At 43.0% G+C, this 144,179-nt stretch overlaps 1 protein-coding gene across 1 annotated transcript; it reads right to left on the bottom strand.

The window, feature by feature from the left end:
- Positions 1-53,817: 53,817 nt before the first annotated feature.
- Positions 53,818-143,168, bottom strand: SMURF1 (SMAD specific E3 ubiquitin protein ligase 1). Its single transcript, XM_029577604.1, has 18 exons — positions 143,090-143,168; positions 101,537-101,575; positions 100,861-100,969; positions 93,010-93,143; positions 91,871-91,936; positions 90,053-90,128; positions 89,561-89,799; positions 89,024-89,108; positions 87,748-87,894; positions 82,599-82,797; positions 76,456-76,559; positions 74,376-74,490; positions 69,732-69,910; positions 62,656-62,793; positions 61,852-61,972; positions 60,028-60,229; positions 58,145-58,220; positions 53,818-53,929 (listed from the first exon to the last, which is right to left on the bottom strand). Exons 1-18 carry the CDS (start codon positions 143,142-143,144, stop codon positions 53,830-53,832), a joined length of 2,184 nt encoding a protein of 727 aa, XP_029433464.1. The 5' UTR covers positions 143,145-143,168; the 3' UTR covers positions 53,818-53,829.
- Positions 143,169-144,179: the final 1,011 nt, after the last annotated feature.

The following is a 144,179-nucleotide window of genomic DNA, read 5'->3' as shown; positions in this document are numbered from 1 at the left end:
CCTGTAAGCCCACACTGCCTCCGGTGGGGCAGGAGTGACTGGCACAGGAGGGCCAGCGCTTTCACTGGGGGAGGGCAGGGACTTGAAATGCTTTGGCCCACACTGCCTTCCAGCAGTTGCAAGAGATCTCGAGTCACTGCATTTGCAGCTCTGGAGCTGCTCTTTAAACAGCCTAAAATTAGGACAAAATTCAGTTTAAACTGAAAACGAAGGACCCTATTTATAACCTTTACTCCAGCACACACGGGCACGATGCAGAAGGATGAACCAAATGCTCAGCAATAGGTTCATTCAAAGAAGGATTTCCCATGCCTGCAGTTTGTGATCTTGGGCAAGCCATCGCCTCAGGTACAAACGTAAGGTTGTGAGCCCTCTGGGGACAGGGATCTTCCCACAGTGCCTGAATGTAATCTGCTCTGAAATGGCTGAAAGGTGGGATCTAAACGAAATAAATAAATAGGGTATCCTGGAAGACAGGTTTCCAGCCCTCCTGCCAAGTGACCCAGAGAAGCAGCTCAAGCCAGGAGAGGCTCTTATCCAGACAAGAAGGGAAGGGCTAGCTAGAAATCCCTGTGGTGGTGCAGCAGGAAGTTATCTGAGGTCCTTATCTGCTGTCACGTTCTGTACTCTCAGACTAATGAATGAAGGCTGAAAAAGCAGTCAAGTAGGTTTCCCCATCAAAGCAAGCCACAGCCCCCCCCTGAGTGCAAGGGTTTAACAAAGGAAGCTTTCGGAGAGATGGAAAGTGCCCAGGAGGGATGAGAGTAAATGCACAGAGGAGAAATCAGCCAAGAAGCTGATGGAAGAGGCGGGCTTGGGGGATACTTAAGTGGTTTCTAACACACGTTGGAGACAATTTGTGATGCTGTAGGTTGTGGCGAGTGGGCTTGCCTATTATGCACTAGTACTTTGGGGTTTATAAACAAGGCAGCGATGGATCATCTTACTTCAGATATGTGCTCAAAAATATGTACATTTCTAGGTAGGATTATTTTCACTTTTTTGGTAATTTTCTTTTTCTGGTGCATTACTGATTTGGCAAAATCCCTGTTCTATTCATTCCTTGGCTTGTGACTTGAAAGTGCCTTTTGAATAGAGGCTCAAACTTCTGCTGTTTGAAGCAACATTTTGTACTAAGGAGTTACCGAAACTCTACGAAAAACTGCATCTAGAACACCTTAAATAGCTTTCTTGACTGTAGTACGCTACTGTTAATGCACTATTTATATTATCTACTGTTACTTGAGTAACATTATTAAACTATGTTATTTAACTACTGCAAGCTATTATACTAAATGCTTGTTTACATGTAATGTGCATCCTGCACTATAATTTCACCACGTTTACTGTTCAGCTAGGCTTTGGAAAGGCATGTTATATGTAAATGATGATGATGCCAATCATAAGGGTAACACCCAAGAATCCCACTGGCACAATTTGTAAAAGGTAAAACCTAAATCCTCCAGCTAAGGACCTGATTTATCAAAGTGTTTTCCCATAGACACCGAATGGGAAAGTGAATCAGCCTGTAAGTGGGAAATAATGACCAGGCTCTTAAGTGCTGCATTCAGTCCTGCAGGCTGATCCAGCAGCAGCTCTGGGCAGAGAATGGAACAAAGAGGGAGAGAGCTAGGCAGGCAATTACAAGCCCGCTATTTATTCCAGCAAAAGGTTTCACAATGCAACATAAAAAAAGAGATGAAACATGCAGAAATGCACTTATACAAAAGTGTGCTTTTTGCAGTTTAGCAAAACAGACCAACTGGACAATTTTTATTCAAGCGGTCTAAACAGTATTTGAGACATCGCTGCTGCCAACCATGTAAGGAAACACATATTTTTATGAGAAGGGTCTTCTGTTTTGCATGAGAGAGAAAGTGAGAGAGACAGAGGGATATCTATCATGGTTTCTGCTGTATTGTGACTCTCTTCATTACATCAACTATTACCCTTCCTTGCACTTCTGCCATGTCTTTACCTAGCAGTAAGAAGCATGCTGGGATGTGCTGCCGTCATGAGCCTTTCTTTGCTACCACCCAGGGAGTTCTCATCACATTTCCCTCTCACTCCCAGGATACTTACTCTAGGGCAATTGTAGTAACAGGCCATGCACCAGAGCTACTTGCAAAACCCTGTATTAATGGTCTTAGGCATAATTTGAGGGAGAGGGGAGAAGAATATGGCAGGCAGTTTTCCTCAAACAATCTACACTAGTGCAGATTCAACCTCGCTTTACCTCCGGTATGACCTTCCCAGCCCTTGCTCCCCAGACTATGCAGAGACAAACTATGCCTATGATCATGGCCCCTGATACAGTCGCTAGGTGTCACCTTTGAGTGATGACCATGACTCCCTTCCCACCCCCACACCAAGGACTGTGAATGCAGCCTACACAACATCCCTAGCCACAAAAGACCCAGGGAGTGGAAAACCTAACTGGGAGATTGAGCAATGGAGCCTCTGGGCCAGCCCTGCTTCTCTGCAATCCTGCTTTGTTCCATTTCAGGTACAGCTTCTTCTGTACCCCTCCACAGCCTCTCTGTGCTCCTTCCACAAGCAACTCTACTTAGCTAACTGTAGGTTGGCTTCTACTGAAAAACTGTACATGCGAGATCTGACCATAAACTCGCATAGCCATTTGTTCCCCAATTCCCTGGGTTCACTCTCGCAGGTGAATGTCCTGGGTTATCAATTGACTTGTTCATTGGGATTGCAGTGGAGAGGGGACCAGAAAAGTCACAATTGGCAAAGTGATGGTTAAGTGACGGTGATCTTAATAAACAAGAGTCAGCGTTTATATAAAAAAATTTTGGAAATGGGCCCAGGAAAAGTGAAATGAAACAACTGAAGAACAAGGAGATTGCTTTAATTTGCACCATTATCATTATTAAGAACATAAGAACATGCCATACTGGGTCAGACCAAGGGTCCATCAAGCCCAGCATCCTGTTTCCAACAGAGGCCAAACCAGGCCATAAGAACCTGGCAAGTACCCAAAAACTAAGTTATACTAACTGCACTAACCACATCCTCTGGCAACAAATTCCAGAGTTTATGTTTGCAGCATATCCTCAATTTACAGGACCATTATTGCTTAGCTTCTGTATCATCTTGTCTTAGTTTATCTTGAAAGGTCATGAAATGCCACCCTCTGCTCTCCATTGCCTTCCCTTCCTATTTTCCACCACTAAAGTGGAGTAGAATATTTTCATCAAGAAACTGTCAAAGGCAAGTGATGATGGACTGCATTTTTATTTCTAAGGAATTGTATTTTTATCCCCTTGTGTTCTTTCTCACTCTCTCTCTCTCTAGCTGGGACTTTGTTGGGTCCCAGCAGTAGGGATGGAAAATGCCATTACCCAGTTGGTGCATTTAGACTCTGAAGGAGGAAAATAAACAAACATATCTGGGCCTGACAGAGATAGCGCATGCAGCGGCTGAACCCACATGAATTCATTCCACCTAAAAGAGCCCAACCTGCTTCTTTGCTCCATGGTCCAGGTACCAGTGTTTCCAACTATTGACTGGGTCGGTATTTAAGTCCAGGTCCTTCAATGAAAGGGTGGAGAGGGGTGCAGTACGGTAAATTAAGGGACGTTAATTAGCACCATGGTTGCTATCTGATCTGTGACAGGGTGTACCCGAGAAACCCTCAGAACACCTTCTGAGGGTTTCTGGTCCCGGTCCGCCATAAGCCAAGGCATTCTGTGTGGAGGGCGGCTGCCCTTAGCACGAAGATGTGGCTTAGACTCAGAGGAGAGCAAGGCAGGTCCTGGGAAGGAGGAGAAGGCAGCTCCCGCTAATATAATTGCCCTGTTGTTGTATCGCGAGGTAAGCAGTTTAACGTTTGTGTTAAGTCTCTGAAGAATAAAGATATGCATGAGAAAGCGAGAGTCCAGACTAACTTCTGTCCTCTAGAGACGGCCACAGACCAGTTATGCAGTGCCACATGACCCTAAACCAGCTGTGGCCCTGCAGGGTGGTGGTGATTGTAGGAGGTTAGAGGGAGGCAGAGGGTAGTTGAAGCTGCTGCACGAAAGATAAAGAGTAGCACTACAGACTGAGCCTCGTTGGATTATCCAGTATTAATTTTAGGGATCCAGGACTTTAAGTATTAGGACTGTTTTCCTTTTCTGCTCGGTTGCCTTGCTACGTAGTGACCATCTAGAGTGCTGCACAGTCAGACTGAACAATTAACATGGCCAATGGTGATCCAGCTCGTCTTGAGCCCATCCAGGAGGTTCACTGGCCAATTGGGTTTTTAGGATATCGCCATTGAATATGCATGAGATGTATTTGCATGCCAGCAGCCTACTCCCACTTCCAAATTTATTTAGATTTTACCTCACACCTGTTCACTGCTAGATCAAGGTGAGTTACACTCAAGTGCAGGAGGCATTTTCCCTGTCTCCAAGGGGTTATTTATTTACAGGAGCTGTGTTAGGTGTTTGCCACACATTAAATACTTTACTGCAGGCATAACATATGTATTTTAAATTCTCTTCTTTATAGCACTGTGCTAGCTACCCATCCAATTACAGATCAGGTTTAAAATGCATATTTTGGCTTTTAGAGCCAACAAAGGATGAGGTCCCCATTACATTTAAAAGAAAAAACCTACCTGATATCAGCCAACCAGAAAGCTGAGATCCAGCCAAGAGCAATGATTGGTGGTTCCATCAGTGAAAGCCCTAAGGTTAAGCAGAATAAGGTTTAGGGGAATTCATTCCTGTTAAACTTTGAGACTTGATGAATATTGCCTTTTCTGTTGACAAAGACCTGGCTATTTGAACATTTTGGTTGATTTGTCCAGCCCAGAGGGGCTGATTCTTCAGCCCAAAGTTGAATGAGTCTGGAACAGACCTTGTTTGAGTTGTGCGGTACTGAGAGCAGGCATTTTAGAATCCAGCGATAGTCAGACTTGTTTTTTATGTTTTTTTTTTTGTTAATCCGCTGGTGTCATATATCGCACAAGGTGTGTTTGTTTTAATTTTGTCTTATTTACTTTATATGTGATTTACAGTGTCTGTATTCACTAATTGGTTTGGGTATTGTGCTGTTTAAGATGTTTATGACTGTATACTGATTTGACTATTATGATGCATTTATAAGTTTTCTTTTATGATCATGTTAATCTGCTATGAATTCTCCATTGTGGTTAAGAATGGCAGTGTTTAAGTCATTAAATTTAAATTAAATCTTTTTGAGCTCCTGGCTTCATTTCCTGTCTCCAGTCTTCTGTTCCTAAGCCCTGCCTCACAGATTTGTAACCAGGCATTTTAGTGCCTGGGGCAGGCAACAATATTTGTGCCCACCCCCCCTCGCTCCCAATATGATTCCCTCTCCTTTCTCCCTCTACCCCCTCTGCTCAGCTCCCTCCTTTCTTCCCCCTAACCTGCATAGTAAGAGGAGAGCTGGCATTTCATCTGCTGCTAGCTTATACTTGCACTTCAGTCATTTTTCTGCCCCCGAAGAGTTTGCTCTCACCCACCCCTAGTAAAGACGAAGCTGTCTGAGCTACAGCTTCGCATATCCCTGGCCTTGCTGTGGCCATTGCTAGCTCTGGCTTCCAGGCTCCAGCTCTGACTCTGATTGCTGCTAACGCCTAACTCCGACGCCCACCTGTGAGTACCTTTGTGAGCAAGAGAACCTGACAGCAACATAAGAATGTTGCATAGAACTGGGTATTGTACAATGGCAAAATTGTAGTGTTATGTGACCAGATCATGGGGAGAAAGCTTTAATTGTGGTGTCTACATGAGAAAAGTGTTCCAAAATAAATTGGTTGGGGTAACCCACCCAAAAATGTGGGCACGTGGTGCCAAATTCAAGATGGCTACCAAAAAACTCTAAAAATGGCTTATACCATTTCATAATAATTGAATGATGTGGCATGTAATTAGGAGTTTTCAACAGCATAGAAATCAATGCTGGCATTCAGGTGATTTGTGTTAACATATTTAAAATATTAATGAGGTATTTTGCATGAATTAGCATGCAACAGAGCTCATTAATATTATCACATTGGTCCACGTTATGTTATGCTCGGCAGTCAGGGCTATGGACCTCCGCTCTTACCTCCAGCCCCGAGCCCTCAAAAGACTTCTCTGACACCGGGGCAGGTCCCCTCACCTGAATGCGCAGCGCTCTACCACGTCTGGAAGGTCAATGTGCAGGGAGACGCCAACACTGACTCTAGGCTGCCCCTAGATGCGTGGGCACCCAACCTCCTGCAATTTAAATGGCTGATGGCAGGAACATCCCCATGGTACCCTCTCATGTCATCAGAGCCGTCTCCCCCCGCACTTCCTGCGCCGGCAATAGGTCGACTGCCTGCATAGTAAGTGGCAGCCTCCGATGTATCCAAAGCCACTTTCTGTTCACCAGGTTTAGAGCCAGGGATTGAAATTATGTATATGGCAAAGCTTCTCGTTTCCCTTTCCATGAATAGATAATTGGCTTTGATAGTTTTGTTGGTTGTGTGGATTATTAGAAAAATTGGTGATAAGACATGGAAAAGGACCTGGGTATTGGATTTAATGTTGATCTTGTAAGAATCACAAAGGAAGATAAGGCCCGCCAGTAGAGGTGGCAGAAGCCAGTACTTTAACAGATTCTGGGCATGCTTGGGACTGATATGAGGGGCAGGTTAGGAGAAGAGGTTGAAAGTTCACCTAAAGGATATGGGAGTGGGAAGCTGGTTTTGAATTTAGTATTGAAATTTATATGCACATCCATGAAAAGTGGAAGAATCATAATCGAGCAGACCAAATGGAGCAATCTGGTGTGTTTTCCTGATGTCATTTACTATGTTACTATAGTTCTCATTTCCCTAAGGGCAGCATGACTACATGTCCGATGCAAACCAGGACTAGATCAGCCTGCTGGTCCTAAGGAGGGAATGCAGGGGTTAACCCCTTTCCATGACACCTTGTCTGAGAAGATTCTACAGTGCACCTGAGGGTCATTTTTCCTAACAAATCTGAAGGTACTTGCATTAGGTATATCATGGTTTTCAACTCAAGTCCTCAAGGCACACCTAACCAGTCAGGTTTTCAGGATATCTACCGTGAATATGCATGAAGAGATCTGCATACAGTGCAGACATAAACCAAATAGACTTGGGAAAAGCCAGTACTTCTCTCTGGGCATTAGCAGCATGGGATCTGTCTACTATCTGGGATCCTACCATGTACTTTTGACCTGGATTGTCCACTTTTGGAAACAGGGTACCAGGCTTAATGGACCTTCTGTCTGAGCCAGTATGGTAAGTCTTATGTTCTAAATCTATCTCATGCATATTCATTCAAAATATCCTGAAAACCTGAATGGCTAGATGTGCCCCAAGAACTGGGTTATGTCACTACAGGGAAAGTGCAAACTTAAGTAACAGGGTCTGCACACATGATCCCAGAAGGTACTGACCACGATACCAATCTCCTAAATCACCATTCCCCATCATAGACATTTATTTATTAATTATTTCAACTTGATTACTTGGCTTTCTCCATACATTTCAAGGCAAGATACAATAAAAAGTCCACATAATACAACATAGCTGACAGTTTCACTTATAACAAAGACTAACAAACACATCAGAACTAACAATCATAATTAAAAACCACAACACAAAATAACAAAACTTAAAAACACTAAGGGGCAGATTTTCAAAGGGTTACGCGTGTAAGATATGCGCGTAACCCCCGAAAAGCTGCCCCTTCCACCCCCTGCACATGTTGAGCCTATCTTGCATAGACTCAGCGGCGTGCGCAAGCCCCGGGACGTGCGTAAGTCCTGGGGCTTTCCTGGAGGGGGCGTGTCGGGGGTGTCTGGGGGTGTGTCACGGCAGCGCGTCATCAGGGGTGTTCTGGGGGCGGGGCCGTGGGCGTTCCGGAGCGTGGCTGCAGCCCCTGGACCAGCCCCCGGCAGCCAGCCGGCGCGCGCAAGTTACACCTGCCTTGGGCAGGCATAACTTGTAAAATAAAGGTGTGTGGGGGGGAATTAGTTAGGGCTGGGGGTGGGTTAGATAGGGGAAGGGAGGGGAAGGTGGGGGGGGGCTGGAAGGAAAGTTCCGTCCAAGACCGCCCCGATTTCGGAGCGACCTCAGAGGGAATGAAGGATGGCTGCGCGGCTCGGCGCGCACAGGCTGCCGATTTTGCGCAGCCTTGCATGCGCTGACCCTGTATTTTGTAACATGCATACGGCAGTGCGCGCATGTTATAAAATCGGGAGTAGATTTGTTCGCGCCGGGTTGCGCGAACAAATCTACTCCCGCGCGCACCTTTTAAAATCTACCCCTATGTGCCTAAAGTCCCTACACTGACTAAACCTAACTAATCAAATGCCTGTATGAATAACCATGCTTTTGGGTTTTTAGAAACCATAGATAGCTCAGTTCCAAACTAAATATTAGACAGTAAAGTATTCCAGGGGCCTGGAGCAAAATATCCGAATGCTGGCTGTTCCCCTTATCTAAGTATAATGCATATTGGGCCTTATTCAAAGGAGATATTTCCTCATTCTGTACCTACTTTATTGAATAAGGTTCGTTGGCTTTTTTTCCCTACAGCATGCAAAACAAATCTCAGAAAATCAATTTATATGCTAATGGCTTCATCATCTTCATCAGCAGTCATTTCTCAGGTTCCCTAGAAACAATTTCACATACTGTAGCGCTTAAGAGGTCTCCTGTCCTTGCGTGTAACAAGAACAGCTAGAGGGGGAAAGTTGTCCAATCTTGTATGACTGGGCAAAGCAGCAAAGATTGTAAGGGCCAAATGTGGTCCGCCTATATTTAGGATTGTGCCCCACAGATAGCAACCAAGCACGAAAAATCAGAAGTATGTGGTAAAGTCAACCCCATACATACACTCTTCCACTGCCCACCAAACACAAACCCAACCTTGGGAATGCATTTACCATTGCCCAATTTTTAGCTGCTTAACCTCAGTCAGTTGTCAAAGGGGCCAGCCTAGCCACCTAACTCCTAGACCAAGGGTGGCCAACTGGTGTCTCATGAACTGCATACAACTTGCTGGAAAGCAAAATGCGGCTTCCAGAGGCAGCAAAATTATCAGCTCACAGAGTCTAAAGTGAGGAGGCAGGTTCATCACCCACATGGCCAAATGGTAGAAGGGAATGCTGTCATCAGCCCATGTGGCCAAACATAAGAGGGGGGCACTATCATCACCCAACATGAGCTAAATGGAAGAGATGATTTTCGTATGTCCAGAGAAGGCAAGAGGTGCTACCTGCTACTGAAGTTAGTGGGGATAAGAAGGGAGTGCTGAGGGAGAAAGACTGGAGGGAAGAAGGTTGAGAGAAAGTGTGAGCAGAGCAAGGAGGGAGGGTAAGAGAAAGAGGCTTGGGGGGACAAATGGGGAGTGAGAGAGAGCCTAGTGGGGGTGGGGAGGGAAAGATTGCTGTTGGGGACAAGGTGGGGGATTAAGATAGAAAGGAGAGACTGGTTGGGATGGGGGAGGGATAGAGGCTGGAGAGATGAGGGGAGAAAGTGACTGGTGAGGACAAGGTGGGGTGGATTAAAAGAAAGAGGAAGACTGATGGGGTTAGATGGTTTAGAGACAGAGAAAAAGAGACTGCTGAGGATGGAGGAAAGAGAATGAGAGAGAAACTGGCGAGAATACAGTGGGGGAGGGGGATTGAGAGAGAAACATTGGTGGGGAGAGAGAGAGAATGATGGGGATGTGGTCATAGGACAGACAAATTAGTGGAGAAAGAATGGCGGATTGAGAGAGAGATTGATTGGGATATAAATGAGAGACTGTTGGGGCCAGAATGGGAAGATTGATAGATGAAGACTGGTGGGGACAGAGAAGAGAGAGAGATACTGGTTAGGATTGGGGAGTGTCTCTATGAGAATCTTGAACTATCCCAGCTCTGTGTCCCTCCCACCCCCACCCCAGTGGCCATCTTGTTTCCTGAGTATTTATACTCAAGCTTTTCCCTCACTCAGTTGCCAGAGTTTGGTCTTACCTTCTGGTCCTCAGACTCTGGCTCCGATCTTGTATCCCGAGGACAAAGAAGTCTCTGGATTCTACCTTCAGCTTTCCTGCCTGATCTTCTTTCTTTTCCTGGATTCCTGGTTTATTCCAGCTGCTTGTTCTTTTCCAGGCTTTAAACTGCTTGCTAGCATCAGAGGTTACCCCTGCACCAGCACCTGAGGAGTCAACCCAAAGAGATGATGGTTGGCATAGGCAGAAGGTGCCCAGCAATCCTGTTTTCACTGTCATTGGCCTGGATTTGCCTCTCCAGACATTAGGCTGCTCATTACTGGGACAACCTACAGATGACTACCTTCACAATGAGAGAGAGAGAGAGCGCGCGCAAGGGAGAGAGAGATTGGTGAGTATAAGGGAAGTGGAATGAGAGAGAGACTGGTGGGGACAAGGGACAGAAAGAGACTGGTAGTGCCAAGGCAGTTGGTTTGAGAGAGAGGGATAGACACTGATAAGAACAGGGCAAAGGAATTGAGAGAAAGAGACTACCTGGTGGAGATAGGGTAGGGAGAGTGCGAGAGATACTAATGAGGATGAAAGAGCTTGCTGACTCTGGGGACCTCCCTTCTCCCTTTGAAGGAAAACTATGTGGGATCCCAAGAGGAGAGGGAAATCGGGGAGTGCAGCTGAGCAGGACTTGAATTATAGAATATTCCATCTAGAAAGGATGCAGACTCTGGAAAAATCCATTTTACGTTAGTTCAGGGACAGTGATTTTTAGTAAATGAAGTAACCAGGTTTGGCATTTCTATGACTAAAAATGTGTATGAAGAAAAGATGATATCCCTACAAGAAAGGATAATAGGATTTTTTTCCCCAAGACTTATTGATTTTGTGAAACATTGAGTCACATTAAACAACAATTACTATCAACTTGCCAGGTTCTTATGGCCTGGATTGGCCACTGTTGGAAACAGGATGTTGGGCTTGATGGACCCTTGGTCTGACCCAGTATGGCATGTTCTTAGGTTCTTATTAATGTACATTGCATAGATGTACATTATACAGATTGGAAGAAGATAGGTAACCCATTGTTCCTGATAATACGAATTTTAAAGGTAAAATAATAACAGCGCAGAGCACATGGAATCTTCATGCCCTTCTGTGCTCAGAACTGTTACTTTGTATAAAATATGCTTGTAACAATTCATAGTTAAACCCCCAGATGTTTGCTGCATGAATAGTAAAGCCTGTCTTTTCTGAACCTCAGGCATATTTGTTTATTTAATAGCATTTATCAATCGCTTTAGAGATGAAAAAATCACCCAAAACGATGTACAAATTAAAATTCACAAAATATAAGAAAATGAAGTTTCCCACACAGCTTGCGCAGGAAATATGTAATGCCATGACTCATTTTGTACGCAGGTTAACTGGGGCCGTGATAATATTGGCTTGCATGAACTGCCATAAACTGGGCTACTTAGGGGCCAGAGAATTTTTAGATAGCTAGCCCCGTGGTTAAATGTACAAATAATTCAATGCCCACAGCTTTATGCTACCAGTTATACCAAATGCTTAGTATAAAGTAGTTTGTTGCTCTGTTAGCTCACTTTTATTCACCTAGGAATAGAGGTTGAGGAGGGAGTTGCAGATGGCTTTGGAGCATTATCCTCCATCAAACCAGTGCAAAACCAGAGCAGAGCCAGGTAACCCTGGAGTCATAGCAAAGTCACGTTTTTGCCTTGGGTGGAAGGCAGAGGCACCACTGCTGGGAGAGCTCAGTGGATTGAAGATAACGTCCGGACATACACATACATTGGAGGTTGGGTTACCCCGGCAGTAGTTGTTTTTCAAAGCTGTAAGAAGTTAATTAAAAGGTGAGTGGAGGAGGCAGATTGTGGGATCTGGAATGGGTGCATCATGACTGCGATGATATTCTTGTTTCCTGTTTATTTCCTGCGTGCTTTCAGTATTTATTTACACATTTTGGGCTTTTATGGAGGTCTTCCAGAAATGATGTTTCAGGTTAAGGCTGGCACTTTCCAGAGGTGGGTCAGATCAATCTATATTAAACCGAAATACCCTCTCAGACTACAATCTGATTCATGGCCCGTGAACCACTGGATGGGACCGCGGTGTGGAGAAGAAGCGGGCAGGTTTGCAGTCATGGCCTGCGAATCACGGATTTTGGTTTGCTTTTCTCAGACGGCTAAAATAGCACTCAGAATTGGAATGAGAGGTGCTCCTGCCCCCCTCAGCCCTTTGCCTTGTGCTCTGTGCCTAAGTTACTTCAGCCCTGCCTGCTTCCACACCTGAGGAGTGGGCTGTCTCCCGCTAGACTCAGGGGACTTCAGACACTTCACAAGCGCTACAGTCTAAAATATGTATGTGTGCTGAATGGGGGACAGGGGGTCCTGGGGGAACCTGTCACTAATGTTCCCTCTAATTTTTTGTGGGCTGTGTGTGCAGAAACGCTCCTGTGTGCATTGTAGTATCCTAATTTGTGTGCAATTGTTTGAAACATTCTTTTAATTTTTTTATTTTTTTTTGTGTTGTGCATGTTAGGTTTTCCTGTGTCTGCTTGTTTCATGACCTGCATGCACACAGCTTACAGAAAACATTGCCCATCACCCTTAAACAATTCATGAAATATTTAATGCCTAACCCAATATGAATGAGGTGCTCCCTTAAAGCAAATGAGGTCCGGGATGTAGGAAAAGGACTGCCTCTTAAACACGGATGTCCACTTCAAGAGGAGAGGACTGGGAGTGGGGAAATATTGGGAGGTGAAGACGAAGACTGATTTTTTTTTAACTGTGGCATTTCAGGGCCTGGGCTGTACAGCAGGGGATGGGCAATTCCGATCCTCAAGGGCCACAAACCAGTTGGGTTTTCAGGCTATCCCTAATGAATATGCATGAGAAGGATTTGAATGTACTCCGCTTCAGAAGTATGCAAATCTCTCTCATGCTAATTCATGCTAATCCAGCAGCAAGCAATACTGAATGTTAAGTCTTCCTGGAGTCCCACCGAATCCAGCATGGGGCCCTTCCAACCACATTCAAAGTAGGTTTTTACACCCCAGAGCCCCAGCCTGCTAGACCTGCAATTTTGGGAATGATTTAATTTGTGTGCTTCTGGCACCTAAAAACAAGATAGGATGCTTTGTAAGTAGCCTCTCCATCTGGAGTTCTTCTCTTTATTTATATTGTTTGGTCTGCTTTGATTTTTTTTTTTTTATCAGCATTTGATGCGGGACCAGCTGAGCATCCCATCTGCTCTGATTTTAGGGGCCCTATCGCATTTCCTGAGGACGCTGTCTTCTGAGCCCCCTACCCACCTCCAGCAGCAGTAAAACAATGGGAAGGGGGTGATCACTTCACAAGTGGCAGCTTCCCCATGGGTTTGTCACACATATCTATTAGTCTTTGAAGGCTGACATTGCTTTTTGTTTTCAATATGTTTTTTTTTTTTTTGTTTAACAAATAGCAACAATGGACTCCAAGGTTTGACCCTTGAGTGTCTGCACAATCTCACGTGCTAGTGAAATCCCAGAATTAAAGAGCTGAGCTACATTAGATCCACCAGAATTGAGTCTGTTGAATTTGGCTCTGCACTGAGTTAGAAGACCGCAAGAAATAAAGGGCCAGATCTTAAAAAATACGCTCGGGCATAGATTTGTTCATGCAACCCAGTGCGAACAAATCTCTTTTCCTCTTCCCAGGAATGAATAAAGATTCATTCTTTGCAGGGCTTCCAAGAGTCTACCATTGAAAGGCTCCAAACTCCTTTAAGATGTTAAGCACTGAAACCCTGGATCGTTGAGGAATTCAGCATGATGATAGAAATTAAACAACTACAAAGAAAATAGATCAAGGAAGGGTGGAATAAAACTTCCTTTATCCCAATTCAAAAGGGTCAAAAACAACAGCATTAAGACTGGCACAAGTAACCCTGTCTCATATCCAGACTTCCTTCCAAGAGTCTAAGGGTCCTTTTCCAGAAGAATATAAAATTAGACTCAGGAACAGAGACAGCCTGCCCCTCACCCCATAAGTGATAACTACAAATCCACACTGCAAAATGATGGCACTGGATTTTATAGTATGTGGGCTCCACCATTAAAGCCTCTCACATGGGGTAGCTAAAACCCAACCAACGTCTACTTCTATTCCCTCTGTTAACATGGAACAATCCTCTTATTAGAGACCCAGCAGAGCTCGCTACACTGATTTTGATGTTTGAATGAAAGGGCACCCAATCAAAACCACAGGACTTCAACTGTCCCAGACTTGATGAAATCTATTCTTTATGGAGAACTTTTCAGACTATTTGCACTGGGACACTGTCCTCCCATGGATTTTGCACTGGTTTTCAAAGTGAAAATGTGCATGTTTTTTGCTTCCAAGCTTGTCGTGGGTACTCGTGGACATCTGCGTCTGCTTTTTCATGGAGTGTAACTCGCATAGAGTCCTAAATGGAGTCCTCCATGAATCTCTCTCCCAAGATGAATAAAAGTAGGTGCATTGGGCAGCAGTGTGAGGACTTTTAGTTGCAGTGAGATAAGGCAATTTTCAGAATCATAAAACAGAATGAAATGTAGAAAAAAAAAAGTTAAAATATGACCTATTAGATTGAATTCACTTTTTACCATTTCATTCTTCTCCACCATTCACCAACTGAACACTGATGCAGTTCAAAATTTAATTCATCTGCAATATGACTGCTGTGTGACTTTCTCCAGAAGATGAGCAATGATGGAAGGCTTCCAAAGTATCTGATGATGGCCCATGCAGTCTGCTCAAATACTGTCTCATTACTGATTGGCTTCTTGCATGTGGTTTACGTTGTGCAAAATACTTCTTGGCACTTGTGACCCCCAACTGATCACTGTCAGAAAGAAGAAGCTGGACTTGATGGACTTGTAGTTTGACCCAGCAAGGCACATCTTATAATCCCCCATTTAATCAATACCATTGGAAACTAATATAACCGACTATAGTTAGCTTGCTACTATGATCTCTGCAGAACATTTACATCGAGGCCCTGTATCCATAAAACAGGAAGGAGAAATCTCCATAAGTAGAACCGTGATAATGCATCAACACAACCCCGAATGTAACATTTAGCTTTTAAATTGCTAAGTTTTCTTGATTTTTCTCATTTTATAAACGTACTTGCATATGAATGCTATATCTATATTTCTTTCTATTCTGCAATGACCTTCATCGTGGATGGCTGAAGGTACTTAGCTAAGCCATACAGCTGCGTGCCTCACACCTTACACTTCCTCCTGCTGTGGCTTATTACTGTGGCACTTAGCTCAGCTTGCCACTTCATGTTACAATATGCATTATATAGTCACGTTAGAGCAACACTAGGTTAAAAGTTGTAGTGCATTTAGCTTTGAAAATTTCAGTAGGAACCAAATTATTGCAGCTGGATACTGCTTAAACAAACAATTCAACACTCAGCAGGAGAAGCAAGAAGTTTTAAAGTCAACAAATATTCCAAGGCCCTGTAGATTAAAAATATTTTACAAGTTCACTAATATAACATTAGGACACTTGGCAGGAACAGATAAAGATGGCACATTAACCAATGAATGTATAAGCAGGAAGGGGTGTGCAGTGCTGAGCAGTCTCTGGAGGAAAGGTTAGTAACATGATTGATTTAAAGGCATTCATTTATTTTTTTTATTTATTATCTCCAGTGTTTGACCTTATCAATGCATTCATTTTGGGTCTTGTTCAACACCAATTAAATATTTTTATTAACTTTACTGATGGCTCTTTAACATTTTTGCTTTTCTAGGGTCTTCACTCACCAACCTTGCCAGTGGGGCATGTGGAAGGGGTGTGGGAGTGCGAGGAAGGGGAAGGGGCTGTATTTCTCCACTTTGTCCCTGTCTCCTCAGGCCCGTATGTGTGGAGGAGAGGGGGGATGAGAGGGAAGCAGGATGTCTGTGTGGAGGAGGGGGAACAGAGAAGGGGAATGTGTGCATGACGTCCCTTCCTGGATTCCTTCACAAGGAGCTGAACTTGTTTACATCAAATGAGACTCAAGGAGATTCTTCACTTTAAACGGTTACTGCTGGCTGGATTTCCTCTCCCTAAGGAGAGTAGGAGAGACGGAGACTGATGAATTTCTTATTAAACGGAATTCAGAAGGAACATTTTCTTTCTGAAATGATTCTTGAAGCTTCAGATCTCCCCACTTTGTTTTATTAGAACAGCCCCTTGTCAAAGATCATGACAAGGTGGCTTGTGATAAATAAAGTTCATGAACTAATTGCTAAACTTGTTTTGACAGCATCATTATCCTGCAATTGAATGGCAGAATAACTTCCAAGTGCAAGGTCTCATTTCAGCGGCTGACTTGCAAAGGTGCCCTGCTTATACAACGTTGTAGGGCAGGTCAGTGAATTCCATTTCCCACCTTGCAGGGCTGCCAGCTGCTCTGAACTTATTTTGCTAGGCCAACAGTTGCACAAACAAGTGCAGAGTCTGTAAGTACATTTTACCAGCAGACTTTACAACTTTCACTTTGAAAATTGCCTAAGAAAAAGTAGGCACACAAATTTGCACCTGTGGTATCTGAGGGATCATGGGATGAAGGTGAAAGGGGATAGACTAAGGAGTAACCTTGAAACATCAGGTGATGTTCAATGAAGTCAGCGCCTCTTACTAAAAAGGCTACAAATACATTTTTACTATTATAGTGTTCATGTAAATGTGTAAAATTACTTACGAAAAATGTTAAGTGCATTTTATTTGAGATTATACTGTAACAGAGAATGGAAAAATGTATAAAATTGTTACCATATCTATTAGTTGTTTCATAATAGATTTTACCTTGATTATTATCCGTTCATTATATTCGATATGTTCCATGTAAACCGCCTCCCCGGCGATAGTTATTTCTGTTAAATGTGAACCGGAGTGATATGTATTGTATACAGGAACTTCCGGTATATAAAAACCAAAAATAAATAAATAAATAAATAATCTAAGGAAAGGATGGTGGATGCATGAAGCAGCCTCCCAGTGCAGATGGTGGAGACTAGGACAGTATCTGAATTCAAGAGAGCACAGGATAAATACAGAGGGATCTCTAAGGGAGTGGTAGGGATTGTAGAGCTGAGCAGTTGTCGTGGATAGACAGACTAGATAGGCTATATGTTCTTTGCTGTCATATTTTTACATTTCTATTTGTGTGAGTACTTTTTTTCTGGATAAATTTACATGTATTTGTTTGAAAATACAAGCATACATCAATAAATGCGTACTCCTTCCACCCCCAACTCCCCTCACTGTGTGAAAAGCTATGCACATAATGGCACTAGAATATGTTCTTTACTCATAAGAACATGAGAAATTGCCATGCTGGGTCAGACCAAGGGTCCATGAAGCCCAGCATCCTGTTTCCAACAGAGGCCAAACCAGGCCACAAGAACCTGGCAATTACCCAAACACTAAGAAGATCCCATGCTACTGATGCAATTAATAGCAGTGGCTATTCCCTAAGTCAACTTGATTAATAGCAGTTAATGGACTTCTCCTCCAAGAACTCCATCACAGATAGGAGAGGCAATTTTAAAAGACTCCCATTTCCACACATAAATGCCTTTTGAAATTTTCCCTTTTCACAGGCATTGCCTTTTTTGTTTTGTTTTTAGTGCCCTGATATGGGCAACCCAGGCTGAAATGAGTGAATGCCCCAGCACTTTCAATCTATAGTCTAAATGATTCCAATGAAAGTGAAATCATATAGAAATAGTCAGAATCAGCTTCTGGAACCTGCCCAATAGTGTGGGAATGTGTTACTCCAGATTAATTTTCTAGAAATTAAATTCTCACTTATGCAAACTAATTACTCTTGATTAACTTTCAGATAGGCTTCCTAAAATCTAATTAAGGCTGGTAAAAATAAAACAGGGAAACTCGGTTTGACAGGTTTTTAGTGAAATAAACCAAAGAAGGTAAAATGAATTGGTTTAGCCAGAGCAGCTAGTTTGAGAATAGCATTTTCGGCCGTGTCTTATGATGGGATAAATGAGGCTAGTGCAATGGGGAAGCAATTGGCTTTGTTTGCACTTTCATATGATAGTGCATATTGATTTAGCTGAGTTGGTGCTGGAGAAAACTGAAATTTTTGTAGGTTACAAAACCTTTTATAAGGGCAACAAAAAATGTCATGATGCATGAACATTTGAGAATGCAAAGCGCTCCTCAGATGGGTAAGATGAAGGGACTCTTGCCATCTTTAAAACTTAGTTCCATATGGTAGACTTGGGTTTAATTGCCAAATCAGCTTACTGAGACTGAGGGCAGATGGTCGGCGGCACTGCTAGAGTAGCTTTCAGAAGCCTGGGCAAAAGGGAGGATGAAGATCAAATTACCTGTTCCTGACATCAAAAGAACAGGATTTGGGCTAACTCTGGAGTGATATCCCCTTTGTCTCTTGTTAGCCTTAGAAGGTTGATGCAATTCTTGGTCTGAGAGGGTTATGGATAGGAGAGTAAAAGGGAAACTGTGAGTTAGTTTCCTGATGAGAGACAGCTAGAAAAGAGTCAACAGAAGTATGATTGATAACAAAATATATGAAATCAATAAGAGTATTTCAGGAATTGCACATTTTTGTGTTATTTTTCATCAGCTGAAATTTTTGCTTTTCATGCTGGTGAATGAGATACTTATAGGTTCATTTTGCTGGCATTTAGAGCATCTTTTAAACTACATCTTACAAAACAGACTACATTACAGTTAGTGTTTGCAAAACCATCACTCTCTCTTTTAGAACTGTGTTTAATGCTATCAAACTACCTGAACTTTAAACAGCAAATCAACTTTCCTCATAGCCTCCAGATTTGAAACAGAAGGGGCTAAATGCTTGTGCTTTAAACAGAGACCCAATTCATGTTTTCATTGGATTGAACACATTTCCTACCAGGTATATTTGGACTAAAGTAGCTGTGAGGCATAATGGTACCTTAAAGTCCCCATGGAGTTTGGACCTTATTAATATTTTCCCCATAAAGACAGAATGCTAAAAGAAAAGCTTTCAATAACCTGAATAGTGATGCAAATGTAAATACTAATGAAGGCCTATTGTACAAGCTCGAGTGCTGTCTATGGTGCTGAAGTAGAGAAATGTCAGGTTACAATGGACTCCTACACAGAGACCTTGAAATATGTGTGCAGTACCATAATTGAGGCAGGAAATTGATTTAAAGAACAGATACAACTCTTTATCATATCTGATCACAAAGCTTGGATATTATTAGGATGACTACCTACTTCCATGTCATAAGAAACAGGTTAGCTAGACCTATTTTTTTAACCTCCTATTTCAAACATTCTGCAAGCTTCTTATAGAATAAGACAGTGAAATAGCAGCTGAAAAGCCAAGGCTGCTTATCCTGTTCTACACATCCTTGAACTGAAAGGTTACCTTAACTTCATCCCAACAAACTGAGCAACAGGAAAAACCATCAGCCTGATCCAAGGAAGCTTTTCTCCATATGACTAGGTTTTTGCAGCAAAGTTGGAGCTCCCTTGACTTGATGACTTTAAATTCTCCCTTATTTATAAATCATTACATTAACACATTTGACTTGGAGAACTCAGGCTACACAATTGGTCACTTCCTGATCCTGTGACAGACTGGAGGGTGGGAAGGAATGGGGACAGGGAAGGCAGGGTGGAGATCTCATACATCTTTTTGTGCAACATTAAGGCAGTTGACAAACTGAGAAACATATATTGAATTATGTAGCTGGGTTTAAATAAAGGTTTGGACAAATTCCTGAAGGAAAAGTTCATAAACCATTATTGAGGTGGAGTTGCAGAAATCCACTGCTTATTCTTGGGATAAGCAGCTTGGGATCTCTCTACCACTTGGGATTCTGCCAGGTATTTGTGACCTGGATTTTCCACTGTTGGAAACAGGATCCTGGGTTTTATGGACCTTGGTCTGACCCAGTATGGCAAGTCTCATGTTCTTATGAGTTTTTCTCTCCATTCTTTTCTTTTGATGTTTCAATTCCTCAAGGATTTTTAACCTGAAAAGGTTTCCCATGGGAGAGAGAGTATTTAGTGTACACACTATGTCACTATATACCGCATCTCCAGAAACATCCTGTAAATGTAAAGCAGAGTATTTCTGAGTCCTTGAAGGTTATGCCCTCATATTTATCTATGAACTGTGCAGATATAGACTATAGATATAAAGAAATGAAGTAGGTCCATGGGCCATCTGATTTTATCTGCTATTACTTCTATTTATCATTTATAAAGCACTACTTGACATGTTGTCTCTATGTCTATAAGATTAAACCCAAAAGGAATAAATACAATTTTCAATCTTTCATTTGTATTCCCCTTAAATTCTGTTAAGCTGGCAGCTAACTCCATTACACACACTGACACACCCAGACGCACAACCCTTCCTTATATGTAAGCCAAGAACTTCATTGATCTCCCATGGCCTAAAGGCAGGATGCAGCTCTTCATAGGGCCTACCTCTACTTACAGTATTTGAAGGGTTGGCAGGTGTCATTTTTCATGTAATATTTAAGCTTTCCCTTCCAATTCTAAGAGCTAGGAACACAGATTTAGCACTGTCTAGGAAAAAAAAAAAAAAGAACAGGGGCTTAAAGTGGAAACTGAACTGGTTTTGTTTCATTTCTAGCAGTGCAGGACACCTTTTTCTGATCCATCACAAACAATTCTATGTTTAGGACTCTTCAAAGAGTATCACATCAAAGACCCTTCATTTTGTAACCCCATGTCTTTCTTTAATCTGCTTCTGATGGTTGTGACCAAACACCATGTAATATGAGTCTGGAAGGGAAGCTTCCCTCATTGGGATCATTCCTGCAGTGCACTGCCATCCCCTTCCTCGGGAACTGAGAACATCAGTTCCAGGACATTCTTATGTTTTTAAAACCATGCCTATTATCAGTGTATGAAGGCCTGCAAAAATCCCAGTAATCTTCCCTGATCATTTTTTATTTTATTTTATTTTTTTTAAATCTATGATTGCGGCCAAGAAAACTCCATCTGCCTGGCAACTCCTGGAAATGGGAAAAGTTTCAGAATGCAACTGTGAATCCTATTTTTGTCCTACTCCTACATCTGTCAAAGCATGGCACTTTTAATATCAAGTTAATATTTCCACCTGGTGTTCTGATATAGCCTTCTCTCTTTTTGTTTGCAAGTCATTAGTAATTTTACCGAATAAACAATGAACAGGTCTATTAAGTTGTTCATGAATATTAAATTTGTTCACCCCCGGCCCTAAATGCAATCACGAACGCGGTTCTAGCAGTCTCTTCTCACTGTCACAGCACTTATAATCCGATAACAGTTTTGGACACTGCAGTCTTGCGGTTCCCATGGTTACTAACTAGCACTTCTCCATGTACCCTCTTCGCAAGAGTGACACCCTCCAAGGAAGGCACTCGCCCTCCCCACTAAATAATTAACCTTCATAAGCCTTTCATAGAGCAGAATTTCTCCAACATAATTCATGAAAGTCAAAAATTCTCACTGAGTGACTCAGACAGGAATTCAGTATTAGGTGGCCATCAAGGAGACAATAGCTGGTAATTACAGTGAGCAGGGAAAAGTTCATTAGCATAATTTTGTTACTTCAAAATAACTGTACCGTAGTAAATTTGCGCAGCACAGCTGTGAGCATCAATAACAAAACAAGATGTGCAGAGCAATTCCCAAACCCCCTGCCACCCAATGAGCGGATAATCAATAACAAAACAAGATGTGCAGAACAATTCCCAAACCCCCTGCCACCCAATGAGCGGATAATCAATAACCAAACAAGATATGCAGAACAATTCCCAAACCCCCTGCCACCCAATGAGCGGATAATCAATAACAAAACAAGATATGCAGAACAATTCCCAAACCCCCTGCCACCCAATGAGCGGATAATCAATAACAAAACAAGATATGCAGAACAATTCCCAAACCCCCTGCCACCCAATGAGCGGATAATCAATAACAAAACAAGATGTGCAGAACAATTCCCAAACCCCCTGCCACCCAATGAGCGGATAATCAATAACAAAACAAGATGTGCAGAACAATTCCCAAACCCCCTGCCACCCAATGAGCGGATAATCAATAACAAAACAAGATATGCAGAACAATTCCCAAACCCCCTGCCACCCAATGAGCAGATAATCAATAACAAAACAAGATATGCAGAACAATTCCCAAACCCCCTGCCACCCAATGAGCGGATAATCAATAACAAAACAAGATATGCAGAACAATTCCCAAACCCCCTGCCACCCAATGAGCGGATAATCAATAACAAAACAAGATATGCAGAACAATTCCCAAACCCCCTGCCACCCAATGAGCGGATAATCAATAACAAAACAAGATGTGCAGAACAATTCCCAAACCCCCTGCCACCCAATGAGCGGATAATCAATAACAAAACAAGATGTGCAGAACAATTCCCAAACCCCCTGCCACCCAATGAGCGGATAATCAATAACCAAACAAGATATGCAGAACAATTCCCAAACCCCCTGCCACCCAATGAGCGGATAATCAATAACAAAACAAGATGTGCAGAACAATTCCCAAACCCCCTGCCACCCAATGAGCGGATAATCAATAACCAAACAAGATATGCAGAACAATTCCCAAACCCCCTGCCACCCAATGAGCGGATAATCAATAACCAAACAAGATATGCAGAACAATTCCCAAACCCCCTGCCACCCAATGAGCGGATAATCAATAACCAAACAAGATGTGCAGAACAATTCCCAAACCCCCTGCCACCCAATGAGCGGATAATCAATAACAAAACAAGATGTGCAGAACAATTCCCAAACCCCCTGCCACCCAATGAGCGGATAATCAATAACCAAACAAGATATGCAGAACAATTCCCAAACCCCCTGCCACCCAATGAGCGGATAATCAATAACCAAACAAGATATGCAGAACAATTCCCAAACCGCCTGCCACCCAATGAGCGGATAATCAATAACCAAACAAGATATGCAGAACAATTCCCAAACCCCCTGCCACCCAATGAGCGGATACTAAAAAAGCTTCTGTCGGCTGGAAAGTGTGAGCCACTGCAAGGCCGCGTTTCAGGGTGCAGGCTCCCGGGAGACTGCACCCTGAAACTGCCAGGAATGGAAAAGAAATGTGACCATTTGAGGGCTTCCTTTGGATTCAAAACCGAAGGGTCTCCAATGGAGTTCCCCATCATGGGGCGCCTTTTAGCGGGACTGCCCCCGGGGTTGCACAATGGAAACAAATGAGAAGGGAAAAGAGGGGATCCCTGAGAGGGCTGCACTTTTCGGTTCGGGGAGGAAGGTTGCCAGCCCCTTCAGCACCATGGACAGCGGTCACTCGGGCTGCCGGCCCTGCTGGCCTCCATTCAATGGAAACCTTCCTTTCTAGCCGTATTTGCGCCCTATAGAGCGATTCTTGCTCTGCGATGCTGCCCGGGTGAGCGGGCTCTTAAAGTTACAGGGGGCAGGGCTGCCAGCACTTCCTCTGTACAGCTCCGCATTTGCATCGCTACAGGGAGGTCCTCGCCCCCTGTGCCCCCCCCCCCTGCCTTCCCTCGGCATTTTCAGAGGGACAAGGATCCATATCCAGCAGCGAAACAGGGAGCACCAAGGGGGAAACCATTCAATGTAGAGGGGCTGGGCTGTCTTACAGATAAATCTCGGTCTAGAAAAGCCGGTTCCGTGATGGAGAGATAACAGATTGGAGAGCTCCACTGGTTTATTACCATTCGGGTGAGCAGATCAGACCTGTAGCCGGACCCAGAGTAAGAAGTCATAAAACTCCTGCGTGCTTTACGAAAATCAGCACTTGCTAAGGAAAGAGGAATGCCAGATAACTGAAAAACAATGATCATTTAATTAGGAAATAAGCCAAAGCAGCCTAGAAACCAGAGAAGGCTCATTAAACGAATGCATTTTATTTCTTTCCGTACGCATGCGTTTCTGTATATAAATGTACTTAGAAAACGCAGGTGAAGACGCCCGGGAGGTGGCAGGCACAGCACGGAACATAATAAAAGTAAAACAAGAGAGGAGACCTGTCCCTCCCCCTCCCAAGGGCATAGAAAACTTTCCCGGCAAGTGGCTTGTGATGAGGGAGGGGGAGACAGAGGCAGAAAGTTTTCCTAACAAAAAAAACCCCCAACAAGGCTAATGAGACAGCAGGTCCCTTCTGCACACGCAAGCTGATTAAAAAGTAGCAGCCCACAGACACACGCTGTACTCCCTCAGGTTACGGTCCAGACTCAGAGAAAAACAACCAACAGCTGTCAACTAGTAAAGCTGCGTTCAAGGGAATTAAAGGAAAGAGTTTGACATATTTCAGCCACTAATTAGACGTTTGAAATCACTGTGGGCAACTGTAACACTTATGTGTCAGCTCAGAGGCCAATAGATGTAGGTTTCTTAGTAGTGCCATTTTAACAGGACGTTTAAATTCTCCCCCGCAGGCATATTCATCCTCCATGAGTTATAATTAGTCTTCAAGGAAAAAAAAACCCCCAAAAAACAGGAAGCGTTTTCCATATTCTTCCTCTGAAGATGACTTGGCCAGAAAAGGTGGTCAAGATAATCTTGCTGGTGAATCACAAGATAAACGCGATTTGGTGTGCTCTAGCGTTCAGACCAAAAGTCCCAGAAGGGAGGAGGAGACACAAACACCCCCCACCCCACCAAGCTTATGCACTGCAATTATGGGAAGTTTTCCTGATTTTTATCAGAGAAGAGCACCCCATACTGGAGACCTACGTTCAAGTCAGGAATTGGGTTTCTTGTCCTTTGGCAGTTAGGGAGAAGGCGCCCCGTGGAGAAGCCTTGGCAGATCCCAGGGAAGGGAACATCCTATGCAGAGACTCCTCTGACCGTGTTACCTGCCTTCTACAAGAAAGAGAGGAGCTAGAGGCTGCTCAGGAAGTGCAGGTGGCCATGAATCTCAGAAGCAAAGGGCCAGTGCTGTGGGTGACTCAGACTGAAAGTTGAAAGAGTAGCAAAGACCTGAATCAGCCAGAAAGAAGACCTGGGGAAAGGTTTGGACTGAGTCACAGAAGAGACACAGCCTTATGTAGAGAAAGATGCTTAAGACTGAGTAACAATCTGAGCAGAACAACAAAGATGTGGCTGAATTGCTCCAGAACTAAAGAAAGAGATTCCGGGGGAACCGGCGCACTCCAAAATAGGGCTCTTCAGCGGTCAATGAAACTGTTATAAAGCACCCACTGTAGAAAATGTTTGGCTTATTGGCGCCCCTTGACTTCTGCACAAAACACCCAGGCCCTGCCCCTCTACTCTCACTGAAAGAAAAGTGAGGCGGGAGCTACATCTGGGCCTACCCGGTGGTACCGGCAAGCGTGAGAACCGGGCTCTGAGTCCCATTCCCCAGGCTGGCTAGGGCTGGGGATGCTGTGGATGCAGAGCCCCAGGGGTGGGAATGGGGCTGGGGAGTGAGGATTTGGCGTTGGGGAAAGAGAAGGAGCGCAATTCTTTATGAAGTGGAACATTTTATTTTGTGTCATTTAAAAATACAATGAAAAGAAAAAGCCAACATTTGCTGGTAGCCCTTTCGTTTCAGCCCGCAGCACCAGCAGCATCACCGCTGCCAATAATCCCCCCGCCCTCCCCCGATGCAACGCTCTTACCCCCATTCCTGGGGAGGAGGGACTCAGAATGGGGCGGGAGCGCAGTCGCTCCTGCCACGCCGGGTCCCAGGGTCCGAACGGCACCAGCTGGCCCTGAGGTCAGCACTGAACTGATGGGGCAGGAGCGACTGCAGCTCCCTTCTGTCCATTCTGTCTCATCAGGCATCCAGGGAGGGCGGGAGGTCAGGGGCTTTCAACTTTTGTATTGCGGTGGTGCTGGGGTCTTTTTGGAGGGGGGAGAAGGGGAAACCTTTAGTCTTGGTTTCCCTTTTTTAATGTTTATTTCATTTCAATTAAAGGAAAAGAAGCAAATTAAACATCAACTGAAATGAAAAAAAAAAAGAATAAAAGCAAAGCTAATTTCACACACACACACATACAGATACACATACACATACACACACACACATATATATATATATATATATATATATATAATAAAACAACCTTTTTAGGGTGCACGTCTCTGGGCGTCAGGCACTCCAAAGGGAGCCCTAGTGCTTGGTCCCTATCGCTGCAATAACTGGGTGAAAGGAAAGACCCACCCCAGGGTGCTGGATCTCAGGCTTGGCTCCCACCGAGCTGGGAAATGCCAGGAGAAAAAAAAAACAGGAAAGAGAAGCCATTAATAAACAAATGTAATTTCCCAAAACAATAATCCCCTTCAAAGAGATGATATTTTTTTCATGACCAAGTTGCATCTGATTAAGTGACAAATTACAACAAAAAAGGCCTTGAACTACCAGGAAAAAAGGGTCAAAAGCCAAAAGCCTGCGTTAACCCCTTTCAAACTTTAGCGAATTCAAATCACCCCGAAGTTTTTATGTAAATATATGTGTAGGACCGTTAACCAAATCAGCCTCAGTAATAAAAATGATAGGCTCTAACCACTTAATGGTCTGCTTTGATTTATTATTTTTGTAATTTTTTTTTTTTTTGCATATATATTTACATAAAAGCTTATGGGTGGGCTGAAGGTGCTGAAGTTTGCACCGGGTTCACTCGTTTTTAAATGATAAATTAAGCATGAGTGAGAGTGAGCTTAGCAGGGTGAGTCAAGGAGCTTGTGCAGGAGAAGCTTTGCAAGCACTAACGTAGGAACCATTGAATTCCTGACAGAGGGAAGGAAGGCAAGAACCTCTAGGGTAGGGCTTCCCAAACCTGTCCTGGGGACCCCTCTGCCAGTCGGATTTTCAGGATAGCCACAAGGAATATGCAGGAGATAAATGTGCATAGAATGAGTCTCCATGGTAGGCACACTGCAGATCTCCTGAAAACACCGACTGTCTAGGGCTACTCTTCTGGCCAGGAACCCCTTTCACCCACTCAAAAGTGAGACTTCCTGACTGGGCTCAGGAAGAGGGGACATGACTGGGTGAGCGTCCACAATCCAAACTACTTTCCTGTTTGTAAAGCACCAGGTTCAAACTCCCCTCTTTGGAAAACTCATATCGCCTTTTAGAAAGAATTTGGCTAGTTATGCAAACACAATTTGAATTTTATCCCCTCGTTTCTCATGGTGTCATGATAAGGCGCATGGCATTTCAGAATCAACAGCTTTGTGGGAGACAACAGAGGAAGATGTGCTTTATTCCTCCCCTTCACATATTTCTTGCTCCCCTCTCACTCTTGCCTTACGGGTTGGCTGGAAGCTGAACTTGAGTCTTGGAAATATTGCTGATACACCACAGGACACAGGAGCAAGAAAAACACATTAAAAAAGTAGAGCAGCGAGGCAGGGACTGTTAAATGATTTTAAATGTAAGGAATTACAATTCAGAAAAACAGGTTTGGATTTGGTATTTTGTGTTAGGCTTGGCATGGAGAAGGGAGGACAGAAAACCACACAGATAATCCATTGCTACCCACCATACAAGTCCACCCTGCCTTATTAAATCAACTGCAGCAATTTGGTGTATTTCAAATACATATCGACTGAGAAAGTGGGAGGAAGAGTAGCAGAAAAGTAATAAAATAGCAAGAGGATGCAGGTTGCCATGGGAAATACGGTCCACAATGTGCTACACTATGGTTATTTCCAGCACACAATTCAGCTGAGCTACTGCCTCTCCACAGAAAATGTAAACTAGGAAGAATGAAGATGGGTCTGTGATCTCGTTGTCTTAACTCTCTTTCACTTTCTTTCCTCGTCTTGTTCTCAGTTTGGCCTTCTCTGAATGCCTGCACTGTTCCCTATCTGCTTTTCCTCTTTAAAGTCGTACTGTGGGACCTCCACCATCAGCTCCTTGACTGTTTTCCATCTTGTTCTTGACCCTTCCCGATCTGCTTTCCATCCCTGTCACTCTACTGAGAAAGACCTTCACCATCATTTCCGCCATCTACCAGTGTAGCCTGAAGCCCATCCCTAAACCCTCCGAATCGTCTGCGATGGAGTCCTGGAATCTTCTAGAAAGCAGCGTGCACTGCTAAATTCAGCAGATGTACTCCAACAGGTATTCTTATCAAAAAGGTGGAGCTGTAATGTGCCTTATATTGTTTTGGAAGTAACTTTATTTAAAAAAGAACAAGGCTTTGCTAGGTCAAAAATAATGGGGCCCGACGGTAACTTTAGGCAGAACTACCAACCAAAGTATGAACACATTTGCAAGATATCTAGGTCAAAGAAAAAGAATTTCACTCAGAATGCTACACTATAGTATTTATGTCAGCAAAAAACCGCATGAATTGCTTAAATGACACGACCCAATGGGCGAAGGAGATATAATCATAGACCATCAATGAACAAATAATAGTGTCTTTCTGCTCACAATACAATTGTTTTTAAATTTGGATATGCACGTAAAATGTTTCAAAAGAAACTCTGAATGTTCAGTGAAAAGCCTTAGACTCTTATCTGAGGAACTCCAAGTGTTGGAAGTTCTGCAGTGAATGCTGATACTGTTCATGAATCTCGAGTAAGCCCATGAAAGCCGTCCGATGCCGATTGCAGACGATCCAATGCTGTGGCGTTTCGAGAGTGTTCTCTCTCCTCTGCTTCAGGCATCTAGGAACCACCAAGGAGCATCCTTCATTTAATATAGTCCAGAACCAGGCAGATAAGTCAAAGCTAGGTGAAAGAAGATTCAAATATTTTTGCCACTGAACAGAGGTTTACTGAGAAGACACTATGCAAAAGAAAGTGTATGCATTTTTTAATAAAATAATTAAGGAAGGCTTCATACATTGCTAACCATTCGTAAAACCTTAGGAATTTACTGGATACAGATGTAAAGTAAATTTATCTGCCAAACCATCACCTAATTTATCCAAAAATAAAAGAGAAGCCTATGTTTAAAATAAAATATTACAACTGTAAGTAAATGCTAGGTACTCTCATGTACTCTCATGTACCTAGCATATAGAAAGTATAGAACTAATCAAGAATCAGGAAATAACCGATCATTATAGATCGTGGATGTGATGCAAGAAAGGAACAAAAGGTGGTCCTCAACAATTGCCACCATGTCAGACTGGGCCATCTGTGAGGTTTCTGCTGCAGTGTGAGTTAAGGGCTTGGTAAGGAAAGGATGAGGTTTTTGCTTCTGAAAGCTCTTTCATGACATTTATTTGGTGAATATAAGAAGAGTACATTTGAAAGGCATTTCCACAGGTAGAACAATGGTTTTACCCTTGGAAGTGGCCCTGCTATAACATTTAGTCGCTCAGTCTGCACACATGTAATTTACCTCAGTTGAGGGTGGAACTGGATCAATGGCATAGCCAGAACTAAACATTTTTTGGGGGGGGGGGGGGGGGGGGACGACTACCTAAGGTTAACATGGGTGGGCAGTAGACTTACAGATCCTAGCCCTACTAGTTGTACTCTTATTGATAAATAATGCCTTAGCGGGCACCCTACAGTGGATTTCTGAGTCGTCTGCAACTGCCGTCATGCATCATGAGTAACATTTTTAAAATATTTTAATTCTATTACTTCAAGCACTTACCAACATTAAAAATGCCTTATTAATCTGTATTCATTTATTAGATATTTATTGCAGTTTATAAATGCACAATATCATGAAAGAAGTGAACAAAGAACACTTAACAGAAACTTCAGATCCAATCACATAATAAAACAAATATCAATATATTCTTTTATGAATCCTCTTTCCAAAAATGCATAGAAGTACAATAAAACAGCAATAATCATAATAATCATTATAAAAAGATTTGCAACAGGTGCAGAATAGAATATACAAAAATAAAATTCAAATTCCAGTGTCACCTTAGTGACAGCAAAACAAATTTCCTTCACTTCCAAACACTTTCAGACCGACACAGTAAAGTGTGCCCGGGTTAGTGCACCATTTTATGTGATTTGGACGTGCATTTTTGACGCATGTCCACTACCCCTTATACAGTAAGGGCCAGATTTTAAAAGGGTTACGCGCACCGGGTCTATTTTAAAAAGGCCGGCGACGTGTGTAAGTCCCGGGGCTTTACAAAGGGGGCGGTCCGGGGGCGGGGCCAGAGGCCTCCGACAGAGGCCTGTGTCGGAGGATTGTATGCTGGCAGCCTGCCAGCAGGCGCAAAAGGTAAGACAACGGACGGGGGAAGGGTTAGAGTAGGGCTGGGGGGGAGAAATGTTAGGGGAAGGGGTGGGAAGGTCAGGTTAGGGGGAAGGGAAGTTCCCTCTCAGGCCGCTCCAATTTCGGAGTGGCCTGGGAGGGAACGGGGGAAGGCAGTGAGGCTCGCCACACACAAGGTGCACAATTGTGTACCCCCTTGCGCGCATGTTATAAAATTGGGCATACATGTACGCGTGCCGGGTAGCACGTGCACATGTAGGCCGCGCATGCTTTTTAAAAAGATTTACCCCTATGGATTTTAGCATGTCGAAAACGCATGTCCAACCCTCCCGGAAACCAATAGTTATTTGTCCGGGATAATGAAAAGAAAAAGTGCGGCCAATCCGCACATTTTATGCTGAAAAATTAGCTCCTGCCCAAGGGCAGGCGTTAATTTCTGAGCAGCCAGAAAAAGTGCACAGAAAAGCAGAAAATGCTGCTTTTCTGTGCATCCTCAGACTTAATATCCTGGTGATATTAAGTCAGAGGAACAAAAAAGATAAAAAATAAAAAAATTGTGCCGGCAGGTCAGGTTAGGAGAATGGATGCTCCGTTTTATGAGCGTCCATTTCCCTAACCCATGGCTGATAGCGGGTTCGGAAAATGGATGTTCATAAAATTGAGCGTCTGTTTCTGAAACCAGCTGACAGCCACCTCTCCTGGGCTAAGGAGGCGCTAGGGGTGTGTAATTGCCCCTAGCACCTCCTTTTAGCTCGACCCCTCATTTACATTATGTATTGTGCGCCAGGAGAAGGGCCTGTGCGCGCGTTCAAAGATCAGGCGCCGAAGCAGATGTGCTTTTTTTTAGCATGTCTATATCGTATTGGCTTGTTTATGAAGTAGCACAAACCCCTGAAAATAAATAAGTAAATAAATAAATAAGATACCTAGAACCTTACCGTACCATAACAGCAGTAACTCTCAGGCCTCAAACAGCAGCAACCTTACCTACAAAAAGGCAGCAAAGGCAAGCAATACACCAGGACCTACCTACTGGGCAAACAGAACAAACCAGCCCAGCCAAAATACTGCATCTTTGTCACACATGCGCAACACCAGACCCTTACCCAATACAGAATAAGGGACTACAAATTAGAAACAATCATGCAGACAAAACTGAAATGAAAAGCCTGTGAAACCAGACTCTGTGAACTCTGGAATACTGAAGAAAAAGCAAAATACAAACATATTAAACATTCACATTCCCAAAGATGGCATATTCCAATCGTTGAAAGGCAAAATATTTGTTTTTTACCTCTGTTGTCTGATCTTAATTTTCTAATCGGTTGGTCCAAGTCTCTTTTTTCCCCTTGGCTGTCTTTTCCTTATTCCTTTTTCAGGATCTCTTTTATTCTGTTTCTTCTCTCTCCTCGTGTCTTCTTTCCTTTCTCCTTCATACACATACACAGACTCTGTCTCACATGTTCTCTCTCTCTCTCTCACACACACACACACACACATACACACACTTTCTCTCACACAGAATCCCACTCTTCCATGCTCTCTCACATATATACAGGTTCCCACTTCCACACACATACACAGGCTCTCACTCTTACATGCTCTGTTTTACACATAGGCTCCCACTACCAGAAAAAACACACACAGGCTCTCATTCTCACATGCTCTTACACATATGCTACCATTCCCACAAATACAACACACAGGCTCTCACTCTTACATACACAGGCTGTCACATGCTGTCTCCCATTCTCCCTCACAGACACACACACAGGCTCTCACTTTTACATGCTCTCTCACACAGCTTCACATTCCGACACAAACATCCAGCTTTCACATGCTCTCTCATATGCAGGCTCCTGCTTCCACTTCCATACATACGTACATACACAGGCTCTCACTCTCATTTGCAGGCTACCACTCTCACATGTTCTCTCTCTCACACACACACACCCCCAGGTAGGCTCCAATTCACATCCCCACCCCCCAGTAGGCTTCCATTCATCCCACCCCCACACACCCCAGACAGGCTACCATTCACACACACCCACACTCACAGGCTACCATTCACACACACCCACACTCACAGGCAGGCTACCATTCACACACACACACATGCACATGCATACATATCAGGCAGGCTAGCATTCACACACACATGTACATGCACAAACATATAACTAGGCAGGCTACCATTCACCCCCACTCCCACCCCCAGGCAGGCTACCATTCACACATGTACCCAGGCAGGCTATTATTCACATACACACTCACACCCAGGCAGGCTCCCATTCACACATACACACTTTCCCCAGGCAGGCTACCCTTCTACCTTCTACCTACACACTCACACCCAGGCAGGCTCCCAATCATCCCCCACTCCCATCCCTACCCCCTGGCAGGCTATCATTCACATACACACACACACATAGAAATGCAAAATACAGGCAAGCTCCCCATTGGGAGCCAATTCTGCTTCTGCCACTTCTCACGGGGCTAGCACTTCCTCTGTGCTGATCTCGCCATGCATGAGATCAGCACGGAGCACTTACTGGCTGCACATGTTTTCAGCATCACAGGGCCGGCACACTTGGAGGAGCAGGAGAACAAGCGTCTTCATGTAAGGGGTTTTTTTCCTCGGCTATCAGCCCCCAGTCCTACTCCTCTTCTCGGCCGCCAGTGGAATGGGTCTACCGGCGGCCTCGCAGACCTGCTCCACTTCTCAGTTTCTGGGCCTCCTCCTCCGCCTCTCGGCCGGTGTATCTGCTGCTGCCCTGTGACAGGGCGTCTTCTTGGAGCACTGGGTAATGCTGATTGGGTGGGCCTGAGCCCGAAGTGGCTGGGCCACCTGAGGTTATGCCACTGTGTTAGATCAACATGCAGTCAGGTCGGTGTTGCATACTCGTAGATTACTATCATGCCCTATATGTAGGTTTATCTTCTAAACTTTCCCACAGCTTGCAGATATTGCAAAATGTAGCAGGCAGGGTTGAAGGAAAACCAAATATTTGTTGGCACGATTAAATGGGGAGGTGAAAGGGACAGTTAAAACCAAAAATGCATCTTTCAAAAAACGGAAAGCAGACCAAATGAGGAAAATAGGGAAGAGCATAAGCATTGACAATCTAGATGTAAAAAAAAAAGTAATTAAGCAGGCGAAGAGAATTTGAAAAGAAGCTTGCAATAGAAGGAAAAAGAAGTAAAAACTTTTTCAAGTACATTTGAAGCAAAAAGCCTGTGAGGGGGTCAGTTGGGCCACCAGATGATTGGGGGAAGGGGGGGGGGGGGAAGAGGACCAGAAAAAGCAGGAAGACGAAAAGAATTCTTTGCCTCTATTTGTGCTGAGGAGGATGTTGGGGTCTCATCCGCATCTGAAACAATTTTTGATCATGATGACTCTGAATGACTAAAGAAAATCACTGTGAAGCTGTAGAGTGTAAGAGATCAGATTGACAGACTAAAGAATAACAAATCACCAGGTCAGGATGTTCTGAAAGAACTCAAACACGAAATTGCAGACCCTTTTCTGGTGCTTTGCAACCTGCCATTTAAAGCAGCTGCAGTAACAGGAGGGTAACCAATGGGATGCCAGGTGATTTCTAACATAGGACTGTGTTGATCTTTGGGGGTGCTTTGAAGTGTTATAATATACCGTGCATATGCATTTTGAAAAACGAAGAAAAATTGAACCTTTAGGGTCCACATGAGTGAACGGTCGTGAGGTCTGGGATTCTTCTCCTGGGGTAGAGCAGTTTTGTACATCCTCCCAGCTTGCTGACACCCTTTTAGTTCACTTTACCTGGATAGCATTTAGTTCACCTTATTATACATTTTTCTGTTCCTGGTTTAGATTCATGAACATAAGAAGTGAAATGTTGGGTCAGACCAAAGTCCATTGAGTCCAACATCTTGTCTCTGACTGTGGCCAGTTTGGGCCACACAAAACACCCGGCAGATCCACAATAATTGATCTATTTCTTGTAACTCACTCCCAGGGTAATAACTGTTTACGGACTTTTTCCTTCAGGAAGTTGCTCAGCCCTCTTTTGAACCCCGTCTGCTGCTGGAGCGGACTGTTTGTGCCAGCCCCATCACCGCCTCAGCAGGGGTATGCAGCATGCATTTACCTCCCCTTCTGGCAGTTTCTATGGTGTCTCCTCCCGGGGCCCACCCTCCCATACTGTTTGCCAGTCTGCTTGTGCATTGGAGCGCACACACATGAAATCATGCTGAAATGCTCATCCGGCGCACCTAGCATTCTTATAATATAGGGCGAAAATGTTCCCTGAAGCAAGGCGCACAATCGGTGAGTGAACTGCTGTATCCCTGCTGGGGCTTTCAAGATCCGTCGTTCGTACAATATACTCTGACTTGATGCATATAATTTGGAGCCAGGCAAACAGAACGCCATGCTGGCATTTTGTAAAATCAAGCAGTGCCAGCAATGCAAAGCCACAGTAAACACCTTTACTTTTGTTCCACTGATGTTTTATGTTCCTACAGGGCAATTCTGAATGGTGCTATTTTCACATTTGAAAATAAGGGAAGCAGGAAGCTTGGTTCAAAATGGAACGATATTGTCTCTAAAGCATGCCAAGCCTTACGCAGTCCTGAAGGTCATACATGCCGGGGATGAATGGTGAAGGGTGAAACCTGAGCGGATAGAACTGAAACCGTGTTACCCAGTTTTTGGCTACTGAAGCAGAGGGGCTGATGGCCACATTGCTCTTTTTTTAATACTTAGAAAAAGCATGGCCACAGACTTCGGAGCCTGTTTCACATTTCCAGTCACCAGAAGGGTTCAGTGTGGATCGACGTCTGCTCCAGACCCGGAGCACCGTGAGGTCCTTTCCAGTGTTAGGAGGTGGAGCCCCTTGTAAAGTGATTTCATTACAACAGTCACTTTTGTATAGTGAAGAGTGGAACCGGCAAAAGAAATTGGCAGTATGATTATTTTTAAGTTCAAATCTTTTTTTTTATTAATTGTCAACATTATATGCACAGAACACCAAGATGCAACTTTATGGCGATGCATGCTTTCTTCACATCACCATCAAACGCACATTAGCAACCTACGTTCCATATATATAACAGTTTCTGTCCACCCCAATAATCTATCCCAGTTGTTATTACCCCATGTAAACCCCTTCTAACAGGCAGAGTCAATAGATTTTCAATTCTTCCTCTCCATTGGTCAAAAATGTCACCATTTGCTCCCTGGCTTCCTCCCTGACCATAATTGAAGAGCTTCCCCAATCTGTCCTGGAGACCCAACTGGGTTTTTTCAGAATTCCCATACTGAATATGCAAGAGATAACTGTGCAGATGCTATGAGCGGCTGTGGGCTCACCTGGACAGGTTCGGGAGCCTTGCCCATCTCCTTCTCACTGAGCTCACAAATGTTGGGAGATGAGGCATTCCACTCGCTCCTGCCATCCATCCTATTTTTGGCTCTGTCCGCCCAGTGAATTAAAAAACTGGAACCAACTCCTCCAATGCAATGGGGGATTGGGTCACCTGGGGTTGCTATGTGACACGTGGGGGAGGTCCTCACTGTTATTTCTTCTTGTTCCCTAGGTTACAAAATACTTAACAGAAGAGCTCCTCCAGTATGGAAAACAAGCAACAACGGATGCCCTGGTCAGGTATGGATTTCTGTAAGCGCCCCAGCAGAAGGGATCTGACCTGCAGCACCGGCTTATTCTCCTGTATTCATTCCACCACTCAGAGCCAGAAAAGGACATGATCAACTCAAAGAACAGATGTGTAGTAAATAACCAACCAAGAAAAGAAATAGCAATCTGCCAGCTGAAGTCAGCAATGGAACAACTCTGGTCAGCGATCTGCTTCCACGGGAGAATAATGGAAACATTTTCAACGCACAGGAAAATCTGCTTCAGGTTCTCTCGTGCTGGCACACTTGAGCTACACCTAGACATACACTTCCGTTTCATCTAAGGCCAGGTAAAAGCATACCTGTGGCATTACAGGCTGCAAAGTGATCCTGCTGAGATTCCAATCTCCACTTCCTTTTTCTTCCAAGCAAATGAACTTGTACCAAGGAGCTCTGCATACGTTTGATAAGCCCACACATTGGGGTAGATTTTCAAAGGGTTACGCGCGTAACCCCCGAAAACCTACCCCAAACCCCCTCCCCCTGCGCGCGCCGAGCCTATCTTGCATAGGCTCGGCGGCGTGCGCAAGTCCCGGGGCTTTCCTGGGGGGGGGGGGGGGGCGTGGCTGCGGCCTCCGGACCAGCCCCCGGACCGGACCATGGTGCGCCAGCAGCCGGCCCGGTGCAAGTTATGCCTGCCTCAGGCAGGCGTAACTTTCGTGATAAGGGGGGGGGGGGAATTAGTTAGGGCCGGGGGGCGGGTTAGTTAGGGGAAGGTGCGGGGGGATGGAGGGATCGGAGGCAGGCTGCGCGGCTCGGTGCATGCAGGCTGCCGATTTTGGGCAGCCTTGCGCTCGCCGACCCCAGATTTTAAAGGATATGCGCCTATCTATTAAAATCCGGCGTACTCTTGTTTGCGCCTGGTGCGTGAACAAAAGTACGATCGGGCGTACTTTTATAAAATCTACCCCATTGTTGTGTGGGTAGTTTTAGCATAGATTTTCTAATATGAAAAACAGGAGAGGTCCTAAAACAGCACAAGGAAGGACAATCAACAGTGAAAAGCAGGCTTGGCTGTCCGGAAGGACTGTAAGGAATGGAACCGCTGAGGCTCAGGCACAGTAGCAGCACGGGGGAGGAATTCAGTGCTGCCGCAGGATGAGGCTGGGTTGGAGTGAGGCACCCAGCCTGGCCCTCAACATCCTCCTCCTTAACTTTCTGATAATGGACTTATTTACTGTTACTTTAATTCTGTTTTTATGGAATTGCATTGCACTTATGATATATTTTGTGTACATCTCCTTTGGGATAGGCGGTTAAACTAAAGTGAATAAATGTAGTGCATGCAAATCCCCATAATCATAAGACCTGTAAGAAGCAGTCATCCAAATGTAGAATGAGTGAGCAAAAATATAATAATAAAGATCTTATTTTCATATTAAGCTGTGCGCTGAAATTCAATGCTTAGCTTAACGCATGCACCAAAAAAATTAAACTCCTAATGCAGTAAGCTAATGGCATGCTAACATATGATGTTTATAAAAGAATACTAATCAGAAAATGTGCACAGAAAACATGCTTAGCACACAACATATGATTTATGTGCAGAAAACATTTTGCATGCATAGATAGTGTTTTCTGCATATAAATGTATGGGTTATGTGCACAAATTAGCACAAAAAGCATTTTCTGTACACAAAAAACACATTTTGGGCCTGATTTTAAGAAGCATTTACACACTTAAAATTGGGTTTACACATGTAAATGCACTTTACCCATTAAAGTGGGCTTTTGAAAATTGCTACAAAATATGCCATTGAATTGTTAATAGGATATTCACATGTAAGAGCATTTTATGTGAGTAAATGGTTTTTTAAAAATTACTACGATAGTATGTTACATTTACACATTAAATTATTTGAAAATTACCTCCTTTATGTTCAGAAAACTTGATCCAGGGCTTAATTTGTGGGAGAACGGAGGTGGAACACAGTTCCAGCAATTCTTTGGAAGCTTAAAAGGCAGAGCAGCGGGAGGGGGGTGTTCTGCTCCAGCCCCTTCCCTCCAGGCAGCCTGCAGAGAAGGAAAGGGGGGTAAAGCCTGGAGCACACAGAGAAGAGAGCAGTCACCTTGGGACCGATGCAGTAAATCTGTGTGGAAAATGGGCTCCCAGCGTTGAGCGCCTGCTTTCTAACGTCGCCCAGTCACTTCTCCTGGGCACGCGATCAAATATTTAAATGAGGGGTCGTGCTGGCAAGGAGGTGCTAGGGTGAAATGTGCGCCTCTAATGCCTCCTTGGCTGCAGGTGCCCAGGAGAGGTGGCTGGCAGTGGGTTAGGAAAACGGATGCTCAATTTTACGAGCATCCATTTTCCTAACCTGGCTGCTGGCACACTTTTTTAAATTATTTTTTTTTTTAAACCTTTTATTTATTTTATTTATTTATTTGAGGTTCTTTATATACCGCCATTCGTTTAGTAACATCATGTCGGTTAACATTCAACAAAATTTTAGCAGCAGCGCTGGAACAGATAGAAATTAGCGGCAGTGCTTTACAATTAATATTCAACTTAAGAAAGGTCATTAGGAGATTATAACAAAGAAAAGATAGAGCAGGGAACGCAAACAGGGATGGGGAGGGAGAGGAAAAATGAAAAGGTAGAAATAAGATGATTACATTAAAATTAATACATAGGATAAATACATTAAATACATTAGGTACAATAGATTACTAGGCGTCAACTTTATAAAGATATTAGAAAGGAGTACTTTATGTAACTCAATAGGATAATGCATATTTACAATATTGCCACAATATTAAGTCAGAGGAAGTACAGAAAAGCAGAAAACCCTTTTTTGGGCTGCTCCAGAAATTAACGCCTGCTCTGAGCGTAAAAATGTGCAGGTTGGGTGCACTTATTATTATTTTTTTTTAATCTGGGGATTATAGCTAATAGCCTCATCAACATGCATTTGCATGTGATAAGCGCTACTAACTTTGGGGGAGGTGGGGTTGGCGTGCGTTTTGGACACACTAATCCCCTTATAGAATATGGGGTTGTGGACACCTCTCTGCCCTGGGGAGTAGCAGCTCATGGGATTTAAATGGAGGAGCACTAGTTTGTGTGCATTTTTGTGCACAAAACTCCTTGTTGCATTGGGAATAAAAATGTGCCCACAGCCCCATCAGGTGCTACAGACAGACAGACAAGTACCCAAGACTTCCACCAGGTCTCTTCTAATAAAAGACAAGGACCGGAAACATCACCCATAGCAGTGGCTTCCTGCCTGCTCCCCAGGGCCTCTTGAACCCACAGCCCCATCGGGTGCTACACAGACAGACATTCCAGCAGGAACGGAAACCTCACTGTAGAGAGCACCCTTGACCAGGGAGAAAATAGTTTTGAAAACCGTAGCCTTCTATCCCCCTCTCCTTCTCACGTATACCACGTCTACTTTTGCCCAGCAAACCATTAACCTTCTCAAGGACCTAAGGGATTTCAGAGGAGAGGAGGAGATGGGCTGAAAAGAGAAGGATGGAGAATTGTTCAGAGTAAAGCACGCAACAACATTGTTTGTTTTACCGACAAGGAAGCTCCTGGCAAGCTTTTAAAACATGATCTTTGATCTCTCAGGAGAGACGTCAAGCCACCTCTGAAAGGTGAGAATCAAGGAAAAAAAACCAGGATGAGCTCAGAAGACTTCTAAAGAACTACACAAACGCCGGCAGAGAGAGAGAGAGAACTGGTTTCAATGTGATGGGTTATCCAGGTCAGTGCTTCTACTTGGGGTCCTGAATGCTCCAGCTGTTGTGCTGATACTGACAGTTTTTGACAGCCAACTTGCAGAGCTGCAGATTGGGCTTAAATATTTCCTTTACCTTTTAAATCTAAGCAAGATCCACATTTGCTTTCAGACTGCGCAAGTTCCATAAACCACGGTCAATCTGCCAGTCCAGTCCTGCAAAACTGCATGAAAGAGCAATCTCTAGGGTTCAGTACTAAGAACTCCGATGCTTTGTACACACAAGGGCCACAGACGTTTCAGGTTTAGCCTGTGGCTTCCAGGACTGACCTGCCTCTTCCTCCACCCCTCACATGCACTTTTTGGCATCGTGAGCACAGTGGGACTTAATTATGACATGCAAGGCTCTCACCCTCTGGCTGTACATCTCAGGCCCAAGCTTGTAATATAATAACCTCAGGCCCAGCCACTTCCACCAATGCACTGCAGTCCTGACCAGTTAATATAGGGGAGCCCTTTATTTATTTATAGATTTTTATATTCCAGTTTTTGCACTTTTTTCAGCTCTTCAAAAGGTGATTACATTAAGCCCCAGAGGGCTTACACTCTAAGTTTGTACCTGAGGAAATGGAGGATAAAGTGGGATTTGAACCCTGGTCTCCTGGGTCATAGCCCACTGCTCTAACCACTAGGCTACTCCTCCATGCCTGGACTGCAGCACCATCTACTATTCATGCAAAGATGCCAATGCACCTCACAATGCATCAGAAAGATATAAATTTAAATATCATAAGGGAAAAAACCATAAGGCCAGGAAAAATGTTAACAATGAGTTATCAAACAAAACTAACTCACTATGGGCTTGTTTCATCACAATATCACGTGCAATAAGAAAAGGGTGTGTTTTATGGTAATAGCCTATTTATCGCAATGTGCATTATCTTAGCTGGTCACATAGGTATTACTGCAAAGTGTGTTAACTTTTTGCACTTTGCAGTAATACCACAATTATTGCCTTTCCTACCTGCAACCACTGGGTGGGAGGGAGAGAGAGCGAGAGACTATTAGCTATTTATGCTACTAAAGGAGGCCCACAACTCGAGGCAAGGTTTAGGTAGTAGTGTAGAGGTCAGGGGCCACTTTTATATGCAGAGTGAAGCGTACAAACAGAACAGACTTCCCCTTGCTCTTGTGAAGATTTGATGTCCTTCAGAGTGAGGAAACTCACACAACGATGAGATTTGTACAATGTTCTCTCAACCTATCTTGATATTACCGCGGGTAGAGCGTCCATCAATTTACTACCATAAGACAAACTGCGATAAACATGAAAAACTGCAGCGATTATAAATACATGTCCCTATTGATTAACAGACTGAGAGCTGGAGGATATAACAATTTTCCTGGGCCTTAATGAAACTCTGCAATTGCTCAGGAATAAAAAACAAAAAAGATTCATTACTATATTTAACTAAACATTTGCAAGGATAACGCAAAAGAAAAGTAGCCCCTAAGACAAACTTCTTGACATAATGAAAGAAAATCCTTCTTTCTTGAGTTACACAAGACAAATCTGGAAAAATTTTACATTTTTAAACCCATAAAGTAAGAATTCTAATTCTTGAAGTAAACTCTTAATTTACAAACTTAAATCATGTTCAGAAAAAAAAAAAGAACCAAAGTGGCTCTTTCTGCAATTCCATAATTGGAAGACTCCAGGAAAGCAGTAAGATCTAGAGAGTCCATTCGGCCTTGCCAATTCCTAGTAAATAATAAGTAAACTTTATTCAAAGAAGGAACAGCATCTGGTAGAAAAGACAAAGTTTCAAGAAAAAAAGCTCACGATACTCAGTCTCCAACAGCCCTTGGAAAATTCAAGAAACATAGGTTTAAGGAGCAAAGTCTGTTTTCAATAAATTCCACTCTCCTATTCAAAAACCCATCTTCTTTAATAAAAGAATATTGAATAGGTTTTAAGGAAGAGATATCCTCTTCTACTCTGGAGATGTTTCCTAAAACTTCTTGCTGATGGGTTTCACATTCCAAAACATGGTAACTTAATTTGGTGGATAGAGTACCCACCTTAGTTGACACAGATGCATTGGCAAGCCCAATGCTAGCCACTAAGTCCCAGATAGCATCTACGGTGACCACGGCCTGCTTGGGGAAGGGGATTACATTTGGTGCTAGGGGAGCCAGGCAGCTGGAACTCACTATCAGAGACCTCCGATGGCTCAGGCACCATTCCCAACATACCGACAGCAGGATCCAACACCACTAAGATGGTCACAGCTTCACCTCCTTTCCTGGAGGCTCCCCTTTGTGCCACAGTCTCAATGACATCATCAGCCCGAGACTGAGCTGCCTCACTCGGGGGAGCAAGCAGTAAACAGACATGGAGGGAGCTGAGGGATACCTCCTCCCCAGCCAAAAGAGACTCTCTTCTTTCAACTCAGGCATCAGGTCTTTGCTCCCCTTCCAACACTGCAAACTCTAAAATCAACTGCTCTCTGGGGATCGGTGAAGACCCTGAGGGAGGGGGGGGGGGGGGGTAAGTCCTGACTTTCCCCTTCCTTTTGGGAGGCATTTTAGGTACAAACCACAAACCAATAGGAAGAAACGGGAAGAACAGCTGAGCCGTAGTCACTTCATGCCACCATCTTGATCTTCCCTCCTCCCCATGACTTTTCAATTTCCTGAGATGTTTCTTATGAGGGACTTTGCCAAATGACTGCTGAAAATCCAAATACACTACAGCAACTGGCTCATCTTTATCAGCATGTTTATTTACACCTTCAAAAAAAAATCCAGTATGTGCGTAAGGCAAGACTTCCCCTTGCTAAAATCATATTGATTCTGCCCCATTAATCTATATGTTCGGTAATTTTGTTTTTAAGTATAGCCTCTACCATTTTGCCTGGCATTGAAGCCAGACTCGCCAGCCTATAGTTTTCCAGATCACCTGGAACCTCTTTTAAACATCAGAGTTATATTGACAACTCTCCAGCCTTCAGGTCTGTTTCACAATTTCACATTCGTTTTTCATGACTCTAGTTTGGACTCCATCAAGTCCTACTGATTTGTTACTCTCTAGTTTGACAGAGGCAAATAATTCGGTTTTTCTGTTATTTCTTTGTCCTCCCTGAGCAATACTTTTATCCCTCACTCATCCAGCAGCCCAGTGACCCCTTTCACAGACTTTTTGATCCAGATGTACTTGAAAACGTTTTTGAGATACATGCTGAAGGAAAATTCTCCCTTGGGCTGTTTTACATTCAACTTGCCAGTACTTATGATCTTCCCTATTTGCTTCGTTTGGGTTTGCTTAGCATTTTTTGACGAATGCCCTTTTGGCTTTAACTGCCTTTCACCTCGCCATTAAACCATGCTGAAAGCCATTTGGTCTTCCTTCCATCTTTTTTTAATACATTTTATATGGGGAGGCCACAGAATCTGTCCACACAAGCTGCTGCAGAAAACTAGTGGTTCATTCTTGTTTAAAATGCCTACAGAATTTCCCAGGTAACAACATCTCTCCTATTATTTTGCCTAAAATTTTAATTGCGTCTTTTGCCTTTATTCACTGTACAACCTAAGCAATGAACATTGCTGTCTTTTGACTTTGCTTCACTAGGATATGGAACCGAGCTGAATCAGAGATGTATGGCTCCCTCTAATGCTATAATAGTAGTATAGCCTTGACATTGGTCTGATGATAATTTGAGTGCAGTGAAGAGCAGTAATTGGAAAAAAACAGTCATCTCCTAACAGTTTACAGATAGGCCTTAAATAAATATTGAATAAGATAGCAGATAATGCCGAACTCTGCAGTACTTAAATAACAATGTATGCACAAGATACTACAAGTCCCAGCAATCACTTAAACTGTAAGCTGTCTGTGGCAGGGACTCATTGGGCCTGTCTCTAAATTGTTGTAAAGCTGCTGCTTTTGAGCACTCAAGTTTAGTTTATTTCCTTGATTTACTGCAAAATCATTAAAAAAAACCCACCGATGCAGTTTACAGATAGTAAGTAATACAAATAAATGTCACACTTGCTTTTATGTTATTGTTTGGGCTGTTTCTTTTGTGCACATGCTTGTTTACATCTCCTTTATCTATAAGATGTCTCTATAATGCCTTTTGTGGTTTTTATTTATAAAAAAAATTTAAGTAATTTTAAAAATGCCCTACTAACATTAATGCAATGCCTTCTGAATTACCCAAGGCTCACTGTATATCGCAAGCTCCATGCTTCCATGAATTGACAGGATGGGTGATGCAGCCTCTGCAGGGGATACAGAGGAGGCAAACACATAATACAATTCCAGGAGGTCTACGTGTGAAGAAATGCAGGGAAAGCCAGAGATCACTTGGGGGTCCTACAGCATTACAGCAGGTGGTACATTCCAGCAAGTTACTTGTTTTCCCAGACTGTAAAATTCAATGACCTTGTTGGTTGCTGCCTTTTGTCTTCCAGAGCCCCTGCCATTCCCATTTTCACAAAGTTGCACTCAGATCTTTTTGACAAAACATAGAATTATTTGATACGACAGCAGCTGAGTGCAGCTTTGTGAAAATGGCAATGGTAGGAGCTCCGGAAGACAAAATTTACAGCTGACATGCCTGTGGCTGTGCATATACACAAATGAACAGTAGCAGGTATGTTACCCCATCAACTAATCATAGAATCAACATTTCAGATATACTGGGTCTGCTATGACAGCAATTGAAGGAGACACAGCAAAACCTGTAAAGTTGTGAGTTTATTGCATATGTAACAAAAATGAATATGACCTCCTGGGTCCAGCCTGCTATACAATCACACTTTATTCCAGCTGGTTCCATAACCACATTAAATAGACAGTATTCTTTAAATACTTTGATTTTGACATTAAAAAAACATTAGTGTACAACTTTTACAAATGAATAAAAATCAGCAATAAAACAGTGGGTAGATTAAAAGGGATAGCAGCAATACTTAAAAACACAAGACATTACAAAATAAATTAAAAAAAAACAAATATAAAGTGGTCAAGGAACAAAATATAAATGTTTAACAAATTCATACAACAGATTTATATTGTGTTTAAGAGATTAATCTGGTAAATTACTCAAGGTCCTTCAGCTCCCTCTTTCACAAACCTTACAGGATTGCTGAGAGATTTTGGAATTGCTTTGCTAGCCTTGGAATCCAATCTGAACGGGAAAGGAGGGGCTTTCCTTTGGTCTATGATGGAGCAAGGGGTGAGGAACAAGTGCATGCTAGAGCCCTCACAGCACAGCAGGCTGAGCTTTCCTCAGCTCGAGCAAGGCAATATGAACTTCTGGTTTTAGTTAAACATCCCCATAATGGTGATGCAGTCATCTGTGACCCTTTTTTCCTGATTAAATAGAATGGTAGGTTGGGTTTTTTTTATACATCCCTATAAGCATGCATACTCTATGCTCACGGACACAGACTAGATTAAGCAGAAGAGACCTGTAGCCTACGTCCACTGTCGGAAGGAGGGGAGAAGACTCATTTATTCAGACAATTCACCAACCAGGAATACTATCAACACATTTTCCAGAAAACATTAGTGTCAAATACTGCTGGCAGGGTATATCTTGAACATTCTTGCTACACAAGAAAGCAAGCTGCATTTGTTACTGTGGTGGAAGTATCTGAATTAATTCAAGTAGGATCTGTGGCAAGTGCAAACGGCCAGGCTTGGTAAAACCAAGGCGTCATTTTCCACCACCATCTTCAACGTAAGTGTGATATACTTTCACATATACCATCTTGGATTACAGCCACTAACATTCAAACATCTCTTAAATAATTTGGGAACAAGACCAACCTACCCACTAACTACTGCCTCCGAGTCCATCAGGTTGTGTCATTTCTAGCCTCTGTGCTCAAGGTGCCTCAGAAGATGCTGCTGCTGTCCCTATGCAGAGTTACTAGGCCCTACATCTATACAATGCTTTTTTTTTTTTTCCCTAGCCCTCTAGTGACTGAAAGACATTTACAAATAAAGCACAGCAAAGATTGTTCACTCTTGGATCAGAATTTCCCTTATATTGTTATAATCCGCTCTCATCATCAATGCTTCTAAAGGCTTTAAATTTAACCCAACCATCCAGTTTTGGCAGATATCTTGGAACTGTACAAAAGCAATAGCTAGGGCCACAGAAACATTTGAAAGTAGTGTAATGTACAAGCTACTGTGTTTAGAATGACCAAGCCCTATGCAGGGATATAGGAGAGAAAGCTTCTTTTCTGGATTATGCTCGGTGGGATGTCTGTCCTGTTTCCTGAAGGCCTTGATCACTCAGTACAGTCATATATGATAACCACGTATGGCTGTACTCCGCAGGGCTGTGGAGGGAATCTCATGGCACCACTGTTCTCTAGGCTAAAGACTATTTTATTTATGGAGTCGGATTCAGGACCAAGTACTGCATAGTTCAGTAGCTTTGAGGTGGCTCAAATTATTTTCTTTCTATATAGCTAACTAGAACTGGATTAAAGTACTCCACAAAATTTATTACCGTTGATACTTATTGCACAATACTACTAAGTAACACAGAATTCAAATCAGTGACAAAGATAAAAAACCAATTGATAACGTTTTAGACTCTGTTATATAAACCAAATGGTTATGCCTGCCTAAATCTGGGATACATAAGGGCACTTCATCTATGAAACCTAATATTACAATTTAACAAGGAGCGGGAAGAAATGGAAAATAAAGGGGAATTTCCTTTCCAGCCTCACATCTAATTTGTAGCTATTACTCTGTGAAAAGTACTCACGAGAGGTGTCACCTGTATTCTTATGGTATACGAACTGCTCAGCTCTGCATACGACTACCTAATGTTACTGGAGCTATATGAAATCATCCTGAAACAAGCAGCCTTGCACACATTAGTCTCATCAGACTTGCAGAACTGCATTAACAGTATTGAGCCAGTCCAGCATTAACTCCTAGAGCAGTTTGCGGATATGCCTCAGTCCATAACGCACACAAATCCCTCGTAAAACAAGACGGTCTCTCTTTTTACTGCTAACCTGGAGGCTACTGACAGTTGCACTTTCATGAAGTCATCTGCAGTTCATTACCCATGTGTGCTAATCCTGAAAACCCCAAGTTTTTTCCTTCTTGCTTTTGTTATTCTTTGGAACCAAACACATTTTGAGCCCTGGTAATAAGAAATCTATTAACAGCTGCCACCTAAGGAGGCCACAGCAGTATGCGATGAGGGGAACACACTTAATGAAAAAAATGTCAGATGTCAGTCCACCATTAAATGATCTTTTCTTCCAATAGTGAGGGGGAAGGGAAAAAAAAAAAAAAGGTACAGGTTCCCAAAGTTCTTTTGATAAGCTTGCACGTCTCAAATTCCAGTTTTAAGATACAAAGGTTTCTCACAAAAATAAGGGTTTACCCTTACGCTGCACGGCTAAGGAAATCCAAACTCAGCAGTGCAAAGCACATTTGATTGATTGATTGACATGGGGAAGAAACAAGTACAACCAGCTACAAAACGTACCATTTTACAGCTCTACCCAGGCTAAGGTTTCAGAGAGAGGCCTATTTTCAGAGTTTTACCCATGGGGAATCCCCTTTGAAAATTGCACCCAAACACAAACCGAATTCACAATCTTCTTACAACTTTAAGTCACGTTACTCAGCCAGTGGCACAGAGATTGCAGCTTACGACTGTGCTTTCTGTCATGTTTCTTTTTAAGTTTTATCTTTTTCCTCTGCCTTTACTGCTTGCTTGCTAAACACACCCTAGTTTTCCAAACTTTCATAACACTTACTTACATTGACTCTGATTACAGGGAGAAGTAAATCTGCAGGGGAATAAGTCTGCTCCAATGTGCAGAATGTTTAAGCTGTCAATCTGGACATTTAAAACAAAAAAAAAAAAAAGCCTCAACACAGCTCCCATTTAAAGTTGCCTGTTTCTTCATTTTCTAAAAAAAATAAATAAAAATAACTCTTACTTTCCTGCAATGGCAGATTTTCATTCTACATCTGCATGCCACCATTCAACAGAATATGCATCTCTCATTCACATTCTATAACAAATGCACGAGTTGTACAAGGCTATAGTTTTAAGCTGTCCCAGACCTTTGTAGTTCTGAATTCTGGGAAGTCAGGCACACTGTAACCTCTATTATAACAGTCTGCTACACACAGCAGTGTCTTTTACAAGAAGATTTTATAATGTTTGCATAGTTGCATGAACCAGACACCACAGACTAAACTCAGTTGTAGGACTGGCGAGTCTTCAAAAGCCTTTCACTTGCTAATACGCTGGCTGAGATGTCAAACGACTACAGGCCATGGACTAAGCTTTTTGGCAAGTACAAAAACAAGAGCTTCCAAGTTTTTGCAATTGGGCCAGTTTTTCCTCAACCTTTTCAATCCCAATGTACACCTACATGAACAAAAATAGTGTGTGGCAAGTGTGGACATGGAGCGGATTCATATGGTCCAAAGAAGAGCCAGGGAAGCACGAAAAGCCCCACCAGTCTCTTCCAAATTTTAAAACAAATGGACAGAAGAGGTGGAGACGCATATGAACCCATCACAATGGACAAATTCCCGCTACATACAAGTTCAGGAGAAGGGAGAAGTCAGAGTGACGCAGGCAGCCTGCTCACAGTTAGTTACCTCGGCTGCTGCATATGGTTACCAGAGCTCCTCCTCCACTGCTGCTGTTCCCAACAATCAGAATGAGTCACATCCAGTGCTCAGGGCACTCTCCCTGTCTCACTCAGACTAGAGATAGAAAGTTTGCTTACCATAAACAGAGTTTTCAGTAGATAGCAGAATGACTTAGCCATGACATGTGAGCAATGTCATCCAGCAGCACCAAATGCATTCACCTCTCCTAGATAGTAGATTTTGTTAGTTTTACTGAGCATGTGCAGGAATTCCTGTGCAGGCATTGCCTCATGAGCCTGCTCAGTTGATATCAGAGCTAATCCTAGTTAGACAGTCAACTCTCCAGGGAGCTGGGTGGGTATTTCACATGGCTAATTCATCTTGCTATCTACATAAAAAACAGTTTACAGTAAGCAAACTTGCTTTTTACATGATAAGCATGCTAAATTAGCCATGACACATGGGGAGTCTCAAGCTGAGGATTGCATGGAGAGTTTGCTGAACAAACAACTCTGACCCCCCAGGGAGAACAGATTATGCAAAACTGCTTATCAGTCCTCAAGAGATGTGAAATACTTCCTTTCCAAAGTTATCAAGTAGCTTGGGCTCATTCTCTGGAGGCAAATTTGAATACATCCTCATTTTCTTTGCCTTTTTCAAGGTGGATTCTATGACAACAGTATGAGGAGATTATTGGACTAGTCCAAAACCAGGTGATTTCTACACTCTATAGTTGAGATACAACTTTTTAATGCAAGGGATAAGGTTTTCCCACATTCTGATGTGTAACTGATGCAAAATATGAACTGGGAGAGCCGCTGGTTCTGATAAGAGTATCCATGATTTGAAGGAGACCAAAGATCTCTAACTGGGGGTCTTATCCTTGCGTAAATTAACTCCAAGTGTTTTTCCCAGTTTATCTACAAATTTTGAATAAGTGAGGTCTTCTGGAAGAGGGGTATGTTCTCAAGGATCTGGAAGAGAGAAGATATTCTTGTCAAACCTCTTCAGAACCTCGGGGTGTGAAAACATAGGACTCCAATGATGAAGATGGTGAATCAGAGAGGTTCTCCTTGTTATCCCTGGGAGTGGGGAATAGCCCTGGTCTGCAACCTCTGAATAGCTCAACTCTGCTGCAATTGAGTGAGATGTTGAAGAATCTCTCAGTAGTGGTTCTGATAATGTGTTTAACCTAATAAGGAAAACTGGTACACCATCCTGTGGGATTGCTGTAGCTATATTGGGAGAGGGAAAGGATACAAAGTAACTTATGTCTCCTTGGTTAAAGAGATAGATACATTTTTCATCAACTCTGCTATTGGTTGCATGACTGATGTGTCCTCTTCTTGGAGGCAAAAATGGGCTCCTGTTCCTGAATAGACAGCCAGTTGGAAGTAAGTGGCACAGAGAACATATTGAGTCTGTTTTTTCCCAATCATAAGCCTTCTGCTATAAAGCCTTGATGGGGTAGGGCGCTAGTAATGGAAGAGGCAGAGACAGCATATCACCCTCTGTACCAGATCTTGGCAGACCAACATAAAGTTTATGTCGGTAATTCTGTATGATACCCACGGTCCAAGGCTTGATGCATCAGATGATGCACTAATAGAGTCAATTTGGTTTTGGCGGTGCAGGGATCTTATGCTTTGCAGTGTCTGGTACTTGGAAGTCTGAAAAAGCATACTTTGCTTGCAGTGAGTGGCCTTGCTTCAAATGTGTTGGAGTTGGTGCCATGTGGGAGTACATCAATAATACATGCATCAACATGCACTGGACTGTTTGCATCGAAAGAACACTGGAATCTGTATGCCTGTGCATCGATAGGCCATGCATTGGTGGTGCCAATGCACCATGTGTCAGCAGGGCTGATGCATCAAAAAGGCAATGGGAGCTGATGCGGCGGTGTTGGATAACTTATGTTTCTTCAGTACTGGTTGCTCCAATGGCCCGCAGAGTGATGCTATGTCTTGTTTGATGCTGGGGCAGTCAGCAAGTACCTGAACACTGTGGCTCTGGCTGGGGGCGTTTTGAGTTGCTCCTGCTCAGCTCTCTTCCTGAAGATAGATGATGCTGCGCTGCCAGAGGACAGACTACAGGCTACTAAGAGACTTGTGTAGTTCCTCCATTTATAGGCCCAGGGACACATGGCCATAAGCTAACAGTTTGCCTGGTTACTGATCTGGACCTAGGCACTGATAGCATAGTTCGAGCCCATCTGTGAGGAACATTAACTTATCGCAAATTAGTTTCTAAACCACTCACTGTGGGTTTTTTCTTGCCATATATCTTGAGGAGACAAGTTTATTTTTGTTTTTGTGTTTTGTTTTTTTTTAATGTAGCACTGAAAAGTGCTGCTGTGGGTGCTGAAGAGGCAGCAAGGCAACTGAAAAGAGGTATAAGAAGTAACTAGACAACAAATTGAAGAATTCTGAGAAAAAATACTGGACAGATTGAGTAGACATCCATGCTTATGCTTGGACAAAAAATGACTGAGGAGCTTCTTGAGGCAAAGCCTGTCTGGGACTTATCGCACATGACGAGTCCATTTGGTGCCGCCAGATGATGTCACACCCATCATGGCTACTTCAGCCTGCTTATCGACAGGAAGAGAAAGATGAGGAAGTGCTGCTGCATACTGCCCATTGATTACCACATGCCAAGGCTCATTCTATAGCTAGGAAGAGGCATGCATGGTTATACATGTTTAGAGCTACTGCTGGTGACTCTTGTTGCTGTGGAGTTGGGAGCAGAGCTGCATCGGAATATTGGGCAGCAGTGACTTTTCTGTGGCACACCTGATTAGGTCTGAAGGCACACTGGTTGGGAAATACTGAATTAAGCAATCCTGAAATCCTCTTGAAAAGACACCCCACTGATCATGTTTCGATTACAGTTTTATGTAGTTGTTTTTAGGTGTGTTTTGTCATCACTCTGTCTGTTCATCAATCTATAGGCATGTATCGGTACACTCCATAAACCTACATCCCTGAAATCTGGTAGGTGGGTCTCAAATTTCAGCCAAATGATACATGGAGCAGTACATGTGATATAGAAGTGGAGGGCCAACCAAAAGCAAGCAGAAACTGCTGCTTTCATACCACATCAGTACATGTTGGGGCCAGCCAATCACAGTTCCAAAGCCAAATAAGTTCCCACTAGCTGCATATTGCACAAAGAAAAGCAGCACCTATTGTTCTGATACAAACATTCCCAAACTATAAGACCACTGGGCCTACTTTGTATTATGCTCTACATGCAGGATTCAGACTTGTTTTAATTCTTTGCTCCACTTTTTAAATCTGCCGTTTTCATGCCTTCCTCCCCAGACAGTATGCCTGATTGTCTCAACTACCCTTGCCAGCTCAAGGGCTAGAGGGGTGCCTCCTCCAAGATGTGCCCTCTTATTGCTCGTTGGTTGGCAGGGGCCACTACTGCTGTTTTTCCTCTCTCCTCAGCCAGGCCCAGGCCCATCACCTCCTAGAATGCTGCTGCATCATTCTTTCATCTACTTATTATTGAGAATTTGCTGAATTCAGAATTCAATATCTATGTTCAAAGGAACTGTTTGTACTCTAAAATATAAATTGTATTTTGGCATTAACAATCTCATACACTCAAGATCCTCACACCCAAAAATCCAGCAAAAAATGGAAGGATATGCCAATATTTTAAGGTCAGCTATGCTTATTTTCTACCCTACTTTAAAGGGTTATAGTGGACTCCTCAAAACAGGATGCCACTGGGACCAGAAAGTGTTCTTGTAATATAAACAAAGTTTTTACAACAGAAATTACTTCCATAGGAAGGATCACAATACTTTCAAAAGGTGCCCCTATAATCAAAATATTTTTAAAGCAGAAATTCTTTAGACTGGAATCTACCATAGCTATCCATTGCAAAAAAGACAGACAATTACTTACAAAATGACCGAAATAAATTGAGTGCACAATTAACTAACTTAAAATTGATATACAGATATAAATATATATCTAAGATATCAGTAATTTTTAACAGAACTTCCCATGAGTGAAAACAAGATTAAATGACCAAACATGGAACTATTGGCCAGTCAATAGTATAGGTACCAGGCAATAGGCGATTATGACGACATCATTAAGCTTCTTTCTGTTGCTTTTTTAAGATGGCTATCATAAGGCAAATACAGACTGCCATGTTTTTTCCATAATTGATAAATCTTGTTACATCGACAGGGAACAGTCATGTCTAGAAACAATGCTGTCCTTGGGTAATACTAACCTCCAAATGTCATTATTCTCTCCCTTGGGGACCATATTCTCTACTATCACCCATTAGCGCCATATTTGCCATATAAATTTATTTACACATAAAATGTATTCAAGCAAATCAATGTTAGTGCTACTTTGACTTGTGTTGTCCAACTGTTGGCTGGCTCTTAATTCATGTTCCATCTTTTGTGCAAATCAAAAAATAGGTCAGTCATATTAATGAAACATCTCACTCATTTGGAAACCATCTTTAAAGCAGTAGCTGCAGATGTTCAGGAAACAGCCAACCACAGCAAGTCACAGCCTTTTCTCTTCCATGTAGACTAACCAATAGCTCTTTTTCACCTTTGAACATTAATAGACTTGCAAGATGTAATCTTTCCCCTTCCCTGAACAATGCTTTTTACAGGGTCAATTACTGTTAAGGTCAACAACTAGTTTATAGTTTAGTAAATCTCCTAGTAAAATCTTGTTACAACTTCAAGTCAACATGTTAGCTGCTGGGTAAAACAGCGGCACAGAAATCACAGCTTACTGGTTTATTCTTTTGCTTTTTTGACATGCTCCTTTTTTTTAAAAATAATTCTTCCTCCATCTGCTTGCTTGTAAAACACACCCCATTTTTTTTTCACACTTTCATAACCACTTAAATTTACTGTGACTGCAGGGAAAAGTAAGCTTGCACGAGAAATAAGACCATTCCAATGTGCAGAATATTTAAGCTGTCAATTTGGGCATTTAAAAACAAAAAACTCTCAACACAGCTCCCCTTTAAAGTTGCCTATTTCTTCATTTCTCTATAAAAAAAAAAAAAGTCATAACTTCCTGCTACGGCAGATTTTCATTCTATGTTTTGCATGCCAACATTCATCAAAATATGCTTCTGTCGTTTACATTCTATTACACAATCATAACACAAATGTATGATTTTTTTTTTTTTTGTAATGCTGAAGTTTTTAAACTGTTCCAGAACTTCGGAGCTCTGGATTTTAGCAAGTCAGGCACACTGTAACCACTGAACCTCTCTTAGGGCTGTAAGCTGTTGTCGGGGTACGGCAGTCACAAGGACCTTTTCCAGTTGAAGACCCTTGAACAGACCAGGCTCAGTTCAATATTTCACAATCCAACCAAACCTGCAGACTGACGAAACTACCAGACACGGGCTTGTCATTCCAGCAGAAGCTCTCAGAAGCAAATAGTGTTCCTGTTCTGTGGAAGGAATGCTTAGCTGTACATCTCAGTCCCCCAGAGAACGGGAAGGGGAGGGGGAGAGAACTCCAGCCCCCAGATCTTCTCCTGTTCTCCTACTGCTCAGAGCTGCTCCCTTCCAGCTCGTGATCTGCTTGGCTCCCTTTCCTTTGGTTTCCTTGTCACTCCACAGCAAACCCGCACGTTTCTTCCACAGCTGTCAACAGCTTCTCATAAAGCTTCTCGTAAGTCTCATAAGGTGGAATGTCATCCGGGTTAAAGCTGAAGAAAAAAAAGAATGCGAACCATCAAATTACTGTAGTGCTCTGCAAAGGGCTACATGGGAATACTCATCAGAGTGTTGCACCTGTTAATGTTATTATTATTTTCCCTTTCTGCACACCTTGTTTATTGTAAACCGGCATGATGCGATCCCATCGCGAATGCCGGTATAGACAAAACTCAAATAAATAAATAAATAAAAATAAAATAAAATCAGTTCACTTTCGTTTTACAATGTAATGCCTAATGTCATTCCATGGAAAGGAGTTTATTATTAAAAATAATAACTTTGTTTCTGTAGCTCACAAATGAATCATAGCTTTAAAAAAAAAAAAAAAAAATCCCAAAAATGAACATTTGCACCAATGTAAAATCTGACCAAGGTTTCAATGCCGATAGGTGTCTAGAAATGTCTTGCTCAGAAGAGGAGCACCTCAGGCTGACCAATGGTGCAAGATAGCATAGTGACTACTAGTAGTCCAAGGATGGAGAAAAGATTCACAATATAAATCCTGGAAGAATACTGTGCCAAGGTTTGTTACCATTAAACAAAGGCAAACGATCAGTATTCGAATTACAAAGGCATGGAGCCACTATGATGCAATGTGTGTACACCAGGACTGATTTTCTCTCAGTCAAAATGTCACCAACAATTTGGATCATTGTTGAAAGACCTCTTTATCAGCAGGCTTACTAATATTCATTGAGATGTTGATTTGGAAGTTTGAATCATCATACTACAGGGAGGCGCCAAGAAGAGGCGTTTGCTTGACATAAGGGTACTTATTTAATTGCAAGCTGAAAAATTATCAAGATACTGCAGACCAATAAATAGATTTATGGGCACAGCAACATAAGTAGCCATTGAGCCAACTGTGATTCAGACAGCTCTAAGATATTAAGGTCTCACTAAATGAGAAAATCAGTTGTTCAATATACACATAAAATGTGCGTCATATTGGCTCCATGCTCTTGTAATTCAAGTACTGATTGTTTGGAATATTGGTTTATGTCAAAAACAATATCCAACTAACTGAAATGCAAAGGGCTGTGGGGTAGGGAAGAAGCATTACGGGCTGTCCTTTTAAAAAAAAAAAAAAAAAAAAATGATGTGCTTCCATTTACATCGGTGTGGTCAACAGGCCTCCAGTTCAGATAGAAGAGCTGGACTGGAGATCTGGTTGAAGCCATCTCAAAAGGTGGGAAAGAAGGGAGAAGTGTTTGCCTCATTGGAGATTTTAACCTGCAGATGCAGATTGGAGCGTACCCTTTTGCGGAATATGCAAAACGTAGAGAGATAGTGGATGCCCTTCAGGAGCTCTGCTCAAACAAATGGTATGGAACCCACGAGGGAGGGTTTTGATACTCACCTGGTGCCAGAAATGGGGATAATGTTTCTAATGTCCAGGTAGGTGCCCAAAATGAACACCAGGGATCATCAGATGGAGTGGCTTGAGATTGCAAATAAGATACGAAAAAGTTGCAAAAAGACCTTAGTTTTGAATTTCAGAAAACATGGAATTGCCAAAAAAACCAGAACTGAAAGACATGAGTGAGGTGGAACAGTGGTGAAATTAAAAGGAGCCATTGCAAAGGCAACAAATCTGTATGTTAGAAAATTAATGAAAAAGGCAAAAAGAACAGCGTTCAAGAAGTTTACAGGATCCCAAAAAAGAGGAACACAGGGAAGAGTATCCAGTGAAACTGAGGGAGATGAAGAAGAAATCAGGAAAGCAAAAGGTCAAGTGGAAGAAAGGATTGCCAAAGAGGTAAAGCAAGGGTGACAAAACATTTTTCAGATATGTCAGAGAAAGAAGGAAAGCCCGAAGTGATATGCGAAACTGAAAGGGGACGAGGAGCAGCGTGTGGAGAATGACAAAGAAATGACAGAAATATTAAATACTTCAGTTTGGTCTTCACTAAAGAAGGACCGTTGCCATTTGGACAAGACTGTGGATGAGAGTGGAGTAGTTGTAAACCCCCATTACAGAAGAGAAATGTATGGAAAGAGCTAGGAAACCTGGAAGTGGACAAGGCAGGGAACATCCCAGGATATCTGAGGGAACTCAGAGCTGTGCTTGCAGGTCCGCTGGTGTGACCTGTTCAAGAGATCCCTGGAACGCAAGGTTGTAGGAGAGCGGTGGTGGTCCCGCTTCACAAAAGTGGGAGCAGGGAAGGAGCTGGAGAAACCACAGGCCGGTTAGCCTCACCTCGGTGGTGGGAAAATTAATGGAGACTCTGCTGAAGGAAAGGATAGTGAACTATCTACAATCTGGGTGGGTTGTTGGACCCCAAGCAGCATGGATTCATGAAAGGAAGGTCCTGCCAGACAAATCTGACTTTTATTGATTCGGGGATGAGAAGAACCGGATCAAGGAAGAGGGCTCGATGTGATTTACTTGTATTTTAGCAAAGCTTCCAATACAGTCCTGCAAAGGAGGCTCGTGAATAAAATGAGAAGCTTGGTGTGGGGCGCCAAGGGGGTGGAGTGGATTACTAACTGGTATGTAATGGTAAATGGAGCCCACTGCAGAGATGGTTTTAAGTGGAGTGCCTCAAGGATCGGTTTGCGACCGGTTCTGTTCAATATCTTTGTGAGCAACATTGCAGATGATACTAAGATCTGCAACAGAGTGGACATGCCTGAAGGACTAGATAGAATGAAAAGTGATTAAGAAAAACTGAAGAGTGGCCAAAAATTTGGCATCTGCGATTCGATGCCAAGAAGTACAGAGTCGTGCACTTGAGGAGCGGAAAATCCAAAAGAATCTGTATGTGATGGAGGGTGAAAGACTATTATGCACTGTTCAGGAGAGGGACCTTGGGGTGATTGTGTCTGGTGATCTGAAGGGTGCAAAGCAATGCGACAAGGCGGTAGCTAAGCCAGAAAAATGCTGGGCTGCAGAGAGAGAGGCATAACTAGCAGGTAAGGGAAGTGATAATGCCCTGGTACAGATCCTTGGTGAGGCCTCACCTGGAGCACTGTGTTCAGTTCTGGAGACCGTATCTCATAAGGATAGACAGGATGGAAACGGTCCAGAGGAAGGCAACCAAAATGGTGTGGGGTCTGTTTTCAGAAAACCTATGAGGAGAGGCTGAAGGAGCTAAATATATATAATCCTGAAGGAGAGGAGGTTGCAGGGGAGATTTGATACAGACCTTCAGATACCTGACTGGTATCAACAATGCACAAACTTCAAACCTTTTCCGCTGGAAAGAGTAGAACTAGGGGTCACGCAATGAAACTCTAGGGATGACGACTAAGAAAACAATATCAGGAAATATTTCTTCACAGAGAGGGTGGTGGATTCCTGAAATGCCTTCCCACAAGAGGTGGTGAAGATGAGAACAGTTAATGAATTCAAAAGAGCATGGGACAAGCACTGCAGATCCTTAAAGAACGTGATGTATAATATTTCTGCATGGGGATAACCTGCATGGAGCGGCAGTTACTACCCTTAACAGAATGCATGGGGGTAACCTGCATGGAGCAGCAGTTACTACCCTTAACAGAATGCATGGGGGGAACCTGCATGGAACGGCAGTTACTCCCCTTAATGGAAGGCATGGAGGTAACCTGCATGTAGTGGCAGTTACTACCCTTAACAGAATGCATGGGGTAACCTGCATGGAGTGGCAGTTACTACCCTTAACAGAAACATGGGGGGGAACCTGAATGGAGCGGCAGTTACTACCCTTACAGAAATGCATGGGGGTAACCTGCATGGAGCGGCATGTTACTACCCTTAACAGAATGCATGGGGGTAACCTGCATGGAGTGGCAGTTACTGCCCTTAACAGAAACATGGGGGGTAACCTGCATGGAGCGGCAGTTACTGCCCTTAACAGAATGCATGGGGGTAACCTGCATGGAGCGGCAGTTACTACCCTTAACAGAATGCATGGGGGTAACCTGCATGGAGCGGCTGTTACTACCCTTAACAGAATGCATGGGGGTAAATCTGGAAGAAGTGACAGTTGCTTTCATAAGAAAATTGCTGGATAGACTAGCTGGACCATTTGGTCTTTCTGCCGTCATTACTATGTTAAATAGTAATAACCTTGGTACATGTATTCTTCTGGAGGCGGTACCAGGATTAAATAAAGATAGCAGAGGAACACAGTAAATGACAGCTTCACCAAGCAAACAAGCTGCAGCATTTAGGGGAAAGAAGGAAGACAGGCAGACGTTTCAGAAAAGACACTGCATCTCACCAGGTGTGGGCTTTTGGCAGGTTGTCTGTGTTTGCATCGATCAGATGTATGGTGAAGAGTCTGGGCCCTGCAGTGCCTGTAGAACCTTACAACCAACAGTCTAGTTAATGCACTTTGGCAATCCACAACATATGCAAAACTGACAAATTAATTACTTGTTATAAAGAAAGAACCTCTAGAAACGTAACCATAAAAAAATGAATATGTAAATCTGGGTCGAGGGGCAGCATTTCATAAGCTGTTAGTGCAGGGGGCACTAAATTACAAACCGCACTAACATACTCTTAGCAGGTTAACATAACCGAAGAAATACGATCACACACACCCCCAATTTGTTTCCATATCCTGAAGATGAGGGGCAGCCATTGAGGGGGCAAGGAAAGGAAGTTCTGGGGTTTATTGTGCAATTTGTGATAAATATACCGTAAAATACCCAAGCCAATTTACAGCTGAATGATAAAGCACAACACTTATGTGGCATGACGACCTTGCACTGCTCCCACTGCAATGGATGCAGGCGGTTTACACAAAAGAACTGGCTAGCAGGCTGAAACGGTGGGCACTGGGAAGCCGGGACCTCCAGTCGGCACAGGAACTGGTTACTGTAACACACTAAGCACAACCAAAGGACTAACATAAGGCTTTTAAACAAATGGAAGGTGATCCTCAGAGCAAATAGCTGGCATTTTCTTATTATTATGATTTTTGCTCTGTATTTTATTTTTTATGCTCTTTTAGTAATTCTATATTAATGCAATGTTTTAAGTTTTTATTTTGATATTTATTTTATTATTAATTTGAATTTATTTAGTATTACTTAATAATTTGAATTATGTTATTTTATATCTTTCTTGTCCGAGTTGTAAACCGTTGTGTTGGTACTTCCAAACGACGGTATAGAAAAACTGTCAAATAAATAAATAACATATAAGATCCCTGGAAAATGATCACAACTGGAACATGTGGTCATCCAGCTGTTGCTATAGCTACCATTTTTTTCCCTGCATTGTTGAGGTGGGTTGGGGGGGGGGGGGGGGTGACCACAGATACAGAACATAGGATCAGCTCTAAATGAAAAAACAATGGGACCCACTAAATCCTAATTTTCTCAGGAAACAATCACGAGAGAATGTCACATGTGATTATGATGTTTAATATGTTGCTAGCAAACCTTTGCAAATTAGCTTACCAGCAAGATCAGACTGGTAGTGTGTGGTCCCTGATAAAACAAACTATCATTGTTAAGATTGGTATCATAGTAGCAATAAAGGTTCAGTACTGGAGAAGCAGACAAAATAATTCACTAACCCCTTCCTAGTCCAATTCAATAGGCAGGCATCTTGCAGTTTCCACACTCCAGCAGAGCACCTGATTCACTAAGGGTTTTTTCCCATAAACACAAAATGGGAGAAAGTCTTAATGAATCTGGCCCGAGTTTGGTCTGAGATGTCACATAGTCAAAAGTTATGTCAGGACACGATAAGTTAGGGCTTAAACCTATGTATGGCAAGCAAACAGTGCCTCTTGGCTAATGGACCCATTAGGTTACAGCTGAGAATGTAACCGGACATGAAAGGTTACTCAGGAACGGATTTTTTGGGTTTAATGGGCGTTAAGCCTCATTTGTTCACATACAACTATGATTGTGGCGTACACTGGTGCACGTAGCTTTCAGACAAGAATGTGGATTAAAGCATGCAAAATGCACTTTGGGAAAGGGTGGTATACAAGTCTAAATAAAGTAGCAAACCTGCCACCACATGCGTAACTTCCTTGGACTATGTTCTACATAATTTCCATGAAAAACTTCTAAGCCCTGCCTTTCCTGTATAATAAAGATGGCCCAGATTGGTGCCTCCTGCAAGCTTCCAGTGGATCAGCACCTTGCAAAGCCTTGAAACCCTGGAGAGGAACCCGCGTGGAACCGGTCACAAACTGGAGCAACCTGGCTCTCCTTTCTTCGTCAAAGTTCTCCACTGCCTGCCAGAACCATTTGACAATACTGCTGTCTGCCATGCAGTGCTTGAGGCGCGTGTTTGCCTTCCAGTCGCTCAGATCGATTTTATCCAAGCCTCCTATAATCAGCTGGGAAGCACAAAGATAAAAGGTCAGGTTCATTATCTATTACAGGCTAAACAGAACAATAGGAATGCAACTTTCGGGTCAAATTTGCTGTCATTCCGCCCCCCCTCCCCCACACTGTCCTTAGTGCTGCTCTGACTGTCACTTAGGAAAATATCAACTTGACCAGGCTCAATGGTTTCCTGCTGGGAGATATTGGGCTGTATTACCCATTCCGATCATGTTTCAGGGCTGTGCTACTTACTCCTGTGGGAAATTCCACGCAACTGTGCAATGCAGAATTTGCAGCCCCCAGCGCAGAATTTACAAAGACCAGGCTCCCCTGAGCATGGCAACATAAAGAATCAGCTCCATGAGCCGGCAGGAGGAGGAAGAGGCAGCGCAGTTTTTTCTGCACAAAGAGCTGGGCTCCGTGAGCCTGTGGGAGGAGGGGGAACTGGTGCGGCTGGCCCCTGCATTAAGAGCCGGCTTCTGTGATTGCAGCTGGCTCTGCAAGCCGGTGGGAAGAGGAGAAACTGCTGCGGCAATCTCTGCCAGATTGGTGAGCCAGCAAGAAGAGCAGCTAAAGGAGGGGCCAGAAGCAGCACTTCCGGTGAGCAGAGGCAAGCAGGAGTCTGGAGGGCCGGCTTGGCCTGCAGCTGCCTGCCTTGTAAGTGCTGCAAAGCTATCCGAGAGGAGCTTGGGAGAGAGAGGGGCCAAGCTAGAAGGGCGAGGAAAAGAGAGAGGAGGGTCCTGCAGGGGGGAGCCGGTGTCTTGCTGATGGCCTGGTAGGAGCAGAGAGCATGCAAGCAAGGGAGGAAACTGGGGAAGAGGGCAGTTCAAGTCTAGCAGGAGGACAATCTGGTGAAGGGCTGAAATGGAAAATACTTAATTTCAATTATATTCCAGGGAGGGGGGGGAATAGAGAGGTGGGGCGGGTTTAGCCTTGGTAGGTGGTCTGCACCTGGAAGAGGGAGTGTCTGAGCTTGGGGGTCAATTCAGGGCAGGGAGAGAGCTGGGTTTTAGGATGGGGAAATTTTGCACAAAAAATTAAAAACTATTTTTGAGTAACAAATTTAAAATGCAGTTCATAAAATAGTGATTATATTGTGTTATGAATAAATGAAGTTTACAGAACTTTAAAATATTGTGTGCAGAATCCTCCCAGGTGCAGCCACTGCTGCTATGTTATTGTAAAGTATTTATTTATTTATTTTTTTGGTTTTTATATACCGATCTTCCTGCATTAAATACAAATCAAACCGGTTTACAAGGAACAAGAAAACTGCCTGTACGGCGATACATACAAAGTATGGGGCCTTAAGTCTGCATCTGGACAGAAACTATTACTTAGCACAGCTCTCTGCACCCTAGGAGCAGAAGGACGTGATCAGACAACACCCGAGCACTTTCTAGCCAGGTCTGCATTCTTCAGGCTTTGTTTACTGACCAGGGAGCTCTTTTTTCTTTCTTCCTAAAGTGAGCAGTGCAGGTATGTTTCCAGGGGGGTATGCTGACTTGGAGTGTGTGCAAATTCTCAGTTATAAATGTGTAATCACATCATCCCATGGCATTCTTATTATGTCTACTGTTGATCTGAACATAACATTTGGTTATTAGAAAAAAAATAAGTCATTCATGTGTACCTCAAGCTCCTTTTGGTCAAAAGGCTTTAGCAGGTGTTGTGGGATAAGCTCATTAAAACCCTTCTGAAGAGCCAGGAACTGTGCCTCGATTCCTCTCATGAACCGCCAATTCACATATAATCTGATAAAGCAAGTCAAAAGTGAAAATCAGGAGCAATGCCCGAAACCTGGTGCCACTGGCCAAGCTCTACCCAGTCATTGGAAAAGGATATTCTACTGGATTATCATGGAATTCCACTTCAAAGCGCTTTTTTTTTTTTTTTTATGTCCTTGCACTTCCATTATACCTCACGTGACTACTTAAATTGGGGTAAACTACCTCGTCTGATGACTGCTGCATGCAAGTTTAAAAGCGCTGCTAGAAGGCTGCTCCAGTGGCAGCAGCGTGGGGAGGGAGGCCGTGTCACTGTGCAATATAGCACCTACTGGTCGCATTTAGGAGCAGGATCACAGTTTCAGAAGGAGCCCTGGTACACGGCCGCCACTCCAAAGACTGAACTAAAATGAAGTTGGGAGGGAATATAAAACAAGAGGCAAAACTCCCCAGGAAGCTGCAAATGAAAGCTCATGGCATCAGATTCCAGCCCTGGAAACCCAGAGGAGCGGGAAGAAACGGATGGGTCCACACAAAAACAAACCAGCACCCAGATGTTCTGGGGAGCCTGGATTTTTCCGGTTTTGCCATCCCAACCCTAATTACTCTGTCTTTTAAAATGATTTCCATATACTCTTACCACTTCTGATATGGAAAGCACTAGTCAGGGGGCCCTTTTTGAAATTCTGTGCTCCAGGGGAAAACGTTACCTGACATATTCTCTCTTGTTCTCTTCTGTAACAGAAACATTTCTTCCATTTGGCTTCAGCTCATGCTGAAGAATGCGCCCAAACGCATTGTGCTCTACACAAAAAGTGTGATCCAGCACTGGAGTAATGTCATTCTCCCTGTCAACACAGAGAAGAAAAACACGATGCTGACACAGCTGTCTATCTAATCACGTGAACTTCCTTTATCATCTCTCCTAATAGTATAATTAAGCATCCACTGAGAAAGACAATTCTAGCAGGTGCTGGCACTGCAGAAAGTGGAAGATCGCATTCACGTGGCCACGGCCAGCAAACCAAGAGACAGCAGGAGCACTGGCTTTGGGCAACTCTGTTCCCCCATGCACACTTATTTTTAAGTTCACCACTTTTTTCCTCTTCTGGTCAAAATTTGGTCTAAGGGCCACAAAAACAAGTCTGGTTTTTAAAGCTGTCCAAAATGAATATTCACGAGGTATGTTTGCACACAGTCTCAAATTTAAAGAAGAACAAAGTTCATTTGCATACTTTGTCACCCTGAAAATCTGATCCCTCTGTGGCCCTCCAGTGTTAGAGCTGGCATCACGCTCTATTATGACTGCTATACCTCAGTATATAAAAGAATGCTAAATAAATAAATAAATATTACTCAGCACTTCACCCTTTGCCTCCTAATGTTCTCCTCTTCTAAATCACGATGTCTTCAGGCTACAAGTAATGCCACTTTATATTCAAAGTTTCTTTAAACATTATGATTTTTGCCCTGAGTTTGCAGGACTGCATTATAATGAGTCTATCACTTGTTATCGCTTAATGTGATGGTGATGGATTTCCCTGCATTTGAGGGGCATGTTATCTTGTACCTGTACACCACAATTTGCAATTAGGAACTTAGCATTGTTGCCTTACGTTTCTACACATGTTTATCAGTCTTTTCAAGTTCACCATTTGGGGACAATTAACAAGGAAAGCATCTTCCCCGTGCCAGAGAAAGAGTAGATAATTGACCGTCTCTCTTAGACCTTGAGCATAAATAGTGCATGGAAGTTATAAGGTTCTCAACTTGGAATAAAAGGGGAAAACACAGAAAAGCAGTTTTCTTATAAACAATTATAGAAATATTCAAAAAATAATCCACAATTTAAAAAAAAAAAAAAAAGGGGGTCTTGATTGCATAGGTCTTCACACCTCTAGTCTCAATATTTGGTGGAAGCCCCTTCTGCAGCAATAACCATAAGTTGTTTATGATAAGGATCTACCAACTTTGCACAGTGGATGGCACAGTTTGTGTCCATTTTTCATGGCAGAAGAACTCGAGCCCTTTCACACTGGCTGGGGGCTGCAGTCTTCAGTTCTCGTCACAGATTTTCTGTTAGATTCAGGTCTGGGCTTTGACTGGGCCATTCACTTTCTTCTTGCTGAGTGGCTCCATTATTGCTTTTGCTTTGTGCTTAGGTTCATTGTCCTGTTGAAAGGTGAATCTTCTCCCTAGTCCCAGCTCTATGGCAGAAGAGAACAGGTTTCCCTCCAGGACTGGCCTGCACTTTGCACCATCCACATTTCTCTCCATCTTCACAAGCCCCCTCCCCCGTCCCTGCTGCAAAGCATCCCCACAACATAATGCCGCCATCACCGTGCTTTAGTGTAGGGATGATGTCAGCAGGACCACGTGCTGGGTTTGTTTTACGCCACACACACGACTCAGCACTGAAAGCGAGAAGTTCCACTTTAGTCTAGTAAACCACAAAGCTTTCTCCCACATGCTTGCAGTGGCCCCTGAATGTTTCTTTGCCAATACTCTGCAGCATATCTTATGGCTTTTCTTCAGCTGTGACTTCCTTCTTGCCACCCTCCTCATGCAGGTCATGTTTGTGGAGTAATCTTGAAATTGTTGAACAGTCTACATTTTTCCAGTCTCAGCCAGAGGCCTCTGTAGTTCTTTTAAAGTAATCTTAGGCCTCACAGTGACCTTCCGCAGCAGTTTGCTTAATCCACGGCTACTGACTCTGCAGGGACGGCCTGATAGCGGCAGTGTCTTTGTGGTGCCAAACTGTTTCCATGTTACAATGATGGACCTGACAGTGTCCCAAGAGAAATTCAAACACATTGACATTTTCTTAGAGCCCTTCCCCAATCCGTACCTTTGAATAACAACATCCTGGAGTTCTTTCAATAGCTACTTGTTGGGCCTGCTTTGATCTTTGCTTCAAATTCACTTCATACATCAGAAATAGCTTGAATCTTCATCCAGGAGTATTTGAATCAGCTCGACTAGTGTGATTGGACAGAAGTAGGCTCTAACTTCTTATGGGCCTTGCTGAGGCAATTTTTTGAACTGGAGCTAATTTGGGTTTGCTGTGACAAAGGGTGTGGAGACTTATGTAAACAAGACTTTTACAGTATTAATTATTTTTGGATTATAACTTTTTTCACAATTAAAGTGTAGAGTATGCTGTGAAAATACAAACTCCTACTTTCATGCATTTTGATTTGTATTTTTTAGACAGCGGCATTTGAAAACGTTTACAAAGCACTGTAAACTTTAGATATGGCACGAAGGTTAAGGATTATTTCACATTTCAGATTAAGTAAACTGTCTGTAAAACGTATTTGATTTATAATAAATTCAGTTTATTCTATTAGGCTGATAAAGCTGTTCTTTTGGGTAACTGAAGGCCCTTACTATTGCCAAGCCTAGATGATAAACCAGAAATTAAAGCACACTGGTTATTTCTGTACGTACAGCTAAAACAGCTCTACCTAAGCAAGTCAGCAAACTAAGGAAACAGAACCATTAGTAAAATGGTTGCAAATTATATCTCGGGAGCTACATGACCCACGTAAGGCTCTAGTGCATACTAGCTAGTTAAACACATATTCAGGATTTTTGGCCCCCAACCCCCCACAGCTGTCATATTGGATATAAAACATGCCATGCAACGTTCTACTTCTTACACTCACTTAGCACATTTAATCAAGGACTTGTTGGAACAAAAAAAAAAGTAAAATACAATTAAGAGATATAAAGTGAAGGAGAGCTTTTTACATTTAAGATGCTCTATTATTTTTTAAAGCAGCCTTTAAATCTAGGTGACCCTAAGGCAGGCTCAATTGAAATATTGCCCTGTGGGTATATAGTATTATAATTCTTTTCATTGGAAAATAACTGACAAAAGCACAATTCTCTTTAATTTTTCAGAGTAAAGTCATCTTTATGTCAAGCATCTGGTTGCCTCTAGTCTTCATCCCCCCCTACCACTGTGTAAGTTAAGAGCAGAGTCATAAGTGTGGGCTCAGTAATAGATGCAACAAAGAACTGGAGCTCACCAACCCTAAAAATACAAGCAAAACATGAATGAATATTTTAAAAACCTTATCCAACTCATGTTTTTATTGCAGAACTAACTACTAAAGCAATAATTGATAAGGAGAAATTACTACTTACCTGATAATTTCCTTTCCTCTAAGGAAGGCAGGCCAATCCCCACAAGAGGGTTATGCACCTCTACCAGCAGATGGAGACAAAGTAAGAGCTGATGTCATGGATATATAGCCCTGCCCTGACATCAGCCCGCCAGTGTCCTGTGAAAAAGTCAAACTGTGGACAAACTGATTATGCTTGAAAATGATTTAACAATCTCATGATTCCAACCAATATTGAGCTCAGATAAAACAAAGAACAGTTAGTAAACTGAGAGGCTGGTTAAGCCACTTCACAGTCTTCCAACAAATAGCAAGAAGAGCATTCTGCATCGTCCGCATCTAAAGGGTGAACCAAAAGTACAAATCAGCAGCCAAGGGCAGGTCGGGGATTGGCCTGCCTTCCTTAGAGGAAAGGAAATTATCAGGTAAGTAGTAATTTCTCCTTCCTCTGCACTCAGGCAGGCCAATCCTCACAAGTGGAATGACCCAAAGCTACCTCTGAACAGGGCAGGAGGCTATCCACAATCTAGTTAGCACTACCTGCGTGAACACGGTGTCCTCCCAAGCCTGAACATCCAAGCGATAATGTTTGGAAAAGGTGTGTAAAGATAACCATGTCACCACTTGGCAAATCTCGACAAAAGACAACCACCAAACCTCCGCCCACAATACCACGAGCCCTTGTGGATTGTGGTCTAATCTGCTTCGGCAAAGGAATGTCAGCATCCAGATAGGCGGCTGTAATGACTTCCTTGATCCAACGGGCTATCATTGCCCATGTCATCGGTTCACCTTGTTTACCTCCACCATGGAGCACAAACCACCAATCAAATTTCAGGGCAGATTTCGTAACCTCCAAGCAGCGGCGGACTCACGAAGTTGGACCGGCCCGGGTATTCGCCGCCCAGGCCGGCCCAGGACACGTCACGTGGTCTGCCGAGCGTGGCTCTGTCATGGCAGACCACGTGACTGGAGCGATCGGCCCACTGGGGGATGCCCGATCCCCCGAAAGGCCAATCCACCCCTGGCTCCAAGTACTACAGCAAATGATGCTTGATGTCCAAGGTACACAAAAGATGATACTCATCTCTGTCCCTGTCCAACTCGGACAGGGAAATGGAGGGATTCAAATGAAACGCTGAAACCACTTGTGACAAAAAAGATGGCATAGAACAAAGCTGTATTGCTCCCAGAGTCATATGCAGAAAAAGCTCATGGCAAGTAAGAGCCTGGAGCTCGGAAACCTCACATGCCAAACAGATTGAAGACAGTTTTACTAGTAGCAAAGTAAGCAGCCTCAAGGAAAGGCCACATAGTGGCCGAAAAGTCAGACCCGCCAAGAAATTCAAGACCAGATTAAAATCCCACAGAGGCATCAGCAGTCGCAAGGGAGGATAAAGATGCTTAACTCCCTTCAAGAACCAGGACACATTGGGTTGGGAAGACAAGGGCCCACCATTGACTCGTCTCCTATAACAAGCGAAGGCCACCATTTGAATCTTTATGGTGTTAAGAGCCAAACCTTTATGCTATCCTCCCTCTAAAATTCCAAAATCAATGGAATATCCACTTTAAGAGGCTGAGAACCTTGCTCCATATACCAGGCCTCAAAAATTCTCTATACTCTCACATAGGGCAGAGACATAGAAAATTTCCTAGCCCGAAGAAAAGTGGAAATCACTGCAGGTGAATAGCCATGCTTCAACAACCTAGCCCTCTCAAGGATCAAACCGTAAGATTAAATAGACACGGGTCTTTGTGAAGAATGGGTCCCTGCCACAACAGATTTTTCCGAGGAGGTAGCCTGAGAGGACTGCCCACGAGCAATCTCTGCAGATCGGTATACCATGGCCTGCGGGTCCAATGTGGAGCCACCAAAAGTATGATGCCGACCTGACTTGCAATCTTCTGAATGATTCTGCCTATCAGAGGCCAGGGTGGGAAGCATACAGCTGCCCCTCCTTCAACCAGTATGGTAGTTCACTTATTGACAGAACACACAAACGCATCCTCCCTTGGGAAACACAACTATTCTCTTGCCTGTGGATCCAAGAGATATAAACCTGCCAAGGCAAGCCCTTTAAAACTCATCTCTGGTGCACTCCATTCAAGGTCAATCAATTCCTGAATCTCATCCAGGAGGGGAAACAAACACAAAGTCTTGAGTAGGATGACCAATATGGGATCTTCCTTCTGCATACCAAACAATCACTCCCAGCCACCCCAAGGGTCTTCAGAATCTGAGTAATTAGACCCAGCAACTCCTCTCTGTGAAAGAAATGGAGAAGAGTTCTATGTGGCTCTAAATCCAGGGGTATTTCCCCTTCCTCAAGAGGGGAGCAACCCAAATCATCAATAGTGTCATCTTGATCCACATCCCCTCGAGCAGAGTCAGGCATTCTTGTGCCACAGTGTTTGCACAAGGTGGCGAACACAGGAGCACACCAAGCATGCAACCTTGATTTAAGAGGCAATGCATCTCTGCAGGACGCCTCTGCAGAAAGGTCTGTAGCCCTTGGGAAAATTCCACCCAGCAAAAAGAGAAGAGAATAGATCCTTACCAGGCCCTATAGGTCCAAATCTGTCATCCTGTGAGTGGGGCTCTGCTGAGGATGTCTCTATCAGTCTCTGCCAGTCTCTGCAGATACCCTGTTGTGTCACCTCCAGCCCCACTCCCCTCAGACCGAGAGGATGAACCAGCTTTGGCAAAATCAGTAGGGGGCAAATCACCTCTAGTATCCAGGCAGCAATGACGCAGGCCCTTATACAGCATGCAGCAGAAATAGCTAAGCACTTAGACACCGACGGCATGGAGCTGTCTGGTCAACACGTGCAAGATATGCACACAAGACACCTCAGCAGACAGCTATGTGGCCAGTTACGCGCACAATACGTACTCAGCTACATGCTTAAACTGCAAACCCAACGCGTTCAATACGTGCTCAGTCAGCCTTCAAGCACACACACTGATATGCTGCATAAGTACATACACAACATGAGGTGCAAATCTGGGCACACAAGAAGGTGCACACTCAGATATCACACACACAAAAAGGATCGAAGGAACCACCAAGGCTTACCATGCAACTCAGGAAAAGAAGCCTGGAAGCGGGGCCTAGCCCAAAAGGGCTGCTCAACCCGCTGAGCCTGCACTGCTTCCACACCTCACTAACTCCTCAGAGACATAAGCGGGAGACGCTGAACACCAATGCCGAGAAGGAAAAACAGCATCACTGGAACTTCCTTTTTTTTTTTCCCAGGCAATCCCCAGTAGAGAAATGCATGTCCGCCATCTGCTGGAGACGGCGAATACTGGTGGGCTAATGTCAGGGCAGGATTATATAGGGTAGCCCATGGAAAAGTAGCCTGCCTGCGTAACACTGGTATTGGAGGCAGGCTACTTTTCCATGGGCCACCCTGTATAGCCATGATTTCAGCTTTTACTCAGTCTCCATCTGCTGGTAGAGGTATATAACCCACTTGTGGGGCTTGGCCTGCCTGACTGCAGAGGAATCAACGCTTACTACAAAAATTAAAAACCAGTGTAAGCCTAAAATAACCCAGAAGAGATGGCACTGTAAATCATGGAGCAAGTTCAAACCTTTTCTGTTCTATAATTACAAACAAATCTGTTAATAGCCTAGAACAGTACTTACAGAATCCAAACTAAGCTCTTGTGCAATTCCGGGTCAACAGATTCCAGATCAGACAACTGAATGGGTTTCCCCAGCAGCTGCTTGTAGAAGGGAATGGTGAACCCGCCATTGATGTAGTGTCCATGGAACACAGCCAAACCCATTATCCGACCAACAAAGTGGAAATAAGACAGATGATCCTGCAGGGGATTGGAAAGAAACCAAAGAGCAAGAATCATTCAGTCACTGAGCAAGAAAGGATCTAGTCTAAGGCTGACATCTCGTGGAGTGTTTTATTCAGGTCAGCAAAAAAAAAAAAAAAAAAAGAGAATTGAGTATGTGTTATCTTGGCAGTCAGGCATATCTCAGGATGCCTACAGTGTGAGTTAACTACTCTCCTCCTTTTGCTTAGAAAGCATTTGGATCAGAAATTAAAAGCTTTCTCTCTTTATTTGTATGGGGGCGAAGGCGGGGAGCTCCACTATTGCCATTACTTTAATTAATTTTTATTTTTAAAGAACTTGATGAACAAAATCCCATAAGAGTGAAATACAGTAAACGGCAGCAGAAAAAGACCAAAACGGCTCATCCAATCAGCTCTTGAACACTGCTGTCTCTACTGGACCAGCGAAGGCTCAGTAATACATGGCCAAAGAGGAATTTATTTTACCCGTGAATTCTTCCTATTAGTCTCTTGCCTAACTGACAATGTAAGGCACAGCACCACCTGCAGGCTTGGCAGACTAATGCCAATCTTACGAAGAGTTTTCATTATGCTGCTTCCCTTCCAGGAACTATTCTGCTGCTGCTCCTTCTGAGACAGAGAATAAAAAACTGAGACAAGTTAGAATATGAGCACAAGACCACATTACCAGGGCGCGTTTGGTCCAGGCTGGCAAAAAAACTAACAGAAAGAATTAGCATGCACGAGAAATTCCTCTTCTGTTATGTCTCTGCCAGTCTGATTTTATAGACCTCTATCATATCCCCCCTCAGCCATCTCTTCTCCAAGCTGAAGAGTCCTAACCTCTTCAGCCTTTCCTCATAGGGGAGCTGTTCCATCCCCTTTATCATTTTGGTTGCCCTTCTCTGTACCTTCTCCATCGCAACTATATCTTTTTTGAGATGCAGCGATTGTACACAGAATTGTACACAGTATTCAAGTACCAGCCCCAGAACCAATCACTAAGGCACTTCACTATTTATCTTCTCCAGTGAGAGAAATGACCATTCTGTCCTACTCTGTTTCCTATCTTTTAGCCAGTTACCAGCTCATTATAGGAGATTACCTTCTATCCTATGACTCAATGAGTATCAAAAGCCTTTTGAAAATCCATATATGCTGTATCAACTGACTCGCCCTTATCCTCGTTTATTAACCCCTTCAAAACAATTTAACAGATTTGTTAGGAATGACTTCCCTTTGCTAAATATATGTAGGCTCTGCAGATGGTTTATGCAGATGGCCAGTAAACTTTTGTTCTTCAGAATAGCTTTTACCATTTTGTCCGGCACCAACATCAAACTCGCTGGTCTATAGTTTCCTGGAACACCCTGGAAATCTTTTGGGTGTTAAACTGGCCATCCTCCAATCCTCAGTTACCATAGCTAATTTGAATGGGAAATTAGAGATTACTAGTAATAAGTCTACAATCTCATTTGTGAGTTCTCTCAAAAATCTAGGATGTATACTATCTGGTCCCGGTGATTTTTTACTAGTTTGCTCTACTACATTTTCCAGGTTCACTGTGATTTGCTTCAGTTTCTCTGAATCATCACCTTCTTATCCAGAAGTGAGCCAAATAGATATATATTTCAAAAAGTTAACCGGTCTATGTGTACCTTAGTGAAAAAGTCAGCTGATCACTGCTTTAGACAGACGATCCTCCTTATAGAATCCACACACACAGTCTTCTTCACTATTATAAACTGTATCCAATAGGAACTTCGCCATAGGTGTCAGAGTCATGGGAGACTGACATGCACATGTCTGTTCCTGACATCAGGTCTTCTCTTTCCAGCTGCCAAGCCTGTTTCATGATAGATATGGACATATACAGAAAGTCCACTACAAACTGTAATATTGATCCCTTTGAGTTTATAAATCCTTTGAAGAGTCATTTCCATGTGTCTGTTTCCATTACTTCATCTGTGAGAATAGCTGTACAGTGTAATAGTCCTGGCCACAGTGACATTCACCTTGGAAGCCAAGCCCTACTGGTCTCTTTAGTAGCCTGATCAGCTTGGAATGTCTCCTTTGAAGTGAGCCCATTCCTTCTCTTTAATCTCCCTTATTGTAAAGTGATTAGGGAACATATCTTTCTTCTGGAAGACCTTTCTAAGATCTACCTTTCTGTCCTTCTCAGATTCCTTTGCCTCTAACACCAGGTCCAGTATCATACAGCTGATTAGCAGCCATGTCTGATTCTGTGACAGCCTAGGCCTTCTGGCCTCTTCTGCTTCTAACTCAGGGCATCTTGCTCAAGGATAATGGAGATCCCTCTCTAGGAGGAGTTTGAGGTGGCCAGGAGTATCTAGAGGGGGACTTAACAGCTCCTCTTTCAGTGGATGGCCCCTCTGCAGCTAGGGCTTTTGAAATGCCAATCAATAACAAAGTGGTCCCAGGGAATTGGGGTCATTTCAAATACATTGCGATGTCTTCCGCTCCTGGCATTAGTCAGGTCCCTCACAATTTGGGAAAGGAAGACCTCTAGCCTTTTTGTCTTCCAATTTCTTCTCCATGAGGGAACTAGCTCTCAACTATTTATTTTTATATAAAAATATTTGTTAACTGCCTATAATAGACCACTCTGAAGCAATATACAATAATAATTACATTTCATAACTACATCAAATGCTGGCTATTACAAAACATCTTAAGAACATAAGAACATAAGAAATTGCCATGCTGGGTCAGACCAAGAGTCCATCAAGCCCAGCATCCTGTTTCCAACAGAGGCCAAAACCAGGCCACAAGAACCTGGCAATTACCCAAACACTAAGAAGATCCCATGCTACTGATGCAATTAATAGCAGTGGCTATTCCCTAAGTAAAATTGATTAATAGCCATTAATGGACTTCTCCTCCAAGAACTTATCCAAACCTTTTTTGAACCCAGCTACACTAACCACATCCTCTGGCAACAAATTCCAGAGCTTTATTGTGTGTTGAGTGAAAAAGAATTTTCTCCGATTAGTCTTAAATGTGCTACTTGCTAACTTCATGGAATGCCCCCTAGTCCTTCTATTATTCGAAAGTGTAAATAACCGAGTTACATCTACTTGTTCAAGACCTCTCATGATCTTAAAGACCTCTATCATATCCCCCCTCAGCCGTCTCTTCTCCAAGCTGAACAGCCCTAATCTCCTTCAGCCTTTCCTCATAGGGGAGCTGTTCCATCCCCTTTATCATTTTGGTTGCCCTTCTCTGTACCTTCTCCATCGCAACTATATCTTTTTTGAGATGCGAAGACCATCTGCCCTCAGATGGTCTTTTCCCTCAAGAGAGTGATCTGATTAACAAACCTAGCCACCGTCTATTTCAGCCTGCAGCCTTTGGTGTTCCTACCTGGACTTGAAATGGCTGCAGTCTGATTAAGGGGTCAGGACTGCTGTCCTACAACCCTCTAAGTCACACAGTGTGTCATCACTGTAACTCTCAAAACAGGCCTCGGCTGCACCACACAAACCACCATCCTGTCCATGCAGAGAATGAAGGCCTCTAAACATGAGGATACGGAAAACTAGGGTAAGAGAAGCAGCAGATGGAATCCTGGGAGGAAGGAGGCAGCATGGGAACTCTTCCTAAGACGAGTGGTGTTTGTTTGTCAAGGCAGCAGATGCAGCGGTTTCCTACATGGCACAAATTGGAAGAGAAGAAACAACCTATTCTGTTACATCGCTAATTATTTTGATCATCAAAAGAGAACACTAGGACTTTTACAAAATCTTTATATAATAAGAACTTCAGTGACAAAAGAAAAAAAAATACAAAACTAGCACTAGGAAAAAATTACAAGTTTTGGGACACTACCAATAGAGACTAAAATGTTATTGAAAATATCCTCCACAAGGTAGTATTTTCATGAATCACACAACCCACCCATTTCCCCTTGAAAAGCTGCACATTCAGTTATCTCTAGACTTGGCTCTAGTCCAGGTAAAAAGGACCTCTGAAAAATAAGCAGTGATTATAAAACATTAGCAAGTTTGTCCACTGGCCATGTCAGACAAGTAATCACAGTATACACCCTCAGAACTTATACTGTAAGCAAGGTAGATTTCCTACTCATGCTGTTCTCAATTTGTTTCCTCTCAGGCAGGTGAAATATGCAGCTTGCTCAAATGTTTACAATGCCCCAGCATTGTCTAGGTCAATCAAATGGAATGTAAAAGGGTATTGCTTGCAAAAAATGGGTTCCAGCTAGGCAGAAAGGTTGGCACTGCATTTCAATGGAGCTAGCAATCTCACAACTGACAAGTCATGGCAATAGGGTCTAAACAGTTCCTCAATCTAACAAGCTCTAGATTAGGACAAACTTTTATTTATACCATTCTCAAAGGACTGAATTATAGAGAAGAGCCAAAGCAGAATTATGCAGATTAAGCTGACACTTAAAATCATGTGAAAGCCATGTTAACCTCCTTCTGTTTATGGATACTTACAGGGTTGATTGAAGAGTCTGGATTGATTTGCAGCATGTAAATATTGTCAGTAGAATACTGGAATAGTCCATAATAGGGGTTCAACATTTCGTGGCACAGTAAATACAACCACTCCCTGCCAAACAGAGCAATATCTTTGTAGGTTGGTAATCTCACTAAATTTTGCATAGTACAGTTTACTTCTGAGTGAGTTAATGAGCTGATGTTAATGTAATGCTCCAAACAAAAAATGTTTCTACTGGGGAAAAAATTGTGCTCAGTTCAGATATCTGTAATTTATACTTTTCAGTACAAATGCCTGTTGAGGTGACAAGCTCACAGGACCTGGTGGCATTATTACATGTTTATCTTTGTCTGTATACATATCCAGCCAAATGATCCTCACATGACAAATTTTACACTTTAGAAATTGTTTTCTAAAATTTTAAGTACAAACAAGGAAAGTAAGCATTTATTTAGCTAAAGAAAGAATGAAGTGAAGGTAAGAAACCATCAGCGTACCTTAAGGAAGACCAAGAAGAGTTTAAACACTACTTACATATAAAGCGCTGTTTTCTTTGAACTCTGTACCCTCATACAAAAACAAGGCTATCGTTATTTTAATATACCATATTGTGCTGAAAATCACTTTCGTAAAAAAGAAATTTGCCTTGTGTGATTTGTAAGTTGCAGATCTGCTGAATTCTCCCAAAAACGTTTGATCTCCTTGGTTACAGGGAAAACAGACTGTTCAGCTCAAGCTCCGTTTTCCTGCTCATGAAATCAGCAAACAAGCTTGCCCTTGTCAGATGTCATGAACATGAAGTGCCCAGCTGAGCAAATCACGTTCAGAACGTAGCAACAGTGAGTAAAAAAGTGATTTTTATTTGGAAAACTAGGCATTCATCACACGACAAAGTCATACAGCATGCACACACCCACGATATCCAAAAAGCTTTCACTGAGCAGTCACCTTATGTGCCAGGTTCTGTACAAGTTCATAAAGAATGAGACTACATTTCCAACCTAGCAGCCATCACAAAAACAGAACATGGACTCTTAATATTCTTGTGAAAATAAATCTCAGCTGCGTATTTTTTTTTTTTTAATCGAGATTGATGCTCCAAGCACCCTTCCAGCTTGCCCAAAGGAAAAATGTTGGTGAGAAAAACGAAAAGGTGCTTCTCAATGTTCAGGGTTCTCTGCCTTGTCTCTTTTGTACCTTTATATGTCTGCCCACGTTACTCTATGATGAAGGGTACTGAGTTTTTACATGCCAGTCATTCCGTCTTTTGTGAACTGGAATGCACAAGGCAAGGCCTTAGAGCAGGAAGTTAAACCATTTGGAAGAGGTAGCAAAGGAACAAAGACAGGGGCTGATGCAATAAAGCGTGCTCAGGCTAGCGCTTAATGAGCGGTTGGACGCGTGTCCATAACCCCCCCTACGCAACAAGGGGATCAGCACATTCAAAATGCACGTCCAAACGAAGGTGTAGCTAATGGCGCTCAAGAAGATGAGGCTATTACTCAGCAATGCAAAAATCCCTGTGCACCTGAGGCACACTTTTTAACCCAAAAACGTTTACGCCTGCCCTGGAGCAGGCAGAAAGTCTCCCCATAAAACCCCTGTTTTTCTGTGGTTCCTCCTACTTGGTATCATCGCAGTACGAAATAGGAAGAATCACAGAAAGCAGCACTCATGCAAAAAAAAAAAAAAACAAAACCCCAAAACTCTTGATGTTAAAAAAAATAAAATAAAATAAACATTTCGGGGCATATGTGTGTGCATATTGTGCCGGTAAATTAGCTGCCGCAGGATAAAACGGACACTCGTAAACTGAGCATCCGTTTCCCTAACCCACGCACAGCCACATCTCCTGGCGCCGGATGCAATGGACGCGCTAGGGATGCACAATTTATCCCTAAGCGCATCCTTTTTAGCGCGGCAGCTCGTTTGCTTATTGCATCGGGCGCTCAGGAGAGGCGACTGAGCGTGGCCCAGTCTGGCCACACGTTTTTAGTGCATCCATACTGCATTGGCCTGAAAATGTTTGCTTTTGGTAGAAGAGTAAAAGCTGGGGTAAGCAGGCTGAAACCTCACCTTGCCACTCCACCATAGTCTAATCCTTCTTCTCCACGAAACTTCACCATAAGGCGCTTTTTTAGGTCTTTGGGCCTCATCTTCATTATTTGGCGGTACGACTCCTACATATGCAAAAAATGGTTTGTTTGGGGGGTTTTTTAGAGTAAAAATCTTCCATGCTGCACAAGATGTTTCCAAGGAAATTCCCCCCTGATGCAATGAAAGCATTTGCATTACTGGAGTCAATAGATCTCAATGATAGGATTGAAGAACAAACTATTTTTTTTTCACTCTTGTTAATGCCAAGCCATAATTCTCATTCTTTTGGGATTAAAAGTAATGTCTAACATAACTTTTTCATATGCCAAGTAGTATGATCATAAGAACAAGAAGTGCCATGCTGACACAGACCAAGATCCATCGAGCTCAGCATCCTGTCTGGGTTACAAGTACTCGGCAGATCCCCAATAGTTGATCTTTCTTGTATTTCACTCCCAGGATAAGCGCCAGCTTTCCCAAGTATACCTGGCTAATAAAGGAAAATTGGTTCTTATCTGCTGATTTTTCTTCCTGTAGTACCACAGATCAGTCCAGACAAGTGGGTTTTGCATCCCTACCAGCAGATGGAGGAGAGAACACAATCTTCGAGTCACTGCTACATATCTGAGAGTGCCACCTGCAGTATTGACCTGTACCCAAGCTAATCAGTAGAGTCCATTTCCCTTTTGGAGGGTGAACAGGAAAACTCAGGGTTGGGACCCCCCTGACCTGGAGTCTCCCATACGACCACAAAAAAACACTGATGACCACTAAACTCAACAACTTAGTCAGTTTATAAACTTTCTACAATTAGTAGCAGGATATTTAGTCTTTCAGCAGCAAAACAGGGACGGGTCTCTGGACTGATCTGTATTATTACAGGAATGAAAATTAGCAAGTAAGAAACTAATTTTCCTTTCCTGTTCCTACTCAGATCAGTCCAGACAAGTGGGATGTACCCAAGCACCCCTAGACTAGGTGGGACCCCGAAAGACTCACCAAAAGTCGCATCTTCCTGCGCCAAACATTCAATCGGTAATGCTTGGTGAAAGTATGAAGCGTTGACTACGTCACTGCCCTACATATCTCTTGAGGAGGCACTGACACTCTGCCCAGGAGGCCGCCTGTGCGCTCACAAGCCCACCGGAACTTCATGACTTTTACAAATAAAAGCGGAGGAAATGGTTTCCTTCAACCAACGAGCGATTGTGGCTTTTGAGGCTTTATCTCCTTTCTTCGCATCCCCCGAACCTCACAAAAAGGTGATCAGACCTCCAAAAACTGTTAGCGACATTAAGATAATGCAACACATTCCTACACACTTCCAAAATCCGGAAAGACCGGAAATTCCACTGTCTGATTCATATGAAAGGAGGAAACCATCTTCGGTAAAAAGAAAGGTACCATTCGCAACGTCACCCTGTTATCAACACGCAGAAAAGGATTCCTGCAAGATAGAGCCTGCAACTCCAAAATCCGCCTGGCTGAACACATGGCTACCTGAAAAAAAGCCTTCAACATGGGATCCTTCAACAATGCTCCTCTTAAGGGCTTGAAAGGAGCCCCACAGAGCACTCGCAGCACCAGGTTGAGGTTCCAATTTGGACATAACTTCCTTACCGGAGGCCATAAATGTTTGACTCCTTTCAGAAATCGCATGACATTCGGATGGGAGGCCAAAGACCTCCCCCATTTGCCCCTAAGGCAACTCAAGGCTGAATCCTGAATGTGAAGTGAACTATAAGCTAGCCCCTTAGACAACCCATGCTGCAAAAGCGCCAAAATGTAAGGAACACCCACAGTTAAGGGGTCCAGCCACTGTTGCAGACATCAAGACTCAAACTCCTTCCAGACCCTGACATACGCCATAGAGGTAGAAGGCCTTCTAGCCTGAAGCAAAGTGGAAATGACCAATTCCAAATATCCCATCAGGCGCAACTGCCACCTCTCAAAAGCCAAGCCACAAGACAAAAATGATCCTCCCGATCTGAAAATATGGGCCCTTGCCGAAGTAACCCTGGCAGGTGAGCCAACTTTAGGGATCCATCTATAGTGAGACACACCAGATCCGCGAACCACGGCTGATGCAGCCACTCCAGCACCACCACAACCACCTTCTATACGCCACAAGACTCAGACGAGTGGCCAAGGAGGAAACACACACAGGAGAACTCCCAATGGCCATGGGCACACTAGAGCATCCAGCCCCTCTGCCCCGGTTTCTCTTCTGTGACTGAAAAATCTTGTCACCTTCACGTCGGCCCTTGTTGCCATTAGATCCAACTGGGGAATGCCCCTCCTGGCACATAGGCAATTCCAGGCCTCCAGGGATAACTCTAGCTGCTGTCTGCTGAGGAAGTCTACTTGCACATTGTCCATGCCCGTGAGAAGAAATTCTGTCCAAACAACTGATGGGCCTCCAGAACCATTCTGTGACTTTTCATCCCCCTTGACAATAGATATATGCCACAGTTATCGCATTTTTACTTAATTAACTGCCGATTAGATGTATCTCATATCTGTTACGTGTTCTCGCTGAGAACATGTAACAGAGTGACAGTATAAAAAATTGACACATTGAATATTTGCCCCTGATGAAGCAGTATAAGAAACACGAGCCGTGTCGGGCATCATGATTATTGATCACTCTTTCAAGCGTTTTTGATCACTCTACTTCTAAGATAAGTGTTATTCACTGTTTGAAAATCCTTAATAAGTGTGATTCAGTAAGTTAAAAAATATAATCGAGACCTATGATTATAAATGGAAATGGAAAAACCACAATACAAATAATAATGTGGTAAATTCCTAATCAACTTTAGTGTGGGCTATTAAGTTATAGGCTCCTCTAATCAATATATGAGGTCTGGATTATTATATACAAAGATATTCCAAACGAATATTGGGTGGTTTATGTTTTTGTACAGTTATCGCATTGCCATGAAGATTCTCACCATCTGGCCATTGACCTAAGGTAGAAGAGCCTCGAGGGCCCTGTGAACTGCCCTTATCTCCAGGTGTCTACCCAAAGACTGCTTCAGCCCTGAAGCTGAGGAAGGTTTGCCTGAACAGAACCACCGCATATCTCAAAAATGGGACTGGGGAGGGAAAAACCTCTTGCTGCCCCTCTTATCTTCAAGCAACTTATTTCCTTTGGAGCACCCCAAAGTCTTCATCAACTGATCAAAATCCTCTCCAAACAAGAGCTTCCTTTTAAAAGGGAGATTACACAAATGAGACTTGGACCACGTCAGCCAACCAACTGCGCAATCAAAAAAAACTCTGCAGGCTGCCACCGCCGAGACCACTCCTGGCCGAAGTAAGCACCAAGTCATATAACGCATCTGCCACATAAGCCACTCCAGCTTCCAGCCATGCAGACTACATTGTGCTGAACACCCCCGGTTGAGGACTGTTCCTCAGCTTTCTGAACCCAACTCAAACCGGTCCTCTGCATCATATTGCCATAAATCGCCACCCTCAGGCTTAAGGTAGAAACCTCAAACATCCGCTTCTACTGAATCTCTAATTTTACAGCCTTCACATCCTTCAGAGTGGCTGAACCTGCCATTGGAATGGTTGTCTTTTTGGCAACGGCGGGCACCACTACATCCATTTTTGCAACCCTTAGGCGATCAAGAGTCTCTTCCTTCAACGGGAAGGCACTAGGGGGACCAAGATTTACCATTGCCCGACTGACTTTCAAGCCCGCCTCTGGGAAGTCCCATTCCCCATTTATCAGCTTACAGATCTTCTTAGGCAGTGGGAAGGCACTAAGGGGACCAAGAAGGCCAAACAGGACCGGGTTCACCCTTCATTATCTGACTCCACCACCTTAACCCCCAGCTCCTCCAAAACCTGGGAAATGAGGGTACACAACTCTTCCTTCTTAAACAGGCGGACCACTCTAGGGTCATTCCCCCTCCGCCACCGGTATCTCATCTGGATCAAGGTCATCCTTCTCATCAGGATTTGCATTCGGGTAGGCATCTGTGCCTGCATCCGGGTCCGCTCCACGAGAGTCTGCAGGATCCTCCTGTGGGTCATCATAGTCATCCAAATCACTGGGATTGCTCTCAGCCCCTATGTGACCGGGACCCAGACGTCTTAAAAGTTCCCCCAGAATCTTCTGAAGACACCACCTTCAGCCTCTTAGCCGAGCGACATAGGTGCCCTTCTCTGAGGCGCTTCCCCCTGCTCCCTTTCTTGCTAGAAAGGCCTTATGCAGAAGCAGGACAAACTCCGGAAAAAACTCCTCAAGTATCCTCGGCACTGTGACTGGGAATACTATCAGCCTCCCCTTTCCCGTCCTGATCCTCCGTAGGTGCCTGATCCACAGGCAAGAGGGGAGGAGAAGATTCCCTGACCTCCCTGGCAGACACAGACCTCTAACTGCGATCTTCTGCTGGCCCTACGCTTGCAGAAGTTCCCTCCTCCCTCGACGTGCAGCTGGTACAGAAGGAACGTGCATTGAGCCTAGCCGACCAGAGGTCACAAGCCCTACACGCTGCCAAGCATGGCTTTGGTGCCATTTCCCACGAGGCACAAGCAGCAGCTCTAAGGAAAAAAAATATTAGACCTGCACGCGATCAAAAGAACAGGCAGCACACATGGTCAGCAAGCCGAGCCGCTGTGAACAGTGTGCGGCAAACCTCCTTCAAATCCCAGGATCCCCCAGCGGTAGGAAGAAAAGGCAGGCTCCCAACTCACTCCCTGCTATCGGTGCTGACAGCCCCCACTGCCGAAAGCACCCTGCCGCCAAGCTGCCGAGACTGAAGCTCCTGGCTCCTTGCCTTTTTTTTTTTTTTTTTAACTTAATAGAAGCCAAACAAACAGGAATGCTTCCCTGTCTAGAGATAACTGCTTGAGGGAGGAGACCTCGAAAGCAACGAGGGAGCCAGTCCCCTGGCTATCAGGGCTTCTGGAAGCAGAGGGCTACAGACAGGGGTTACCAAACCCCTGGTCGTCCGGCTCCACCTGAGGGATGGTCCACAAAGATACCTAACACCTCAGGGAGCCTCAGTCCAATCTTGACCTATAGCTAACACGAAATTCTCTCTTTCTGCTCTAAGTTTCTTTTTTTTTTTGTCAGACTGCAAGTTTGCACCTCTACCACCTCCTGGAGACAGATATATAGCAGTGCCTCAGTCTCCATCTGCTGGTAGGGATACAAAACCCACTTATCTGGATTGATCTGGGTATGATCAGGAACTGTTTATGGACTTTTTTTTCAGGAACTTATCCAATGCTCTTTTGAAAACTACTAAGTTAGTTGTTTTGACCACATCCCCTGGCAACAGATTCCATAGCTTGATTGCGCGCAGAGTGAAAAAATACTTCCTACGACTTGTTTTAAAGCTGTCTTGTGCTGGTTTCATGGAGTGTCCACTTGTCCTAGTATTGCTTGAAAGGGTAAATAACTGTTTCCTATTTATCCATTCCACCCCTCATGATTTTATAAATTTCAATCATGTCCCATCTCAGTTGTCTGTATTCCAAGCTAAAGAGTCCCAATCTGTTTAATCTCTCTCCAAAAGGGAGACTTTCCATCCTCTATCATTTTCGTTACCCTTCTTTGTACCTTTTCTATGTATGCTATGTTTTTTTTATTGAGATGATGTCCCCAGAACTGAACATAATACTCAAGATGTAGTCATTCCATGGATCTATACAAAGGCGTTATTATATTCTCAGTTTTGTTCTCTATGTCTTTCCAAATAATTCCACATATTCTATTTGCCTGAAGTTGGAAATCTGCCTCTACTTTGGATTGGGTACAGGTCAATTCTGAGGGTCTGCAGTCAGCACTCTCGGGTATGTAGCAGTGCCTGAAAAGTTTTTATTCTCTGCCTCCATCTGCTGGTAGGGTGCATAACCTGCTTGTCTGGACTGATCTGGGGTATGAACAGGAACAATTTCTACTCAACTGGGCCAAGATACAAGAACTAGAAAGTAGTTAAGGAAACGATGGCAAGAAACAGTCTGAAACTAACTAAAGCTGCCCCCTAGTTTATTGAATAAAGTCAGATTCCATAAATTCTAAAAAAAAAGTTCAATGCTCTTTATAAATAAATTAAAAAAAAAAAAACCCTTTACAGACAGAATTTTTAAATATACAATACCTCAAAGATTTCCTCTCGAGACACTTCAATGCGGCAATGCCCTGCTTGTGGTTGTTGCAAAGACAGCTCATGCCTTAGTACTTTGAGCTTTTGTACTAAGTCTCTCTCATATCTCTGTGCCGGTAGCTCTTCATCCTCTAACGATCCCTCATTCTGCACTGGCAAAGACTGGCTTGGTTCCTTTAGCTGGGATTGATGACTAGAGAAGAACATGTATTACAAAGTTTTAACACAAATAGTAGATAAGGAAGCTACAACAGTATTATTACCTATTATTGCCTGCAGTTATTCGGTCCATACTGCTAAAGATAAATCTCAGATGCCAGTCACAATGAGTGACTCCTACAAGATACCTCTCCCTATCCATGACAGTCCTTTTGTCTTCCATATTTCTATTTCACCACCTTGGGTATATGAGCAAAGGAAATGTTAGTTCTCTTCAGCACAAAGCTTCATAATAATCTAAATAGACAGCAGTACTAGCACAACTATTAGCTGAACATCTGGCCTCATAGGTCCTCTTTGTAGCTTGATAGAGGCTACATGGGTAACTGCATTTCCACTTGTTATTTTTGTACTTGCGGCTGCCAAACAGAGCCAAATACTACTTTGTTTCTATCAACACAGCCTGACGCAAAGAGCTACCATCACTAGACAGCATTCTAGGTCTCCTGGAAGTCTGCCCAATCCAGCTAAGGGAGCACCTGCATTTCTGCAGGGACTTCAAGATGATATTTCGAGTTAATACAGAACTTGCAGCCTGTCAGACGGACCTAGCAGCCATCGCATTCTGCAAGACAAACCCAGCTACACGGTGGCCTGCATTTCCACCAGGACTAGCATTTCATATGAATCATTTTGGTATTCACTCTGCCAGTGGCGCTTTAAAAAACCAAACACTTGCTACTAGGTTGTGCTTTCTATCTCTCCACAGAGTATTTTCTGTAGCTCCTTTTCCTCTCTGGTCTCTAATGTTTTCATGAATATGCAATTATAGGTAGAAAGCAGCTTCCCAAAGACTCATGTTCCACTATGTGATACCCCTGTACAGAGGACATTAAAGCACAGAAATGAGTTTCAGTTTATTTACAAATGGTGGACCTTACCAGGTCAGAATATTTATGGAGATGACAAGTCATGAATAACTCTATAAACCTTGGAATAGACAAAATAGTATCAATAATAGGTAATCCTTCAATTCAAAGATGATCTCTACGATGGCCTATTCAGGAGGGGTTATCATTACTGCATAATTACCAACCACCAATTCCAAACTAATATAAGCAGATTAATACTCAATACGGACGTGTCAGTCTCCGGGAATGGACGTAGAGAAGGGAAAGTAACCAGTGGAGTGCCATGAGGGTCAGGGCTAGGCCCAGCAACGTCTTTATAAGTGACATTATGGAAGGGCTGAAAGGGAAAAGGCACCTATTTGAGATATTAAAATCTGCAACCCAGAAGTCATGCCAGGAGGAACAGAATGAAGAAGGGAACTCTGAGGGCTGGCCTTGTGGCTCGGTGGCAATGCAGCCATGGAGAGATACTAGATTCAGTTCCAAGCCAGGTCTTTTGCTCCTCGGACCAGCCAGGGTTGGGGATGCCAGAGTGTGCTTTTTCTTCTTAACTGCTTTTTGCAGCATGAAGAGGCCCTGCTCCAGGAGGAGGACTGACTGCAGCTCCTCACACTGACACAGTTCCTCCATTTCCCAGGCCCTGGATTTCTGTGATCATGGACACATGCAGTCACAGTGATCGTTTGCCTGGTTATGGTCTGCTATAACAGAAGTCATATCCAGACATAATAATGGACCTCTCTCTGCCGCATATACAGTCTTTGAAACCACTCACTCACTTCTTGGATCCAGATACACTGAACAAAAAAAAATTTATTTTTTTTTTTATATGGACAGAAAAGTGCTGTTTGAGGGGGTGCCAAGGAAGCTATAGTTGCAATGGAGAAGGTACAGAGAAGGGCAACCAAAATGATGAAGGGGATGGAACAGCTCCCCTATGAGGAAAGGCTGAAGAGGTTAGGGCTGTTCAGCTTGGAGAAGAGACGGCTGAGGAGGGATATGTTAGAGGTCTTTAAGATCATGAGAAGTCTTGAACAAGAAGATGTGAATCAGTTATTAACACTTTCAAATAATAGAAGGACTAGGGGGCATTCTATGAAGTTAGCAAGTAGCACATTTAAAACTAATCGGAGAAAATTCTTTTTCACTCAACGCACAATAAAACTCTGGAATTTGTTGCCAGAGGATGTGGTTAGTGCAGTTAGTGCAGCTGGGTTCAAAAAACGTTTGGATAAGTTCTTGGAGGAGAAGTCCATTAACGGCTATTAATCAAGTTTACTTACAGGCCGATACAGTACAGTGCGCTCCGATGGAGCGTACTGTTAATCTGCCCTTGGACGCGCGTTTTCCCTTACCCCTTAATTCAGTAAGGGGAGGAAAACGCGGATCCAACCCGCGGCACCTAATAGCGCCCTCAACATGCAAATGCATGTTGATGGCCCTATTAGGTATGCCCGCGGGATACAGTAAGTAAAATGTGCAGCCAAGCCACACATTTTACTTTCAGAAATTAGCGCCGACCCAAAGGTAGGAGCTAGTTTCTGCCGGCACCGGGAAAGTGCACAGAAAAGCAGTAAAAACTGCTTTTCTGTGCACCCTCCAACTTAATATGGCGATATTAAGTCGGAAGTCCCGAAAGGTTGTAAAAAGAAAAAAAAAAGAAAAGAAAAAAAAATTTTAATTGGGCCGGCAGCTGTTGGGCCAAAAACCGGACGCTCAATTTTGCCGGCGTCCGGTTTCCGAGCCCGTGTCTGACAGCGGGTTCGAGAACCGAAGCCGGCAAAATTGAGCGTCGGCTGTCAAACCCGCTGACAGCCGCCGCTCCGGGTCAAAAGGAGGCGCTAGGGACGCGCTAGTATCCCTAGTGCCTCCTTTTGCCCGTTTCTACCGCACCACCTAATTTACATACTGAATCGCGCGCACCGGCAAGTGGCCGGTGCGCGCGCCTGGAGAGTGGGCGTTCATCCGCTCTCCCGCGTTTTTACTGAATCGGCCCGTAAGGGAATAGCCACTGCTATTAATTGCATCAGTAGCATGGGATCTTCTTAGTGATTGGGTAATTGCCAGGTTCGGCCTCTGTTGGAAACAGGATGCTGGGCTTGATGGACCCTTGGTCTGACCCAGCATGGCAATTTCTTATGTTCTTATGTGAAAGACATGATTAAAAGAAAAAAAAAAAAAAAAACTTTCAGAGAGATAGGGTACATATGTTTGTGCTGAAGCTTGGGCAAAAAGACTGAGGAGGTCTCAATGCAATGCTGTGCAGCAATTCTTCCACATGCTTAGCAGCTTAGAGAGAAGGGTCTGTTTGGTGCTGTCCGATAACATCACCCACAGGTCATGACTAATTTAGCCCTGCTTGATGGAGAACTATCTTTTCGCATAGAGGGTAACAGACACCTAGTACAGACTTCCAGTGGAGGTGTTACGAGCTGAATCCTACCTTGCTGCCTCAGATCCTTAGTGGTAAGACAAGGAAGGGAAATGATCACACACAGGAGATGGATCTGAGGCAGCAAGGTAGGGAACAAATGAGCATATTGGATGGATTATGAGGCCCTTATCTGCCCACAAATTCTATGTTTTGAGCATATAACAAATACAAACTACAATGTCAGTGCTCAAGAAATGGTTTGTTCCACTGCACTAGCAGTCAGCTGGACTTACAATTTACTCAATTGTAAGCTCAATGCTTCTGATTTACAAACAGATAAGATTTCTGTGAGTAGTGTTTAAATATATTGAGGAAAGTCAAACAATTTGTAGGTGATGTATTTTTATTAGACTAAAGGAAAATTGGTCCTTACCTGCTAATTTTCATTTCTGGAATACCATAGATCAGTCCAGACAAGTGTGTTTTGCATCCCTACCAGCAGATGGAGGCAGAGAACAAAAACTTTGAGGCTCTGCTACATAAAGGAGCGCGCCACCTCAGTATTTCTGTCTCCAGCAGATGGTAGAGTTGCAAACCTGCAGTTCTGACTGAAAGTCAAATTAGGAGATTGGGAGAAGTTTTGGATCAGCTTCCTGAGGTGCTAGGATCCTTTGTGGGCCATCCCTCGGGTTGAGCTGGGCGACCAGGGGATTAGATACCCCTAACTGATGTCCCTGGAGGCAGCGGGCCACCTTAGTAGCCAGGGGACTGGCTCACTCTAGGTCCTCTGACGTTCCCTCCTGCCACTTGCAAAACCCACTTGTCTAGACTGATCTGGGTATTTTCAAGACCACCACATTTGTAACTAGCTTGGAGTTAAACTCTGTTCATTGAGTCAGAGCAAACTGAGCAAGCAATGATGGCTGCTATATACTGGGTTACACCAGCAGGGATTGCATTGTGCGAAATGTGCACAGGCATTCTCCCAGTCTCATTTCTCAATGTCTATTTGTAGGGCTGGACACAAATGGAAAAGGTCTCACCTACAACTTGCACGTTGACCTTTATTTCCAAGTGGATTAACATGGCAACCACACAGCTTTACGTACAAAATAAAATAGTATTTTTTTTTTTTAAATGTCAATGATTGTATCCACTGATCACAAAGTATCAGAATTCCACTTTGTTTTACCTTGCATATGAAAACTTATAACCTTCATATTTCTACCATTACCACCTTCCTTCACGCCTTTTACTTGCAAAATGCTAAAAATGTCTACAAGTTTTACAATAAAGACATACAGTGAGGGATTTAAAAGGCAATATTTATTCTCTGTGGTGCAGTACTCTTTTCTGCTTTTAAAATGCTGAACACATCAAGATCTCTGCATTCTCATCAGATATAAAAATACATCTGATTGGCTGGAGTCATAGTGCTACTTATTCTTCCTGATTGTGCTGCATGCCACTATAAATAGCAGCATATGACAGGCAGCAAAAGAGCTCTATAGAAAAAAACTGTTTAGCTTATTTAGAATAGCCTCTGAAATCACACAGGCTCCAATTTAGCATGATTCACAGCATAAAAATGTCTAATTGCTCATTTGAAAAACAAAATTGGTAAAAGTTTGGAAAACCATCCTAAAAACACAGCATGAAATGTAGAAATTATATGGCAGCACCAAAAAAAAGTTCTTACTTCATTATGTGATGCAATCTTGGGTCTGTGAACTGGGTTGTTCTGTTATTGTGATCTACAAAATATATTCTCCCAGACACTGTGCTTCTGACTTCCCAACCTGGTGGCAAAGGTCCCAGGTCATCACAATTCACACTATTAAGGTCTCTGTCAAGGGAAGATGAGCAAGGTAAGTTATTGCACCGTGCCAATTGACATAACTAATCAGTCCAACACTAAATAAAGCAAGGCCAGCAATCGGTACTTACACATCATCATTAGACAGACCAGACATTGTCACAATAGAGAGAGGAGCCAAATGGATCACAGTACACAGACAGTGCGAGACAAGATGCAATTTAGGGACCCCAACCCCTACTCATTTGACCCACCAGGACCTGACAATCTTTTAGGAGGGAAATCTTCTCTCTTTTTTTTTAGGTTCAGAACTGAAGGTTTTGCACCTCCTCCATCTGCTGGAGACAGAGAAATACTGAGGGACTGCAGGTGCTACACCAGGTTATGTGCCGGTAGCTGTAAAAGGTTTCTCAGGAGTCTGGACTGATCTGGGTACATACAGGGAACCATCTGTAGATATTTACACACTCTCTCTCTCTCTCTCTCTTTTTTTTTTTAGGTTCAGAACTGAAGGTTTTGCACCTCCTCCATCTGCTGGAGACAGAGAAATACTGAGGGACTGCAGATGCTACACCAGGTTATGTGCCGGTAGCTGTAAAAGGTTTCTCAGGAGTCTGGCCTGATCTGGGTACATACAGGGAACCATCTGTAGATATTTACACACTCTCTCTCTTTTTTTTTTTAGGTTCAGAACGGAAGGTTTTGCACCTCCTCCATCTGCTGGAGACAGAGAAATACTGAAGGACTGCAGGTGCTACACCAGGTTATGTGCCGGTAGCTGTAAAAGGTTTCTCAGGAGTCTGGCCTGATCTGGGTACATACAGGGAACCATCTGTAGATATTTACACACTCTCTCTCTCTCTTTTTTTTTTAGGTTCAGAACTGAAGGTTTTGCACCTCCTCCATCTGCTGGAGACAGAGAAATACTGAGGGACTGCAGGTGCTACACCAGGTTATGTGCCGGTAGCTGTAAAAGGTTTCTCAGGAGTCTGGCCTGATCTGGGTACATACAGGGAACCATCTGTAGATATTTACACACTCTCTCTCTCCAGAACCAGATTCTATTTCTATGCTGCATTTTACATACCATCTCTACTCAGTGTGTAGTAAGGAGCTGGGAAAAAAAAAGCTACAAGAAATCTTTATGAAAATACATTACCTTGGTATCCTGGGGTCATGCCACGTGCTAACTCCAGTCTGTGTGTGCAAAAAGTAAACCTGTCCCTGTACAGTCGTCCTTTGTTCTAAACATAAGAGAGACCAATAATTAGTGCAGACTTAACAAGCACATGCTATGTACTTCAAAACTTCAGCAAAGAAACTTTAAGAAAAAGGCAAGCCTAAGGATCTTTTCTGACCTCCCTAGAGAGTCAAAACAAAATGAAGGTTTTCACATGTATTTCTCACATCTCCAGAAATATCCAGAAGTGAGAAATACATGTGGCAACCAGGAAAGCCAGATTAAGATGAACAACGTTTTTTCAGCTACACATCACAACTAAACTGATTTGTTCAAGATCAAATTCACGTACCAGGACCTCTCATGAAACACTATCTACTCAATGACAACTTCTGCAATTTTTCAAAATGTTATACGAACTGAAAAGTACCTATAAGGAAATTATCCCAAAAAAGAAAAGAAAAATGATTTTACCATGAGACATGGGCCTGAAAATCTTTTCACAATGCCTCCTACCGTAGCCTTCCGGAAGGTCAGGTGACTGATGACCATATGGTCGGTTCTGCGGAGTCTGAGCATGTCCTCTGACCTCAGGATTTCGAAGTCTATGGGCCAGAAGCCTTTGCTCCTGAGTAGGCGATTCCAAAAACCTACAGTTCCCCCCTGCGGCTGCTCCCGGGCCATCTGTGTAAGGTGCCGGTTCCTCCATGAAGCAGCTAAGGGGCCTTCCGGGTCCCGAATCTTCAAACACCGGTCTGAAAGATCAGCAACAGATGCAACTACATCTCAAGGCATTTTTCTGGATAATTTCAAAATATATTATCTGCATTACAAATGTTTAGGAGGAAGTCACAGCTACTGAGCTTAACCATTTTCCCTGTATTTTAAATAGCTTGATTTATGTTCATCTGAGAATATTCTAGTAAATTTAAAAAAAAAAAAAAAAGGTTATTTTTCATTCATATGTATGGAACATAGTAAGAATGTCAGTTGACTTGGAAAACATACCCTTCATTCTCTAACAGTCCTCTACAATCGACAACAGAACCTCCTGTGCCTATCCTGTCCCGTGTCTGTAAACTGACTAAAAGAGAAAGGGAAATCTCCAATTACATAAATTGTTATACATCACTAGAATAAGCAACATGCCAAGAAAAAGGGAGTTAAATTGGATTATTTTCCTTCCACTGGAAATGTAGATACATCCTATGCTCTCCTCTCTCCCTTAAATACCAGTAACAATTGGAGAATCAAGAATATATACAGCAGATAGCATTTGTCGTTTGACAAGGTAAATCTGCCCTGGATGTCACCATTAGGGACATCTTTTAGCATCCCAAAACATGAAACACGCGTCTCCTACATTGGCAAACGAGAACATACTTTCTCAGTATTATTTCCCTCTGCTATCAGCACGCGTCTTTCTTTCCTTACATGGTTTTCTTTGCATTAAGGGAACTATAGCGCCCACAAGATTCTGAAGAACTATTTTGCCTTGTGATTCACAGAAGTGTTTACAGAGATGCAGGACATTTTTAGTGCCTCTTACTTAAAGTGCTGGTCAAGAGTCCTAAAATTAATATATTGCACATATGTTTTTATTTAAAGTAATGACTAATGGTTTCTGACATACTTTATTATTAAACTAAGCATTAAGAATTTCTGGATGAGTTTTATTACTGCAGAGCGCTCATTGTCTAAGACGCCAAATGTTATGCTTTCAATCAAGTTCTTCCTTTCATCTGATATAAATCAAGCTATGGCCTCAGCCAGCTTCATACTAGAGGGATGTAGTCAACAAGGATGGTCTTACCAATGGCTACATTATCCGTAAAAGTGGCAATAAACCTCAAATTATGCAATATTTTCTACAATGCCAACTGCTTAAAGTGACAGGGTAGAGGAATGAGGACTGAGCTGCTGCAATCGCCCGGTTAGCAGCAGGGGGACCAGTCTACCAGGTTCCCAGCATTTACATTTTTTATTACATTCTTCCCAAGCACTAGCTTGAAACATTTACAGGCCGATGGAGCGCACTGTTAACCTGCTCTTGGACGCCCGTTTTCCCTTACCCCTTATTCAGTAAGGGGCGGAAAACGCGCGTCCAACCTGCGGCACCTAATGGCGCCCTCAACATGCAAATGCATGTTGACAGCCCTATTAGGTATTCCCTGCGATACAGAAAGTAAAATGAGCAGCCAAGCCGCACATTTTACTTTAAGAAATTAGCGCCTACCCAAAGGTAGGCGCTAATTTCTTCCGGCACCGGGAAAGTGCACAGAAAAGCAGTAAAAACTGCTTTTCTGTGCACCCTCCGACTTAATATCATGGCGATATTAAGTTGGAGGTCCCGAAGGGTAGAAAAAAAGTAAAAAAAAAAATTTTTAAACGGGCCGGCGACTGTAGGGCCAAAAACCGGACGCTCAATTTTGCCGGCGTCCGGTTTCCGAGCCCGTAGCTGTCAGTGGGCTCAAGAACAGATGCCGGCAAAATTGAGCGTCGGCTGTCAAACCCGCTGACAGCCGCCGCTCAGGGCTAAAAGGAGGCGCTATGGACATGCTGGTGTCCCTGGCGCCTCCTTTTGCCCGTTTCTACTGCACCACCTCATTTGCATACTGTATCGCGCGCGCCGGGAGAGCGGGCGTTCGTCCGCTCTCCCGCGTTTTTACTGAATCGGCCTGCTAGTAAAGTCAGTGTAAATCTCACTATCTTCTGCCCATAACACATCAGGCTCTCTTAGCTTAAGGAGTGTGATGCTCAAAGTACAATAATCAGTACTTTGTGCGTCAAATTCTTTTATAAGTACAAAAAAAAAAAAGTTCTTACCCACTATTTGGCCTCGCACGGCATCACTATCCGTAGGATTTAATTTGCATAGGTCCAAACGCTGGTCTGTAAATAATGATCATATTAGAAATAAAATCTGATATTGTAGAGCAAGCTGTCAATACAAATATTCTCATAATGCATTCAAACCCCGCAACCATGTCAATTTAAAATCAGATAGAAAAAAATGAAAGGTCTCCCTCTTTGCCTTTGAAAAGGGACACATTCTTTGTAAAGCTTTCTTTTCTCTTTCACTTTTTTTTTGTCCGACACTTCAACTTGGCCAACTTACACTCCCCAACTTACAAAGAGACTACTTTTCACTTTAAAGACCTTCATTTACTCTTTTTTTTTGGGGGGAGGGCAGGAGGGGCAATAGAATTAAAAGAAAAATCAGAGTAGTTCACAAATATACAAAAGTATCTTAACTGCACATTAAGAGTCCGTTTCAAACCAGCGTGCAGGCGCACATGCGGGCATTCGTCGGCCCGCACCCAGGGACACGGCTATTTCATATAAACGCACACGTCGGGCTTTTAAAATTCACCTTAAAAGCTCTACAAATAAGTGTAAGAAATACTCTGCAGGGAATCCTTTTCCATTCCATTAACTTAATGCATTTCTGAGGAGCTTCCGAGTTCTCTGCCCTTCATCAGATCGGTGCAGCTTTGTGTGATGGGAACGCAGCTTTCCAAAGTTAGACTAGTGAAAAGGTTGTTGACCTTTATTATTATGCATCCAACATGGCAACCGCAGCATATTTTATAAAAGCTCCAAAAAATATACAATAGCATTAAAAACCCTCAGTAATGTCTCGAACTCTCCAAGAAAAAGCAGCTCCGTTACTAACACAGGGCATATACAATCTGTTTCTATTGTGGCCCTGCCAGGTTACACACAAGCAGAGGAGTTATACAATGAACATGTCCAAAACTGACAGCTTACACTCTCAGCAGTTTATAGCTTTTGCACCGTCAGTATTTAGGAGGTCATAACACTAAAGGTGCTTAATGCATCTTAATGTAAAGCAATGCCTAAAATGAAAGACGAGGCAAACTTTACTAGTCAGCATTTCTGGCACTAGTGACAAATTCCTAAATTAAACCACTGAAGCACAAGAAAAAAAAAACCAGACTTACATCCAGTGTCTTTCAGCCTGCTGATGGCATTGGAGAGGAGTCGCACACATCCCAGGAAGCCAGCTCCCTGTTTTTTGTGAATCTTCTTGTGGTTCCACACACTAATGGTGAGAGAATCAGTTTTGCCAACATATCTAAAGATTGCACATGACAAAAGGGAAAAAATTAAAACTCTTATGGTACTGCACGTTTCTCTTTGCTTTATTCAGAGCAAACACCACATTAAAAATTCAAACACTTCCATCTATTAAGTTGCATTTAAAATCAGAAACTTTAGTGCAGGCCAGTGCCTCAGAAGAAGTGCTGTGCACGATCGTGTGGAAGACTCGAGCTGAATTCCCAAGCTGCTGCTCCAGTAGAAGCGGGGAGAAAATCTCAGCTATCACTTATGCCAGACTCAGCGTGCATGTGTATGGAGGTCTGGATGGAGCCGAGATCTGTTGCCACTGACCCCAGGACTATCACACACCAGTGGTTCAGCTAGGAAGTAGGTTATAAAGTAGGTGAAAACTTCCAGGTAGTGCTGAATGAAGGCTTGTGATGTCATTACCCAGGAGAGGTCAGCTCCAACTGGAAGAGCAAGCTGTCAGGCCATGTTAGTACACTCCAGCTCCAGCACGACAGCAGAAAATGACCATACAGCCATCCCTACCACTCCTGCAGAGATCCCCACATTTACCCAATGCTTCCTTGAATTCAGATACTGTTCTTGTCTCCACCACCTCCACTAGGGGAATGCATCCACTACCCTCTCTAAAGAAATATTTACCCCCTTTCACTCTCATCCTATGGATCCCTCGTTCCAGAGCCTCATTTCTGTTGAAAGAGGCTTGTCTTCTGTGCATTGATACCTTGGAGGTATTTAAATATCTCCCATTATACTCAGTGGCGTACTAAGGGGGGTGCAGTCTGCCCCCGGTGACAGCCAGGACAGCCCATCCCACTTGCGGCCCGACAGCCTTCCTCTTCCGCCGCTGACCTCCTGGCTGACAACCGGGGCAGACTGCACGTGTGTGTGTAAGACAAATGGAGGGAACCTGTGCGAGAGAGAGGGGGGAACTGGACATCACTGGGGGGGAAGGGGTACTGATTATACTATATCTCCCCTATCCTCTACAGTATACACGTTTAGATCTTCAAGTCTGTCCCCATACGCTTTACAATGAAGACTACTGACTATTTTAGTTGCCATCTTTTGGACCGATTCCATCCCATTTATATCCTTTTGAAGGTGCGATCTCCAAAATTATACACAGCATTCCAAGTGAGGTCTCATCAGGGATTTATATGGAGGCAATATCACCTTTATTTATTTATTTATTGTCACAGTTTCTATTCCGAGGATCCACCAATCCCAGTGGATTACAGTAAAGCATAACAAAACCTTTTTCTGCTGACCTTTCTTCTCCCTTTGCACCCAAGCATCTTTCTGACTTTTGCTGTCATCTTATCCACCTTGAGATCAGATACAATCACCCCCAGATGCCGCGCTTGATCTGTGCATAGAAGAATTTTACCCCCTACAAGGGACCCTGGGGCTTTTGCAGTCCAAATGCATGACCCTGCATTTTACAGCATTAAATCTTAGCTGCCGACTCCACGACCATTTCTGAAGCCCTCTTCAGGTTTTCCTCATCTTCCTGCGTATCTACCCTGTTGTGGATTTTGGTATCTGACAGCCCTTCCACATATAGGTACAAGGACTGATCCCTGCGGCATACCTACTCCTCAGACTGAACTCCATTTAGCATTACCCTTTGTCGTCTACCACTCAACCAGTTTCTAACCCAGTCAGTCACTTTAGGGCCTATACCTTTGTTTATAAGTCCCCTATGAGGAACCATGTCAAAGGCCTTCCTGAAATCCAAGTACACTGCATCTATCATTCTCCCCTGACTGTCCCCTAAATTGTGCTCTAAACTCAAATTCATTAAATGTTATAGCAATAACTTTACAGAAAAGTATCTACTACTTGAATTAAAATGCCATGAGCACTCTAATGTAAAAATACAGAAGTTCATTTTCTGGGGGGAGGCACTCTTCAGCGATCAACCAAGATGGCTGCTTAAGTGCAGAGCTCTGCAACCCCGATCGCATTTCTCAGACGATTCCCATATCACAAGCTTGCATTTTTCTAGTTCTTGGTGATATTCTCCGGACAGCGGCCAATTGCAAAACTGCCAATTTAAAGCAGTTTTCATATAGCAGACAAGCTGCCGACCTTTCCGGGCCTAAAAGCGTGGTCCCCCCTGAAGGCCCAGTGTCAGCACTCCTGCCCGCTTCTGAACTTATGGATCTCCCGACCAGAGATGAACTCCATGGTGGTTTTTGGAAATCAGGTTAGACTTAAAGCAGCATAAAAACTAAAAGAGCTGCTTGGGTCACTCTCCAAAGTTAGGGAGGACTTAGCGGACTTGGGTAACCACAAAGATGAAATCGATACCAGAGTTGAAGGGCATGCTGTCGCCATAAACAATCTCTCGGCACAGCAGATTATCTTAAATGAAACAGCAACTCTAGCAGAGAAGTTGGAAGACAATGAGAATCGCTCCAGATGCTACATATCGAGTGAAAAATGTGATGGAAGCAGTGCTTGCATTCAAGCAAGTTCATCTCTCTTTCAATTTTACTGCTCCTAAGATGGCGGCCAAAGCGACAAAGTTAGATCCCTACCCAAAATGGCAGCATGATGGAGACTTCGCAGACCGTCTGAGCAGGGTTGATGGACTATACAGACTTTTCATTTTTGTGGGTTATTTGGACTACTTTTGAGTCTAAGTTGTTCCTGCTTAGGGTTTCTGTCTTTTGGCGTTCAGTCTCATGCGCACTCAGTTTACTGAGCAGCGTTTAGAATGCAGAGTTCATGTTTAGATGTCTGAACACAGTGCTGGTTGGTTTTTGCATAATGTTATGTTTGAATGGTCGGGAGAGGGGGAGCTCAGCTATCTTTCCCATGTTGGTTGATCACTTATGCCCCCCCCCCAGGAGTTGGTTTGTGGATCAAATACAGAGTTTTGGGAATTTCTTGGAAGGGGATTTATATTTGATTTGCTTTTTTATATCTAGATTGTTGGAGAGGGCTGTCTGTATTACTTTCTTAGGTTACCAGGGTGCAGTACATAAGGCTTTATTTCTTAGCCTTAGCGAATTACCATGGCGGTCAGGACCTTATCCTTAAATGTGAAAGGTCTTAATGTGTTTCGGAAATGCCAAATGTATTTGCAGAACTCACACGCCATAAAGCTGCTATTGCTTTTCTTCAAGAAACTCATTTACGGAAAGAGTATTAACATCTTCTCTTTCATAAAGATTATCCCCAGCAATTTTTTGCAGCTAGCCCCATTATACTCAGGTGCAGCGATTCTGATTTCACATTCCCTTACTCATGAGATCCTTTTCCAACTTTCAGAGCCAAGGGGTAGATATCTTTTATTAAAACTTAGAGTGGGTAGTGATATCTTGACTTTAGTAAACATATACTGCCCTAATTCAGATCAAGCATCCTTCCTTAAAATGTTACATGAAGTATTACTTTCTCATATGGAAGGATTGCTGATCACGCAGGGGGGGAAACAACTTTATTCTCACCAAAAGTCCAGAATTAGATAACATGCAACAGATTTGCTCTTAGCTACACGGGGTGAGGAAAATGCTCAGTCCCTTGATTTCTCACTGGAATGTGGGAGATATCTGGAAACAGAGACATCCTCGCTCCCGTGCTTACACTTTTCTCCTCTCCCCATGGGACATGCTCCCATATTGATTACTTCCCTGTTGATAAATTATTACCAAACCGGGTGACCGGTGCAGACATGGGAAGCATTACCGGTCCAACCATGCGCCTCTTTGGTTAGATGTTTCATTCACTGACTTGGATTGTGGTCAACGATTCTGGCGCCTTAACGAATCGTTATTGAAAGATGACTATATTTGATGAAATTATGGGCCAGCGGTTGCGGGGAACATTTTCAAATACATTCTCTTACCCCCAACATCTAAATCTGTGATGTGGGAATGCTCTAAAGCAGTTGCAAGGGGTCTTTTAATATATCTTATGCCACGCATTGCAAAAAGGTAAGAGATTAAAAACACTCAACTTTTAGCAGAGGTGACGCGGTAATCTCAGGAGCACATGCGGACAGTCCAAGTCTGTATTCTGTAAATTATCTTCTACCCATACAGAACTACAATCGTTGAATGATGCCAGTGTCGCTTATAAGCTTGAATTAAACAAGAATACTTTGAAGGGGGAAATAAGGCTGGGCATTATTTGGCAAGACATTTAAAGGCTATGCAATTTCAGAACTCCATTACCAAAGTTAAAAACACACAGGGCCTAGTGGTCACTAAATCAGCAGATATTCAAAATTGCTTTACTCAGTTCTATAATTCCCTTTATAGTGTGGTTCAATCTATCTTAGATACTGCTATAGATGATTACCTCCTCCCTATACCACTCCCTTGTCTAACTCCTGAACAACAAAGTTTTCTTGACCGCCCAATTAGTACACCTGAGGTACTGCAGGTCTTTAAGACCCTGAAAGCGGGTAGCCCACCAGGACTGGATGGGTTGTCTAGTGATTACTATAGATGGTTCTCCCATGTCTTAGTTGCACCTTTCACAGACATGTTCAATTCTTTGAGGGATGGAGGTACACTCGCAGCTAACCAATGTAGCAGGCATTTTTGTCCTTGCAAAGCCTGGCAGAGATCCTGCCCTCTGTGGCTCGTACCATCTGATCTCTTTCATCAATCTGAATCTCAAAATCCTAGCCAAAGTTCTGCCCCAACTAGTGCACTATGATCAAGTGGGTTTTATTCCACACCGTTTGGCAGCAGATACTGTGTGAAAGATTGTTGATTTGTTATGGTGGGTCCATCAAGAGAAAGTACCAACAGCATTACTGTCTAATGATGCTGAGAATGCGTTTGACATGGTGCACTGGTCCGTTTTATTTAAAACCTTATGGAAAATGCAGTTTCGTTCTGTCTTCCTACATTGGGTTGAAAAATTATACGATTCCCCAGAAGCCAGAGTAAATGTGAATGGTGGATACGGGGACTGTTTTGCAATAGGCCGTGGAACTAGACAAAGCTGCCCTTTATCCCCTTTGCTATTTACTCTTTCTAGAGCCCTTCATCATTCAAGTTAGGCTTTCCGATCAAATTAGGGGTGTTCAGGTTGGTAATCAACAGTTTTAAAATGTAATTATTTGCTGATATTCTTTTCACTACATCAGAGCCATCCTTGTCACTATCTGGGGTTAGGAACAAACTGCAATGCTTTAGCAAAGTCTCTGGGTTCAAAGTTAATCTGGAAAAATATGAACTCTTGAATGTTAATCTGGATGAAGCTCCTCTATTCAGACTCAGTCAAAAATTCCCTTTCCACTGGGCTAATCCCTCCTTGACGTATTTAGGCTCGAATGAGGAGGACTTATTTTGTTTGCATTACAATCCATTACTGGAGGCTTGGACAGGTGGAACAGAGAACGCTTTGCCTGACTCTCCCCATTTTCTTATTGGCAGCACTTTTGTGCTTGTGGCAAAAGAAAAGTTTTTATTTTATTTGGAAGAGGTGTCCACCTCGGGTAGCTCGGACAATCTTATTTCAACCCACAAAAAGGGGCAGACTGGGCATACGAAATCTTTTATGGTATTGTGCAACATTGCAACTAAGAGCCCTTATTGACTTTCATAGGTCTGTGGAGGTAAAACAGAGTATGGTGGGGTCAATGCCTCTATCGGCACTACTATGGCAACCTCGTTCCACTTGGTGTCCTCTACAAAACTTACCTGTATCCCTGACCACAACACTACGAGTCTGCTCACAGCGGAAACATAGGGTCGTGGGTGGTACTTCTTATTTTTATCAGATCTTTTCCATAATACGGCTTTCCCCATATGCAAGCCTTTTAAATCATTTGAGGATTGGAAAATACATGGGATAGCAAGAATTGGTTGCTTGCTGCAAGGCGGTAAGGTTATGATGTTGTCAACTGCTATCCTAGGGTAACCTTGAACTTCTTGGAATATGCTCAGGTCAGACATTTTTTACTTGCACAACAGAAAGTTTTGGCAATAAGACGGGATGAATCCCTTTATCAAAATTATTGCAAGCAGGTAGATAAGTTAAAAGGTCCTAGTGTCTCAGGTGTATGACATTCTTAGTCATTGTACGGCCGATAAATTCTCACATATATGGGCTTGGGAGTTGGATTTAGGGGGAGAACTGAGTGCAGAGGATTGGGACATCGTTTATTCTAGCGCTAGCAAATGCTTGATCTCGGCTAGTCTACAAGAAAATTGCTACAAGATGTTGTTTCGTTGGCATCTCACGCCATCAAAATTACATCATATGTATCCATCGGTGAGCAACCTGTGTTGGAGAAATTGGGGGAATATAGGCACCTATATACATGCTTGGTGGAAACGTCCATTGATTGTGCCTTGCTGGCATCAAATTACTGATTGGACATCCACAATGTTGGAGATCGAAAACACATTCGATGCTCATCATGTACGGTTGGGGGCTACCAGTGGTGGGCGTTTCCAAATATCAACAGATTTTTATAGCAACTCGGTGTGAGATTGATCCGATATGGAAAAGTTCTACTACTCCCTCTTTTCAAAATATAGTATGTCATTTAAATATCATTTATCCCATATCACAGCTTTGCGCCATAACTATTTAAAGTCCTTTAGGGCTATTTGGGAGGTTCCCAGGGGATGGATAGTAATTAATCTGAGTCTTATCCCCACTAATGTAACCTTAGTTCTTTACTCAGCCAGGTTTGGGAAAGTTCTTCTGAAAAGTCTTTTCTATGTACTTACTATGTGCTGTGATACGGTACCAGAGCAGTCTTCCATCTAAAATATGCATACGTATAATTTATTTTATTTGGTTTTGAGTTTGAATGTGTCTTGTTCTGTTCAAGGGAATTTACTTTCACCTTTATTTTTCACTTTCTTTTACATGGCATAAGGGGTGGGTGGGCTTGGAGGATATACTGTACAAAATTTTTGGATGGCTGTTCGCTATTGGCTCAGGCTATTGTACTATTTCTGTGCAGATGTCCAATAAAAAACTTTCAATATAAAAAAAGTTCATTTTCCATTATTTAGTTTTTTACCTACATGAAAACATTCAGATATTTTGAGAATTACAGTACATAAGAATCTGGCCAAGTCTACAGCTTTGTGTAACTTCGATCAGAGTCTGAAAAATTACAAGTTTTTAAAATTTAAAGCCACAAACCTTTCAAAAAACATTTTAATTTGGACATATTGTATGTCTATGGAGTCCCTGGAAAAAATACCCATATTTATAATAATTTTTGAAAAGTGATTCTGGAAACTCTGAATCAGAATTCCCAGCAGTATATGCTATGGGTACAATGGATAAATCTTTATAAGCTGTGTCTACAAGAACTAGACATCAGTGCTTAAAAGGTTACCACACATGGTTATGAAATAGAGAGGAATTCTCCCAGACTACAAGATTAATTATAAAATGCAACCCCCACAAATTACAAGAGTGACTCCTCTTCACAAAATCTGTTTTTGCCTAGATAGTACACATAATATATTCTTGATTTTGAAATCCAGTGGTGCCCATGGGAAGCCCAAGTAAGAAGAGGGACTGCTTGTGGCCATTCTTGGATCTTCTGGAGGTGCCCTTTCAGAAATTGTCACTCAAGTCTTTTCATTTAATGAGTAAAAGTTAAAAGCAAAAGGCTCCTTCCTTTGAAGTGCATACAGGCAATATCAAGACATTCAGTAATCACGATACAAGCCGAACAGTAAAAAAATAAAATAAAATAAAATAAATAAATACCACACACAACTCACAGATCATAATGCTGATTCCACTTTGGGTCCAATGTGCTCTTCACAGTGTCAGTTGAATGGCACTGACCAGACCCATCCACTACTATTTTTGCAAAGGGATCAGGTAGTCCTGTAGAAAAAAAAAGTTTATTATTTGTAGAGGAATCAATTCTAGCAAACTTCAACCTGCTTGCTCTCTTTCCAATCTTATTCTTAAGGTTCACATAAATATGTTTATATATATATTATTTTAACATATTATATACACTGTTAACCAGTTGAACCTGACAAAAACATAAAACTATGTTAAAAGGGTATTCTTCCAGCTTTCCATTTAGCAGTTCACGATACCAATAGATCTATTTTGCACAAGTAAGGCATGACGAATCTAAGGAACGAAGGCTCAGTGGAATCAGCCAAAACAGAATTATTCTCAAGCTACTCAGAGAAGGAAGGTTCAATTTCTTAACACATTCTGCTGTGCAGAATGAATGTGAAATGGTAAGGTATTAATTTATCCAATTATCTACACCATAACATTATTCTTCTCGTTACAGAGGCTGTACACAGCCATTAACATATCAAAGGATAATTCCAGTTCCATTTTTATTAGCCTCAAATTGAGCCGAAATATTTGCTCATCATAAGATTTAGAAGAAAATGAATATGCATCTCTGAAACCATAGCATTTACTTACTGAAGAAATCTTTCTTTGCAAGGTTCTTGGCACATAACACTGAAAAACAAAAAACTGAATTATAATTCTAAAATTATAGGACATGCCTGCTAACACTGTCTGATTTATATAGTTAAAAAAAATTGCCTTTTGCTTCTTTTAAGTTCCTTAACCCAGTTTAGGGCTTGATTTTCCAAATAACTTGCATGCATAAAACAGGATCGCATGCGTGCAAGTGGCATTTTGAAAATCAATCAGCACTCAGGAAGCATAAAAATATCTGCATAAGTTGGTCTGGCATGCACTTTTACATGCACACCAGAACGTGCCATTCCAGGGGGTGGGGAAATCATTTACACATATTTCCAAATCTACATGCACGCTCATTTCTACCTGCTCAGCAGTGGTTCTGCACAGACCGGGAATTTTCAAAGCGGACTTCAGTGCTTAAGTTCACTTTGAAAGTTCAGTCTAAAGTCTGCATGTATTTTGTACATGCAAACGTTCATCCTAAGCAGGCCACAGAACGTTACCTTCAAACTATACCCCACATCAAAGCATATCTGAGCAGGTAACATAAAAAACAGCCATAAAATCATAAAACAGATAAAAAAATAAATCATGTCAAATAAAATATACATATACAACAATGGGCGATAAAAGCAGAATACATTCATGTAAAACATAAAACACCTATTCATAAAATCACTTGAAGCAATATGCATAGTAACCCAATAGATATTGGCAAGACCATTTGGTCCACCCAATGTCTCATTCCCCCATCTTCACTGTTCTAATTCTGTTTGTCTTCCACCACCCATGGTGCAAAGTATATCTCCCAGCTGTCTGCTTGCACCAGACTGTTTCTTCCCCTGTTTTGTCTTTAGCTGAGAAGTGTAGCCAAGTCAGCCTGCAGACCATGCTAGGAATATAGAATATTTGTAAAGGGAGGGTATTGGGTCTTTTTTTCTATAAATACAAAAAACACAGAAAACTTTTTAATCCCAAAAACTTTAATCAAACATTGTATGTGCATATTAAAATACTATTGAGATCTCAACCACCTAAAAATCATATGAATTTACCCACACATTCACACACACACACACCCTAATCAATTAAAAAGCAGTCTATGCAATACTGAAACAAAGTATCAACATTTCTATAATAATGAAACAAAATATCCTATCCTTATTAACAACCCAAAGTCTATCCCTGAGAAGAAAACAAAGTATCAATCTTATGTATACAAGAATAGTCCACAAAAAGAGTAGGGCTTTTAAAGCAAGTGCTGTTTCAAAATTTGTATGCAGTGATGTCCTTCTCTTGAGGATAATATGGGTAGCCAGCACTGATGGTCCCCTGCCCTCAGCTCCTTACAGTCTTATGATATAACAACACACAAACAACCGTCTGGAATTCAAACAAGGCCGCAGCTTTATTGATACAATAACCACCAGAGCCAACTTAACACTTCAAATTCCCATCCCAGGGTCATCTACCGCATCTCAGCACAATGACCCCTCCGCAGGCCACCAAACCTGCACAAACCAGCAGCATCCTGCCGCTAATCGGGACCCCCACCACAGCCCCCAGCAAGGGGTCCTCAGCATGAGACTGAACCCAGTCACACGCAGCTGAAGCCAGAGACAAGAAAGCCCGCCACCTAGCGGGTTCCTTGCTCTGAACCCCACCCCAACTGAGTCCTGGCTCTGGTCATCCGCATAATCCCCCAAAGCTGCAACAAACCAGCCCCATGACACCTAAAAATACAGGGGAGGGAGGGAGGGGATCAGGCCGGCTGCTCGCATCAAAAAGGGGCGGGCCCAACAGCTCCACCCCTTTTTATGCCCCATTCAAAACCCGGTGACACGAGGCCGACAACCACAGCCCTCAGGTCGACCCTGCCGCGTCATCGCGGGGGGGGGGGGGGGGGCGCAAAGCGCAGGGACCGGTTCTCCCCCCCTCACCACCACCCTTCCCCCTCCAGCATCCGACTGGAGGAGCCCGGCTGGCGCCCATATTATCATGGGCCCAGCGAGACAGGCTCCGCCGGCCCTTCCATTTTATATGGATGCTAACTCTTTTCAACTTTCTACTCCCGGTACTGCTGCTGCCGCTGCCGCCATGGCTGTGCACAGGTCGCTTCTATCACTGCTCAGAGCTCCCTCTCTGGGCCAGCATCAGGACGACGCATCGTGAGAGGAGGAGGAAGCTGAAAAAAGAGTAGTCATGCCGGCATGGGCCACATCTCCTGCACGGATAGGGTCGTTTTCAAAAGTAGCGCTTCACCCACCAAAATGACCCTTTAGAAAACTGCACGAGCGATACTTGGGAAAATTCTGCGTATACGCGCTGCGGGGCTTGATATTCTGAGCCTATTCTATGCACGGAAATCGGTCACTGAAAATCAACCCACCAGTTCTGCGGGTAAAAAGCAAGCGTGAAACCCGCCTTCACCTGTTCTTGCACCAGCAGCGTGGGGGGAAAGGGGTTTTCTAAAGTACACGCGTAAATCTCCGCGCAGGTGTGACTGTGTGCCAATGCTGGCACGTGAACCAGGGAATACCCAAGGAAGTTTCAAACCAAAAATATGCACGTCAGCCCGAATTTTCAAAACAGACCGAAGTCTGCGGCTAGCAAGACCCGAGTCCTACCCGGGCTGCAATAAAATTCCCCTCCCTGCGCGTGTAATCTCACACACATAGGGGAGAGACGTTCTGGGAAGTAGAGTCTGGACCTAAGGGCGTGAGCTGATGTGCGTCCATTCGCTGGCTAACTTCCGTGAGATGTTAGAAAACGACCCCTGAAAGTTCGGAGCGTAGCTGGCTCTCTGTACAAGAACAATCAGGCTACACACTGCTGCTTGCGCTTTAATTTAGAGTGCTTTCACCCGGTTATAAAATCATATTACCAGAGTCCTCAGTGTTTGAATGTACAAAGATGAACCCAGAAAAGCTGACTAGACATTCCTTCAGCTGCGCTGCCAGTGTGATAGTTCAGCTTTAATGTAACAAAAAGTACCATAAAAAAAAAATCCATACGCCTCTGTCCCTTCACAGAATGTTTTATGATCCAATTTCAAAAGCCGCTTCACATTTGGACTTCAGCACTCACTGCATACTAAGACCACTGAACCAAGGCTTCTATCTGCCCCATTTTCTACAATGTTGCTACCTTTCAAAATTTACAAATTCAAACAATATCCTACAACCACTGTCTCTGTCACATGAATAATATAGTAAAAATCTTTGTTGCTCATGAGAACGTCATAATGTTGCATCATGACAAAAGCCAGTTTGGTAATTACTTAATTACAAAAAAAAAAATAAAAGTTCATTAGTACTCTAGTGATTCACCATTGCATTATTATATCAGGCAATAAAAGCAAAGCACTAATCACCACATTATGAAACATTTTTAAACTGGGGGTTTTAAGATTAAACAGCTGCACATTTACTGTCACCAGTATGCTCAAAATATTTGTATCCATTCAGATGTATTTCATTATAAACCAGATTTGGTGGAAAAATCAGGGAAAACAAAACACTGGAAAAATAAGTTAAAACAAACCAAAAAAAAAAACCATTAGAAAAAAAGCCATGAGGATAAAATCCATAAACAAATGACAGTACCTTAAAAAATTCCCAGCATCAAAAGATTCAGCCCTTCTGCACTGGGGGATTAATCTGTACAATACAGTCCCTTACACTACCAGGCCACATCATCTCCCTTTGTTACAGACTCCAATTTATTTTAAATTTAGCTTGTCTGAAAGAGGAAGTGTATGAAGCAGCAGCAACAAAGCACAAGCAAACCATTTACAAAATAGAGAAATCCTAACCAGAAAGAAAGTGAGATTGCACAATGAAACACTATTCATATTTGCTGCAACCTTTAACAAAGGACTTTTCGCAGCCCTCATCCATAAGCAGTCTCAGAGTCACAAGCTCTTTTCTTTTTAACTTTACATTTTACTGTGGCCACCATTTGGTCAGTTTTATTTATTCTTTTAATTCTGTGGTGTTCAAGTTACCAGCCTCACTGGGGACTATTCAGAGTTACAGACTGAGCAGGAAGCTGATGTAAAATTGAGAGAAGCAAGATCAAAGAGCTAGACATGTCCCTTCTTATGCAGTGATATAATCCACAGGGAGTTTCTGAAAATAAAATTACTCATCTGATTGTGTAATTAAGCAATAGTCAACAATGGACGAGCTGTTTTCTGATAATTAAGGCCCTGTTGGGAGTAGTTGATGGCCATTATCTTATAGTATACCTTGTCCACAGGAGATGACAGCTTTTATAAGCTAAACTGTTATTGTTTAATATAGCTATATAGATATATACATACACCAGTGTTTCCCAACCTCTCATGGAGGCACACCTAACCAGTCAGGTTTTCAGGATATCCATAATGAATATGCATGAGAGATTTGCATATATTGGAGACCCAGGGTCTGGTTAGGAAACACCAATGTATAGATACGCTTATCCAAGTACCACGAAGAGACTTTTCTGGAGGCTTTTTTCTCTCCTCCCCTGTATACTGACACGAGGGCTTCCTAAATATTTCTGAACAAGAATCAAACAGAAAAAAAACACCTCCCAAGAAAAAAGTGCTATGGCACTTCGGGTGGGATCTGGACTAGTTTTTCAGAACTCAAGGAAAGGAAATTAACAGATACACTTACATTTCACCTTCTTTATCGTCCTGCCAGACCAGTCCAGATGAATGGGATGTGCCCAAGTAGTACCTAACCCTGGAGGGCGAGGCCTGGACAGTGTCCAGGACTCTTGTGCCAAATGTGAGTCCTCCTTGACTTGAAAGTCTAACTTGTAATGCTTAACAAGTGAACATAAAGAAGTCCATGTGACTGCCTTATATATGTCCTATGGAGAGCATAGTCTTTGCTCTGTCTGGGACGAGGCCCGTGCGCTCTCAGCACTTCTGGGATCCTTCTGCCTCTTCCAGTATAAGCTGAGGTGTGTACCCTTAATTCAATTTGCAATGGATGCTTTTGAGGCTGCTTTCCCCTTTTGCAAACCACCAAAAACGACAAACAGGCCATATGATGTCCAGAAGGCATTCATGACTTTCAGGTACCTAAATAGTGCCCTACGCACATCCAGAAAGTGTAAGGACTCCCTTGACCTTGTGCATTATCGTTTCCTGAATGTGGACAGCGATATTGCCAGATTCAGGTGGAATTCTGACACTACCTTCAATAAAAAGGACAGCACTGACCAAAGGGTGATGCAATCCTTTGAAAACACGACAGGGCCTGGAGCTCAAATTCTTCTGGCTGAAGAGATGGTCCTGACTGATGCTTCTCTCAGTAGCTCAAAGGAGGCGAGGGATCTGAACACTAAATTCAGATCCCAAGACAGGATCAGCTGGCAGACTGGAGGCTGCACATGCTTCATCTCCCTGATAACACATTACATCCAGGTGTGAAGGCCAAGGGACCACCCTTATCCTGCTCCCTGTAGCATGGCAGGGCTACCACCTGTTCCTTTAAAGACTTTATTGCCAAATGCTTCTCCAAACCAACCTTCAGAAAATTCTAGGATTGAAACCAACTGGGTTCTGAAGGGTGACAAGACTCTTGCTACAGCACTAGACCCCAAAGATCTTCCATATTCTGATGTATGCCTCTAAAGCAGATAAATTGCTTGCCTGCAACACTGTGCCGATTATGGCTTCCTAATAGCCATTCCTTCTCAGGCTCTTCCTTTCAGGCCATAAGATAAAGAGGATCATCATCATAGTCCCATCAAGATTAAACACATAGTTGTGCTCCTAAGTTTACATACCCCTGGCAGCATTTGTAAGATGTGTAGCATTTTAAGAAAACATGAGTGATCAGACAAAACATGTCTTACTTTTTAATGTGTTTTAAATTAAACTATTATGCATCACAGAATAGCATAATCATTAAACAAACCATAGCAATAAGGGAAATAATAAAAGTAATTTTCAAAAGTTTGCATACCCTTAGTTCTTAATATCGTGTATTGTGAATGAGGCTCTTTATTTTCTCATGCGGTAAAGCTGCCCATTCCTTTTAGCAAAAGGCCTCCAGATCCGGTAAACTCTTTGGTGGTTTGAGTTCTCCCCAAAGTGGCTCAATAATGTTGCGGGTCAGGAGACTCTGATGGCCAGTCCAGAACCTTCACTTTCTTCTGCCGCAGCCACTGAAGGGTCGACTTGGCCTTATGTTTCGGGTCATCGTCACGTTGGAAAGTCCAAGTGCACCCCATGTGCAGCTTCCTGGCTGATGAATGCAAATTCTCCTCCAATATTTTCTGATAAGATGCTGCATTCATCCTGCCATTAATTTTGTCCAAATTACCTGTGCCGCTGAAGCTCCCACCCCAAATAGCAGAGATCTGCCTCCATGCTTCACAGTACGGATGATGTGCTGCTCTTCATAGGCCTTGTTGACTCCTCTCCAAACATAGCGTTTATGGTTGTGACCATAAAGTTCAATTTTGGTCTCAACACTCCAAATTATTTTGTTCCAGAAGTTTTGAGGTTTCTCTAGGTGCTGTTTTGATGGCTTTTTTTCTAGCAACTCTACCATGCAGTCCATTTTTGTTCAAGTATTTCCTTACTGTGCATGCCGCAACACTCACACCACCCCTTTCAGGACGAGAAAACACAATACACTAGGCGTGGTCTGGAAAGGGGTTAAGAGGGGGAACAGTCACTAGCCAAGAACACAGAGGCAAATTACAAACAAAAATGAAGGATGAAAGCTTCGAAGCAGAACACTACCCAATCAAAAGGATCCCACACTAGCAGAGGGAGTGGGTAGTACATTTCCTCAGTTGTACTGTGTCAAACAAATCGTGAACTATCCAAAATTATTACACATTTACAAGGGTAAAGTACAATACAAGTAGCTCCTAAGGAAACTACTTCAGGTTTTATAACCAAGAACTTTCTCCGCTCCTGTGTGACTCTGGCTAAGTCTGGGAACATCCACATTTTCTGACCTTTGAACAATACATCTTTTTTATGAAAATACAAAACGGAAAATATCACGATCCTACATAAAAACAAAAGTCACCAGTAAGAGTAGCATGGCCCACCACATCTCCCTCTCCAGAATTCTCCAGAAAGTAAGTTAAATTAGTGGAGATGTCTACAAGGCGTTGTCCACAGTTCTCTTAGAAGCAGGTAAAAAGAATATCTTCTCTATAGGAGGTAATGCAGTCTCTGGAATTAACAAACTTCCTTCATATAAGAAGCAAAAAAGTCAGCAAGTGGACTTAAAGGAATCTGAGGAAAATTAAGAATTCTCAGGTTCAAAGACCTGAGAGAGTTCGCAATATTTTCAATTCTTCATGAGGTTAAAGATAAGAACATAAGAACATGCCATTCTGGATCAGACCAAGGGTCCATCAAGCCCAGCATCCTGTTTCCAACAGTGGCCAATCCAGGCCATAAGAACCTGGCAAGTACTCAAACACTAAGTCTATTCCATGTTACCGTTGCTAGTAATAACAGTGGCTATTTTCTAAGTCAACTCAATTAATAGCAGGTAATGGACTTCTCCTCCAAGAACTTATCCAATCCTTTTTTAAACACAGCTATACTAACTGCACTAACCACATCCTCTGGCAACAGATTCCAGAGTTTAATTGTGCGTTGAGTGAAAAAGAACTTTGTTCGATTAGTTTTAAATGTGCCACATGCTAACTTCATGGAGTGTCCCCTAGTCTTTCTATTATCTGAAAGAGTAAATAACCGATTCACATCTACCCATTCTAGACCTCTCATGATTTTAAACACCTCTATCATATCCCCCCTCATCCGTCTCTTCTCCAAGCTGAAAAGTCCTAACTTCTTTAGTCTTTCCTCATAAGGGAGCTGTTCCATTCCCATTATCATTTTGGTAGCCCTTCTCTGTACCTTCACCATCGCAATTATATCTTTTTTGAGATGTGGCGATTTCAATGTGTTATTCACTGTGACGCCTAGATCTCTTTCTTGGGTTGTAGCACCTAATATGGATACTAACATTGTGTAACTATAGCATGGATTATTTTTCCCTATATGCATCACCTTGCACTTATCCACATTAAATTTCATCTGCCATTTTGATGCCCAATTTTCCAGTCTCACAAGGTCTTCCTGCAATTTATCACAATCTGCTTGTGATTTAACTACTCTGAACAATTTTGTATCATTTGCAAATTTGATTATATCACTCGTTGTATTTCTTTCCAGATCATTTATAAATATATTGAAAAGTAAGGGTCCCAATACAGATCCCTGAGGCACTCCACTGCCCACTCCCTTCCACTGAGAAAATTGTCCATTTAATCCTACTCTGTTTCCTATCTTTTAGCCAGTTTGCAATCCACGAAAGGACATCGCCACCTATCCCACGACTTTTTACTTTTCCTAGAAGCCTCTCATGAGGAACTTTGTCAAATGCTTTCTGAAGATCCAAGTACACTACATCTACCGGTTCACCTTTAAAGATGTTAACCTGCACATCTTGAACCTTCACTAAAGATGACTCCAGATACCTTTTCCACAGCACATAAATCGCAGTTCACGGATTTGAAATTTATTATACAAGTCTGTAGTTAGCAAAACTAAAGATGACACAGACTTATTTATGGACATCATAATAGTCCACAGACTCTCCAGAGTTACCACAGCAGGTTCCTCAAAAGAAGCTAAATCTTGAAGTTCCACAGGAGAGGCCAAAGAATGTGGCAAGAAGGCCAATCAACTTACTTCAGATGACCTGACCAGCGTGGTAGACTGTGCAGCCATCCTCTCTACAACAGCCAGCGTTTCCCGGGGCTCTCATAGCTCTCCCACCAAGCTCTGTTGCAGAATTTGCGTCAAATGGGCAGGAGGAACACAGCCAGATGACACAGCAGTCTCGTCCAGAGATCCAACAACCTCGTAAGAATTATCTGTGAAAATCGCGGCACTACCGGGCAAACACAGGGTGGATAAGCAGCTGGGGCTGAGAGAAACTTCAGCCGCCAGACTAGTGTCCCCTGTTCCAGTCAAGCCAGCCTCAACCGCCATGGAGGCAAGTGCATGTTCCAGCATCATTGTCTGACGAAGGGCAGCCGGCGTTTGGAATGGCTTAACCTTCTTGACTCCCCCATTTTGTTTCCCCATCGAGAAAAAAGTTCATGCAATATTTTTATATGAAAGGAGGAAAAACTCGGGAGTGGCCATCTTTGGTTCCCCCGCTCTGAAATATTTCTTGACCTACCTTGGTATTAACAAAATCCATAATTTTCCACTTCTTGATCAGAGTTTGAATAGTACTTTGGATATCTTTTTATATCCTTTTCCTGATTTATAAAGTTGAACTACTTTTATTTTCCCCATGTTTTAGTAACCAAAGTCAATGCAGTTCTGGATGAAATGCAGAAGGGTTTCTCAAGAGCCAAGACACTCATTGACTCTTTATACACAGAGACCAATTGCAATCAAACAAAGCACATGTGTGGATACCTACCCATCACTGCCATCTCAACCTGTGTGTGTCAACTTGAGGGTAAATTGTCAGCCCAAAAATTCAAGGGAATGCAAAGTTTTGAACAGGACCATTTTATTATTTCCCTTATTGCTATGGGTTTGTTTGTTTTAAGGACTGTGCTATTCCGTGATTCATAATAGTTTAATTTGAAACATTAAAACTAACAGACTTGTTTTGTCTGATCACTGATGGTTTCTTAAAATGCTACACATCTTACAAATTCTGCCAGGGGTATGTAAACTTATGAGCCCAACTGTATTTAACATAATTCAACCATCTATTCTGCAATGTGACTTGCATTCGAGTAAAGAGCCCGACATTTCTTAAAATACATTTTCATTTTGCCAAAATATATATTTTCCTTTAAAATAAAAACAAATTAAATCAAAGTTCCCTTAACCGAAGATTTATTGAGGGTCCTTCTAATGTTCTACATTTCAGAACTATGCTCGTCCGTGTTGAGTGCAAGCCATAAAAAACACATTCCTGCATTTCCACAATGTAAGATCAGCACCCATAAGTGGTGGCACACTTTAGAGTCTTATGAAATTTAATTTGTAAAACATCAGTTAACCCCTTACAAATCTGTTCCAGAGATGCTGAATAATCAATAAAATCCCTAGCATGTTGAAGAACTGCTGCAGGTTCTAAACAATGAAAGCAGGAAATAAGAATAAGATAGGACTTAATCAAGGTGAAAGACACAGCCTATTGGGAATCTTTTAACGCATTCTGACAATTTTTTTGGTGGAGAACTGCTTTCTTGAACCTTCATGAGAATTATTCCAAATTCTATCCCAGCTTTTCAAAGCCACTTTTACTCTATTTAGCTTACTAATCCATTTATAAGAGCCTTTTAATTCATTTTCACCACCTTGGCTGGACTATCTTTCTACTGCTAGGTCACAAATAAAGGTTTCAGAAGGAGATTTATTTTACATGGCACTTTTGAGCAGTGGACAAAACAATCGGTAGTCCAGGGAAGGGATGAGCAAACTGGGGGGGGGCTTGAACAATCTGAAGGGGGACATACTGGCTGCCCCATGTTGTGGAGGCAGTAGAAGCTCAGGTGGAAAGGAGCTGCTTCTGCTGTGGCAGAATAAGCCACGGAAAGAGCCACAAAGCAGGAAGAGCTGCCATCCTCAAGCCTCAGACCGGGAGGAGCTCCCAGGTCTCTATCCAGGGAGAGAGATCACAGCTGTTGTCCATCAAAGAGGTGGGGGGGGGGGGGGGAAACAGGCAAAGAGGTCAGAGAGAATGAAGAACTGACGGGATGGGGAAGGGAAATAAAGGCAAAAGGTGTACAGAAGTGAAATCAGCAAGTCAAAGCAGGAGAAAATAAAATGAACCAAGAAAACTACATAAAGAGAACAAGAGGAAAGATTCTTGAAACAAAAAGCCAAAAAAGGGTTGGCGAAAGTTTTTCTCAGTTCCTGGCACTGTGGTGCACGCCCTGGGCTCTGCCTGCCTGCATTTCTGTGGCCGGCTGGGGTTTGTCTGTCTGTCTGTGTCTCTTCAGGTATCTATTCTGCTCTCTGCTGATCTGTATGGGGATGAGGGAACCGTTTCTCTCAGACATGGGGCGTCTGCCTCTGGGCCGCCGTACGTGTGAGCTTGCTCCTTTCAGCAATTTGAAGAGAAACAAAATGGGGACTTTGAGCCACTGGTTAGAAGTGTGGCTGCCAGGTAAATAACGTGTGTGCGTCTATATATATATATATATATATATACACACATACACATACATACATATATACATACACACACACACACACACCCCTATAGGTATAGTAAGTCATCTCGGGGGGAGGGGGCTAACCAACTGCATACATGGAAGGGCGGGGGGTGCAGCTCAAAAAGCTTGCTCTTCCCTCGTGGGGACGATATCATCATCAGAAATATTCAAAGGAACCCAAACCATGGAAGCAGACAGACTAATCTGGGAAAATTAAGCAAAAGGGATCAGAGAGAAAATTGCAAGAAAGATGAAAACAGAGAGGAAAGGCTGAAAGGACAGAGAATAAGGAATGAGAGAAAGAGCAAACCAGAGAAAGTAAGGCGGAGTAAGCAGGTAAGCTGCCGGTTCAATGTGACCCGTGACAGACAACTCAGCAGTGAGTGGCGTGGAGGACAAGCAAGGAGCACAGAAGATGAGCTGAGCTGCAGCACGAACCAGAAGTCCTGTTTTATAGAGTTCGTATTGTGTTTCTTAGCTGAAGCAAGGAGCACAGAAAACAATTCACAGATAAACAAGCATCGGAAAAGCACCGATCCTGTAACAATGCAAGCTTAAGGTACACCCCATCTAAATGAAAAACATTATTCATAGATTCAAGATGGACATTTAAAATGTAATCATGGAACCAGGGATATTTTCTATAGAACTGCAACTTTGCTCCCCGCTTAGACGGCAGAGGAGGAAAAGGAAACTGGATTCAGACAACGGGCTGGGATACTGATACGCAAACATAAGGAAAACAAAGCACAGGATGCTTCAATGGCCAAGTCCAAAAGGAAACGAAGAAATCGTGCATGGGGGTAACTTGCTGGTGCGGCAGTTACTACACTTAGCTGAAAGCACGGAGATTACGACCCTCAAGTAATAAGCCTTGATGCTTTTAATGCAACTGCAATATAGATCCCTACTTCAATAGCAGGGGGGGGAAGAGGAATTGGATTCAGACAATACCTAGAACGAGGGCCCCGACTTCTATGGTCTGGCATATTGATATGTAGACATAAGGGGAAAAACACAGGACTGCTTCTACGGCCACGTCCATAAGCAAAGCACATCAAGCAGTATTATCTGAATTTTCAAGAAAGCTCATCACCCAGTAAAAAATGTTGCTAGCTGCAATTTGTATGGGTTATCATAGAGCAGCAGTTACTACCTTTAACAGAAAGCATGGGGGTAACCTGCAGAGTGGCAGTTACTACCTTAAGAAGCTTGCTGGGCAAACTGGAGGACCATTTGGTCCTTTTCTAACATCATTTCTATGTTACTATGTATATTTTTCCCACTCTTGAGTCTACTCCAAAACTCTAAAAAGGCTCAGAAATGCTTTCATGGATAATCCTCTCCTTCTGGAACCCTGCAATCCGGCCATTCCGTATCGCTACTGTGCGATGAGCAGACCTGAACTGAGAATTGAACCCAGGTCCCAAAACAAAATAGTGCAGGAAAGGAGCATCACATCCAGGTCTTTAGAAAAACAAATGCAATCAAGCTCTATGCATAGCCAACACATTCTTCCTTTACCCGGTGCTCAGAGGTTAATCTGCAAGCATTAAATATCCTACAAAGTCATTACTGCAATAATTAACTAAAAATATTTTGAATTCTTTGCTAGTTGTAACTTACTGGACCAAAATAATTATCTTAAGATATTATGCATGAGCCACATAAATAGGTTCCAAAACCAATAAATAATCCAGATTTCTCCAAACAAGAACAGTTACTGGCATAGTGCACATCAGAATATTTTACAAATTCTTTAAAAAAAAATCACATCTGGCCTACATCAAGACGCTGTGTACGTGGTTTTGCAATTAATCACAAACTTTGTTTGCAAACTGGCATGTAACCCAGCATTCAGTGAGCGCCAGTACATATGGACAGACATTAAAGCAATCCATATGAAAAAAGAACCATGCGTTCCAAGACTGAAAAACCATTGACCTCTTGTAATGCTAAACCAGATTCTTAGCGAGGAACCCATTTTGAAAAGAGCCCTGCTGGATGAGTGGAAAATACTTAGTGCAGTGTTTTTATGCTCTTCAACACAAAGCACTACCCCTCAGCCAGATTGCTAAGGATGGTTTTGTAAAATGAAGTTTTACATTTCGAAAGTCATGCGACATGAAGTGATTCTCAAACGCTTAGGACTGGACCCATGGGGTGGCAGTAAGTATTTAACTACTGCAGCAGTTGTGGCACAGTAGATGTACCTTAGCTCATCAGGTTTTTATTCAGAGAAGAAAAATAAAGAACTATAGAAAGCAAAAGAACTAAAATCAGACAGAAGATAATTACTTGTATCTGGCTCCAGCTGATTTCAAACTCTCACCACCACTCCTGAAAATGCCAATATGCTGCATTATCAACCTAAACTTAGGGCAGCAGAAAGCAAGCCCTCCATGGTTAGCGTCAACATCCAGGCTCAGAGAGGAGGTCGAGACAGGCACCACTTCCCTTTTTCGCTTTGTAAATAAAGAATACTGCTCTATGCTTCTTAGGCCACAGATACCTACGGTCTGGCGTATTGATATGCAGACATATCACGCATATCCACAGCTCCTGGGATGGAGTCTTGGCCATCTCTCAACGGCAACACCTACTATAGCCACTAAGGGTGCACCTGGTAGCAGGCTCCCAAGGGAAGCAGAGGTGGTCTCTCTTGGCTTCTGTAACACCCGGACAGAGAACTGAAGAGGGGAAAAACCAGAAATCTTAAGAAACCAACAGCTCCTGCAAATGAAGGCCCTTGACATCTCAGACCCTTCTTGTTCATAAATGGAAGACATTGGGGGGTTGAAGCAGGTTCTGTCTGGTTTAGAAGCCCTGGGGTTCTGAGTAACTTTGAATTTAAAAATATAGCACAGAAAGCATAAATTAATGTTATATTAGTAAAGTGTGAAAATGCCCACTTAGAAGTCTGGTTACTTTAAATATGAACCCTTTGTTAACCAAGATGGTCTGAAATGCAGTTTCTTATTTTGTTTTTTTAAATGACAAACATGGGAAGTGTCTACTTTCTAAATGTCTCACAGCAATCTGCAGTATCAGCAGGGTTTAGCGAGACCTTCATACAATGAGCAGTCTCCCTTCACACTTCCTTTTGTGATTCTAAAACTCAAACATGTAAAATTCATCACTGCAAGGAGGTGTCTGTTACCACCAACAATACTGAATGCACACAACTATCCATCCCGAGTCTCATGAGCTCCCTCGCTAAATACATCATCTTTGGATTTAAGTACCACAACCTACAAAGAAATCAAGCTTTCTCCAGGACCAACACAACAAGGCCACTAGAAATCTGCACTACAGCATAAAGAATGAAACTCTGTTATAGTGAAGAACCCTGTCATCAGCTACCCTATGTGAGAGCAGTCTCCAAGAACCCAGGATGAACAATCCCAGGTCTTACAGCTCAGGGCTAGTTTAATTAAGCTGTCTGGCAAGTAGCATTAATGGGGCATGTGGCCACTGGAGCAGAAGTGCAACGTAGGGCAAGACGAGGGGTAAGGTATATACACTGTAGCCGATACCACTTACAAAACCTCTGTATAAAGATTTCCAACAGCAATCTTAAAACATCATAACCCTAGAAACTGCATTACTGCAGGGCTACATAGCTGATGGATGAGTGCAGCAGGAAAACGATTTGGACAATTTGTCATTCCTGTTCGCTTGTTCAGTGGTCATGTACATTCCAAGATTACTTCACACACTGAAGGCCATATCAAATACGGCCTGCTGTAAGGAAAGCATAATCACAGGTACACATTTAAAATTATCAAACTGCGGTATTTCTAAAAAGAGGCAATTCAGCATGAAGCATTCTTTCAAGTATATTGGTTTAAGACTGGCATTCAGGATTCACTCAGCATTACAGAATTCTAAATCTCATAATTATTCAGCCTAATTTGCACCATCAATGCCATTTAAAATAGACTGGAGGTACACTTATGAAATGTGCTTTAAAATTACAAAAATCTGGGCCTGCCAGGTGGAAGGACCTGGGCTCCATTCTTGGTTCACCGGTGCTGGGGAAGCTGCAGGGATGCATTAAAAAAAACCCTTAGGGAGAAGGAGCCATAGCTATCATGGATTGGCAACACCTAGCGGTCAAATTTAGGGTTCTGGAAGGAGACCAGGAGGTTGACCCCCCCCGATCAAGGACTGCTGCTGTAATGGTTGAACTACAGTAAGATGGATGAGGATATAAAAGAGGGGAAAAAAATGCCAGGTAGTTGTAAATGAAGGGTCATCGTGCCAGATTCCAGCCCTGGTTCTGATTCAGCTGGAAGCCCGAAGCAGCAGGAGGAAAAAGCTGGGTCAAAAAAAAAATTACAAGACTCATTTACTATAGTAAAATAGAGACCTTTATTAAATTAACATTTACAGGGTTCTGGTTTTCATCAGATGCACAAGGAATGCTAAAACAAGCACTAGAGGGAAAAAAAAAAAAACAATGGCATTTCAAATATGAATATGGAAACAACGTCTAAGATTTAAACAATTCAAAGTATGAGCTTATGCCATGAGGATTTAAACATAGCAGCAGGAGTGAGATTTTAGATTACATCTTATCCATTACTCATACACTGAACACTAAGAAAGCACATCTGGGCTTGATAATTTCATGAGAAAAAAAAAAAATGAAGACCGACATAGAACAAAACAATAAGTCAACAAGTAGACCTGCAAAACACTAAGTAGCACTTCCAAAACAGAGGACAGGAGAAAAAGATCAACTCCCCAGTTATTCCTGTTCACATTGATCCCAGCTTCTTCCACTGTGCTGAATCTTCCCCAGGGGCCACTTGTAAGAAGCTGTGTGCTAAGCTGAAATTCAGCATGCAGTTTAATGCACAAACTCACGATGCAGTAATGCACTGGGAGTCAAAGCATGCAGAGAAGGTGAGCACAAATGCAAGTTAAAATATGCACTCAGACCTTTGCACAGGCTGAGCTTACATTTTAATAGAGTGAGTGGAAGGAGGTCTCATGATTTATGTGCATGAGTACTGCAAGATAGGAGAGGGCGGAGCAGACTGCAGGAGAGAGTCCTTGCTAAGAAACGCTCATGGTAGGCACAACCTGACCTAAGGGGGGGGCAGATCTGCACTGGGCTGGAGGAGGAGAGGATGACCCTGGGGCAGGGAATCAGAGAAGAGCAGCAGGTCCTCATGGTAGAGGTAGCTCCGGGTCCATCTCTACCCCCCTTCTTGGATGTCCAAGCAGGTGCTGTGGGGGCCTGATGCTGAAGTGAGAGCACAAGAGCAGGAGGACGCTCACAATGACTCATGGTCTCCTTCCAAGGGGCATTTTGAATGAGGGAGAAAAAATGAGTAGCCCTATGAGGACATTTTATAAATATTTAAGAGAGCAATAAAAGCTTTATGTGCACATATACGGTCCTCTCGATCAGCCCCATACAGGAACATTAGTACCACCACTGACCAGGACTGGAATTTCCAGTGTAAAGATAACACGAGTTAGGCCTATGCACCTCTCTGCCAATGTCCTCATTACCATTAGATTTACATGAGAGGGCACTAACCTGGGTGGAAAACTCCTTGTTGCATGGGGAATAAAGTCTGCACATGCGCACCTCATTATATCAGCCTCTCGGTAAATGGGCAAGCAAAATCCCCTTTTTCAGTTCAACCCCCACACCTTCCTATTTCCAATCACAAGGTCATGCAATAATCCAAAAAAGCTTCCCAGGTCTCCATGGCTTGTCTCGCTAACACCTCCCCCCACCATCAAGCCGCTCAGTGATCCAGCCAACGCAAAGAGTGCCCAAGCTTGCCAGACAGAGGCGGCTGCACGAGAGCCTGCATTCCCCCTGCCAGGTAATTCTATCATTGCCCAGCCGGGCTGTGCTTCACATTATGCAGAAGTAGGGAGTACTTAACGGTATTCAAAGAGAACAACCAGAAATGTTTAAGCAAAAATATCTAAACTATCTGCCCTACAAACAAATCCAGTACTTCCTTTTTTCAAAGCTGTACCATGTTTCTGTCCAATTTGATGGCACATCATGTGCATAGGGATTTTAAAATTCCTCGCCAGGGACAGAGCCGTACTTACCTCCCATTCCCCACAGGAGTACAGAGTGAGCATGTTTCCCTAATGAGTGCATCCCCTCTCACTCATCATCCATGTCATACCAGCTTCTTCCACTCTCTCTCTCCTCATCAAATCCCCACTCCAATGTTCTCACTTTCCTCTCTCTCCACTACCTCCAATGTCATCTCTCTGTCCCTGGATGAGGCCAGACACCTCCTATGCCTTTCCTGAAAGCTGCTGCTTCCTGCTCTCTACAATACTGTTCCCTCCTCAAAGACACTGCTGCCTGCTCCTCCTTGCTCACCAGCCAAGAAGATCCACTCATCCCAGGCAAGCAAGCAAATGTATTTTCAAAATCCTACACATACTAATGAGAGCTTTTCAGTCTATTCACGAGCCATACACAAGTTGCAGAAACATATAGGACTATCATGCTAGAGATATTGAAAAACTCAGATCTTTCGGTAACTGAAGTCTATTATTATTCTGTGTATGGGATAAATAGAAGGGCTGAATCAAGAACTACCTGTTTGCAGTGTGCCCTACTCATTAGAATACTGACAGGATTCCCCTTATGGAAAAACCCTACATGTAACACAGTCAAATCTAGGCAAAAAAATACATAGATATTACACACACTTGGAGGACTTACTGTCTTGAAGAATTACTCTAAAAAGGTTTTCTTTTCCTTAATAAAATTGGAGTTTCTATTTTAAAAGATCCTTATTCATCACCTTCCAGCATGTGTCAGAGACGTTATCTTTGATAAGGCGTGCTTTTTGTAGCCTTTTCAGTCACATACTCTGCTAATCAGAGTGATGAATGACGTTTACATCAATGCAACTCAGATTTCTCCTTGAATTTCCTGGTGTGAAAAAGCTCAGGTGATGATTTCTGTGCCCGCGGATATGAGGATGGATGAGCATGCAAGCTGCTGCAGAAATGTGCAGACTCCACAGAGACTAAAAACCTGGGTCTGCCTTAGGAACACCAGACTGTCTGCAGACACAGTCGCGTATTAATGAGATTACCACCGCTCAGTTCAGGTGCTGTCCAGACCAGAAGCATACCCCATGATATTCCACAAACAATGAGGAATGTCATAAAATGTAGCGTCCCCTCTTGTGCAATCCACCAAACATTTTTCATTATTGTTAAAATACATAAATCACTGTGTGGCGTAACAGAGGAAAAACACTGCATTTTTCAAGATCTTCCACTCTTCTCTTCCTGGAAAACAAGTACAGGCCAAGGAAAGTAGCACTTTGTTTTTATAAATTCACATAGATTTGTCTGTATTTTTTTTTATAGATATATACATAGCTTTTAGCCATTTTCCATAAAAAGAATCTGTTAATAGCACTAGGCAGCAAGTTATGCATGTGATGGGGTTCTTTTAAAATGAATATGTTGCCTACATTAATGGGCATATTCCCATGAAAGTAGATATTGTTCTACTACATTGCCTCCCCTGATGCCATAAAAGAATGCTTGCATCAGATCACGGGGGAGGTGTTATTTTTCACTGCTTGCAAAACCACATCATGATGGTATCTGCCCACCTGTCCCGCACATCCCTGCTGCCAGACATACATCCTGCTCTCCTTTTACCAATAATAAAAATCCAAGCCATATTGCAATATGCCTGGGCAGCGTTATCACTGCAGTATACTTTTATTGGTTCCTACTGCAATTTTAAAAATTAATAAGGGACAATCACCATATTGAAGACCAAAGATTATAACAGCTACACCTCACTATCATCACTTATTGAGCGAGGACAAGTAAATAAACAGTTAACAGCTGTCTACATTCTTCCAGTCAGGGAATGTTAGGTCCTAATGCAATTGTACTGCAGGGGCTTCCAAACTAACACTAACATAGTGGATGTACCTATCTGTCCATCCTACTGGCGCCATACTGCTAAGGATATATCCCAGCTGCCAGCCAAACTGGACCACTTGTAGAATATCACTTCTTATCCAAGTCAGTGTTTGCTTACTTCCTCGTTTATATTCTACCATCCTGGATAGATGGATTAGTTTGGAATCTTAATGCTCAACACACAACCCCCCGCCCCCCCCCATATCTTACTTTCAAACTTTGTAATAATCTAATCTAAACAGCTACTAAAAACATCAAGACTGCTGTCTGAACATCTGGCCTAGCTAGAAAATACCTGGCTATTGTTAGTTTCTGGCAAATTGCAGCCTAGAGGCACCACTCCAGGTACCCACATAGTGTTATTAAGGTATATCTAGCCTTGGTTTTATCCTCCTCCTGCCTCTGCCCTAAAGAATATAGAGAAAATTGCTTGCAATAGTTTAATCTCCCAATGTCACTGAATATGACATCACACAAGGACCATTAGACCCATCCAGTTCACCCCACAGATCCCAGCTGATCCATAACCTGCACTTCACTTCCTTGTCCGAGACCCTCCATGCTTATCCCATGCTTGAATTGTAACAGTTTGTCTCCACATTGACTGAGAGACTATTCTATGCATCTGCAAAGAACCTTTTTCTGATATTGCTCAAGTGTGCCTACTGGAGCTTCATATTGTGAACCCTTGTTCTAGGGTATCACGGCATTGATATTCCTTCCCCACTCCTTTCTTTTCAATTGGGGAATTGACAGATTATACAGTATAATTTGCTTGATCTTATTTATTAAATGATCTATTTTTTCATCTTCTTCTTTCATTAGCACACTAATTCTGTGACAACGGTGTTAATTGTAAATGACAAATAAGTTTTGTTGTGGGGTTGTTTTTTTTGTTTTTGGTTTTTTTTTTAATTTTCCTGGCTCCTAAATATTTTTGGCTGGTGCTAAAATGTTTTGAATATATTACTCCTGCCTCTTCTTATGTGCCCCAGCATCCTTATGGCTCTGGCCTCCCTCTTAGGACATTATTCTGCTATCTTGATACCATTAGATAGAACACCTTGAGGTCTTCCTCTTAACTGGTGTACATCGGGATCTAATCTCCTTGCCCCCATCACATACGGCTCCCTTGGATTTCTGCATCTCAAATGCATGACAGCACTTCATGCACTGCACTCAAGCTTCCTTAGATCCCTTATTTGTCTACAATCTCCGGTACGTGAGCTCTGTTGCAAATCATTTCTTTTTAACCCCACTGCAATATCACTTTCAAAGATATCGAACAGAACCAGACCCAGGCAAGATCACAGAGACACTCCTCTAACCACCTTTCTTTAATCAGAGTGAATTCTATTTATTGTTACACTCTTATCTACCCCTCAAACAGTTTCTCCACCAGCTCAGTTTATTTGGGAGCCTCCTATGCTGGAGATTTGCTGAAATACATGTAAACCACAACCAGGGCATGCCCTTGATCTAATTCTCCAGTCACCCAATCAAATAAATTGTAGAGATGTGCATTCGTTTAATTAGTTTCATATGTTTCCCATTACATGTCAATTAGATGTGCATTCGTTTCATATTACATGCTTGTATAGGAAATGGATGAAACGAATGCACATCCCTAATAAATTGATAAGGCTTGTTTAACATGATCTCCTTCTGGTAAAACCATGCTGCCTTGGATCCTGCAATTGGCCAAATTCTAAATACATCACTCTCCTTTCCTTTAGTAGAGTCTCCATTCATTTTCCCACAGGGAATTCTTTGGTTATGTTTCTTGGCTTTTCCAATGACCCAGAATTAATAACTACATACCAGGCGGTACTATAATGAAATAGAATTAGGAACACATTTTGTAATATTTCATATTACAATTTGCCGCATAGCTGGTGGCAATAATACAGAGATCACTGCCACATCTGGGGCTTTTTTATAGGAGCAGGTGTGGGCCAGTGATTCGTGCAATAGGCTGAGTTCATCTTGCAATGCATCTAGCTTGCAAGTTGGAGGAAATGCACTGTATCTGGATGTAATTTGTCGGCCCATACTTTGGATTATGGCATATCAGGATAAGACTATTCAAAAATCAAATTGTTTTAAGAACATTTAATATATAGGTACAAAAATAGAAATGTAGCTATCTCAAAGCTGGATAAACAAACAAACTGCTATAGAGAGGCCATTTCTCAAAAGTATGCCAGTATCAGCCTGTGTGTCACTCTTCTTTTGCTAATTAGACTGGAGGTCATCTATTTAAACAGTACAGTTAATGACTTCAGTCTGCATAAGCCAGGACTATTGATCAGTCTAGTGTTCCAGAAACTCACCAAAGCAGAATAAGAAAACATATGCGAGTTACAGTAAATCTGCCAACTGCCAGGCAGCCAGTGAAAGGGTCAGAAGCAGGTCACATTTAGAATATTTGCAATTAGAAAAATCCTTAATTTTAGGAAGTTTACCAACACATTTACAACGTCTAAATTTCATTACCTCTGTAATGATGTTTTAAACAAAAGTGAACTCTACCATGCGAGAGCTGCCCATGACAATCCTTGATAGACAATGGGCTTTATTTCTTTTTCCTAGAGCTAAGTTCCAGTGGGCTCCAATAAAGCTGCAAACATGCAGAGCTGATGCAATCGTTCAATTTTCTAATTCTGCAAACAATCGGGATTTAACTTAAAAGAGAAATGGTTGTTACCGGTAAAGACACAGCAGATTTACTCCAAAATATATCCTATAACATTCCGTGCTAGATTTTGTAGACTTTAGATAGTTTCAAGGTGGATGTCTCTTATTTCATATTGTTCTCTATTATTTGTGCTATTTTATATTGTTTTATTTGTTTATTCTGGCTGCTTGTTTGTTAATACAAATTGTGCACTTGGACAGAATTATGTATTATGCTGTGCATGGATATTTTATATTTTGTAGTCCTAGTTTTAGCTTTTTGGAAAGAAAGTACAAGAATTAAATTACATCTCTTTAAAAATGAATCTTTGGGCTGGCTCGGTGCCAGATACAGATATAGGGAGTCATAGTCATTGTGCACCAGCGACACCTAGTGGCCAGATATACAGTCCATCATTGCAGGGTTCCTGAAGGAGACCTGGTGCATGGCCCCTGGCTGAGAACAGTCGCTGTAATGACTGAAATTGGGAGGGAATAGAAAATGGGGAGGAAATACCCAGATAGCTATGACTGAAGGCTCATGATGCCAGAACGCAACTGGAAGAACCTCCTTGATCTAAAAAATGAAAAAGAAAACTGTTGTCTTAAACAGCCAAAAAAAAAAAAAAAAGCACTTTTGAAAAATGGTTCAGGAGAAGGTCTGAATTAGAGCTTTTTAACTGATTTAATAAGTATATATTTTCAGTCAGAACATCAAGCTTTCAAAAAGATTTATGCAGATTGTGACATACATTCTACAACCCAATCACCGTATATCACATTCGTCCATCTCATTAAAGGTGAGAAAACAAAATGACCTTACTGAAGTTCCAAATTAAAGAAAAAATATATTTCCAACACCAAATCCACATCAGAGTGCATCCCAGGAGATAGCCAGATCATCTGTACAGCCAGCGCGAACAGCTTGGAAACCCCAATGAAAACTGGGTCCTAGTTTTAGCTGCCTAAAAGTCATGGCAGATTCACAATAAGAACATAAGAAAATGCCATACTGGGTCAGACCAAGGGTCCATCAAGCCCAGCATCCTGTTTCCAACAGTGGCCAATCCAGGCCACAAGAACCTGGCAAGTGCCCAAAAACTAAGTCTATTCCATGTAACCATTGCTAATGGCATGTCCCATTGTCCTTCATTGGAAAGCCTAAACATGGTCCTCAATCTACACCTTCTCCAAACGTTCTTCTGAAACAGCTGCTCCATTTTCCTCGGGCACCCAGTGAGTTTCAGCCACCAGACTAAGGACAGTACAGGCACCACAGAATTTGGGTTCTGCGCGGGGACGTAAGAGAACAGAACGGTTGTTTTAGAGGCAGTGCCGGCACAAAGCCTCTGCAGATGAGGGGCTGGCGACTGGGAGGCCGACTGGAATGAGGTACTAAGGGAAGAGAAATGTGGGGGGGGGGGGGGGGGGGGGAGTAGATGAATTTGGGGGAAGAGTGTGTGGGAAAGTAGACTGTTTTAGTTACATATGGCACGCTGAGTGCGCTTGAACAGCTAGGCTGGCATCACAGGAGAGGGGGCCCCCCCACACACTTCCACATCATTGAAGGGTTACCCCCTTTTTCCCCTTTCTATGGTGGTAGTCTTGGTTATCACATTGATGTTTTTCTTTGCCAAAGTGGCCCTCCCTTAAGAAAATAGTGAAGATCACTGACCTACAATACCATAAGAGTATTTTATTTCAACTTTTTTCCCTAAATATAACTATCAAATACAATTACTACCAGAATTAACTGACTACCATCTACCTCATCTTGCATTTAATCCATAAATTGCTCCTGCTTTAAATATAATTTGAATTTGCTAAAATAGTCTGAAAGTTATATTTCTGAAGTTAGCCACTGCCGGTCACAGCAGGGCTCCAGTGGCACTGCCATCTTTAGTAGTGGGTTAGCACATTGGCACCATCCAGTCTAAATAAAGAGCAGCCACTGCAAGCCATTGAATACCAACCATCAGTAAAAACCATTAACATTTAAATGATATAGTTAGAACAAACATTTTATTACTCTGGATGTGTGTTTGCAACACATATCTAGACAGGATATTTATTTTAAAATGATAGAATAATGGTTGAATGTATCCTGTGAAATCTGTATTTGCATATGATATTTTAGGAAATATCTTATTCCACAAGGAATAATTAACCTGGGAGGTAGGAAAGATTGCCCTTCTCAGAGGCTAAAATAATGTCTCCACTATCTTCCCAGTCTCTTATTTTACATAAAAATACAGCTTGAAAACAACTCACTCACCTTCTTGTCAGTGACCATTGAAGTTTCAAGGCTGACCAGCAGGGAGCAAGTTCTTTTAGTCCCAACCCGATCTTCCAGCTGGTGGATGATAGGGCCACTAGAAAGTCTGCTCTATTTGCCAGCAGCACTCTCCTTCCCCACCTCACGTTACCATCTCCCCCTCACAACCTGTCAATTGATTCCTCTCCCCCTAGAATAATGCTGACTGCTCCCCCAAACCTAATATGTGATGCACATGAGGTTCAAAATGAACACTGGGTCCTAGTATTAATTCCTATTGGCAGAGCCAGGAAGGCTGCTGGCAGAAGCAGGGAGAGGAAAGGGGAATGAGATGGGGGAAAGGCTGCAGGGGAGAAGCTGATGAATTTGTTTTCTTCTCCGGGCTGGTAAGCCACTGATTTATTTTTTAAGCCCTGAAACTACAGGAAGGTATCACAAAAGATGAGATCTTATTACAATGCATATTTACTCTGGTGAAAATAATTACCATTCCTATCAAGCAAGATAAAATAATTAAGGGTTTAGCCATTCTTAAATCAACTGTCACCAAATTAAAACTAGTGATATTAAGGAATGGGAAGGAGAGAAAGACTGGGTCAAGAAAGGAGAAATTACTACTTACCCAATAATTTCCTTTAATGAAGACAGGTTAATCCACACCAGTGGGTTATGCACCTCTACCAGCAGATGGAGACGGAACAAAGCTGACATCATTTTATTAAACCCCTGCAGTGACATTAGCCCAACAGTATTCTCTGTAAAAGCCGACTGTGGACATCTAAACAATACATGAAGATAACTATTAACAGACAAGCATGTAAGCACTCGGGAAACACTGAGCTCAGACAAGGCGTGTAATATCACTAATCTAGGGACTAGATCTGACATTTACCAGTAATCCCCAGAAAGGCAGCCACACAGGCAGCCAAGGGTGGGAAGGTGGAGTAACCTGTCTTCATTTAAAAAAAAAAAAAAAGAGGAAATTATCAGGTAAGCAGTAATTTCTCCTCTCTTGGCATTCAGACAGGTTAATGCACAACAGTGGGATGGACCAAAGCTACTCCCAAACAGGGCAGGAGGCTGCCCGCGGTCCGAACAACACTGCACACACCAAGGTTGCATCCTCCTGGGCCTGCACATCCAGGCTTGGCAAATCTCAGCAGAAGACAACAATCTAATCTCCACCCATGACACTGCCTGAGCCCTAGTAGAATGAGCTCTAATCTGACTAGGTAACAGCTGCTCAGCATTCACATACGCAGCCATGACAATCTCCTTAACCAGCAGGCTACTGTAGCCTATGGCACCGGCTCACCCTGTTTACTCCCACTATGGAGTATAAACAACCGATCCATCTTCCTGAGAGGTTTAGATACCTCCAAATACCTCATGATACTCCACTTGACATCCAAGGTCCGTAATAGGCTATATTCATCCAAATTTCTCTCCCTGTCCAGTGTCAGCAGGGAAATTGATTGATTCAAGTGAAAATCCAAGACCACCTTCGGCAAAAAAGGACATAACAGTACGCAGCTGTACTGCCCCAGGAGTCACTTGCAGATACGGTTCCTGGCAAGACAAGGCCTGCAGTTTGGAAACTCTATGCGCAGAACAAACTGCCACAAGAAACACAGTCTTCCAACGAAGTAACTTGGTCAAAAGGTGACACCTGCCAGAAATTCCAGAACTAGATTAAGACTCCACAAGGGCCCCAGCAACCACAAGGGAGGACGAAGATGCTTCATCCGGATGCGCCAACAAGGGTTCATCATTCACCTGATCTTGGAAACAGGCAAGAGCCACCACCTGTACCTTCAAGGAATTAAGGGCCAAACCCTTAATCAACCCATCCTGTTAGCCACAGAGAGCAAGAAGCAAGTGTCAGCCACAGGGTAATTATCTGCAAATTCATTGCCATCGCCTCAAAGGCCTGCTTAAGGATAGCCTCAATTTTCCTATCCTGCGCATCCTTCAATGCCACTCCTCTTTTTACAGGGATGGTGACGACACACACCAGCACATCCACTTTCAAAAAGCTCTCTCGCTGCCGGATCCAGGAGGTACAGCACTTCCAAGGCTTGTCCCCCTTTAAAATTAGCTTCCAGGGCACCCCATTCAAGATCAACCAATTCTTGAATAGCATCCATAATGGGGAAGAAACCTGCTGCTTTACACAAAGAAATTTAAATGGGATTTTGCTTTGGCTCAGACATGGAATCAGCACCCGGCACCCCCAGCATCTTCAATGATTGGGAGATCAGAGCTGGCAACTCATCTCTAAGAAGGAAACGCAACCTTGTTCTATACGGCTCCTACCCCCGAGGAATATCCCCATCCTCCAGGGAGTAAGGATCGCCTTTCTCATCCGTGCCATTTGGGTCCCTATCAGTGTAACCCTCACTAGGTCTAGACATATCAGACGCTTACCCGTGGCACCTGGCATGCAGGGACCAGCAGCCTGTGATCCTGAACTTTTAGGTTTGGCTGGAGCTGCCAACTGCACCTGAAGAAAGGGCTGCAGCCCTTAAAATAATTCCACCCAAGAAAAGGTGAAAGGATGCATATCAAGACCAGGGGGCTTTGTCCTGCACCCACTGAGTTGCCTTTCCCTGCTGATGAACCAGGTGAAACCTCTGGCAGTTCCCCCCTCCAGTCCCTATTCCCGCATCATGCTGGGAAGGGCTGGGATCAGCAAAATCAGTCAAAGCCAACTCTCCCTGAGCCTCCAAGCAGCGCTGACACAAGTTAAAGGGGACACCAGGCTGTGATGCCCGAATATGGCAAGCAGCACCAAGGGCAAGGCGCTTAGGCTTCTTTGCTACCGGCGCCATGGCTAACAACTGCCAGCAGCAAGCTCCCAAAAGCATCCAACAATTGTGCACCCAGCTGCGCGCCCACATAAGCGAGCCTGGACAGGGCATCCAAACACAAGCTCTACCCACACTACGGACGCCCAAAATGTAGGCGCCCACCTAAGCACCCATCTCAGCATGCAAGCATGCACCAACACTGTTTCGCGGAAGATCTGGGCATAGAAAAGCTCATGAATGCTGCCATGGCCTACCACGCGGCGTCTAAGCAAAGCCTGAGAGCAGGGCCTAGCCAAAAAGGCTGCTCAACCCGCCAAGCTCCCCCAGAGATGGGAATGGACGTCTGATCGGCACGCCGAGCTCAGTGACCACAAGGGGAATGGAATACCTAAAATTAACTCCCCTTCTTTTTCTTTTCTATATATTTATTCTTTACCTGAGATCAGCCCATCCCAGCTGAGAACAGAGTTGGTCTCTTGCTGCGAGGGAAGAGGGCCAAGGCCTTCACCGCCACACTTAGATTCCTGCACCTGCTAGCCTTTCAGCTGTTTGCCTCCCTACAGCTAAGCCCGCGCCCGAAAACCAGCTTCCGGGCTGAGGCACTCTACTGAGGGCGGGATCCGCAGGTATCACCTCAAGAAAACTCAAGTGAGGGAGGGACCATAAAGGTATCACCACAAGAGAGTGGAAGAAATTAATTTCCTTTTCTCTTTTTACATTTTTTTAAGCAATCCCTAATAGGGAGCACATGTCCATCAACTGGTAGAGAAGGAGAATATTGGCAGGCTATTGTCAATGCAGGGGTATATATACTGTGACGACAGCTTTGCTCAATTTCCATCTGCTGGTAGAGATACTTAACCCACTGGTGTGGCTTAACCTGTCTGAAAGCTAAGAAATACACCAATCTCTCTTTTATCTCTGTCCTTCAAACTGTAAATTTAAGATAGCTTGATAGGGAAGAGAGGAGTGGAGGAGGAGGACAGAAGACTGCACCTGAAGGCAGGATCATCAAGGGGTAGATATGACAGGCAAAAAAAAGATAAAGCGGAATTAGAAAAGGTACAGAAAAGGCAATCAAAAGTGATAAAAGGGATGGAACGAGATCACTTTGAGGAAAGGCTAAAGAGGTTAGGGCTGTTCAGTTTGGAGAAGAGAAGGCTGAGGGGGGATATGATAGAGGACTATTAAATCATGAGTGGAATGGAGAGGTGAACGCAAATCGATTGTTTACTATTTCAAAAAGTACAAAGACTAGGGGACATGCAATGAAGTTACTAAGTAGTACATTTAAAATGTTATTGTACATCACTTTGAATTACAAGTTGTAAGATATAGCGATTCATAAGAACATTTTTTCAGAACACATAAATGAGCTCTGGAATTAATTGCCAGAGGATATAGTAAAAGCTGTTAATGTAGCTGGGTTTAAAAAAGGTTTAGATAAGTATTCTGGAGGAAAAGTCCATAAACCATTTTCAAAGTGGACTTGGGGAAATCCACTGCCTATGCCTGGGATAAGCAGCAAGAAATCTATTTACCTTTTGGAATCTTGCCAGTACCTGTGACCTGGATTGGAAACAGGCTTGATGGACCTTTGTTCTGACCCAGTATGACAAATCTTATGTTCTTATGACAAAACTTTTGCCCAAGGAAAAGTTAGTGCCAAGTAAATACTCTAAACATGATCTAAGATCAAAGAATGTTTTTGCTTGAGAACTTATTTAAAATGAGTGGGTAGTGGATGCATGCATGGCCTTCCAGTGGAGAAGACAGAATTCATGAGTCAAGCATAGAGGATCCTTAGTTGCAAAGAGTGAAGGAAGGACATCCCCCAAAAGGAAGCAGAAGCCAATGGAGTAGGACTATGGGGAAACCACCACTCCCCAAGGAGCGATGAAGAAAGATATGGGATCCAGAAGTGACATACAGGAATGCACTTGAGGATAGGGGCAATTTATCAAAAGGCAGAGTAAGCAAGTCTAATCTAAATCTGATGTGATATTGCATTTTCTAGTTTGGTCAAGCACTATATAAGCGTAGTTTACGTTTAATGTAAACCGATGTGATATTGCCAATGAACGTCAGTATATAAAACCGTTACATAAATAAAGTGCCTATGGGCAGCTACACTGCTGAGAGAGTCATTTGTTTTACATCAGTTAGGACATTGTGCTCTTCTGGAGATGGGGTTTGGGCAGCAGCCTGGGAGGGGTGGGGGGAGAGATCTGCACCTAGAGACAGGGCCGGTGCAAGGGGATTGGGCGCCCTAGACACCTTTAGCCTTGCGCTGCCCCCAGCTGCAGCCCCAACTCCTCCTCCCCCCCCCCCCAAAAGAAAACTTACAAAATACCTGGTGGTCCAGGTGGAGGCCCAGGAGCAATCTGCCGCCACTAACCAAAATGGCGCTGGTGGCCTTTAGCCCCTACCATGTGACAGGGGCTACCAGTGCCATTGGTTGGCCCCTGTCACATGGTAGGAGCTAAAGGCCACCGGCGCCATTTTGCTTAGTGGAAGCCGAGGCCCCGGGAGCGGCAGATCACTCCCGGGCCCTCCACTAGACCACAAGGGGGGCGTCAGGAGGGTGGCTGGCAGAATTTTGAAAGGGCACTTTTCGCCCTTTCAAAATTTTGCCGCCTGCCGCGGCGCCCTAGGCACAGGCCTAGCTCGCCTAGTGGTTCCTCCGGCCCTGGGTGGATATGGACATCCACCTGGGGCGCTATGCCATTGCTGCAACAGAAGCCACCTCCAATGCAGCCACAGGAGCAGCTGCATCACTGAAGAGGGTCCTTCATGATATGAGGTACCCCCATCTACCCAATGCTGTTTCTTGCCACATCCTACTTCAGGGAAGCAGAAGGATCATACCTGCAGGGGGGAAGGGTGGAGGTTCACTCTCCATACACTCCCATGCCCCCCAAAAAGGAAATTATTGGTGGGGTTGAGGATAGTGCAGAAGTATTCCATCCATGGAGCAATTCTTCCTACCCTGTGTATTTGAGAGAGATAGCTTGAATTTGTTTGTGTGTGCTGGTAACAGAGTTGCCGTCGTTTTTATGGGTGTGTTCATATGTGTTAGAGGATGTGGATGTGTATATGTTTGTGGGTGCAGCACTGGAAAATTCCTAGTCATGAGATCAGCCAAGCACTTACAATTCAGGGCCAGATGCCTGGGCAGGAAAGGATCTCAGCAGCTGTCAGGGCCATAGTGCTGGACCAAAGGGAAGAAGTGGGAAGAGAGGTGGAGTAGGCAGGGGGAGGGAAAGAAGCTGCAAGGAAGGTGGTGTTGAGAAGAGAATGTCTGGAGGCAGAGAAAAGAGGCAGGAATGGTCTCTAGAGGAAGAGATGAGGGTGAACAGCATCTAAAAGGTAGAGGAGAGCAAAGACAAGTAGCAAAAAAAAAAAAATCACACAACCTAAACAGACAAAAAAATAAAGAGCAAAACAGCAAAAAATAATTGCCCTCACTCCTAAAAATATTTGGCTGGCCCTAAGTTTTCTAAATATGTTTCCACCCCTGGATAGGTGTGTATGTAAGGGACAAAGAACCTACACATTTCCGTTCGCGTGCTTTTTCAACTTCCACACATAACTTTCTGAGCCTACATTCCATAGCATAGGAAAACTGCCACCTTGCTGGATCCAGTATAGTCCCATGTGGGCCCCCATTTTTTGGATGCAGTGGAACTTACACGCATAATCTTCCTGGCACTGGTAAGTTATGTGCTTATGATGAAAAAGAACAGGTTTACAAACTGTAACTGCAATTTATAAAGATGACAGCAATGTACTGCCAAACCAAAATAGAACCTGCTTACCTGACGTGCCACAAAACGTATTTCCCAACACTTTCAGAGCGCAGGATTTCAAGGCGGTGATGGAGCAACTACATCATGGAGGTATTTATAACCTTTTCTGCTGGTTCAAACTGGCAAACCACAGCTGATTTCCTTCCTTGATGTCCCCTTTCAGAGTAGCAAAATCCTTATGGCTACCAGGTATTCTCTGTCCTCCATATGTACTGTCAGATCTAAAGAGGTGTCAAAATGTTGAGAGAGAAGGACTCCTGCAATCTGACTGGCTGAGCATCAGAGAAAATGCCATAGCTGGAAAATCTACCAGGCTCCAAGACATGCACAAAACACACTCTGGTTCTAATTGAGGGGGGTTTTTTCAGTCTTCATAAAAGAAAGCATTTGGCTCATCCCATTAGTAATGAACCCTCTGGACTGGAGACCATGTTTTATTAGTGTGAGAAAAAGTGGCTCCATCCTGGCTACCTGCGAATGAAGGCTCATGACATATCAGAGGTCTGTTCCAATGGAGCAGGAAGAAAGCACAGGAAAAAGAAATGTGGTATTTCTCCACTGAGGGTCTGAGACAATGCTTAAAAGAGCCCTTAACCCACCAAGACATAAACAGGAACTGCTCAAGGGATTAACACCACAAAGCGAAACAAAGCAGTCATCCAAGGATTTCTAAAGGACAGGGCACATACTCGCCTTTAAGGCTCTGCTCAGACGGGAACCCTGTTGCTATAAGTTAAAGTTTGGAAATGTTATTGGGGGAGAGGTGGGCGCAGAAGTTACCCCATTTTTCAAAAAGAAGCCAGCAGCAAGTCAGTGAAACAGGAAACTGATCTGCTAGGAACCAAACTGAACACAGTATTCATTTTGGAACTGCAATATTTTTCAACTATCCTGATAATCACTCTCTATTTCAGAGACAGTGCATCGAAAAAGCACCCAACACCAGGTGTCAGGCAATCCCAATGATTTCCTAACTTGTTCTAGGCCCCACCCAAACAATTCCTCACATTTAATTATTACCTAGTGAATAGCTACAACTGATGTGTTTTCGCCTGGCCTATGACTCCAACAGGCTCATTTAAACCTCCTCTACTCTTACTTATGCCATTAAGATCCAAATGGCTTAGTAATGCTAAAAGTCAATAGAGTTAATTACCACCAACACCCTTTCATTGGTTTCTCTTTGTCCTGGCAATTTCCTCCCACACCTTTGGGCTGCCAGCTCAATCAGAACCAGGCTGGGATTCAGAACCATCATGAGCCTTCCTCTGCAAGCAAGGAGGAGTTCTTTCTCCCTGTTTTCCAGGGCCTCACAAAAGTCTTCACACCCTCAAAACTGCAAATCAAAATGCATTCAAGTAGGTACTTGTTTCTCTGTTAGGATTGCCATATATGAGGTCCAGATTAAAAAAATGTATGAATAGAAATTAATATAACCGCCACATACACACATCCCCATCTCTGCATCTCAACTACTAAAGAACCAAAAAACTGGTCACTTTTCTTGAGACCTATTTTACATATTAAAATAATTTGGGGGGAAGACGTGTGCTACATGTTAGTATCACATGTACAGAACCTCAGAGCTTAAAAGACAGACAGACATAATTGATATTAATGGAAAACTGATTTATCATCGATGGGTTAAATGTATATAAGGAGTACAACTGGAATTTTACCTATGAATCTGGTATTCATTCAAGCATTTTTTGGCTGTCAATTTCTTCCTCTTCTCATAAATTCAATAAACAGTTTGAGTTTCAAAATTATTTTACTTCCTTCATTAAAAAAAAGGTACGATGCCACATATTGGTTTGGAAGATTAACACCAATCTTAGAAAATCATGTATTACTGCCAATTGAGAGTCCGCTTAATTCTCTATTGGACGAGCTAAGCTAATGCGCGATGCAATCACGGGATTAGTGCATCCAATTGAGCGAGTAGGTAATAGCGCTCATCACATGTAAATTCATGTAGATGAGGCTATAAGCGATTATCCCCAGGATGCAAAAAACCTTGCTCTGTTTAACATGGAAAATGTAACGCCAGCCCCTGAGCTGGTATTGTCATTCCGAACTTAAGGGCTCAACAAAAAAACAAGCCATGATTTCTGTGGTTCCTCCTACAAAATATCATCGTGATACCAAGTAGGAGGAACCACAGAAAGCTGTTTGAAGACCAAAAACAGGCTTAACCAGGAGAAAAAAAAAAATTTCAGGGCACACAATATGCACGATCCAGGCCGTGTGTGCCAGCCACCTCTCCTGGGCAGCCATTGCCGAGGAGGCCCTAGGAATGCACCATTTACCCTAGTGCCTTCTTAACGCGATGGCTCATTTCCCTTTTGCATCGCGTGCCCAGGAGAGATGGATGGGCACGCGTTAGGAAAAACTGGCACTCAATCTGAACGCCTGTTTTTAGCGCACCCATATTGCATCGGCCCCTTAATCCACACAGCGTCATGGTTTCCAAGTGCAGGCCAATTGAGAACACAAGCAGCTCAAGCTGGCACCTAAAATTCATTCTGGACTTCCTACTCCTCTCTTCAAAAACATCCTTCTTGCCAGCCAAACAAAATATGTACTTTCTGAGGGCAAATGATAAGGGAAAACTAATAAGTCATTTCCCCTACCTGTAATACTGGAACAAATTTTCACTTCACGCCCAGAAATGGTCTACTTTCAGTACCTTAAAATCTGCTACAGACGAGTATCTGATCCCGAGTTTTTAAAATGTGATTACTAATTGAGATAATTGGTATGATGTCATTGTTACATTGTTTTACTTCAGTATGTTTCCTGTATCCTGCTAATTGCTAGGATCTAGGTGAAAACAAGCTTTTTGTCTTAATCTGTTTTTCTTGGTCAACAAACGTAAATATATACAGAGACAAAATCCTTTCCAAACTGCTGTCTTGCTTTGCTGCCTTTTTATTCTTGAATTTCCTGATTTCTACATCTACACCCACAGTGTGAAAACCAACAAATCCTACTCCTAGGGGAATTCTGTGCAGCTGGGTAATGCAGATTTTGCACAGAATTCCTCTGTGTAGTTTTTCACTTCTCCCACAGAATCTGGGCAGCCTGAGTGGGAGGACTGGGGGGGGAACAAAACAGAGCCAAAGGAGCAGCTGGGATACCCAACACACACACACACTCTCTCCCCCCTCTGGTTTCTCAGTCTGAGCCCAAACCCTCCCTCCCTCCGCACCCCACTATCACCCACACACACACTACCCTGCCAGTGCTGCCTTCGGATCGGAATTCCCTTTGACATCACAAGGTTCTCGTGGAGTTTGAACCACACAGTGTGTCCAAACCCTTGCGCCATTCTCAAAAGATGTCAGACTATGAGGCTCAAACACATGGAGGGCTGCAGTGTGTCAGACTACAGCTGTTTTGGAGGCAGCACTAGCTGGGGGAGAAGGGAGTGGCTTGGAGAGGTTGGGGCCAGACTGGGAGAGGATGGGTAGGGAGATAATGTGTGTTGGAGGAGGGAGGGAGTGCGGGGGTAGAGAATGGATGGAAGGAAACACGTATGTATACAGGGAAATGAAGAGAAGTGGGAGTAGATCAGTCTACTGCCTTAAAGCTAGGGCTTCTGCTCTGGCTGGGGGGATTTTTATTTGGCAAACTGCGAAACCTGAGCTTCTCCAGGCATTACCAAATTTTTTCAGCAAAAATCATGGACACTGCTATGTTGCCACAAGTATTGGTAGCTGCAAAGAGTACTGCCTGCAGCTCAGAGCACTTCTTGGGCTCAAAATCCCCAAAAAGCATACACTCTAGATAGGATGCATCACAAGAGTACTCCAAGGGGAATCTGTCTGTATTGCAGTTTAAATTGTTACTCAACATAGTGATTATATTGTATTATTTTGACAAATAAAAGAAAGCAAAGTTTAAAAATTTTGCACAGAACAAAATCTTTTTACAGCACTAGCACATTTTATGTTTGTACGTCATGGTTTGTTTACTACACCTCTTAATTGAATGTATAATCTAACCGTCTTTATTGTAGTCACGGGTCAGATAAGACAACACTGAACACATAGCCATTATTGTGAAACGGTGTTACCGAGCTTATCAGGCACCTCCATTACTAATAAATAGGAACAGATGCAGGTACAATTTACTATATGTGCCTCTATGTAAACCGCTGTGACGGTAATATACTGAACGACGGTATAGAAAAGATTTTAAATAAAATAAATAAATATATTTTTGGCACAGAATTACCCCAGCACAAACAAAATAAAGAATGAATGCACAGGTCAGCCACACACCCTCCCAATGCTTTTCTTCAACTCCCCCCCAATCTTGCTATTTTGAGTAGAAGGAAATGTGGGAAATTTTAAAATACAGATCCCCCCCCCCCCCCCCATGTCACCCTACTCTATCAAGTTTATTTATACAGCTTATACATTTACTTTAACTGTGCACTTTAATAAAACAATCTACCCCCATTTTCTACTATACTAGAAGGCTTCAGGGAAACTTGGAAAAACTGTAAAGCAATTCTGTCGCCTAATCTTTATTCAATTCCTGCTAAAACATATATGATCTCATTATCAGTCATTCTTTCTACTGCTTTTATACACAATTCATTGGTTCATTCATGCACTCAAACACAGGTTACCCTGCATGATTGAACAAGGCTTATCAGTGCTCAACTGGAGGCTATAACAGCAGTAACAATATCAGAAAAGTACTTTATTGTGGAGAACTCATATAGAGAATGTATTAATATGCAGAAAGCAATATCTATAGCTCTCTTAATGGCAAAAAAAAAAAAAAATAAGCTGGCAAGTTACAATCATCAGCATTACTACAATGAAATTTAAGCATACCTGTTAATTTCCTTTCCTTGAGTCCTGACAGACCAGTCCAGACAAATGGGTTATCCTTGCGCACAAGCATATGGAGGCAGAAAACCCAAACCTTTTCTAACATCATATTCCCCCATATAGCTAGGTGCAGCAGGAAAGGCTGCCAGTAGATTAGCCAAAGGCTTGGGCAAGTATCTACAAATATTTTTTCATTCCCCCCTCCCCCCTGAATACCTAAAAAAAAAAAAATGATATACACACTCATCCAAGTGCTACAAACAGGCTCTCCGGTTCTTCCTTCTCTCCTCCCCTAAATGCTGATACAAGGGGGCTTCCTAAATATTTCTGAAGAGCAGCCAAACAGAAAAAGAACAATAAAAAAGCACTATGGCCTCTCAGATGGTTTCTGGGCTGGTTTGTCAGGACTCAACAAAAGGAATTTAACACTTAAATGTCACCTTCTTTATCATCCTGCAAGACCAATCCAGACAAATGAGATGTACCCGAACATTAACTAATTCGGGCAGGGAGAGGCCCAAGACTCCATGCCAAATATGGAGTCCATCAAAGTCTCCAAGACTCATGCCAAATACAGAGTCCTCCTTGGCTTAAACATCTAACTTGTAATATTTGACAAATGAATGTAAAGAAGCCCATGTGCCTGCCTTGCATGTGTCCTGTGAAGAGACTAGTCTTTGCTCCTCCCATGATGAGACCTGTACCTTCATGCTGTGCATTCTCAACCCCTCCAGGACCCTTCTGATAAGCTGAGGTGATTACCTCCTTAATCTACCTTTCAGAGGATGCTTTTGAAGCTGCCTTCCCCCTTCCACCATCCCCCGAAGAGGATAAATAACCTATCTGACCTCTGGAAGACATTTGCAATTTTCAGATAAGCAATGTACTATACACATCCAGAAGTATAAAGTCTCTCTTGACATTGTAACCTCCCCTCTCCAGAATGCAGGCAGAGATACCACCTAATTTAGATGAAACCCTGTCTTTCTTCATAAAACTGTGCCAAACTGCCACAAGTGATAGGCTAAGGAGCAGACCCTCATAGCCTCATTTCAAATTTGGGTCCCCATGGCAACCCAAGCTCCTTCTTGATTCCCTCTTCGGCTCCCCAAAAGAAGTGGACTGATGTTGATAGCCTAGCTTTCTGGAGGGGTGACCTATCTCTGGGTCTATACTGCCTGACCTGCCGTTAATAAGCATGAGAGCCTCTTCTTATCACGCTCTTGCCCCATCCTCTGGCAGCCTCTGAGGCCTGGACTCCTTCAGATCCCTTATCAGTTCTTCCCTGAACAATCAACTCCATCTGAAGGACTAATCTGCCACCTAGATTGCCATTTCAATAAATAAGAAATAAAACTGCTTGGATACATTAAATTCAATAAATAATAATAATTGCTGTTTGACCAATGGTCTGATTAAGTCATACAAATCTTCCACTATGAAAGCCACCCCTGATTCCAGCTTAGCTATCTCTCTCTCCTCTGCATTCGGTTGCAGCTACTGGGCCCATTAAATCAATCATCTAGCCATATACTACACTACCCCCACCCCCAGATTGCCACTGTAGGGACCAACTGGGAATCTGACAGGATCTTTTCAGAGCCATTTCAGCCTTTCTTCCTTGGAGGTCCTTCAGGATTGGAGACTTTTGTGTAACTGCAGCCACCAGTGCATGTGTCATAAAATCAGGCAGTCCCACTTCTACCTATTGGACTGGGTAGAGAACTGGCATGGCTCTCCTGATCCTGAATCTGGAGTCACCCATTCTGTCGTAATCATATCCTGTACTGCTGGGTGAAGAGGGAAGGCTTTAGGAGGTTTCTTAATTCCTGCTAAAATTGGATTTCTTCATGGGGCTTCCCTTTCCTGTTTATCTGAAACCTTCAGAGATTGGATCACTTGTGGTATAAATACCCCAAATTCAGCCTTCCTAAAGAGTCTCAACACCACATCCTCCCCCCTTCAAGTAATGTCATCTCAGCTTCTTCAGAGTCTTCCGCTGACTCCTGCATCTATTGACCTCCCTCCCATAAGTCACTCGAAGTTGGGAGGAGGACCAAAGAATGATTTTTATCCGATTCCACCTGGGGTCTCTTTAAACCTGAAGACCGATCCTCTCCAGGCTCGGCGAGTAACCGAGCCTCAACCTTCCTCTCTTTTCATTGCACAATATGCCTTGTGCATTACTACAACAGACTCTGTGGAAAACCCCTGCTCCATGGTGAGGTCCTGCTGATAGCTCCGAGGAAGCCCTCCGTGGAGGCCCGGGGGCCACTTTATTCTCTCAGTCTCCAGTGCTTCCCAAGTGTGCTGATGCTACAGCCACCCGGGGCTCTGCTCGGACAGCAGCTCCTCCCCTTCAGACACCGTGGTGGCTCTGATCTCCTCCCATGGTGCTTAACTAGATGCCAACTCCTCTGAGCTCTTGCAGTTCCTGCAAAAGGAACCAGTGACTGTACTTTGCTGCCAGCTATCGCATAACAGACACCTCCTCTCCACTGCAGCTAGGAGGGAAGTATGGGAGAAATGAGCCGTTCCATGTGCTCACTGTGGGACTCTATAACTGTATTCCTCTTTCCTGATGGCAGAGAACTACTGATAGCCTTTTTCTTGCTGCACCCAGCTATATAGGAGAACATGTCAGAAAAGGTTTGTGTTCTCTGCCGTCATCTGCAGCTCAGCGAGGATAACCCATTTGTCTGGACTGGTCTGGCAGCACAATAAGGAATGATCAATTAATTTTTCTGGAATCAATAATGCATTAATCAAACTGAAAAATGCTAACTTAGAAAAATGTACTTTTCTATTATCACTTACTGCTGATCTCAGACTATTAGCTATAAAAAATGTATTCTTTCAAAATTGTATTCAATCATTGGAAATACCTATCTGAAGATTCTCATGTGCACAGTTATTTAAATGGCCTGCATAGTTCTAGTTTACAAAACTGCAATAAAAGCAAAGCATGCTTAAACGATTTTTAAAAAGTAAATATTTGCCACTGTAAATGCAAGATCAGAGTTCTAACAAAAGCACTGATGTCCACATCTCATTTCTAATCTGGGCCTGAGAGGGAACCACAGTTTGCACTGACTTTACACAGCTTCTCAGGAATGAAGGGCAAGAAAATATTTTACCAATCTGGCTGTCAACAAGATACATGATATAATGCAAATCAAAAGATTTTCATTTCATCTTGGCCAAATCTACAAACAAAGATATTAAAAGATCTTTATCCAGACAGCATATAGTGATGGTAAAATTCCTTTTACTAATTTTTTGCTAAAATCCCCTAAATATTTCTGATAATACTAAACAGTTAGGCTTTTCTGTTAAGCAATGTTTGCCGTAATGAATGTTTATATTATTATATGTTTAAATAAGCTCTGAAATTCTCAAACAAAAGACAGTTAATTGTAAGAACATATGCAATCAATTCAAAAAGAAAATGAAGATACTATACCAGGCACCACATTACATTGTTTTAAAAAGGCAAGAGTACAGAAAAATATAAATCCTTAAACATAAAAATGTTAGCTCAGTTTTTACATGTAACAAGTCCTCAGGCAGATGCAGAAACTACTTGTATTCAGTTGAACCTTCAGCATGCATTTTCTGTACGCAAAACTGACTGCCAATGCAGAAAGTGTGTGCTTCTAAATGGGAGCCCTGCTTCGCACCCTCGCATGCAAATGAAGGTATTAAGCAGAACTCCAGGATGCAGAGAGACTGCAACTGGCCAAAGCACCTTTTTTAGTGCTGGAGTTAAGTTTCCAGTACTCCTGCGCTGGCACTTAAAACCCCTAAAAGGGGGGAAAATGTTCAAAGTAAAGTTTAAAAATGCCCACAGATTTGATTTATCCGGGTAAGTGGTGGCTGCTGTCACTTATGGTTTAAAATGTGCTTTGGACCTGTGCCAAATGCACATTTTACTCAAACATGCTTTTTTTTTCTTTAACTCCCAATGCATTTGCATTTCATTAGCTTATTGCATCAGGAGTTAAAAAAGTTAATCTGGGCGTTAAAAACATGCACTAAAAACCAGCGCACAGTTTCATAACACCCAGATTACTGCATTGGCCTGCTTAAATGGTAAGTACTCTCTATAGTGTTCTTATTAAGCTTGTATTTCAACTGCTAGAATTTGCTTCAAAACCACTTATGTGCAGCCTCATTCATATTTTAATATTTTCTCTAAGAACAAAAATGCGGTCACATCCTATAGCGAGTACAAAACACTTCATATTTGGCACTCGCAGTCAAGTTCTGCACAATAAATATACAATCAAAATGCTCATAAGAATTTAAATGTGTAACCTCTCTGGAGTCTTACCTACTATACCGCATATGATGTCTTAATCATTTTTTATCACTGTAGACTGATATAATGTTTACCATATACAAACCTAAAGATATGAATCACCATATAAAAAAAATAACCAAAATATTAGAAAGGCAAAAAAAAATAATTAATCCAAAGCCTAATGAATATACTTCTCCCTCCACTGAAACTATGATTCTTTCATACCACTTGTTCTTTATTAAGTTACTGCCAACATTATAGTTTTAAGCCAGATTTTAGCCAAGGTGCATAAAACTGTTTACATACTTGCAAGACCAATATGGAATAGCTATGTAATTAAAGCTTTCAATATGTTACAATATCTTGATGTTTTTAAGTCAGTCATGACAACATTTTTACAGTTTAAGAAATATTTGCTAAAATTAAAAGGATGTTTTTGAAAAAACATTTTTATGGCAATACCTGTTAACTTTCCAAAAATGGAGACCTCTAGATTCATCTACAATCTGTGCAACTTTTTAATTAGCAAAATAGACCCTCCTCACTCAGATGAAATATTTTATAGCCTTGTCGCTTTTAACCATGTTTTCTATGATAAATAAATTTCCTGATGCCTCTTATGTATCTTGAGTACACTACAAGTATCACAGAGCACTCTCTCATTATTTATTTATGATCACGCTTTTCCACCGAGAGTTCGTGTGACAGAGAAATTGAAATTACAACAAACAGGAATTGATCAGCCTAGAACAGGAGCTGATCTACAAAAAAAAAAAAGTGTATACAGTGGGAACAAGTAACAGAGAAATCGAAACTGCATCTGTATAGTGCTGCAAACATCTAATAGTGCTATAGAAGTCAGTAGTAGTAGTTATAAACACTATACATATTTTACTTGTATTTTAGATGCTCCTCTATGTGGATCAATATCTGACAATTTTGCCACAACTAAGTCACGCTATGATTTACTTAAAATCCCTTTCTTTAGAGACGGTCACATCTAGTAAAGTTTGCATACCCAATTAAAGGGAAAACGCAACTGCCAAGCCAAATCAGACTTCCGTTTTATTTCCTTAGCACGCAAGTCTTCTCCTAGACGTCACAATTCAGAGTTTCAACGAAGTGGATTAAGTTTTCCCCTTCTCTAATTGAGAAGCAGAAAAACCGGTGCACCGGGGAAGTCTGCAGGGCTGGCCAGGACGTCTATGCTGTAGCCTTACACAGGGAGGACACTTTTCAGCAGGAACTGTCCACCCTCGCCGGCGCATGCGCACACGACATCGCCTCCATTCATCAATATGAACTGTCAGTATTTGGCAGAGAGGACACCGCCGGAGACGTAAATGTTACTAGGACCAACAAATAAATAAACGCACGCAGCTCGGTGCAATACACTCCTGCATCCACCCCGGGGGGGGACCCCCGGCTCCCCCAGTCATCCGTTTTTCCAGGTCATTAAAAAAAAAAAAATTAAAGACTCGAGAACCCAAAGGAGACCAACTCCCACAGCAGCGGCAACAGCTTGGATTCGGAAAAAGCTTTAGGAAGGAAGGGGGGCAGTTAAGTTTAAACCTCCTCACAAAGTGTTAGGAAAAGCGTCGCCGGGGGACGGAAGGTAACGTCCCAGCGGAGATCCGGCGCTTACCTGTCAGGCGGATTTTGATGCTGGATCCATTTCTCCGACTCCCGGGATTCGACATCCCTCAGCTTTCGCCCCCTCCCCCCACCCCCCCGAAAAGAGTCTTAAACAAAACGCCCGACAGAAGACGGAAAAAAAAATATTCCATAGAAAAATGAAACCAAACCCCTAGCCCTCCCCCCCCCCTTTCCTCCTCGGTAACTCCCGCCGTTTACGTTTTCCCAGCGGATACCCTCTCCGCCTCCAAATCGACAAAGAATTAAATGGAATAAAGCGGAGAGGAGCGGGGGAGGAAACCGTCCCCCCCCCCCGCCCTTAAAAGTAAACAAAAATAATTTCAACAACAACAACAAAAAAAAAAAAAAAAAATCCCCGCACCAAAGCCGTCGCCTGAATACCCTTCAGCTCTTCCTCGTCTCGCAGCCCGGCCGCGACTGGCCGACGCCGCGCTCGCCACGCCCCCGCCAACTTTCACGAGCACGCAAGTTCTCCCGACGTCACACGCCACAGAGCGCGAGCTCCGCCAGAGACGGGCGCGTCATGTGATCATTCTGTAGGCGGTAGGGCGTGGTTTGCTCCTTGCAGCTTTGTGGAGCGCAGAGCGCCCCGTAAGGCACAGTGGGTCCGTGATTATGGGATATGCGTCTGTTTGGAAACTAGAGAAAGTCTTACGCTTTGGACTTTATAGCAATATATCACTGAACATGTATAAAAGGAAAGTTTTGTGTTATGACATGATTATAATGGTGGAGAAATGCTGTAGATTTATTGTATAGCCTGATTAGTCTAAATATGATGGTCCTTTTTAAAAAAAGCATAAGCATTAGATCTTCCGAGGGATAGCCGTGTTAGTCTGGTGTACAAAAAATGATATGAGGCGAGTGGCACACGCATGTAGACTAACTCGTTTATTGAGGCCTGAGCCTTCGAGGATAGAGTCCACTTCGGCAACTGAGGAAGTGGACTCCGTTCTGGAAAGCTCACTCGTAATAAATTGGTTAGTCTATAGGTGCCACCCATCATCTTGGTTTGAGCGTTAGTACACAAAGGGGATTGGAACTTTACCAATCATGGTTTTTCTTCTTTTTTTTCATTT

The sequence above is a fragment of the Rhinatrema bivittatum genome, chromosome 14 (genome assembly GCF_901001135.1).
Source record: "Rhinatrema bivittatum chromosome 14, aRhiBiv1.1, whole genome shotgun sequence".
NCBI lineage: Eukaryota > Metazoa > Chordata > Amphibia > Gymnophiona > Rhinatrematidae > Rhinatrema > Rhinatrema bivittatum.
This window is presented reverse-complemented; position numbering and strand designations above follow the sequence as displayed.

What these genes read in the sequence shown, in the direction of transcription:
- SMURF1 (XM_029577604.1), bottom strand. Translation starts at nt 143,144, where the DNA reads ATGTCGAATCCCGGGAGTCGGAGAAATGGATCCAGCATCAAAATCCGC. An exon ending in TGCAAAGAAAGATTTCTTCA is followed by an intron (nt 100,970 to 101,536) that starts GTAAGTAAATGC and finishes TTTTTTCTACAG; the next exon opens with GACTACCTGATCCCTTTGCA. An exon ending in GACTATGGTGGAGTGGCAAG is followed by an intron (nt 74,491 to 76,455) that starts GTGAGGTTTCAG and finishes TCTGTTTGGCAG; the next exon opens with GGAGTGGTTGTATTTACTGT.